Source organism: Heloderma suspectum, chromosome 1 (genome assembly GCF_057233095.1).
Source record: "Heloderma suspectum isolate Gila_16-S chromosome 1, 16-S_ref, whole genome shotgun sequence".
Lineage (NCBI taxonomy): Eukaryota > Metazoa > Chordata > Lepidosauria > Squamata > Helodermatidae > Heloderma > Heloderma suspectum.
Genome location: NC_139458.1, coordinates 42,231,826 through 42,376,004, shown reverse-complemented (window position 1 = coordinate 42,376,004; position 144,179 = coordinate 42,231,826). Strand labels below are relative to the sequence as shown.

The 144,179-nt window shown below is 45.9% G+C and overlaps 1 long non-coding RNA gene across 2 annotated transcripts; it reads right to left on the bottom strand.

The window, feature by feature from the left end:
- Positions 1-47,964: 47,964 nt before the first annotated feature.
- On the bottom strand, positions 47,965-126,168 carry LOC146357142 (uncharacterized). Of its 2 annotated transcripts, XR_014786606.1 has the most exons (5): positions 126,100-126,168; positions 118,316-118,361; positions 78,577-78,658; positions 48,913-49,968; positions 47,965-48,459 (listed from the first exon to the last, which is right to left on the bottom strand). It is a non-coding gene; the product is annotated as an uncharacterized LOC146357142 (long non-coding RNA). The 2 variants fall into 2 exon arrangements; XR_014786607.1 differs by lacking the exons at positions 47,965-48,459; positions 48,913-49,968; positions 78,577-78,658 and adding an exon at positions 114,453-115,918.
- Between the last annotated feature and the right edge of the window lie 18,011 nt (positions 126,169-144,179).

The following is a 144,179-nucleotide window of genomic DNA, read 5'->3' as shown; positions in this document are numbered from 1 at the left end:
AGCATTACTAACAACAAAGCTAGTGGAGATGACAGTATTCCAGCTGAGCTATTTAAAATCCTAAAAGACGATGCTGTTAAAGTGCTGCATTCAATATGCCAACAAATTTGGAACACTCAACAATGGCCGCAAGACTGGAAAAGGTCAGTTTACATTCCAATTCCAAAGAAGGGCAATGCCAAAGAGTGTTCAAACTACCGCACAATTGCGCTCATTTCACATGCCAGCAAGGTGATGCTCAAAATCCTACAAGCTAGGCTTCAGCAGTATGCGAACCGAGAACTACCGGAAGTACAAGCTGGGTTTCGAAGAGGCAGAGGAACTAGAGATCAAATCGCCAATGTTCGCTGGATCATGGAGACAGCAAGAGAATTCCAGAAAAACGTCTATTTCTGCTTCATTGACTACTCTAAAGCCTTTGATTGTGTGGATCACAACAAACTGTGGCAAATTCTTAAAGTGATGGGAGTACCAGACCACCTTACCTGTCTCCTGATAAACCTATACGAGGGTCAAGAAGCAACAGTAAGAACCAGACATGGAACAACCGAGTGGTTCAAAATTGGGAAAGGAGTACGACAAGGCTGCATATTGTCACCCTGCTTATTTAACTTATATGCAGAGTACATCATGAGAAATGCCAGGTTGGATGAATCACAGGTGGGAATTAAGATTGCTGGGAGAATTATCAACAACCTCAGATACGTAGACGATACCACCCTAATGTCAGAAAGCCAAGAGGATCTGAAGAGCCTCTTGTTGAGGGTGAAAGAGGAGAGTGCAAAAGCTGGTTTGAAACTCAACATTAAAAAAACGAAGATCATGGCATCTGGCCCTATCAGTTCCTGGCATATAGAAGGGGAAGAAATGGAAGCAGTGACAGATTTTACTTTCTTGGGCTCCACGATCTCTGCAGACGGTGACTGTAGCCATGAAATGAAAAGACGCTTGCTCCTTGGGAGGAAAGCTATGGCAAACCTAGACAGCATAGTAAGAAGCAGAGATATCACCTTGCCGACAAAGGTCCATCTAATCAAAGCTATGGTTTTCCCAGTAGTAACGTATGGCTGTGAGAGCTGGATTATAAGGAAGGCTGAGCGCCGAAGAATTGATGCTTTCGAACTGTGGTGCTGGAGAAGACTCCTACGAGTCCCCTGGACTGCAAGGAGGTCAAATCAGTCAATCCTAAAGGAAATCAACCCTGAGTGCTCATTGGAAGGACAGTTCCTGAAGCTGAAGCTCAAATATTTTGGCCACCTAATGCGAAGAGAAAACTCTCTGGAAAAGACCCTGATGCTGGGAAAGACTGAAGGCAAAAGGAGAAGGGGACAACAGAGGATGAGATGGCTAGATAGCATCACCGATGCAATGAATATGAACTTGAGCACACTCCGGGAGAGAGCGCAGGACAGGAAGGCCTGTCGTGCTATGGTCCATGGGGTCACGAAGAGTCAGACATGACTGAACGACTGAACAAATACATGGCTATCTTTTTGTACCCTTGGCTAACTCTGAGTTGGAGAAAAATATTCACTGTGAAATCTGTGCAATTATTATTTCAGTCCTGTCACAATAACTGGAAAACCTCTTTTGGGGTACTCCCCCCTTTCATGGTCAATCTTAGTGATTATGTTAGTACTGATGCTATTGAAGGGACTGCTTATCTATAATGACTTGGGAATTTGCAACTTAAAACAAAGGGTCCTTTCTTCTCTACTATGATGTATGTTGAGTCCTCTGGGGCATCAAGAATCCACTAGGACCAGGCTGACCTACAAGCATGTGGGAAATGCTTATTCTTCTGGATCTCTTCCTATTAGAAAGGATTCTCCCACCACCAAGAATAATGGAAAGGGGTCATGATTTCAAAACAGCATGAAAAAAAAGGTATTTCTCTGTGTTTTTCTGGCATAGGATAACTTCTAAAGCATGAGATCATCAAAAGGGATTTTTTTTTATTACTATCTCATTGCCAGGTGGTTTATCTTGAAATGTCTTTAATTATCTTTAATTTTTGTGAACTGCCCAGAGAGCTTCAGCTATGAGCCGGTATAGTAACATAATAAATTAAATGAAATATCCTTAGTTGAGTTAAAATGTCTGAGGTTGCAATCCTATATACATTCACCTGGGAGTAACTGTCACTGAAGTCAATGAGTCTTACTTTGGAGCAGACTTATATGGGATTGCACTGTAATTCTCTTGACTTAAAATTGCAACAAGGGAAGAGATCCTAATAGGTAAGATCAGGTCTGTGCAGTTAGGAGTCACCAAGCCAAATGCAGCCCATCAGTGAAGTGTAGTATATAACACAGGTACTTGCCCATTCCTTGTTTAAGCATCTCAGGCAGCCAACCAATTCAGAAATACAGGAGGCTTATTGTGCTCTCCAGTTGGCCACCATACATCTTTGGTGAGCTACGTTTTGCTTGGTGGCTCACACACACTTCTGGAGAAGATGATATTTTACTGTACCAACTTCTGTTGAAGTTCTGTTTGTGTTAATGTATCCAAGCCACTGAGTTTCAATAAACTCTTCACTAGGCAGAATGGAAAAGTAGCAAATCCTAGACTATTATAGACATAAAGTTACATCCAGAAATAGGAGGACTGAGAAGAACAAAGGTAAGGCCATCACCTTTTTTCATTTAGGCTGGCAAAACAGACTCATTCTTGGGTGAAACCAACTGTCAACACCAGTCCATCATCAGACTTTCCATTAGTGACCTAGATGTGAAAGGATGAAAGAGCTTCCATAGTTCAGATATGAAAAGCCACCTCCACCCACACACTTCCACTGACTGAACAAAATAAGGCCAGCTTTTTGAACTGAACATTTGCTTTGTTCATATTATTCTGTATGAGAGAGAGAGAGAGAGAGAGAGAGAGAGAGAGAGAGAGACTGATAAAAAGTTGAACTAAGTCTCCCCCCACCCTTACATTTATCTTTAAGATTTGGGGCAAAATCCAGTCCCCAGTGGGCACAACACACCCACATGGAAGATCCCATAAACCCAATAGAGCTTTGTTCCACCCATACACCTGCCCTGCTCCCCCTCAGCATATTATACATGAAGTGTACAAGGAGCTATTAGGAGGAATGTGAGGTCTTGGCAACCTCTCAAATATGTATGCAGCTCCCCCAGCTTGATGCAAGTTATTCAAGCTCAAGCAGTTCTGTATTCCATACAATTGTCAATATAATTATAATTCTGTTCGGTATAATTTATTTTATTTTATTTTATTTTTATTATTAAATTTATTAATCACCCATCTGGCCAGTCACCCAGCCACTCTGGGCGATGTACAGCGTACAATAAAACAGTTTAAAACAATAAAATTCTACAGTAAAAATACTTTCTAAAATACCCTAACCCACCCCAAATGCCTGCCTGAACAACCACATTTTTAATGCACGACGGAAGCTCATTAAAGAGGGGGCATGACGGAGTTCCCTAGGGAGGGAGTTCCACAGAGTGGGGGCCAACACAGAAAAGGCCTTCTCCCCCGTCCCCACCAGTCTAGCTGTCCTGGCTGATGGGACAGAGAGAAGGCCATCCGAGGCTGATCTTGTTAAGTGGCTTGTCTGGTGTAGGGATGTACGAAAGTTCCGCCACGGATCCTGTGGCAGAACAGCCCCCACGCCCCCCCACCGGGACGGGACTTACCTTGAGCGGATCTTCCTGGCAGCGGCAGTGGCGGTTCAGCAGCGGCGGCGGCCGGTCCTCTGACTGGCTGCCGCCACCGCCATTTCCAGGTTAAAAAACCCCCCAAAAACGTGATAGGCTACATAAAGATTTACGTAGCCTATCATGGCTAGATTTTAAAAAAACACTGTGATAGGCTACGTAAATGTTTACGTAGCCTATCACGGCTGACTTAAAAAACAACAACGTGCGTACTCAAATGGCGGCAGCCATGGCCACCGCCATTTGCGTACGCGCGTGTTTTTGTTTTAAATCAGCCATGATAGGCTATGTAAACATTTACGTAGCCTATCATGGCTGACTGCAGGGATGCAAATGGCGGTGGCTATGGCCGCCGCCATTTGCGTCCCTGCTAGCCAGCGGCCGGATGTCTAGCTGCTGGCGGAGCCGGCCGGCAGCTCCGCAGAATTGCTGCGGAGCGGAGCCGGCTGGCCAGGATTCCGGGGGGAGGGATGGAACGCCTCCCCCCCAACATCAACATAATCCACCGAAAGGTAAGTCACTTTCATACATCCCTAGTCTGGTGTAGCTGGAGGCACTCCTTAAGATAGGCTGGGCCAGGACATATAGGGTTTTAAAGGTCAAAACCAACACCTTGAATTTGGCCCGGAAAACAACTGGTAACCAGTGCAACTCCTTCAGCACTGGAGTGATGTCATCTCGCCGGCGGCTGCCTTTAATCAGGCGAGCCGCCGCGTTCTGTACCAGCTGCAGCTTCCGAGCTGTCTTCAAGGGTAAGCCCACGTAAAGCGCATTACAGTAGTCTAAACGAGAGGAGACCAGGGCATGTACTACCGATGGGAGCAGCTGGTCAGGAAGGAAGGGGTGCAGCTGCCGTATCAGATGGAGTTGATACAGTGCTGTCTGGCTCACAGCTGACACCTGAGCCTCCATGGACAGCTGGGAGTCCAAAATGACCCCCAAGCTGCGGACCTGGTCTTTCAAGGGTAGCCATACCCCATTCAACACCAGGTCAACATCCCCCAGCCTCCTTTTGTCTCCCACCAAAAGTACCTCGGTCTTGTCAGGATTCAGCTTCAGCTTATTCCTCCCCATCCACCCACTCACCATCTCCAGACATTTGGACAGGGATTCTACGGCTAACCTTGGTGAAGATCATTTGAACGAGAGGTAGAGCTGCGTGTCATCTGCATATTGATAACACCGCACCCCCAGCGGCTTCACATAGATATTAAATAGCATCGGGGAGAGGATGGAACCCTGTGGCACCCCACAAGTGAGCGGCCATGGGTCTGAAACCTCCTATCTCAGTCCTACCCACTGGTACCTGCCGGAGAGGAAGGACTGGAACCACCGCAATACGGTGTCTCCAATGCCCAACCCCTCCAGGCGGTCCAGGAGGATACTGTGGTCAATGGTATCAAAAGCCACTGAGAGGTTGAGGAGAACAAGGAAGAGCATTCACTTCTATCCAGAGCTCTCCTCATATCATCTACCAAGGCGACCAAGGCTGTTTCTGTCTCATGCCCATGCCTGAAGCCCAACTGAAATGGATCTAGATAATTGGTTTCTTCCAAATGTGCCTTCAACTACATTGCCACCACCCGCTCAATCACCTTGCCCCAAAATGGCAGATTTGAGACTGGGCGAAAGTTGTTCAGAACTTGAGGATCCAAGGGGGGCTTCTTTAAGAGCGGTCTTATCACTGCCTCCTTGAGGGCTGATGGCATCACTCCCTCCTCAAAGGAGGCATTCACCACCGCCCTGATTCCCTCATTCAGTCTCTCTCTGCAGCCCATAATGAGCGAAGATGGGCAAGGATCAAGTAAGCAGGTGGTCGGCCTTACAGATGAAAGCACCTTGTCCACTTCATCAGTAGGAAGAAGCTGGAACTGATCTAATTTAGCGATGGTGGGAGAGATCCTGGCAACAGTTCATCTAAAGTTGGTAGTAACATACATTGTAACCCTACGCAAGTTTATTCAGAACTTAGTTTCACTTTGTTCTGTGGGGCTTACTTCCAGGTACATGTGCATAGGATTGAGGTGTCACTCCCATAGGACAACTCGGTGGCAACTAGCTGGAGGGAGCAACCCTGTGGCCCCTAGACACTGTTTAGAGGGCCATAGGATTGTTCAGTTTCTGGGAACTGCACTCCCTGCCCCCTCGTAGCCAGCATGGTTTTCTCTGCGCTGGCTACATCTCCATGCTTGGAAATGGAGTGAGGAAATGGGGAAAACAGGGCAGTCCTCAGTGTGGGGAGTTGTAGGAGACTGCAGAAGCTGCTTTATGCAGCTTCCTAATGGGTCTCCAGGCCCCTTCTCTCCCCACTCCCCAAAGCTACACCTAGACAGGTGAAATCTGTCCTAGGCAAAAATGCAGTTGCCCTGCGTAGGATCGTTGGCAGCCTCCGATTTCAGAGGCTGGCGACTATCCAGATAGGATTGTGCCCTAAGTGCCATTGCTTTCAGTGAGACTTTAGGCATGACTGCCTTTAGCTGGATTGGAGCCTTTTTTTCTCATTCCTCTCCCCAATTTAAGGATTTTGCTGCAATCTGTAGGTGATACGACTGGGAAATGCATTCTGATATATGTGCATGAAGTGCTAATTTTTTAAATGAAGGTAACTGTTTTGTTATTTGGCCGACACCTAACTAAAATGACTAAAATATTTACATGTATGAGTAACCTTAGGTTCTGTACAATTGAGAATTCACTGCCTTTATTTTAATTAAACAGCTTTCTCCAAACTACTCCTCTCTAGGTATTGGGCCTTCAGCTCCCATCAGCCCCAGCCAGCATGGCTAATGGTCAGGAATGCTGGGGGTCGTAGTGCAAAACATCTGGAGGGCCCCAGGTTCGGTAAGGCTGTAATAAAAGTTTCATTGGAATCGTTGGAAGCCAGGGAGAAGAACTGATCTGCTGCACCGCCTCCAGGTGGAGTCCTTGAGTTGGGAAGGGCGAGGGGAAGCACATGTCAAGCACATGTTGGAACTTGGAAGGGGCCTTCTCTTCTCTGCTACACCATACTAAGGCTTTCCTTGCTTTGCAGGGATGAACAAAGCTGTTAAGAAGTGATACCTGATAAGATGACTAGAGATGGGCAGCAACTTGTCCAGCTCTGGAAAAGCTCTTCAGCTGATCTGGATTTTTTCTGCCTCTTTCTGGAATCCATTTTAGATCCCAAAGACTCTGGGCATTCCCAGGGCTGGCAATATGATATATTGGCACAGCAGGTCTCTGCATGTATACAGCAAAGCTGTGGAAACATCTGTAACCAGGATGGGAATGTGCCACATAGAGATGTTGTAAGAGTTTGCAGGATGTGTGTGTGTGTGTGTGTGTTTGTGTGTGTGGAGTCCAATGGACTCCCCCTTGCCTGCCCCATGGCTTGGCGAGTGCATGGCAGCAGCCCCATCATCCTAGCAAGCCACCATTGTGCACAACAATGGCAGCCTGGGCACTTCTGGGTAGGTAATGTTGCGTAGCTGGTGGCCATAAGGGGCCCATTTGCACAACATTGCAAGTGTAAATGGAGCATTCATGCCTGTAAGGTTGCATAAATGGGCTCTTTATGGCCACTAGTTATGCAATGTTGCCTACCTGGAAGCATCCCAGCCGCTATGGCTGTGCACAATGGTGGCTCACTAGGAAGACAGGTGGCCCTGCAGCTTCATTGGTGCTCACCGGGCTGTGACAAAGCTCACATGGTGCTGCGAACAGAAGCAGGTAGTGGCAGTGGCTTGGCAAGCACCCGATGAAGCTGGGTGCAGGTGAGTCTGTCCATCCCTAGTGCCAGATTCCCCAAAATTACCAGTCCATTTTGGCACAATTCTCCCCCAGGCAAAAACTCTGTAGTGCATTACAAGCTCCTTGCAGACTTTCTCTCTTTCTTGTTGAGTTGCTAAGCTGGCAGGGCATTGAGAGATATGACAAGGCCCAAGAAAAGAATAAAAGGACTTGGGATCACTAAGGTACTAAACCCTGGATACCTGAAGATTCTTCTCACTCTCCTCTCCTCTCCTCTCCTCTCCTCTCCTCTCCTCTCCTGACCTCCTCCTTGACCTCCTCCTCCTCCTCCGTCATCGGTATCCCACTGTTCCTCCATTGATTTCAAAGCATAGAGGGACTCTCCCTTTCCTACATCATTCTCAAAACAATCCCTATGAGGCATTTTTATTTTATTATTCATACAGGCCATCCAATAACATGTTTTCTGACAGCTCACAAGAAATAGAAGAATAAGGTCCAATATTAAAATGCAAGAACAAAACAACAAAACCAATCTCTTGTTTTAAGCCAGAGAGAAAGAGATAAAACCAGTTTAGCTGCACAAATGTACAATACATCACACATCAGACATTAAGAGCCCAGATTATGCTGAGAGGTCATGACTGCCTTGGCTTTGTGGGGATTTTATTAAATTATTTTGTTTTATTTTATACTTTTTATATTCTACCCTTTATAAAAACAGAATCCCAAGGTGGGTAACAATATTAAAACAATAAAATACAGCAAAAAAACAACAAACATTAACACAATAAAACACAACCATCTATTAAAACCAATAACGATCAGCGGAGAGCAGCAAATACACAACAGAGATCCAGTAATATTCACTGACCACTGATAAATGCCTGGTCAAACATACAGGACTCATCCTGGCACTGAAATGCTAGTGTGGTTGGCAACAGCCATACCTCTTGGAGGATGGAATTCCAGAGTTGGGGTACGCCATTTGCGCCCCTGCACTTTGCCTTGATAGGCTACATAAGTATTTAAGTAGACCATCACAGTAAAGGCAGCCACGCAAATGGTGGCCACTATGCCATTTGCATGGCTGCCTTTACCATGATAGGCTACGTAAATACTTACGTAGCCTATCACGGCAAAGAGCAGGGGCGCAAATGGTGTAGCAGCCGCCATTTGCGTCCCTGCTCTTTTCCGTGATAGACTATGCAAATACTTACGTAGCCTATCATGGCTCCTTGCAAGGACGTAAATGGCGGCTGCTAAGACGGCTGCCACTTGCAGCCGCAGCAGCCCGGCCACGGCCAGAACTCTGGCTGCAGATGGCTGTGGCTGGCGGCTCCGCAGAGCTGCCGCAGAGCGGAGCCAGCCAGGGAGGATTCCGGGGGAAGGGACGGAACACCTACCCCCCACCACGGATGCCCCTGTGCGGAGCCAGGTAAGGGATTTGTACATCCCTAGTTCACACAGTGGCCAACAAGCTGCTGACCAGGAACCCACAAGCAGGGCATGAGTGCAACAGCATCCTCCCACCCATGTTCCCCAGCAACTGGTGTACATAATCTAGATCAATTTCAGTCGGGGTTCAGGCCAGGTATTGGCACGGAAACAGCCTTGGCTGCTCTGTATTATAATTTATGTTGGCCAAGAGAAAGGGGAGTGTGACCTTGTTGATTCTCCTTGATCTCTCAGTGGCTTTCGATACTATCTACCATGGTATCCTTCTGGGACGATTGTCTGAGCTGGGTCGGGATGGTGGAGAATTCCGCCATGGATTTCAGTGAGGTCGAATGCACTGGCATTTGGCCCCCCAAAATGCGTGGCAGAACAGCCTCCCACCCCCTGCCCCCCCACGGATTCCCCCCAGAATGAAGCTTACCTGGGGCAGATGTTCTGGTGGCGGCGGCTCCGGCAGCAGCCCCGGCGGCGGCAGCGGCAGCTGGTCTTTTGACCAGCCTCCGCAGCCGCCATTTGCGCCTGCTGTTTGCCGTGATAGGCTACGTAAGTATTTACGTAGCCTATCACAGCAAGCAAGCAAAAAAAAAAACAGCATACGCAAATGGCAGTGGCTACAGCAGCCACCATTTGCATTCCCTATTTTTCGCTGCTTTAGCCTACATAAATATTTACATAGGCTATTACGGCGAAAAATAGGGAATGCAAATGGCAGCCACCGTAGCCGCCACCATTTGCGTACGCTGTTTTTTTTTGCCTGCCCTGATAGGCTATGTAAATACTTATGTAGCCTATCACGGCAGCCTGGCTGGATGCAAATGGCGGCCACTATGGCGGCCGCCATTTGCGTCCGCAGCAGCCAGTCTGCGGCCGGAACTCTGGCTGTGGACGGTCCTGGCCAGCTGGATTCCGGGGGGGAGGACCGGATCGCCTTCCCCCCTGTCAAGGATTCCAGGGGGAGGGATGGAGCACCTCTCCCCCCACCGCAAATCACATCTGCGAAAAGGTAAGTGACTTTCATATGTCCCTAGAGCTGGGAGTGAGAGGCACTGCACTGCAGTGGTTTCTCTCCTACTTGGATGGTCAGCTCCAGAAGGTGGTGCTTGGGGAATATTGCTCAGCCCCATGGATTCTCCAGTATGGGGTTCCACAGGGGTCAGTTCTGTCCCCCATGCTATTTAACATCTACATGAAACCATTGAGTACAGTCATCTGGAGTTTGGGGGCATGTTGTCATCAGTATGCTAATGACACACAGTTCTGTTTCTCCTTTTCATCCTCAGGTGAGGCTGCAGATGTGCTAAATCAGTGCCTGGCTGTGACAATGGACTGGATGAGGGCTAATAAACTGAAACTCAATTCAGACAAGACTGAGATGCTGTTGGTGGCTGGTTCTTCTGACCAGATGGAGGGTACTCAACCTGTTCTGGATGGGGTTGCACTCCCCCTGAAGGAGCAGGTTCTTAGCTTGGGGGTTCTCCTTGAACCATCTTTGTCACTTGAGGCTCAGGTGTCCTCAGTGGCATGGAGTGCCTTCTACCAGGTTTGGTTGGTGGCCCAGCTACGCCCCTATTGGGACAGGGATAACCTGGCTTCAGTTGTCTACGCTCTGGTAATCTCCAAGTTAGATTATTGCAATGCACTCTATGTGGGGCCGCCTTTGAAGATGGTTCAGAAGCTGTAGCTTGTGCAAAATGCGGTGGCCAGATTGATAATGGGGACCAGAAGGTCCAAACATATTAGACCGACTCTGGCCCACTTGCACTGGCTGCCTGTATGTTTCCAAGCCCAATTCAAGGTGCTGATTTTAATCTATAAAGCCTTACATGGCTTGGGACCACAATACCTGATGGAGCACCTCTCCCGACATGAACCTACCCATACACCACACTCAGCATCTAAGGCCCTCCTCTGGCTGCCTACATCGAGGGAAGCTCGGAAGACAATAACAAGGGAGAGATCCTTTTTGGTGGTGACCCCCAAATTATGGAATGATCTCCCCAACAAGGCCCGCCTGGCACCAACATTGTTATCTTTTCAGGGCCAGGTTAATACCTTCTCCGAGGTATTTGGCAGTATATGATAATCATTTAATTCATCCTGGAATGTCTTATGGTTATGGTTGTTTGTTTTTGAGATTGTTGTTTGAAGTTGTTTTAGATATATGATTCTTTTGTGTATATTGTGTGTTCATGTGTTTTTTATGTAAATGGTTTTTAATCTCTGCATATTGTATTTTTAATGTTTTTAATCTTTGTAAACTGCTCAGAGAGCTCCAGCTATTGGGTGGTATAGAAATGTAAATAGTCGTCATCGTTGTCATCATCATCATCATCATCATACTGCCCCTGATACTGGAGCTGGCATATTGCCATCAGGACTAGTAGCCATTGATAGGGATGTATGAAAGTGACTTACCTTTTCGTGGATTCTGTTCATGGGGGGGGGGGAGGCATTCCGTCCCTCCCCCCGGAATCCTTGATGGCGGGAGAGGCAATCCAGTCCTCCCCCTCGGAATCCTCGATGGCCTGCTCTGCTCTGCGGCGGCTCTGCGGAGCAGCCGGCCAGGCCAGGGCAGTCCGCAGCTGGATTTCCGCGGTGGCTGCTGGGTAAAAAAAAAACAACGGCATATGCAAATGGTGGTGGCTATGGCCGCCGCCATTTGCATTCCTTATTTTTCATCATCTTATTCTACGTAAATATTTACATAGACTAAGACGGCGAAAAATAAGGAACGCAAATGGCGGCGGCCATAGCCGCCGCCATTTGCGTACATCATTTTTTTAAAAACTAGGATGTGATAGGCTATGTAAGTCTTTACATAGCCTATCTTGTCTCTGTAAAAAAAAATAAAAAACCAAACGACCAGACTGCAAATGGTGGCGGCGGCAGCCGGTCGGAAGACCAGCTGCCGAAGCCGCTGCTGGAGCCGCCACCGCCCAGAACATCCACCCCAGGTAAGTCTCATCCTGGGGGGGGATCTGTGGGGGGGCAGGGGGGCTGGCCATTCTGCCACAGATTTTGGGGGGCTGAATGCACTGGCATTCGGCCTCACCGAGATCCGTGGTGGAATTCTCTGACATCCCTAGCCATTGATACATTTTGCACCGATTGTAATTTCTGGATCACCTTCAATGGCTATCCCACATAAGTAGGGATGTTGGAGAATTCCTCCACAGACCCCAATGAGTTATAAAAAATAAAAAATGGCAATCAACAGGATGTGCCCATAGACTTATATGCAAAATAGAGCTGTGAATCTTGCATTTAAGCATATGGACATGTAGACTTAGATGCAAGATTCATGACTCTATTTGCATATAAGTCTATGGGCATTTGGGCACATCCTCCTGATCGCCATTTCTTTTTTTTTAAGACATGGCAATTGGCAGGGACAGGGAGGAGGCAAATGGGTCTGGCTGGCAGGAGGGAAGGTAAGTGGCCCCCAAGCCAGTTCCCCCCACCCAGAATCTGAGCAGAGCAGAGCCGCTCTGGAGGATTCGGGGGGGGGGAGGAATGGATTGCCTCCCCCCCATGGATTCCCCACTGGAACAAACAGTAGGGAATCCGTACATGCCTAGTTCAAAGACAGCCTTGTGGTTTCTCATATGGTATTCAAAATGTTTGGAATGGCTTCAAGAATAAAGGCTGAATATTTGTAAAGGCTGAAAATTTGACTTGGATTCTTCAGCTGGCAAAATGTCACAAATGATCTAAAAACAGGGGGCATCCTGGCTCTGTGGGCTGAAAATCCTATGCAAAGAAATTAAGGACACAATCTTCTACACACTTGCCTAGGAGTAATTAAGGACACAATCCTATATACACTTACCGAGGAATAAGTCCCCTGTCTATTGCTGCATTATGGTCCCTCTGCAATGGATAGTAGCTATTTACTGTTAGCCAAGATGACTATATGGAACCTTGCTTGAAGGCTTCCCAGTGACATCTAATTGGCCCCTGTGGGAATTGGGAGGTCTCACCGAGCAGGGCTCTTCGGTCTCACCCAGAAGGGCTCTTCTTATGTTCTTAATTTCAGAGAGAGTCATTAGTTCAGTCATTAATTGGCAGAACAATGCTCTTAACATTCTACTGTGACACACTGGGGATGCGCTGGCTCTGATATCCTGCACTAAGCAGGGGGTTGGGCTAGATGGCCTAGAAAGCCCCTTCCAGCTCTATGCATCTTCACTTCCATTGTCACCATATTACATGGTCCCATGACACTTCCCATGATTGAACTTCTTACAGCATAGAGCACCTTGGATAGCTCCTTTAGCATTCTGATGGGTTCTGACTGAAACCCAGAGTGGATTTACCACCCCACTGACATCGGAACCACCAGCCTCCACTGACTTCTTATAAACTTTATTTATTTTTAGACCAATCCATGGAATTCTGCATACAAGGGTCCTCTTTATTGGTATAGTATAACTCTCTTCCTCTCCCTCTCCCTCTCCATGTGTGTGTGTGTGTGTGTGTGCGTGTGTGTGTGCGTGCGTGTGTGTGTGTATGAGAGAGAGGGGGGGATTTTTTGAGACAAAGTGTCAAGGAAACAAAACAAAACAAAATATCCTTTTTTCCTTGAGGTATCTTTTATGGCTAGTGACAGAACTGAATTTTTGGATAGGGATTATGTGCCTTAATGAATTTTAATGAGAAGGAATTTAGGAAACAAAGCATCATGCTGGCTTGAAAGCAGTGGGGTGATGCTTGCTGAGGTCACTCAAGAGTGACTAATTTTTAGCAGCACTATAAACATGCTGGCATTTGCTGTGGTAAATCTAGTACAGAGAGCAATTAGCAGGAGATTTCACCTTGCTGTGGCCCATCAGCAAGGGCAACAAAGGACGTGGCACTTGATACTGGCAAATGACTCAGTGAAGGGGGAAAAATATAGACATATAATCTGAGGAAGTTGCATATTAGACTATTAAGTGTGTAATTCAGAAGAAAAATAAAATAGTCCAGATAAGAGCTGGGGACAGCAGTGAATATGTCACAGAGGTTTTTGAGAGAATTGTAGCAGGATACTTCAGAAACATTTGCTGGGGAATGAGGTTGCATTCAGAGGCTGTTATGCCATGGACACAGTGAGAGGTTTGAACACTTATAACACAATCCTATGCATTTCTACTCAGAAGTCCCACTTAATACAATGGGACTTGCTCCCAGGTATGTAGTAGTAGTAGTAATTTCAGAGGGGAAAGTCCAAGCAGTAAAGCTGCAAGGGCATTATTGAAGCACTCTGTATCTTCTCAGCCAATCACTTCTGCTATTACTTCTGAGGGTGTTCAGAGACTGAGAGATTGACCAAAGGGTTGGTGTTGCAAGCTTTAAAAAGAAGGGCAGTAGGTAATTATTTATCAGATAAGATATGGTAAAATATGCATTGGAAATTATCTATGTGAGATCTAAAGGAGTCTGGTGCGTAAAAGCAAGTCCATTTCATACATATAGTTCCTTGAGGAGTGGAGTACAAAAGGCAAGGAGAGGTTCCCACCACATTGGTTCCTTCCAATTACTATATAAGTGCACTTCCAGATGGATAAATATTTCCACTAAGCTGCAGTATCTTGGATACACTCACCTTCAGGGGGGGAAAAAATCCAGTTTCTGTCATAAACTTTTACAAAATGGGCAAAATCCATTGTCATGCAAATAGAATTCTGCTCACACAACAGGGCTTTTCCCTCCTGTTCTCCCCCACTGCACTCCCCTGTGCCTCCCTACATCTGCTCTGGTGGGCCCCACAACTCTCTGAAGATGAATGCTTCTTGTTTGTTTCTTAAACATGGGGTAAACCTTATGAAATATTTTAAAGCCAAAATAATGGCTAACAATTCATTTCTCTTCTATCTAGGGATGGCCAAATCCGTCAGTTTCCCTTTCTCCCATATTCAGATTTTTAAAGTCTTAAGTTCTTTCCATCCTGAATATGAAGAACTTTGTGTATTTTGGTAAATTCTTACCAGAAATGAACTGAAATGGAATTATTACCAATCTGCGTCAGACAAATTCAATAGGTACAGCTTTTCCTGGGAATAAAAATGACCATATTGTACCTGCATGCCATATAGATTTTAAACATGAGGAGTCTGTCAGGGGAAAAAGAGGGGGCAACCCTAATTTAGCACCAGAAACATGGCTGGAATACACAGACATTCAAATCCAGACTTTTAAGAGCTTAGCACATTGAAAGCCCTGGGCCTGGGTAGACAAATCTGTGAGTTTTGGCTTTTCCCACATTTGATTTTGTAGCATTCCAGTGTCATGGGGGGCAGGGGGAATGGCAGCTACCATTTGGCTGTCACCATCACCACCATGAAAGAAATGATGGCAAAAAGGGGGAGTCAGTAACGGTATCTGCCGACAGGTGGCTACTGAGAGGACTCCTACCACTGCTGTGACTGGCTAGCCCTGTAATCTTCCCCCCAGTTTGCAAACCCCAATTTCTATTTATTTATTGTTTGTTTGTTTGTTTGTTTGTTTATGACATTTATATCCCATCTTTCTTCCATCATGGAACTCAAGGTGGCTACATGTGGGTCCCAGGTGGTCTCCACTCCAAGCACTGACCAGACCCAAACCTGATTAGCTTCAGCAAGGTGGCTGCCTATGCCCTGGGACCCTTCCAAATCACCCTCAGGTTCACCCCCCCTTTTCTCCCAGATTTCAAGCCAAAAGTTCTCAATTGAGAATTTGCAGCTCAGCCCTATACATCCACCTGTATGTTGTCCCCATTGAGGCAAATATCTGCTTTGGAGAGGTCATTTAGAATGGGAAAATGTTGCTGGTAAATGTGTTAAATAGGGCGTGTTGTACCTCTTTCCGCCTGAGGGCTGGACTCCATTTTGGAGAAGCTCTTGGGGCCCACATTCCAGTGATGGGTGGGGCCAAAGGCAAAAGGAACGGGGCTGAAAGCAAAGGGGCTGGGCCAAATACCAGCATATTTTAAAGTTCTTACTAGAGCTGGGCACAGATGGCCTCTCAAAATTATTCAATGTGGGCAGAGAAACTGGGGAGACAATTTCACCAAATTTCTCCTAGGGGAGGAGAAATTCTCCAACAGTTACTCACAGATACGGCTCACTATTGGCAAGGGTTGAAGCCCAGGTTCTTTCTTTTTTCCCAAGGGGTTTTGGTTTATTGCACTGCTCCTGCAGGTGGCAACAGCATCAACTATGTTGAGGCTTCCACTTCTCTGAGGCAGAACTTTGAATTTCTTTTGGTGGTGTTTTTGAGCTTACCTAATTACTGCGAGGTGGCTGAGGGTATGGTGTGTGTTTTCTCTCTATCTCTGTTACACATCTTTCCATTGCTCTGCAGCCTCCCAGGCCACCTGAGCAGAAAAAAAACTAGGGATGGGGGAGAATTTCTCCCTGAAACTTCGGGGGGCCGAGTGGCAACGCATTCTGTTCTCCGAAGGTTGTTCGGGGAGAAATTCTCCCCCCCGCACCCTCCCCCTCCCCGGGATGGGACTTACCTTTCACGAATGTCGCTCCCGGCGGCGGGTCCCGGCGGCGGTTCGGCAGGTCTTCGTCAGGGGCGGGGGCGGCAGCCGGTCTTTCGACCGGCTGCCGCTACCACCATTACAAGAAAAGTAAAAAAAACACACGCCCCTGTGATAGACTACGTAATGATTAACGTAGCCTATCACGGCTAGATTTGCAAAGTCAGCCATGATAGGCTACGTTAATCGTCACGTAGCCTATCACGGGTGACTTTGAAAGAAAAAAGAAAGCGTGTACGCTAATGGCGGCCCCCATAGGGAGCCAACATTCGCGTTCCTTATTTGGTCGCTGTAGTCTACGTAAAGATTACGTAGACTACGGCGAAAATAAGGGCAACGCTATTTGCGTTGCCCTTATTTTCGCCGTAGTCTATGTAAAGATTTACGTAGACTACAGTGAGCAAATAAGGAACGCGAATGGCGGCTCCCTATGGGGGCCGCCATTTGCGTACGCGCTTTTTTTTTTAAGTCACCCGTGATAGGCTACGTGACGATTAACGTAGCCTATCACGGCTGACTTTGCAGATCTAGCCATGATAGGCTACGTTGATCGTCTCGTAGCCTATCACGGGGGCGTTTTTCTTTTTAACTTTTTATTTCGCAGCCGGGCGAGGTGAGGCGCCTCCTCCCCGGCCTGAATTTCGGCCAGGCGAGGCGGGAAGCCTCCCCCCCGGCCTGAACTTCGGGGGGAGCAGCGAAGCGCCTCCCCCCCACCGCGAAGCAAGCTGCGAGACCAGGTAAGTGGCTTTCATACACCCCTAGAGGAATCTCCATGGAGCAGAGCCGTCTGGAGAGAATTTTGGGGGGAGGGATGGAGCGCCTCCCCCCCACTGCGAATGTCACCCTTCGAAAAGGTAAGTGACTTTCGTACATCCCTAAAAAAAACCCATGTGAGGAATTGCCTTCCTCACAATGGCTTTGAATGAAGTGCTAGAAGCCAAGGGGGCTATAGGCTGCCTCAAAAATTACAGCATAGTGACAGACAGGACACTCATGCACACTCCTCAGCCACCTCATATGTAAGGTAAGCACAAGAACCCCAAACCCAACCCATGAGAAATTTCTCCTCCTTTGAATTCCTTTGCAAAAGTAATTTCTTTTCAATCAAATAATTGAATGAGAATGGTTGAAAAAATGTGGGATAAATTTTCGGCACAGCACTAGTTTTTACTGCAGTAACCAAGCCTTAGGTAGCGATGTACGAAAGTCACTTAACTTGAACGAAATTTTATTCGCGGTGGGGGGGAGGCGCTCCGTCCCTCCCCCCTGAAATTCTGGCAGGGGGGAGGCGCTCCGTCCCTCCCCCCCTAAATTCTGGCCGGGGGGGAGGTGCTCCGTCCCTCCCCCCTGAATCCTGGCCAGCCAGGACGCAAATGGCGGTTGCCGTAGCCACTGTCGTTTGCATTCCTGCAGTCAGCTGTGATAGGCTAGGCAAATGTTTACGTAGCCTATCACGGCTGAGTAAAAAAACAAAACGAAATCCGTGAGTACGCAAATGGCGGCGCCCATGGGTGCCGCTATTTGCGTTCCATATTTTGGCATGTCTAGTCTACGTAGCTCTATACAGTCAGTAAAAACAAGACCTGGAGCTGACTGTGGCTCAGATCATGAGCTTCTTGTTGCAAACTTTCGGCTTAAATTGAAGAATGTAGGGAAAACTACTAAACCATTCAGGTATGACCGATATCATATCCCTTATGAATATACAGTGGAGGTGAGGAATAGATTTAAGGGATTAGACCTGATAGACAGAGTGCCTGAGGAACCATGGACGGAAGTCCGTAACATTGTTCAGGAGGCAGCAACTCAATCCATCCCAAAGAAAAAGAAATGCAAGAAAGCCAAGTGGCTGTCTGACGAGGCTTTACAAGTAGCTGAGGAAAGAAAGGAAGCGAAAAGCAAGGCAGAAAGCGGAAGATGTATCCAACTGAATGCAGAGTTCCAGAGAATAGCAAGGAGAGACAAGAAGGCCTTCTTAAATGAACAATGCAAAGAAATCGAGGAAAACAACAGAATGGGAAAGACTAGAGATATTTTCAAGAAAATCGGAGATCTCAAGGGAACGTTTTGTGCAAAGATGGGCATGATAAAGGACCAAGAAGGCAGGGACCTAACAGAAGCAGATGAGATTAAGAAGAGGTGGAAAGAATACACAGAAGAACTATACAGGAAAGATCTTAATGTCCCTGATAGCCATGAGAGTGCGGTCAATGAACTTGAGCCAGACATCCTCGAGAGTGAAGTCAAGTGGGCCTTAGGAAGCATTACTAACAACAAAGCTAGCGGAGATGACAGTATTCTAGCAGAGCTATTTAAAATCCTAAAAGATGATGCTGTTAAAGTGCTGCATTCAATATGCCAACAGATTTGGAACACTCAAGAATGGCCGCAAGACTGGAAAAGGTCAGTTTACATTCCAATTCCAAAGAAGGGCAACGCCAAAGAGTGTTCAAACTACCGCACAATTGCTCTCATTTCACATGCCAGCAAGGTGATGCTCAAAATCCTACAAGCTAGTCTTCAGCAGTATGCGAACCGAGAACTACCGGAAGTACAAGCTGGGTTTCGAAGAGGCAGAGGAACTAGAGATCAAATCGCCAACATTCGCTGCATCATGGAGAAAGCAAGAGAATTCCAGAAAAACGTCTATTTCTGCTTCATCGACTATGCTAAAGCCTTTGATTGTGTGGATCACAACAAACTGTGGCAAATTCTTAAAGTGATGGGAGTATCAGGCCACCTTACTTGTCTCCTGAGAAACCTGTACGAGGGTCAAGAAGCAACAGTAAGAACCAGACATGGAACAACCGAGTGGTTCAAAACTGGGAAAGGAGTATGACAAGGCTGCATATTGTCACCCTGCTTATTTAACTTATATGCAGAGTACATCATGTGAAATGCTGGGTTGGATGAATCACAGGTCGGAATTAAGATTGCTGGGAGAATTATCAACAACCTCCGATATGCAGATGATACCACCCTAATGGCAGAAAGCCAAGAGGATCTGAAGAGCCTCTTGTTGAGGGTGAAAGAGGAGAGTGCAAAAGCTGGTTTGAAACTCAACATTAAAAAAACTAAGATTATGGCATCTGGCCCTATCACTTCCTGGCATATCGAAGGGGAAGAAATGGAAGCAGTGACAGATTTTACTTTCTTGGGCTCCACGATCACCGCAGATGGTGACTGTAGCCATGAAATTAAAAGACGCTTGCTCCTTGAGAGGAAAGCTATGGCAAACCTAGACAGCATAGTAAGAAGCAGAGATATCACCTTGCCAACAAAGGTCCGTCTAATCAAAGCTATGGTTTTCCCAGTAGTAACGTATGGCTGTGAGAGCTGGACTATAAGGAAGGCTGGGCGCCGAAGAATTGATGCTTTCGAACTGTGATGCTGGAGAAGACTCTTACAAGTCCCCTGGACTGCAAGGAGGTCAAATCAGTCCATCCTAAAGGAAATCAACCCTGACTGCTCATTGGAAGGACAGATACTGAAGCTGAAGCTCAAATATTTTGGCCACCTAATGCGAAGAGAAAACTCTCTGGAAAAAGACCCTGATGCTGGGAAAGACTGAAGGCAAAAGGAGAAGGGGCCGGCAGAGGATGAGATGGCTAGATAGCATCACCGATGCAATGAATATGAACTTGAGCACACTTCGGGAGAGAGCGCAGGACAGGAAGGCCTGTTGTGCTATGGTCCAGGGGGTCAAAAAGAGTCAGACACGACTGAACGACTGAACAACAAGTCAACGTAAACATTTACGTAGACTACAGGGAAAATAAGGGGAACGCAAATATCGTAGATGCTACGCTATTTGCGTTCCCCTTATTTTCGCCGTAGTCTACGTAAATGTTTACGTAGACTAGACGTGCCAAAATAAGGAACGCAAATGGCAGCGCCCATGGGCACCACCATTTGCGTATGCGCAGTTGTTGTTGTTGTTTTTTACTCACCTGTGATAGGCTACCTAAACATTTACGTAGCCTATCACGGTATTTTTTTAAAATCTAGCCATGACAGGCTACGTAAATCTTTACGTAGCCTATCACGTTTTTTGGGTTTTTGTTTTTTTTCTGGAAATGGTGGCGGTGGCAGCCGGTCGGAAGACCAGCCGCTGCCGCTGCCGCTGCCGCCACCGCACCACCACCGCACCGCCACCGGAGCTGCTGCTGCAAAGAGGATTCGCCCAAGGTAAGTCCCGTCCTTGGGGCGGGCAGGGGGGCAGACCATTTCGCCACCAATTTCGGGGGGGGGCAATGCTCTGGCATTCGGCCTCCCCGAGATTTTTGGCGAAATTCTCTGACATCCCTTCTTAGGAGAGACATTTCAGCCTTTTAGAAGGGGGGGACTGCACAAGTAGTGGGAAGCCACCAAATGATCAGTGGTCAGGAGAAATGTGGTCAGGCCAGGGGAAGGGGATATGGCCAACTGGGGAATGCCACAGGGTCAGTTTGTGACCCCAGGCATGGTGTATTTTGCCCCTGGGCCTGAGATTCTGCAGCCCCAAATCTAGCACTCCCTGCAGCTGCTTTTTTCTTTTTTTTTAAAGGGAAATTTCTCATCAGGTCTGGTGCTAAAAATGCTGGGGAAAGTTCCCTTACATTGTTACATTTGCTTGCTCGCCTGTGGATTGCGTTCTTACCACCTTTGCATTCTTATAAGAAGACCGGCTTTTTCTTCTCCCATAATATAAATGCCAGCTGTGTTTTGTTATTGCAGCTCTGAATGAGAAAGAAATCACCAACTCCCACTGTCTGGGCTGGCCGGTAACAGGGATCACAGGCTGAAAAAATTACAGGACATTTGTTATTGGAGTTACAGCAAAATTAGGATTGCAAGGTTATCGTGGGTCTGCTCTCTCTAGGAAGCCCATCAATGGTCATGGGAAACCATTTCTTCTCCCCAAAATCCAAGGGTTTAGATGCAGGGAGGTAACAGGAAAACATCCAGCAGTGTGAAAGTTATGAACTCAGGAGTCTCAGAGCCTCTTGCCAGGAATTGTGTTGGGTGTGTATTCACACAAATGCTTTTGGACAGGGCAACCAAGAATAGACATTTCCTCCTGCTAACTAATTAATTGTGAGAGAGTTCCTTGTTTCCAGTGGGGTCATACACCTTCTGAAATACAAAAGGGAGAATGCAGAGGAAAGGTTAAAACAGTGCAACAAAATTAATGATGCTAATTTGAAGTCTTGCTGTTCTTTAATTAATGATGGCATTAGATAGCTGACCTTCCGGGGCTCAGTCATTTGTAAACACGTCCCAGTAGGTCTGTCTCCAGTCTCACTGGGCCCACTGGTGCCGCTAGAAGAATTCTCTGATTTAACTAATGAGAAAAAAGAATGTCCTTAGTCAGTTCTATTTCCAGTCCTGGAACAGGTCTCCATTCTACTAAGTTCTCTTTATCTACCACAGGTTGTTTTTGTGTGCGTATCTGTGTGTCTGTTTGTTTTATTTGGAGGCAGGGATGTATGGGTTTTGTAAAGTCTGTTCTGTCTGCATTTTGTGCATTGTCCAGTGCCTTTCATTCTGTTATCCACTCACTGAGAGAACTGGATTATTTCCAATTTCCCAAACTTGCACAAGTTTGCATTTGCACAAATTCACAGCTGCGCAAATGTCCACATGTGTAAATGGCCAAATCCCCGCCAAAATGCACAAATCCCTGAAAATGTGCATTTTCATGCCTTGGCCTATAGAGAACATGTACATTTTCAGCCAGTGTTTTTTCCTTTTACATATTTTTCTATGAGTAGGGGTGCACGAAAGTCACTTACCTGGTCTCGCAGATTTTCACGGTGGGGGGGAGGCGCTTTGCTGCTCCCCCCACGAAGTTCAGGCCAGGGGGGGCGGCTTCCCGCCTCGCCCAGCCGAAATTCAGGCTGGGGGGGAGGCTTCCCGCCTTGCCCGGCCGAAATTCAGGCCAGGGAGGAGGCGCCTCGCCTCGCCCAGCCGCGAAATAAAAAGTTTTAAAAAAAAACGCCCCCGTGATAGGCTACGTGACGATTAATGTACTCATAGATAGGGATGGCGGAGAATTTCTCCCCGAAACTTCGGGGGGCCGAGCGTAAATCTTTACGTAGCTGTAGTCTACGTAAATCTTTACATAGACTACGGCGAAAATAAGGGCAACGCAAATAGCGTTGCCCTTATTTTCACCGTAGTCTACGTAATCTTTACGTAGACTACAGCGACCAAATAAGGAACGTGAATGGCGGCTCCCTATGGGGACTGCCATTAGCCGTATGCGCTTTTTTTTTTTTTTTAAGTCACCCGTGATAGGCTACGTGACGATTTACGTAGCCTATCACGGCTGACTTTGCAAATCTAGCCATGATAGGCTACGTTAGTCGTCACGTAGCCTATCACGGGGGCGTTTTGTTTTGTTTTTAGTTTTATTGGAATGGCAGCAGCGGCAGCCAGTCGAAAGATCGGCTGCCGCCCCCGCCCCTGACGAAGACCCGATGAACCACCGCCAGGACCCGCCGCCGGGAGGGACATTCGGGATAGGTAAGTCCCGTCCCAGGGAGGGTGCGGGGGGCGGGGGGGTGGAGAATTTCTCCCCAAAACTTGTTCAGGGGGCCGAACACGTTGGCGCTCGGCCCCCCGAAGTTTCTGGGAGAAATTCTCCGCCATCCCTATCTATGAGTACATTTGCGTAGGGATGTCAGAGAATTCCTCCACGGATCCCAGGGAGGCTGAATTCTAGTGAATTCCCCCCGTAATCTGTGGAGGAATGGAGCTACTCTCCCAAACCACCCTGCAGAAGTCCCCCGAAGCGGAGCCTACCTGGCTGCGGTGGCAGCTCCGGCAACGACAGTGGCAGCAGTGGCAGCGGCAGCTCTGGCCACTGCTGGGCTGCGGCTGCAAATGGCGGCCGCTACATTGGCCACCATTTGCATCCCTGACGAACCGTGATAGGCTACGTAAATATTTACGTAGTCTATCATGGCAAAAGCGAGGATGCAAATGTTGGCCACTATGCCATTCGCATCCCCGCTTTTGCTGTGATAGGCTACGTAAATATTTACATAGCCTATCATGGCTCAGTGAAGGGATGCAAATGGCGGCCACTACGCTGGCCACCATTTGCTTCCGCAGACCTGCCACAGCAGATGCACTCGGCCGGCGGCTCTGCGGAGTCGCTGCAGAGTGGAGCCGGCCAGGGAGAATTTCAGGGGGAGGTACAGAGTGCCTCCCCCCCACTGTGGATGTCACCCTTTGAAAAGGTAAGTGACTTTCATATACCCCTACATTTGCATAACGTTCCAGAAAGTAAAACAAAACAAAACAAAACAAAGGTCTGTGAGTCCACAGAATCCTTGCAAGTCGGGAAAAGCTGGTCTGCTGCAGAAGCTGCAGGTCAGATTCATAGAAATTTGAACTCATTTGATTCCATTGTGGATTTCTCCTACATCCCTATTTGGAGGGGATGAGGAATCCTGAGATAGCAGTACAATGGAATCAGAGACTTTAAAGGGGAGGAGTTGGGCCTTCAGTGCCCACTGAAATAATGTTGGGGCATTCTTCTAGGGATGGCACAGATGCCCAACTGGATCCTGGAAACTGTTGGGCTCCCCCTCCACCATGCCCCCGGACCATGCCTGCTGAGCCTCTGGCCTCATTCAGCCCTGCTCATCCCTCCTGGACATTCCCTGCAGTCACCCAGAGCTGTCCATGAGTGCCCACTGTTTTGTTGAGCTTATTTTTATGAGGAAAAGGAGGTCATTAAAAATGTGCATATTGAAATATGTGCAAATTCGGGCTGGGAATAAGCTTGGCAAAATGGCGAGCACTTGCGGATGGGATCTAAGGTGAGTGCAGGTGGCTCGGCAAGCTCGTGGGGGCTCGAGCATGGGTCTGGGGGGGCGTGAGCAGGGACAGCCCTTCATTGGGCCCCCATCGATACTGGATGGGGTGGGTTCAGCCATCACTATATTCTTCCCATTTGGCATGCTATGGAGCAAGTTCCTGGCTTGAGGGTTCACAGGAACCCTGGAAGCTCCTTTATACCAAGTCAGATATTTGATCCATTCAGTTCAGTAATGTTGACACTGACTGGCAGTGGCTCTCCAGGGTTTCAGGGAGAAGTCTTTCCTAGCCCTACTTAGAGATGCCAGGTAGGGTTGTCACAGGTGCCCGATTGGATTCAGGAGGCTGACAGACTCCCCTGCACTTGGACTCCTGGAGTCCCCTCACTGAGCCATGGGATGCTGATGGACCCAGCTGCTGAGCACCCCAGAGCTCAGCAATGCCTGGGATCAACTTGCTCTTGGCTGTGAGCTGCCAACCTGCACTGCTGGTGCCATTGCTTCCTTCTCCCCTTCCCAGCTTGGCTACTGTGCTGGCAGCAGCACTGGTGAGTCAGGAGGGTGACGAGAGGGGCTTCCCTCTCGTCACCCTCCCACCCTGCCATTGCTGCCATGGTAGCTGGGATGGGGGTAAGAGGAGAGCAAAGTGGTACTCCCTTCTCCTCCTCCCCTCATTCTTGCTACCATGGAGGCAGCGGCATTGGTGAGGCAGGAGTACTTACCAAGCCCATCTACGTGTGCGTGTCCTTCCTCATCCGTCCTCCTTTGCGGCTGCCATTTTAACGCAAGATGGGGGTGATTGTTTTTTCTAAGTCTATTGTTGTGGAAGTGGCCCTTCAGGGCCACCATTGTGTGCAACAACAGACTTACGAAAAACAAGGGCCCCCATCTTGTGTTAGAATGGTGGCCACAAAGGAGGACAGGTGGAGGAATGACGCACGCAATCCAGGCCCAGACACACATGGAAGGGACGCCAAGCTCTCCAAGGGCTTGCATGGCCTGGCTTGCCTGGGTGAGTGGCAATGGCAGCTGCTGAAGTGCCTGCCAAGCACAGACACAGTGGCGGCAGTCGATCGCTAATGCCAGGGATTGATCTTCTGCATGCAAAGCATGTGCTTTATTACTGAGCTACAGCCCCCTACTTAGCATAAGCCCTACTGGTTGCCCCCCTCCCCTGCTGATGGGCTAACCAGCAACAATGAAGACAGCAGCGGCATTTATCTGATCAGAACTGGGTGACTGCACCTCCAATTGGCAGCAGATGGATGCCATTTTAAATTCCTCATAATGCCCCAGAACACCCAAGATAGCATTACTCTGGAGTGATGTTATATTGGGTGGGAAATTTTAAATAATCTCTCATAGCCACTCACTGGCAGGGGTCCAGAAGAGCAGCTCAGGCCTCTGCTGTATGCTATCACATATACAACTGGAGGGAACTTTTCCTCAAACAACCCCAGTGGGTGCAGGAAGAAGCCCAGACATATCCTGAGTTGAGTATAGTACAGCATATGCAGAATATTCTTTTGTCATGTATGTGAGCAGTCCAAAGAGTTTCCATGACATTTATGTATTTATATTAAAACGAATAAGGTCCCTCAAATTAGGGATTGGGGAGAAATCTGTTCAGTTTGGATTTTAATGCAAACCTGTCAAATTCACACTTCCTGAACCAACATGTGAACAGAAACACAATTATCCTTCAGTATTTAACCTCTCCAAATGTTGTGATACAGTTCTCCAACCATATATTAGGAGGAGGTACACACAAAATGCATATATCCATCGAAGTAGCATACAAAAATGCATTACATAAGGGGATATTGCTTGCCAAAACATGTATATCAGGCAAAATTGCATTCAAAATGTGCACATTAGGAGAAATGTTCATGAAAATGCATGTCAATTTCCATGCAGACCATTTCAAAAATATTCACAAACTGATAACAGAAACGGAACAAAACGAACTCAAGGTTGGACAAACAAGAAACCAAAATGGCAGACTTGTCCATCCTTACCTCAAAGCAAACAGAAAGTGTAACAAAAGGATACCTCTAAATTTAAAAGCAGTAACATTCATGCAGTTGTTCTGATTGGGGATCATTGGATGTATTATTTATTTATTAAATTTATGTTCCATCTTTCCGCCAAAAGTGGTGCTAAAGATGACTAACAATAATAAGATACAGATTAAAAACAAAATCTTTACATCATAACATAAAACCAAATCAGAGGCCACAATCCTATGCATGTTCAGACAGAATTAAGTCCTACAACTCCCATAAGGGATGTGCGAACCCACCCCTGTCTGGGTTCTCCAGGCACCTGCCCAGCCCCTGCCCCTGCTCACTGGTCTCCAGACTGCACTCGAGCGTCTCCCACACTCGGCGAGCAGCCCGCACTCTCTCCGGCAGCCTCGTTAAGCTCTGCAGTCACATTTTTTAAAAAAATAAAATGGTAATCGCAAAAATGCATATATTTGCATGTGTGTGAAAATGCTCATTTTCACGCATGCGCAAAGATGTGCATGCATGAAAATTTGTGTATGCATGACGAATGTGCATTTTTGAAGAGGCCAGGCCACCTATTCTAGATAGGATTGTGCCCTTAAACAATTTAATGTTAAGTGATGATGCCTACCAGAATTCTATATACTTGTCTAGTAGGGATGGCGGAGAATTTCTCCCCGAAACTTCGGGGGGCCGAGTGCCAACGTGTTCGGCCCCCCGAACAAGTTTCGGGGAGAAATCCTCCACACACACCCGCCCCCCACACCCCCCCCAGGACGGGACTTACCTTTGCCGAATGTCCCTCCCGGCGGCGGGTCCGGCCGGCGGTTCGGCGGGTGTTCGAGCGGGGCGGGAGCGGCAGCCGGTCTTTCGACCGGCTGCCGCCACTGCCATTCCAATCAAAGAAAAAAAAAACAATGCCCCCGTGATAGGCTACGTGACGATTAACGTAGCCTATCACGGCTAGATTTGCAAAGTCAGCCATGATAGGCTACGTTAATCGTCACGTAGCCTATCATGGGTGACTTAAAAAAAAAAAAAGCGCGTACGGATAATGGCGGCCCCCATAGGGAGCCGCCATTCGCGTTCCTTATTTGGTCGCTGTAGTCTACGTAAAGATTTACGTAGACTATGGCGAAAATAAGGGCAACGCTATTTGCGTTGCCCTTATTTCCGCCGTAGTCTACGTAAACATTTACATAGACTACAGCGACCAAATAAGGAACGCGAATGGCGGCTCCCTATGGGGGCCGCCATTTGCGTACGTGCTTTTTTTTTTTTTAAGTCAGCCATGATAGGCTACGTGATGATTAACGTAGCCTATCACGGCTGACTTTGCAGATCTAGCCGTGATAGGCTACGTTAATCGTCACGTAGCCTATCACAGGGGTGTTTAAAAAAAAAAAAAAAAAACAATGGAGTTCGCAGCCAGGCGAGGCAGGAAGCCTCCTCCCCAGCCTGAATTTCGGCCGGGTGAGGCGGGAAGCCTCCCCCCTCGGCCTGAACTTCGCGGGGGGAGCCGCGAAGCGCCTCCCCCCCACCGCGAACAAGCTTCGACAAAAGGTAAGTGCCTTTCGTCCACCCCTACTGTCTAGACAGGTCCAGTTTGTTTATGGGAAGAGCTTGAGTCATAAGTAAAAGCTAGATAGGAACTGCTCCCTATTTGATACCCAATAAGTACTAGAAAAATATTGATGTGCGAATTTACCCTGAGTAGGGTTTTACAGATTGTGTAACATCCATTCCATCACAGACTGTGCACCATGCAGATCTGGCAACAGCAACCTGCCTCACATTAAATCTCCAGAGGGAGACACATTGCACCCCCAGATTCTTCCAGTCTGCAGCTACATCTCAGCTCTGTCTGATTCTGTTCCTTTTTCTTGTTCCCCAAAACTGCTGTTTCTTCACACAGAGAGACTTAGTTCTCTCCCCTTAGCCGAAGGGTGGGTGACCTTCTCAAAGCTCTGATGAATATTTCCTTGCAAGCACTCCAGATAAGTCTGGATATATCCCAACATAAACTCCCATTAAGGAAGCATCTGCAGCCATTCTGGGCCATTGACATGCAATCTTCCTAACAAAGGAAAGTTGCCTGGTCACTCTGTAACTATGGTTTTCTACTGTTGCAGAAGCAGAAGTACCCACACCCACCTTCTATTCTGTTCTGTTGTTCTATCTCCTTTTTATTGCTGGAGGGTGGGGTTTTTTATCAGAAGCTGAATACACAAACTCTCATGCAAATTTGCTGGGGTGGGGGGACACGTGGGCTAAGGATGGGGATGTGCATCCAAAATCCCATTCTCTTAAAAGCACCAGATCCGTCTTTGGATGCAGTTCTTGAGTCACTTCCAAAAAGATGTATGCTTGCTGTTTCTAAAAGCAAGGTTATTATCCAAGTATCCATGGCTATCTGAAACCATAGGCCAGAAAAGTGGAAAACCTAGCAGAAATAAGAAGAAACATTTTAGATATTCCTGTTTTTGTAAGAATAATTGCAATAATTATTGGATGAACAATGGCATCACAGTTTAATGGAACTGTGTGTGTCAAATTTCATCTGCATTACAACATCACTAAAAGCTAGGGAAAGGGGTGTGTGTGTGTGTTGGGGGGGGGGATCAGCCATGTAGCTGATGAGGGTGAATGGAACAATACAATTTCTGAAAGCTAGATGTGATTGTTTCCTACAAGCCTTCCCCTACCCTCAACTTTTTGGGTGACTTGCAATGCAGATACATGTCACATGTATTAGCATACATGTCATGCTAATGAAGCTGCCTTCTATTGAGTTTCACCATGGCCTCAACTAGGTCAATATTGCCGACTTTTGACTGACAACAGCTCTTCAAGGACTCAGGAGAGGTCTCTCCCAACCCTTTCACCTAAGATCTGTTGAAATGAGCTACAAGTCCTCCCCATAAATGTTGCTGTCATTGAATTTTGCTTCACTTGCATGCATCCTTGAACATTGGTACCTCTCATTTTGGAAATTAAGTATAATCAAGTCTGGTTTTAGTAACCAAATACATTTATTTTATTATTTTATTTTATTGAAAACATTTCTATCCTGCCCTATATCATTAAATCTCAGGGCGGCATACAGATAAAATCTGTAAGCCGCCCTGTAAATGTAAATCATGGGTTGGCCCTCATTTCAGTGATAAGACAAGTTTTTTCTCCAATCCACCTGGGACACTGGGCATTGCAAAGTGGGAGGTGGGGCTTACTGCAGAAAGTGGAAGGTTTTCTTTCATAACATTTCCTTACATATAAGGCTGTGTGGGGGGGGGGCGGAACCTGTGGCCCTCCAGATATAATGTATCTGGATCAATGTATCTGCTACAGAATAGTGGGATCATAGAGAAAGGAAGAACCCCATTCTCACAACCCCCTCAACAAATTCAGACATTTAAAGTCTGAAAAAGTTTTTAATAATACTTTAAAGTAAATGACATGAATCAAGAGTTAATTTGCATGTGAGATTTAATCACTGCATATTAATTGTATAGAAATGGATCATTTGCCAGCTGGTTTAATGAGGTGTAACAACTACTGCATATAAAATTTGCAGTCATTATTATTATACTCTCCTTAAATCTCTGTAAATCTGATTGAACAAATGTTAATATTTCATTAATACAGAGTGACTAATAGATGAATAGCTGCTTAACATTATAGCGGTGGTTGAGCCCATATATACTCTGGGAGCATGAACCTGGGATGTCAGAACGGTGTTTATATCACTGTTCTGTTACAGCTTTTCAGAGATTGCCTTGGATTTCTGACTGTCCCTCTGTCCCAAACAACAGAACAACAAAGAAGGCAACAGTTGGGGCGAACAGCAACCAGAAATGCTGTAAGGCACACAATGGTTATATGTTCATCAACGTTATACATGTATTTTATTATACATGCATTTTATTATACATTTTTCATTCATTGTTTAATACAATATATACATGATATTGGTATATGTACAGTAGGTGTGTGGCTTACTGCCTTTGCGAGCGGAGACAGGGAAATAAAGAGATGGAGACAAGTGCTTGGAGTCAAATCGGGCCACATTTATTGATTAATCTCCAAAGGGGAAAACCAGGATGGGCCACTAAACTGTGCCAGCCACTAGCCAGGCACTGTAATGGGTGAAAGCATTCAAAGCCTGTAGAGTGGCATCACATCTTGCCACCCTACAGGGCTACCACTTTTGGGGGAGGTAGGCCTACCCCTGTCACCCCCTCCCAGGCCACAAAACACCAGGTGGGTGAAGTGAGTTGGCCTCACAGGTAAAACTTATCACCCCGATGGGCCATGAAACCCAGAACAGGAGTCCTCAGGCATCACCTGACACCAAAACAGTGCCTCCGAATTAGGGATGTACGAAAGTCACTTACCTTTTTGCGGATTATGCTGATGCTGGGGGGGAGGCATTCTGGCCGCTGGCTAGGTAGCCGTAGCCGCCGCCATTTGCGTCCCTGCAGTCAGCCGTGATAGGCTATGTAAATGTTTACGTAGCCTATCACGGCTGATTTAAAAGAAAATAATGTGCATACGTAAATGGCGGTGCCCATGGGCGCCGCCATTTTCATTCCTTATTTTGGCACTTCTTAGTCTACGTAAACATTTACGTAGCCTAAGACGGCAAAAATAAGGGGAACGCAAATAGCGTAGTGTCTACGCTATTTGCGTTCCCCTTATTTTTGCCGTATTAGTCTACGTAAATGTTTACGTAGACTAAGACGTGCCAAAATAAGGAACGCAAATGGCGATGCCCATGGGCGCTGCCATTTGCGTACGTGCGTTGTAGTTGTTGTTTTTTTAATCAGCCGTGATAGGCTACGTAAACATTTATGTAGCCTATTACGGTGTTTTTTAAAAATCTAGCCGTGATAGGCTGCGTAAATCTTTACGTAGCCTATCGCGTTTTTTTTTTTTTAACTGGAAATGGTGGCAGCAGCAGCCAGTCGGAAGACCGGCCGCCGCAGCCGCCGCCGCCGAACCGTCGCCAGAGCTGCTGCCGGAGCCGCCGCTGCCAGGAAGATCCACCCAAGGTAAGTCCCGTCCTGGGGGGGCGGGGGGGTGGCAGACCGTTCCACCACTGATTTCGGGGGGCCGAATGAGCTGGCATTCAGCCTCCCCGAGATCTGTGGCCGAATTCTCTGACATCCCTACTCTGAATGCTCACCATCCCTGTTCTCATCTGCATTGCCCATCCTAGCAGCTCCTAGAGAATGTGACTGGAAAAACCTTACAGTCAGATCGAGCCAGATATGCCTGAAGGACACACCCACCCCATTTACAGTGTGAAGTAGGCAAAAAGACACACAGCCTTGGCCAATTAGACTGTGAGTTAAAAATTCCTACTTGACCCCCCAAAGGGTGACAAGCCGAAACTCACACAACATAATGGAGGCTGGGAGGGAGGCACACATCCGTGAGGTGATAGAGAGGGGCGCAGAGAGATAAAAGCACCTTTCCTTCCCCTCCCACCCTTGGTGGCGCCACCATGGACTTCCAAATGGCAGTCACCCATGTTTCCTTTCCCCACCCGCCCACAATGGGCCCCCTGTGGCCAGGCAAGCTGGATGCAGGGTAGGGCATTTCTGGTTGTTGCCCCTCTGCCCCTCAGTTATTCATTCATCTGTACAACTAGAGTCATATTTAATGATGGTACTTAAAAGACGAGAGAATTTAAGACTGTGGAGTGATTATAGTTACAAGATGAACACACACTAAAACAAAAAGTTACCAGGAGGGGCTGTAGCTCTCTGATGGCAAACATGCTTTGAATGTAACACATGGGACTTGGGGTTAAACAAATGGTCCCAACTTTGGGTTGGGACCATTTGTTCCTGGAGGAGATACACAACAGTGGAGACATTTTGCAGAGGTATTAATCCCTTCATTTACCAGCACATTCAAGAATTTCCAGCTATTCTGGTTCTGGTTGGAGAAAGCTACTGAGAGTTTCATTCTGCCCAGTCTTTTTTGCTCATGACAAGGTTAGGCATGCTTATTATGTGTACACTATCTTTGAACTCTTGAAATTGATCCACACCTGAAAATCCTGGACCTACCTGGATGTAAATATCCATTATATACATATGGATATAATTATACATATTTAGAACTCACTTCATGCATTGTGTGTATGGATTGTGCAGGAGTGGGTGCAGGTGTGTTCTCCTATATTAGGGGGTGGTCAACTTCAGGGGGTCCATGGGCCCCTTGATACCCCCTCCCAGGCTGCATTCCTGCTACCTCTCTGCAATTGCTACAAAAGCTTAAAAAGGGCAAATTGAACTTGTTTTTAAGTTACATTTGTGCTTTTAAAGCTTCTGCAATGGTTTACCACTGAATTTCAGCAGCAAACTACCATTTGTTTTCATAGAATCATAGAATAGTAGGGTTGGAAGGGACCTACAAGACCATCGAGTCCAACCCCCTGATCAATGCAGGACTCTAAGTCAAAGCATCCCTGACAGATGGCTGTCCGGCTTCATCTTGAATGCCTCCAGTGTGGCATTTTGCCCCCATCATGCTGCTGAATTCTATGGCATGGGGGGGAGGCGCACAGGGGCCACAGCTGAGGATGAGGGGGCCACATGTGGCCAGCAGGAAACATGTGGTTCACCCCTTCCACACACACACAAGCACACACACACACAGGCACATAGACATATATGGGACACACATGCACCCACTCCTACACCATAAATATTTGACTTCTGATTGGGTAAGTGTAAATCAGCCCAAATAAAACATGGAGAACATAGTTCTATTTCAGTAACTAAAGCTTTCCTTTTTTATAGAACTGATAGTTTAGGATTCAAGCTCTGAATGTGATTACTTGAAGTGTGATTGCTCTCGCTGTGTCTCCATTTCAAAGGCTGTCGAAAGCCAGAGGAACCTCTTGGCTTTAGCTTGTGTATCTAAGTTGGGATGGAATAGTTGCAAATTGCTCTTTGTCTTGTGGTACCCACATAACCAAGTCCCATTTTCCTTATGTTGCCCTTTTCTTTCAATTATTCCATTTGGTGGGATTTGGGCAGATGAATGGCACACAACAAATCACAGCTTGATTGATGGTTACTTCCCATTTCATAAAGACAAGACTCTGTTGTGTAGCTGTGCTGTAAATACTCCTTTGGAGTACATGCTTGTCAAATGGAGATTGGATTTAGAAAAGCTATCCTTCATCACTTGTCTCCAGCCTGAGCTTAAGGTCTCTCGCCTACACACAACTTTAAAATAACTGCTGTCACCAAAAGCAGGTTGCTTTATGTAAGACACTAAGAGAGGAGGAGAGGGAGGAGGGGAGGGGGAGGACGAGCAGGAGGAGAGGTCTGTTTGCCACAAGGATGAAGAAAATATACAATTCAACAAAGCTAGACAATTTTTTGAGGTGAACTGGTGGCTGCCATTTTTGTATATATCCTACCCACAGAACTGCTGTTAACTGCTTATTCACATTCAAGAAACCAGAGACCCTTCCCCCTGTCCCTTCACTAGCTGTCTGGCTGAAATAAGATAGCAGGAGAATCATAATGTCTTGGTGTGTTCTCAGATGTTCCTGGAGCAACTTTAGACCCTTCAAAGTTTCCCCAGGCACTAGCTGTCCCATCTTTATTTCAGAGAGTTGGGTGCTCCAGCGAAGTCAATATGTGACTTGACAAGCCACTCCTAAAGAAATAATCCAATCTCAAGGTAGAGTAATGTTCAGTAAAACAAAGACCCAGAATATTGTCATCTATAAACAGGTCCAGGTCCACCCATGACATTTTGCTGCCTGAAGCAGAACAGCTTTCCTCCTCTCAAGCCATAAAGCACAGTACCCAAGGCTGGTCAAGTTATTTTGGCACCTGAGAAAGAAAATCCCACAAATGCCTCATGCCACCCCTAGCAGAAAGAGATACAAGAATAATAAATTAAATAATTAACAATTTGGTTGCCTTTCCATGACAACCAAAATCACTCTGGCTAATGGTAGAGCTGACCCTGATGTAAGCACAGAGAAGGTATCTATTTTGTATCCTCCACCATCTCCATTCAGGTGTTTTGAATGGGTGGCAACAGAGTTGTTGCCCATGCTATGGACCCCCATTCCACTATCATCCCTGGTGATGTGGTTTTTCAGGGGTTTAGTAGTCCAAACCACAATGGGACAGATGGGTGAATTTGCCAAGCTCAGTCTCATCAAGGCATACATTTTTCTACTAAGCCCACTTCTGTATGAGCGCCCCGCCCATATAGACACCCATATGTATTTTTGTGCATATTTCAAATGTACTCATTTTTGTGCACATTTTTCAATGCATGCATCCATTGACTAAAGCATATTTGTTCTTTTTTTAGAATTGCACACTTTTTTTTTTGCATATTTTATAAATGTGAGCATGTTGTCCAATATGGTTATTTTGCTTCACAGAATGCATGCTCAGAAATATATGCATTTCTGATGCAAATTATGGTTGAATCCACATTTGCTCTGGAAGTAGTATAAGGGAAAAACTGGAGGTTAAAATGTCAGGGTCCCTGGTATTGGATACCCAGGCACACTTACTTTAAACAGCCTCAGCTTGGCCCTGATGTTGTAGGAGAGGTTCCTTTGGGGACTGAGAGTGTTCACCTTCACTCTGATTTACTTAAATTCTACAAATAAGGACTAAATAAGGACATAAACTAAATGCATTTATTAAAGAAAGATAAAGTTTAACACACACTCAAACCTTCACCCAAGCAAAGCCGTACTGATACATCCTGCAGCTGTATGCCTACCACTCACACCTGTACTTTACCAGGAAGGGGATCCTTATTTTTTATGGCAAAGATCTGGAACTTTCATTACAATACAGGACCTCTTTAGAGGCCCTGTAACCAGGAGAAAGACACTGCTGTCCCATTATGAATGGATTTCAATACATATTCTTCTAAACTTGGTGACCTCCTTCTTATTACATATTCTAAGGGTGCAATCGTATGTATGTTTAGAGAGAAAAAAGTCCTAGAACTCCCGGAGTTGTAGGCCTTTTTTCTGTCTAAACATACATAGGATTGCACCCTAAAATCTTTAGATCTATTGGACCATGTCACATTATAGATCATCCTATTCCCAGAAGTCCAACCATTTCCCAAAGTTCTCTTCCCTATTTCTGACTCATGTTGTTTGTGATGTAGTTCTGCTTTCATGAGGTCAACAGCTCCTTTTTCTTCCTTTTATTTTCAGACAGGGGAATCCCAGACCACAATGTGTTCTTTTCTATGACCCCTTACATTTTATCTAGTTTCCTTATAAGGAAGAGACAGTTGATAACGTTCCAACTGACAAGACATCACTTACCAATTTATATGTGGCATCTAGCAAGCTTCCAATAGAGTAGATTTTGCTCCCCCACTTGCCCCATTACACATTAGCATTAACCCCTACTTATAAGCACCATCTCTTACCCCTTAAACTCTAAACTTCTGAAACCCCACATTGTACCTAAATGTAGGGATGTACAAAAGTGACTTACCTGTTCATGGATTATGTTTATGGTGGGGGGGAGGCGTTCCGTCCCTCCCCCCAGAATCCTCGAACAGCCAGCTGTGTTCCGCAGCAGCTCCGAGGAGCAGCCGGCCAGACCCAGCCAGGCCAGAGCAGTCAGCAGCCGGATTTCCGGCCACAGAGGGCTCTGGGTAAAAAAAAAAAAAAAAAACGCATACGCAAATGGCGGCGACTACGACCGCCGCCATTTGCGTTCCTTCTTTTTGGCCGTCTTAATCTATGTAAATATTTACGTAGACTATGATGGCGAAAATAAAGGGGAATGCAAATAGCGTAGCGGGCGCTATTTGCATCCCTTTTTCATTCACCGTTTTAGCCTATGTAAATATTTACGTAGGCTAAAATGGCGAATCAAAAGGGGATGCAAATATCGCCTGCTACGCTATTTGTATTCCCCTTTATTTTCGCCGTCATAGTCTACATAAATATTTACGTAGATTAAGACAGAAAAAAGAAGGAACGCAAATGGCATTGGCCATAGCCGCCACCATTTGCATATGCAGTTTGTTTTTTTAACCCACCCAACCATGATAGGCTACGTAAAGATTTATGTAGCTTATCACGTCTTTTTTTTTATTCCTAGCCATGATAGGCTATGTAAATCTTTACGTAGCCAGTCACGTCTTTTTTTTTTTTTTACACAAGCCTGGAAATGGCGGCAGCAGCGGCAGCCGGTCGGAAGACCAGCCGCCGGAGCCACCGCCACTGGAGCCGCCACTGGAGCTGCTGCCAGCTGGAAGATCCGCTACAGGTAAGTCTCGTCCCAGAGGGGACCCGTGGGGGGGCAGGGGGGGCAGGCCATTCCACCACGGAGTTCGGGGGGGCCGAATGCACTGGCACTTGGCCTCACCAAGATCCGTGGCGGAATTCTCTGACATCCCTACCTAAATGTAAATTGCAAGGCCCAAGAAAATCCCTACAGTAGGAATCAGGTAAATGATTGATTGATTTCTACCAAAAATGCCGCTGAAAGTGGCTTATAGGCATAATTAAAACTGATTAAAACTATATATATATATATATATATATACACACACACACACACACACACACACATATACACATATGCACACACACACACAGACACACACACAAATATATATATATATATATATATAATCAATGGAGCAATTTTCGCACCCATCTGTAGGGATGTACGAATCTCTTACCTTGTTCTGGTCCAGGGCATCTGCAGGGGGAGGGAGGCGATCCATCCCTCTCCCTGGAATCCTCCACAGCTGGCTCCGCTCTGTGGCAAGAGAGTGGCTTCTGCGGCCGTGAATGGTGGCTGTCGTAGTGGCCACCATTTGCGTCCTTGCATTAGGCCATGATAGGCTACGTAAGTATTTAGGTAGCCTATCATGGCCTAATGCAGGCACACCAATGGCAGCCACTAAGACAGCCACCATTTGGGGCCACAGCAGCCCAGCAGCGGATGGAAGATGAGCCGGAGCCGCCGCTACCACATCTGCCACCGCATCTGCCGCCGCCACATCCGCCACCAGGTAGGTCCACTCCGGGGGGGCTTCGGGGGGTGGCGGGGAGGAGGCCGTTCTGCCACGGACTCCGGGGGACTACTGGAGTCCATGGCAGAATTCTCCAACATCCCTAGCCATCTGTAGTCCAAACCCCTATAAAATCTGACCAGAAACAACAATGGGACAAAAGAAAGGGCAGCAAAGCCTTTATCTTACTGGTTTCAACTTTCTTGGTCTTCATAAATGAATGGACACCAGATGTCAGATATTTCTAAGGACTACATAATGTAAATGTCCTCAAATGAAATTAAACCCTCCATACCATTTCACATAGGGATGTACGAAAGTCACTTACCTTGAACAAAATTTGATTCATGGGGGGGGAGGCGCTCCATCCCTCCACCCCCGAATCCTGGCCGGCTGGGGCGCAAAGGGCGGCGGCCGTAGCCGCCGCGGTTTGCGTCCCTGCAGTCAGCCATGATAGGCTACGTAAATGTTTATGTAGCCTATCATGGCTGAGTAAAAAAAAAAACGCGCATACGTAAATAGCGGCGCCCATAGGCGCCGCCATTTGCGTTCCTTATTTTGGCACATCTAGTCTACGTAAACATTTACGTAGACTACGGCGAAAATAAGGGGAACGCAAATAGCGTAGCATCTACGCTATTTGCGTTCTCCTTATTTTCTCCGTAGTCTACGTAAATGTTTACGTAGACTAGACGTGCCAAAATAAGGAACACAAATGGTGGCGCGGGTTTTTTTTGCTTTTTTTTCTCAGCCGTGATAGGCTGCGTAAACATTTATATAGCCTGTCACGGTAGTTTTTTTAAAAAAATCTAGCCGTGATAGCCTACGTAAATCTTTATGTAGCCTATCACTTTTTTTGGTGTTTTTTTTTTTTACTGGAAATGGCAGTGGCGGCAGCAGCCGGTCGGAAGACCGGCAGCCGCGGCTGCCGCTGTCAAACCGCCGCCAAACCGCCACCGGAGCCACCGCCGCCAAACCGCCACCGGAGCCACCGCCGCCAGGAGGAATCGCCCAAGGTAAGTCCCATCCCGGGGCGGGGGGGTGTGGCAGACCGTTTTGCCACCAATTTCGGGGGCCGAATGCGCTGGCATTTGGCCTCCCTGAGATTGGTGGCAAAATTCTCTGACATCCCTAATTTCACACCAGGAATTTTTGCCTGATCTCACCGCAACCAGTTTATGCTTTAGACCCTGCAGATGGATGGTGTTTCACTTTTTTTTATTCCTAGCTGGTATAACAATATGCAATACTGCTAGTCACATAAATGTTCCAACTATACCTCCATCTGGTTTTTTTCAACTATAACATAAGCAGAAAACAACTGAATAGTTGATTCAAGCCTATAGATGCCTGGTAATTTTGAGACAGGAGGTGCTTTAATTAGAGGTGCTGACCCACTCTCAAACACTGTGTCCCATGAGGAATGACCTTTCAATTTACAACTTTCTGTGGCCTTTTCAGGCTCTGAAGGGCATTATATATGGTTTGATCTTTATCTGTTCCAGAGGCACCCAACACACATATAAAATGTTTGAAGGAAAGTTAGTCTGGTGTCGCTTATACTGGGTATATCTGTTCTGAGTTCAATTCTGAGTGATGCAGTATTATACAGATGTACAAAAGTCTCTTACCTGTATCGAAATTTGATTCAGAGTGGGGGGGAGGCGCTCCGTCCCTCCCCCTGAAATTCTGGCTGGGGGGGGGAGGTGCTCCATCCCTCCCCCCCAAAATTCTGGCCAGGGGGAGAGGCGCTCCGTCCCTCTACACCCGAATCCTGGCAGGCTGGGCTGCAAATGGCGGTGGCCGTAGCCACCGCCATTTGCGTCCCTGCAGTCAGCTGTGATAGGCTACGTAAATGTTTACGTAGCCTATCACGGCTGAGTGAAAAAAAAAAAACACCATGCGTACGCAAATGGCGCCCATGGGTGCCGCCATTTGCGTATGCGTGCTTTTTTTTCCCACTCAGCCATGATAGGCTACATAAACATTTACGTAGCCTATCACGGTATTTTTTAAAAATCTCGCCGTGATAGGCTATGTAAATCTTTACGTAGCCTATCACTTTTGTTGCTGTTGTTGTTTTTTTACTGGAAATGGCGGCGGCAGCCATTCGGAAGACTGGCCGCCGCAGCCACCGCTGCCGAACCGCTGCCAAACTGCTGCTGGAGCCGCCGCCGCCAGGAGGATTCGCCCAAGGTAAGCCCCATCCGGGGGGGGGGGCGGGGGGGCAGAACGTTTTGCCATCAATTTTGGGGGGCCGAACGTGCTGGCATTCGGCCTCCCCGAGATTCGTGGCGAAATTCTCTGACATCCCTATGGAATGCTGGTAGGAAGACAAATTATAAAATTGTCCACAAACTAGGGATGGACAAAAGGGACTTACCTCGTCCCGCAGCTTGCTTCGCTGTGCGGGGAGGTGCTTCGGTTCTCCACCCGAAGTTCAGGCGAGGGGGGGGAGGCGCTCCGCCTCGCCCAGCTGAAATTCAGGCCGGGGGAGAGGCGCCCCATCCCTCGCCAGTGAAATTCAGGCTGGGTAGGAGCGCCCCGTCTACCCGGCCGCGAAAAAAAAGTAAAAACAAAACAAAACACACACACACCCGTGATAGGCTACGTAACGATTTACATAGCCTATAATGGCTAGATTTCCAAAGTCAGCCATGATAGGCTGTGTAAATCGTCACGTAGCCTATCACGGGTGACTTTGAAAAAAAAAAAAAAGGGTACGCAAATGGCGGCTCCCATGGGGACCGCCATTTGCGTTGCTTATTTTGGCACGTCTAGTCTACGTAAAGATTTACGTAGACTACGGTGAAAATAAGGGCAACGAAAATAGCATTCCCTTATTTTCGCCATAGTCTACGTAAATCTTTACGTAGACTAGACGTGCCAAAATAAGGAACGCAAATGGCGGCGCCCCATGGGAGCCACCATTTGCGTATGCACTTTTTTTTTTTTTCAAAGTCACCCATGATAGGCTACGTGACAATTTACGTAGCCTATCATGGCTGACTTTGGAAATCTAGCCGTGATAGGCTACGTAAATCGTTACGTAGCCTATCACGGGTATATGTGTTTTTTTTTTACTTTACTATTTTTTTTTTGAATGGTGGCGGCGGCGGCCGGTCAGGAGACCGGCCGCCGCCCCCGCCCCCGCTGAACTGCCGAACTGCCGAACTCCCCCACCGAACTGCCGCCGAACCGCCGCCGGGACCCCTGCCATGAGGGACATTCAGCCACGGTAAGTCCCATCCCAGGGGGGGTGGGGGGCCGGCGGAGAATTTCCCCAACACTTTTGGAGGGCTGAATGCATCGGCACTCAGCCTCCCGAAGATTATTCGAGAAATTCTCCGCCGACCCTACCACAAACTCATTTCTCACTAATGAGACAGCAATAGAAACCCAAGTCCCAGGAATCCCTTTAGGGCTCATAGATAACAAAAGTTCTGGATTTGCAAGGATTTGAATTGGAATTTTCTTCATAATCATTAACTTCACACAGGATGCTGGCAAATATATTGTCCTAATAGCTAGCGATTTCAAACATCAGCATTGTGTGATTTGCAATTATGTTGTTGTTGTTGCTGTTGTTGTTCAGTCATTAAGTCATGTCCGACTCTTCGTGACCCCATGGACCATAGCACGACAGGCCTTCCTATGATGAGGAAGCGAATGGCGCTGGAATTCTCTTGCTTTCTCCATGATCCAGCAAATGTTGGCGATTTGATCTCTAGTTCCTCTTCCTCTTCGAAACCCAGATTGTACTTCCGGTAGTTCTCAGTTCACATACTGCTGAAGGATTTTGAGCATCACCTTGCTGGCATGTGAAAGGAGCGCAATTGTACGGTAGTTCAAACACTCTTTGGCGTTGCCCTTCTTTGGAATTGGAATGTAAACTGACCTTTTCCAGTCTTGTGGCCACTGTTGAGTGTTCCAAATTTGTTGGCATATTGAGTGCAGCACTTTAACAGCATCATCTTTTAGGATTTTAAATAGCTCAGCTGGAATACTGTCATCTCTGCTAGCTTTGTTGTTACTAATGCTTCCTAAGGCCCACTTGACTTCACTCTCAAGGATGTCTGGCTCAAGTTCAGTGACCGCACTATCATGGCTATCAGGGACATGAAGATCTTTCCTGTATAGTTCTTCTGTGTATTCTTTCCACCTCTTCTTAATCTTATCTGCTTCTGTTAGGTCCCTGCCTTCTTTGTCCTTTATCATGCCCGTCTTTGCACAAAACATTCCCTTGATATTTCCGATTTTCTTGAAGAGATCTTTAGTCTTTCCCATTCTGTTGTTTTCCTCGATTTCTTTGCATTGTTCATTTAAGAAGGCCTTTTTGTCTCTCCTTGCTATTCTCTGGAACTCTGCATTCAGTTGCGTATATCTTCCCCTTTCTCCTTTGCTTTTCACTTCCCTTCTTTCCTCAGCTACTTGTAAACAGGGATGTACGAAAGTCACTTACCTGATCCCGAATGTTGTTTTTGGGGGGGGAGGCGCTCTGTTCCTCCCCAAAAAATTCTGGCTGGAGGTGCCCCGTCCCTCCCCCCTGAAATTCTGGCCAGGGGGGAGGCGCCCCGTCCCTCCCGCCACAAATCCCGGCCGGCCAGGAATGCAAATGGCAGCGGCTGTAGCCGCCGCTGTTTGCGTCCCTGCAGTCAGCCGTGATAGGCTACGTAAATGTTTACATAGCCTATCACGGCTGAGTGAAAAAAACAAACAAACCCGCGCGTATGCAAACCCGCGCATACGCAAATGGCGGCGCCCATGGGTGCCGCCATTTGCGTTCCTTATTTTGGCACGTGTAGTCTACGTAAACATTTACATAGACTATGGCGAAAATAAGGGGAATGCAAAGACCTGCTGCCGCAGCGGCCACTGCCGAACTGCTGCTGGATCGCCGCCAGACCCGCCGCCGCCAGGGACATTCACACAAGGTAAGTCCCATCCTGGGGGTGGCGGGAGGGTGGCGGACCATTTCTCCACCAATTTTGGGGGCCTGAATGCACTGGCATTTGGCCTCCCCGAGATTCATGGAGAAATTCTCTGACATCCCTACTTCTGACCAGCTGCCGCCCCCGCCATTTCCCTGTAAAGTTAAAAAATAAATAAATACGTGATAGGCTACGTAACGATTTACGTAGCCTATCATGGCTAGATTTTCAAAGTCAAACATGATAGGCTACATAAATCGTTACGTAGCCTATCACGGGTGACTTGGGAAAAAAAAAAGCGCGTACGCAAATGGCGGCTCCCATGGGCGCCACCATTTGCATTCCTTATTTGGGCACTGGTAGTCTACGTAAAGATTTACGTAGACTATGGCGAAAATAAGGGCAACGCAAATTCTAATGGTCTAATACAAGTACTTGTTCTAATACTTGTTCTAATGATCTGATACAATGTGGATACAGAAATCAGATGTCCAAGTCAACAGTGCTCATGGTTGCGCCTCAGTCATATGTTTTATTTTCACATGACCTTTGATTTTTGTCTGCAGATTTAAAATATCTTAGAAAATAATTGTCTTAAGAAAGACAATATGGTTTATTAGGGTTGCTTGCCATGTTAATGTTTCTATATACATTCTTTAAATGTGGATAGGAAACAGAGGAAATGATCCTGTAGACAGCATCTTCAATTTTGGAGCTGGGAATCAGAACTCTGATCCCTCTCCCCCTCACAGCCAGCACAGAAGAAAATGTACTGACTGCTCTTTCAGGTCAGGAACTCAATCTTGGAGGATGAGGAAAGGGGGGCATTTTGTTGGGCAGGGAGGGGAAGAGACTGGAGAGGACAGGATACAACTTATCCTGATGCATCTCCAACCTCCTTCCCTCCCCATCTGAGATGCTTTTGCTAGATGGGCTGAAAAGCCCAGCTAGCAAAAATGCAGGGCAGGAGGATGTGGAGGTAAAGATTCCCTCCACTACTTTTCCTTCCCTGCATAGGATGACCAGAAGCCTCCAAATTTGGAAGCTTACAATAATCTCAATAGGATTGCATCCTAAGGGACTGAAATCTTGCCACAGACACTTGTCTTTGAAATGTGCAAAATTTCAGGCTTTTTCCCAATGGCAGAATTGTACCTCAATTCACTAAGATCCAGGGGTTAATAATGACAATAAACAATTAGTATTATGTAGCATCTGAATACACTTTTAGAGTCTTCAAATTGTTACACAGAACATTATGTCAGTAATTCTTGCAACAGCCCCTTGGAGCCAGTGTGGTATAGTGGTTAGTCTAGTAAGTGTTTTCATCACTGAATCATCATGTTACAAAACCTTGACATGTTGCAGTCCTGCTTGTGGGATGATCATGTAGCTTGGCCGTCAACATTTCTGCTTGTGAAATGATCATTTTGCTCAGCCCTCTGTCCAATTTGGATAGGGTCTCCCACTGTCCCCCCTTAATACATGATACTGAAACATCTTATGATATTTACCTTCTTGTGCAGGAACTCTGACTGGAGCATCCAAGATATCTGGTGTCAGTTACATACAACAGAAATCAAAACAAGTTGATTATAACTCCTCACCACCCACCTACACACACACACTCCTTGAACAACAAGACCTTCAACTCAAACATGAAAAATAAGCTCTTAACAAAAGCCAAGGAATATTTAGCTGGTCTTTCCAGTACACTTGCTCGCTCAAGTCTCCTTTATGCTATTGTTGGAAACAGTATCTGTGTTCTGTATAATTGCTGATTGTGTTTATGCCATGGCCTTCACATTGGCATCACAAGTGGCTGTTGAAAAAGTCATAAACACTTCAAAAGAAAGCAGAAGAGAGCTCAGTATTTGCGTCTACATTTAATTAAGTGAAGTCAGTTTTATGCTAGTTAACCTTTCCAAAGGAGTGGGGTCACTGTTATTCCAAAAGCACAAAAAATATAAGTAACTGATCCTTTCTATTCTTTCTTCCTGCCACAATTCTCTGCCATCAGGCTTAGGGATGGCAGAATATTTCACCACGGATTCCAGTGAATCTGTGGCAGAACGGCCTCCTGCTCCCCGCCCCCCCCCCGCGGAATCCCCATGGGACGGAACTTACCTGGGGCGGATGCAGCAGATGCAGCGGCGGCAGTGGCTGCAGCTCCGGTGGCTGGTCTCCTGGCCGGCTGCGGCCCGGCTGCTGTGGCCGCCATTGGCATCCTTGCAGCTGTGATAGGCTACGTATTTACATAGCCTATCACGGCTAACCCCTCCAAAAGAACCAAAAAAAACAGCGTACGCAAATGGAGGCGGCTACGGTTGCCGCCATTTGTGTTCCCAATTTTTCGCCTTTCTAGCCTACGTAAATATTTACGTAGGCTATTACAGCGAAAAAAAGGGGAATGCAAATAGTGTAGTGGGCACTATTTGCGTTCCCCTTTTTTCGCCGTAATAGCCTATGTAAATATTTACGTAGGCTAGAACGGCGAAAAATAGGGAACGCAAATGGCGGCCTCCGTAGCCGCCGCCATTTGTGTACGCTGGTGTTTTTTTTTGTAATAAATACTTACATAGCCTATCACAGCAGCTTGGCTGGTTGCAAATGGTGGCCACTATGGTGGCCGCCATTTGCGTCCGCAGCAGCCCATCTGTGGCCGGAACTCTGGCTGCGGACGGCCCTGGCCGGCTGCTCCATGGAGCTGCCGCGGAGTGGAGCCGACCAGGCAGGATTCCGGGGGGGAGGACAGGATCGCCTCCCCCCCATCAAGGATTCCGGGGGGAGAGATGGAGCACCTCCCCCTCCACCGCGAATCACATCTGCGAACAGGTAAGTCACTTTCGTATATCCCTAATCAGGGTAGATATGTGCCTCTTGAATTTCTGTCTGTTACTCTGCTATTAAAGGCACAGTGAGCTTCTGTCAGGAGGAAAGTTGCTAACTGTAATTGCATCCCACCCATATCCTAGGCCTAAAGTTGTCACCAGACAAGATCAACAAGCCTGGACTGCTCCATTGCCTTTAACATCAACTTGATCTCAGTACACATGAACCTTTTAAGGCAGCTTCTCCAACCTGGTATCTTCCAGGTATGTTGGACTGCAACTCCCATAATTCCCAACCAGGATGGCTATTGGCTGGGAATTATGAGAGTTGTGGCCCAGCACATCTGGAAGGCACCAGGTTGGAGAAGGCTTATTTAATATTAATAGCACTGCTAAAGTAATTATATCACAATAAATTACATTTATAGCTGAGCAAATAGCTTTTCATTGAAGATGAAGAGCATCAGTATCCTTACATATTGGACAGAGTCCTATAAATCAAGGCAGGAGGAGGGGCTGTGAAAATGCTTGAGAAGCCTGTAGAGGTGCCTAGTCAGGGACTTCGCTCAACCAAAGCTCAGAGCAGTGCAGAGCTAAATTGGTCAGCCTTCTGTAATGGGTAGGGACAAAGAAGGCAGGGACCTAACAGAAGCAGATGAGATTAAGAAGAGGTGGCAAGAATACACAGAAGAACTATACAGGAAAGATCTGAATGTCCCAGATAGCCATGATAGTGCGCTCACTGAACTTGAGCCAGACATCCTCGAGAGTGAAGTCAAGTGGGCCTTAGGAAGCATTAGTAACAACAAAGCTAGCGGAGATGACAGTATTCCAGCCGAGCGATTTAAAATACTAAAAGATGATGCTGTTAAAGTGCTGCATTCAATATGCCAACAAATCTGGAACAACCAACAGTGGCCACAAGACTGGAAAAGGTCAGTTTACATTCCAATTCCAAAGAAGGGCAACGCCAAAGAGTGTTCAAACTACCGCACAATTGCGCTCATTTCACATGCCAGCAAGGTGATGCTCAAAATCCTACAAGCTAGGCTTCAGCAGTATGCGAACCGAGAACTACCGGAAGTACAAGCTGGGTTTAGAAGAGGCAGAGGAACTAGAGATCAAATCGCCAACATTCGCTGCATCATGGAGAAAGCAAGAGAATTCCAGAAAAACGTCTATTTCTGCTTCATTGACTATGCTAAAGCCTTTGATTGTGTGGATCACAACAAACTGTGGCAAATTTTTAAAGTGATGGGAGTACCAGACCACCTTACCTGTCTCCTGAGAAACCTGTACGAGGGTCAAGAAGCAACAGTAAGAACCAGACATGGAACAACCGATTGGTTCAAAATTGGGAAAGGAGTACGACAAGGCTGCATATTGTCACCCTGCTTATTTAACTTATATGCAGAGTACATCATGAGAAATGCTGGGTTGGATGAATCAGAGGTCGGAATTAAGATTGCTGGGAGAATTATCAATAACCTCCGATATGCAGACGATACCACCCTAATGGCAGAAAGCAAAGAGGATCTAAAGAGCCTCTTGTTGAGGGTGAAAGAGGAGAGTTTAAAAGCTGGTTTGAAACTCAACATTAAAAAAACTAAGATCATGGCATCTGGCCCCATGACTTCCTGGCATATAGAAGGGGAAGAAATGGAAGCAGTGACAGATTTTACTTTCTTGGGCTCCAAGATCACTGCAGACGGTGACTGTAGCCATGAAATTAAAAGACGCTTGCTCCTTGGGAGGAAAGCTATGGCAAACCTAGACAGCATAGTAAGAAGCAGAGACATCACCTTGCCGACAAAGGTCCGTCTAATCAAAGCTATGGTTTTCCCAGTAGTAATGTATGGCTGTGAGAGCTGGACTATAAGGAAGGCTGAGCGCCGAAGAATTGATGCTTTCGAACTGTGGTGCTGGAGAAGACTCTTACGAGTGCCCTGGACTGCAAGGAGGTCAAATCAGTCCATCCTAAAGGAAATCAACCCTGAGTGCTCATTGGAAGGACAGATAATGAAGCTGAAGCTCCAATATTTTGGCCACCTAATGCGAAGAGAAAACTCCCTGGAAAAGACCCTGATGCTGGGAAAGACTGAAGGCAAAAGGAGAAGGGGACGGCAGAGGATGAGATGGCTAGACAGCATCACTGATGCAATGAATATGAACTTGAGCACGCTCCGGGAGAGAGCGCAGGACAGGAAGGCCTGTTGTGCTATGGTCCATGGGGTCACGAAGAGTCGGACACGACTGAACGACTGAACAACAACAACATGTTATCTACAGTTAAAATGCAGGTTACCGATGTTTCTTACAGCTCAGCTAAATGTGCAGGAAAGAATCCCATTTGGAGCAGAACAGGGGCCATCTGCAGTGTCAGTTTCTGATTTACCATGCTGCTTTCTGGCAAATTCTCTGTTCAGAAAACACTTCTGCTAAAGTGAAAATGCATGAGGCTTGAAATATTCAGAACACGTTTGCTTACAGCGACTGCACTTCAAGACATCTTGTGCTCGCTGTTGAGAACCCCAGCAGTGATTTTGTTTAGAATTTTAAAGAGGCTTGTTTTCTCAAGAGAGAGCGTCTTTCTTGTTGGGAAAACCTTGGGCTTTTTCTGGCCTGTGCTTGGAAGGAGCATGTAATGTTCTGCAAAATGAGCACCTAATGCACTGTGTTTTTAGGGGTAAGTATGGATGCTATTCAGGCATTCAACACTGTGAACATGGAAGGGATGCAAACCAACCCAATGTTTCTGCATTCAGTGGGAAAGCCTGAAGGGAGGTTGTAACTGTGTTCAGCTCAACATGGTTACAGTCTTCCCTGCAACTAATTGTATTCAGCTGAATGCAGTTGCAATCTCCCTTCCGACCTTCCTACTCAATGAGTAAATTGGTAAATAAAGCACAAATAGCTTAGAGTCCTCTAGATGTTTCGAGAAAGTAATCCAGGGTAGATAGATAGATTTTTATTATGATCATAGATCAGCACCATACATGTACCATACTTACACACACAATAGATAATTATACAAAATCTAAAAAAACCCAAACCAACCCCTAACATGACCCCTCATCAGACAGAAGAAAAGAAAGGTAAAATTCATTTGATCTGCCTGGCATTTTTTTTGGGGGGGGTGTAAAATAGGCTTAATAAAAGCCCAGCAAATTTCTCGATAAAAGGAACAATGTAACAAAAGATTGCAATGAATATGGACTTGAGCACGCTCCGGGAGAGAGCGCAGGACAGGAAGGCCTGGAGTGCTATGGTCCATGGGGTCACGAAGAGTCGGACAGGACTGAATGACTGAACAACATCAACAAAAGATGCCCAACAGTTTGCACTTCCCCTCTGACACAGGGGTGTGTACATTCATGGTATGGGACCTTTTTTGATATCTTTCCTCTAAAAGCATAGATGGTAAAACATTAAGGGCACAATCCTATGGACGCTAGACAGTGGCTGGATGACCATTATTCGGTTTGCGGGAACCAACCTCGGAGCCCACACTCTGAGCTCGGTTCCCAGAAAATTGCCTCCCCGCCCCCACCCCCACTGCTTCATAGGCAGTGTGGATCATCCTGGGCTCCACGCTAGCAGCATGGAACAGGGGAAACAGGGACATTCCCAGGGTGGGGAGGGGTGGGGACCTTGGAAGGGCCAGTATGACTCTTTCTATGCATTGTCCGGCAGCTGCCACCACCCATGCTCCGAAGCACTGTGGCTAGACAGCTGAAATCGGCTGTCTAGCTGCAAATGCAGGGCGGCCAGAGTGTGGAGATGAAGAACCCTCTGCGCTCTGCTCACCCTGCATTGGATAGGTGGTTGCCTCTGAGTTTGATGGCAGCTGCTTATCCCCAAAGGATTATGCCCTAAATCAAACTAATATTAAGGCTTTTCTAAATTTGGAGATTGTTAAATTAGTCAGATAATTTGTGGGTGCAAGTACCATACTCCCAGAGAAGTGATATTTTGTGACAGAACTTAAACAGTTCTGTAGTTCTGTACCCTATATTCATGGTTTAATAGTAAGTTTAGCTTTAAAATATCCAAGAGCTATTAAACTGCCAGTTGTAAACCCATAAGCCAGATAGAAAAAAAAATATAAGCTAGAATTCAGTTGGTTTGTATATAATTGAATGTATAATCCACTATGACTCTTCTTTAGAAGTTCCACTGCAGTATGGTATAAATATGGCTGTTTCTCTGGGATTTGCCATCCAGGGTCAAACTAAATGTTGGGAGAGCAGAAACATTTGGAGTTTATGGAGGCAGTTTCCTTTTTTTACCCCCCCCCCCGCCCAGATGGGTGGGTGTGGAATTTCATGAAAAATACCGGTAGCTAAAAGGTTTAACCCCTCCTACCTGAAGTGCCACAATCCTGATCTGAATCGAGGTCATGTGTGACTGCAGGAGAGTAGGGAAAACTGGCATGCATAGCTATATGTGGTTTCCTGAACTCTTAGTTTGGCCCCCAGTCAATGAGAAAACTAAACAGAGTTTTAGGTGAGGTGAGTGCCACCAATTTTGCTATTACCATTTGTGTTATTGTACAATTTCTGAAGGTGAAATTACACTGAATATAGACATTGAGAAGTAGCTGCATAGAACTGGTCTCATGTTAGATCTGTTAATATGCAAAAGTACAAATCACCTCCTTCTGCTAATACCAATTCTTTTTTGTTTCCCTTTGGTTTTAAGCACCAGTTTCATCTAAATGCCAGGCTTTTGAGACATGGTGGATATTTGCTTTGAAGTTTAAATGACCTCTAGATCTTCCTTGGAAGAAATCCTTTTTTCATCTTTGAATCTTTGTATAGCTATTTGATCATAGTAATTTTGGATTCACTGAGGTCACTGGCCTTCAAGGAGATGAAATCAGACCTTTTCCTTTCCATCTTCTTTTCGGCATTTGTATAGAATCTTCCATAGGTCAAGCGCCTTCATTTCTCTACAAAGGCAAGAATAAGTGTATTTATAGTCTCTCCCTTTTCCTCAGTGCTATGTGGACTAGATTCTTGAAATGACTTTGTTATCAACTTATCAGACACTATGCGTATAGATAGTTCATTCCCCCAGCTCTTTCATTTTGTCCTGTGTAACAATTGGACTACTTCTTCAAATCTGTTTTATTTATCCTTATGGGATAGACCACCGGATTCAAATTTTATGTTCATGTACACTCATGCTTCCCTTCAAAATGGTTGCACTTTCAGAAGTGTCCCTGAAGTTACCCTGCCCCCCAAAGGCATAGTTCTGAAGAAGAAAATCTAATAAACACAAATCTCTGGAACATTTAACAATAGCCGTAAAACTCCAACCACTAAAAGATATCATTCTTAAAAGAGCATTAAAATCCAAAGTAAAGAATAAATATTTGTGAGCTTCCCCCTAAAAGCATGACAATGAATCGTCTGAGGGGCAGATAGTCATGTGGAAGGCCCAGTCTAAGCCATGTAGGGATGTGGGAATCAGCAAAACTCAAGCTCGCCAAAGTTCTCCGAGTTCCATCTCGAAGCTCATTCCAATCCAACCCAAGTCAGAATCAGATTGCAAGCTTGTTTTTTTCTTGTTTTTTTCTTTTCACATGTAAATCTGTGTGTATTTTGGTGAATTTTTTTCAAATGTATGCATCAGTTGTGCACATCTTTGAAATGTGCATATTTTTCTCCATAAGAACGTAAGAAGAGCCATGCTGGATTACACCAAGTGTCTATCTAGTCCAGCATTGTGTTCACACTTCACACAGTGGCCAACCAGCTGTCAACTAGGAAACCACAAGCATTGATTGAAGTGTGTTTATGTGCATTTTTTCAAATGTATGCATTTTACATGTGCATTTTTCAAACTGAATCAAATTGAAAGTTTGGAAATGGATGGACTTAGACCACAGATTGTGTCTGAGTCTGTGTTCTGTCCAGAAGGTGCAAACTGGGTAAATCCTGATAAAAAAAAAAACTGAAATGAGTTTGTCATATATTCCTAATGTCAAGATGGGTGCAGTAGGCTCATTGGCCTGACATCATTGTGTCTCAACTACGACCAGGATCCTTTCAGACATTTTTGGGGGCTCATTTTGGAGTTTGGGCATTTCACCTGGAGACACAGAATAAATGCCTCCAAATGTCTTCTCCTCCAAATATCTAGTGACTAAATACAATCTCTAAGACAGTTCATAACATTTTCATGTTTTAAATTTAAAACCATTGTTTCTATTCTTTTTTGTCAATTTTCATATTATAATTCCCAATAAAGAAATGTAACTAGTAGAAATACACTGATGGACAATTAAAATAAATATATTAAGGGCACAATCCTATGTTCCCTGGTCAACATTTGGGGGTGTGAAGGTTTGAGGCCTACAGAGGCAAAGGGAAAAAAGGTCAGGCTTAGAGGCCTGGGATTTCTGTTGTTGGGAGGGAGTATCCCTGAGAGGGGTAGTTTCATTTTCCCAGTTAAGTTTCATTTCTTCAGGTTTGAAAGTGTACTTTCAGTTTTGGGTGAGGAGGGTATAAAAAGAGAGAGTCAGAAAGACTAGAGTAGTAAGAGCAGAGTCAGGGAGAACAGAGCCTGAAGAGGGAGCAGGAAGAAGCAGCCTGGAGAAGTCTAAGTATAGCTTTATTTTTTCTCTGAATTCCTTTTATATCAATCAGTTCTATTGTATAAATACCTTTAGTTGTGATTTGCATTCTTTAATTTTCCAGTAAAATGTTGTGGTTAAACCCTGTGCCTAGAGTGTCAATCACCCTGTGTCTACAACCTAAACCCCACATTATTAGGAAGAGGTTTCAAAAGAAGGAAGGTAGGACTCTTAAGGAGGCAAAAGATCCTTAAGGAGTTGCTCAGGGGGTCCAGGTCATAAGGGGAACCCTGACAGAGGGGCATAGGTTATTTCAATTTCTGGGACCCAAGGTTGGAACCAGGGCTTTGACCATGGAGCCCAGAAACCATGCTCCCCACCCCCTTGTAACCAGTGCAGTTTGGAAACGGAGTATGGAGATGGAGAAAAGGGTGTGGTCCCAGGGGCAGGGAGTGGAGGAGACTGTGGAAGCTGCTGTATGTAGCTTCCTATGTGCATGGTTGCCTCCTTCCCTCCCCTTCCCCGAAGCCACACTGGAAAATGTGGGGTGGCCAGAGCATGGAGACAAGGATCGCCTCTGTGCTCTGGCCTCCCTGCACTGGATACTTGGCAGCCTCTGACTTCAGAAGCTGCTAACTATCAAGATAGGATTGCGCCCTAAGCTACAATAGATTTCATGTTATATTATATGCATTAAAAATGATGGCGCACAACAAAACTGTTCCCTTCACCATTCACATTACATGCTGCTACAGCTATTCCTCCTCACAATATCTCCCTTTGCTTAAATCTATGAATGGAATTGATCTATATTTAATGTTTAATCTCACATTGTGTCTGCTTGTACTTTTTACAGACTAGCTGCAGCTTAAACACATTCAGCAACATTAACTATCTGGACAGGGGTTGGAGGCTATGTGTGGGAGGATAGCATTGCACTGGTATTTCATGTTTAAACAATAAAGGAAGAACTAACTTAGCCACAGCACAGCCCAGGAATGGTTAAATGAGGACATTTATTGTTTTGTTTAAAGATATACTAGAAAAACATAATTGAATTATACTTAGCCATACAAAATGAACTGCACCAGCTTCACAGTGTGAAACCATGGCAGGCTGTGCCCTAGTGTTCATGTGTGTGCAGTAGAGTCTACAGAAGGGAAGTATGAGAAAATTCTTCATTTTTTTCTCAGGACCTATCCAGTTCACATTTAGTGGACTAAACACAGACTCATACACAACCTGTGGTCAAAGTCTGTACATTTCCAAGCTTGCAATGTGATTTGATGACACCACCACCCCTGCAAAATGTGTTTTACAGTGTGCATACAGTTAAAAAATATAAAATGTATACCTTTGAAAAATGCGCACACACTAGGGATGTACGAAAGTCACTTACCGTTTCTCGGATCTGCTTCGCGGTGGGGGGGAGGCACTCCGTCCCTCCTCCCGGAATCCTCGACGGGGGGGGGGAGGCACTCCATCCCTCCCCCTGGAATCCTGCCCGGCCAGCTCCGCTCCGCTGGGATTCTGCAGAGACATCGGCCGGCTCCGCCAGCAGCCGGACATCTGGCTGCTGGGCAGCAGGGACGCAAATGGTGGCTGCTGCAGCTGCTGCCATTTGCGTCCCTGTATTTAACCGTGATAGGCTACGTAAATATTTACGTAGCCTACCACGGCAAAGTAAAAAAAAAAAATGCATACGCAAATGGCGGTGGCTACGGCAGCCGCCATTTGCGTTCCTTATTTTTCGCCGTTTTAGTCTATGTAAATATTTACGTAGACTATTACGGCGAAAATAAAGGGGAACGCAAATAGCGTAGTGGGTGCTATTTGCACTCCTTTTTGATTCGCCGTTTTAGCCTACATAAATATTTACATAAACTCCATGGAATTTCTTTTTTTTTTACCCAGACATGATAGGCTACGTAAGTCTTTATGTAGCCTATCACATCTGGGTAAAAAAACAAAACAACAACAACAAAAGCCCAGACTGCAAATGGCGGCAGCGGGGGCAGCTGGTCGGAAGACCAGCCGCCGCCACTGAAGCTGCCGCTGGAGCCGCCACCATCCGGAACATCTGCCCCAGGTAAGTCTCATCTCGGGGGGGATCCATGGGGGGGCAGGGGGAGCAGGCCATTCCACCACGGATTTCGGGGGGCTGAATGCCAGTGCATTCGGCCTCACTGAAATCCGTGGCAGAATTCTCCGCCATCCCTACCACACACATGCTTTAATCAATGGCAGAAAGAATGTGCAAATTTCAAAGATGTGCAGAATGGATGCATACATTTGGGAAAACATCCACAAAAATAAAGGATGTCAGAGAAATCTGTGTCTGTGGTTGGGGGGAGCTTGATGAGCTTCCATTGGTTTGGTCCCCTGGACTTTGGTCCATTTTCTGCTTTGTAGCCTGTCTTGGCCCACATTGAGTCAGGGCAGTTAGTGGATTTTCCATGTTTTTAACTTTGCACAAATTAAGGCTGAATGTTGTGCAAATTAGTGTAATTTGCACAAATTGCACAAAGCATGGTCGCTATTTGGACAAATTATGAAAATTTGCCCAAATTCCTGCTCTAATTTGTGCAAAACTCCACACATAATAAATATGTAAAATCCCAGGGGCTTGGGGAAAACCTGTGGCTCAGCTCAGAAATGCAAGCCAAGTTAGTCATGCCACGGAAATCCATTGGGCCCAAATAGGACTGGATTTCACAGTGACAGACCTTCCTAACAAAAATGTACTCAGATTTTCATGCAAAAAGACAAAAACAAAGCTCACAATCTGATAGGGACATGAGATGGAATGGGCTTTTAAGTGGAAAACTTCAATGACCTCGAGTTTTGCTTTGACACACATCTCAAATTTACAGACACATCCCCACTCAGATGTCTTAACTCCTAGTAGCTCAGGAAGGAGGATGAAGCCTAAAGAATACCATTAGCCTATACTTCATGACTGTATGTGCATATCCTTTCTCCAGCTTCAGTTGTACGTATGCATAGGCATTACGCAGACCTTTACATCAAGGGTCACATGTGCCTCCCCCCCGGACCTTTATTGAGGCACCTACTTGTCCTGCCACCAGCACACCACTGAAATTCAGCAGCATGGTGGCAGGGGAAAAAGGCCCTTTTAAATGTAAAATCAGTGGTGTCTTTTAAAAGGAATGTTGGAGGTGCAGCCACAACAAAAGGGGATTATTTTAAAGCTTTTTTTCTTTTAGTGCTGTGCTGAAACCTGCCCCCTAACTTGGGAACTTTTTATCTCCCTGTGAAAGAGGCATTGTTTTTTCTGCCTCTTTTGCAGGGAATGGGAGAATTTCAGAGACTTTTCTCCTTGGGAATGGGGACAGGGTTTCCACATAACTTTTTAAAGGGTAGGCAATTCTTGAGGAGGCTTCGATTATTTTTTAAAACACCCCCTGCACTTTCAGGAGTCTTCTCTAGCCAGGAGTTCTTTCTGAATGCCTATTGGAAAGGGAGAGGTCACATGGTCTCCTGGGAGTTCAGAAAGAACTGCTGGGCTGGAGAAGAGTCCTGGGCTCCTGCAAGTGCAGGGGGGTGTTTAAAGAGAATTTTATAAAAGAAAGAAGACCCCTCAAGAATTGCCTATACTTAAAAAATATAGAAACCCTGTCCTCCTCCCCAAGGAGAAAATACTCGGAAATTCTCACCTCTAGCAGTCTCTTTCACCAGAGTTTTGATGCTACGCTATTTGCGTTCCCCTTATTTTCGCCATCTTAGTCTACATAAATCTTGACGTATTTTGACATGCCAAAATAAGGAACGCAAATGGCGGTGCCCACGGGCGCCGCCATTTGCGTACACGTTTGTTTGTTTTTTTAATCAGCCATGATAGGCTATGTAAACATTTACATAGCCTATCATGGCTGACTGCAGGGACGCAAACGGCGGCGGCTACGGGCGCCGCCATTTGTGTCCCTGCTAGCCAGCAGCCAGATGTCCGGCTGCTGGTGGAGCCGGCTGGCGGCTCCGCAGAATCGCTGCGGAGCACAGCCGGCCAGCCAGGATTCTGGGGGGGGGGGAAGGAACCGAGCGCCTCCTCCCCCGGCGAGGATTCTGGGGGGAGGGATGGAACGCCTCCCCCCACACCATCAGCATAATCACCGAAAGGTAAGTGATTTTCGTACATCGCTAGTTCATTGATGGTCTGGATGGGGTAGTAAGAATGACATGAGGCAGATAAAAGGATGCAGACACAAGCCCAGCATGAATGACTGTGGACATATGATGGAAAGTGGGTGCCAACCTTTAGTCTCAAAGCTCTAGAAGGACCTGAGCATTGAAAAGAACTGGCTGGGTGTTCCTGAGAGAGTTCTCTCAAACCTGGAATGCTTGCCTTTTGTGCTCTTGGCATAATTTCCTCTGAACTGTGGCCTTGAACTTCTCTGGCACATTAACGGGCTATTTATCATAGTCTTCTAAGAACAGCCCATACACTGCCCCCCAAAAGTCATTTTTCCATTCCACAGTTGAAGCAAGCATTACACTCTTTTCAGCATAACTGTGGATTGCATCAGACAATGGCTTCTCAAGCACCTATCTTGAAAGAGATCCTTCTAGAGTAGGGGTGCACAACCTTCTTAACCCCCGGGGCCACATGCTACTCTGGCTTGGGGGTGGGTGGGTTAGGGGCTGCACATACACACACATACATGAACACACATATATACATGCACATGCATACACATACATATATACACACATGCATGCACACAAACACACATCCCAGCAATCTTGATTCAGTTTTTTCCCCCCTTGGTGCTAGCAGCAGAAGGGAAGTGTGATCTGTATGAGGCTCTCTGGGGGAAGAAGTAGAGAGCATAGGCTGTGGGGTGGATGGATTCAGTGACGGAGTCATGGCACTTATGGGGGCTTTAGTGAAGCCTTAGGGGTGCAGGTTGTGCACCCCTGCTTTTAGAGGGAGGCTTCAAAAAAATAACTCTGCAGAAAAAGACAGCAACATGTTGTGGAAACACACTGGGATTCCTATGGTTATCTTTCTATTTAGTACCACCTCAAGGCCAGTCTCCTTTCTTGTGGTCTAAGTGCAATACGTAGCAAACTAGGACATCTGTTTGTAAACATAATTCTTTATCTTCTGTGCTATAGTCATGGAGTCTGAACAGAGCTTTAGTCATTCATGGAGATAAAGGCTGTCAACAGAGATGCATGGGAAAGCCTCTCTATGAATGGGACCTAACTGAATGTCAGATTAAAATGTTTTGCTAGACCTTCTCTTCTTCCCAGTCTCCACATTGTGCTGCAGCAACATTGTTGTGAAATGGTCATTCTTTCTCAATTCAACTGTTTGCAGAGAAAGTGACTGGTAACTATCAGGAGTGGCTAGAGCTCTAGCTGGAAGTCTGTGGCAAGGCTGGCCGAAGATATTTTGCTGCCTGAGGTGAAGGACAAGATGGCACCCTCTCCCATTCCACATACAAAAGCTGACTAGACTGTTTCTTCAACACTGGTGATGGAACAACATTTTCCATTGAACCTGAAGGCAGCAGGCTAGGTTAGGGAACACAGGGCAGGCTGTGAGAGACACAGCTCTTTCCTCCAACACCTTGCTGCCACCTCCCAGCATCTGCCGCCTGAGGCAACTGCTTCACCCTGCCTAATAGTAGGGCTGTCTGTGGTCTGTGGCCTTGTGTGTGGCTGCCTCCTGTGGTGAGCCACTGAACTACATGTCCAGCATCTGCTTAGGTAGTTTAGTATTTCCAGGCCCTGGACTAACTCCACCCATCCTGCATAGGAAGGACTATAAGAGGGCTTCCTGTTCCACATCAGCTTTATTTAATCAACAAGTTATCTCTGAGTTCTGGTGCATTCCTGAATCCTTTGGTTGTCCTGACATCTGGCTAGGGATGGTGGAGAATTTCTCCACGAATCTCCGGGAGGCCGAATGCCAATGTATTCGGCCCCCCAAAATTGCTGGAGAAATTCTCCACCGCCCCCTCGCCCCCCCCCCGGAATGGGACTTACCTCTGTTGAATGTCCCTGGTGCTGGCAGCTCCCAGCAGTGGTGCGGCGGCAGCGGCCGGTCTTCCGACCGGCTGCCGCCACCGCCATTTCCCAGTAAAAAAACCAACAACAACAAACGTGATAGGCTACGTAAAGATTTGTGTAGCCTATCATGGCTAAATTTTCCAAAAACACCATGATAGGCTACGTAAATCCTTACGTAGCCTATCACGGCTGACTTTGGAAAAAAAAAAAGTGCGTACGCAAATGGCAGCGCCCATGTCCTTATTTGGGCATGTGTAGTCTACATAAAGATTTACGTAGACTAGGGCGAAAATAAGGGCAAAGCAAATAGTGCTCCCCCCCAAATCAGCCGTGATAGGCTACGTAAGGATTTACGTAGCCTATCATGCGGCTGACTGCAGGAACGCAAATGGCGGCGGCTACAGCTGCCGCCATTTGCATCCCGGCCGGCCAGGAAGATTCACAGCCAGAGGGACGGGGCGCCTCCCCCCCGGTCAGAATTTCGGCCGGAGGGATGGGGCGCCTCCCCCCCGGCCAGAATTTTGTCAGGGAGGAACAGAACGCCTCCCCCCCACCACGAAGCAAGCTGCGGGACCAGGTAAGTGACTTTCGTCCATCCCTACATCTGGCTTTCTCCTCTAGGGATGTCAGAGAAATCAGCAATGGAACCAAATGGGTTCAGTTTTTCATGAATCTGACCAGATTCCGCAGCAGAACAGCTTTTCCCCTGTCGGGTGGATTCCACAGACTTGAGGACCAGTTTTCTAACTTCCCTGAATTTTGCACGAATTTCATCGTAGAAAAATATGCAAAAAACCCAAAACAAAACCCGGCCCCAAATGTGCACTTCCCCCAAAGGTTAAAGAATGAAAATATGCATTTGGGGGGAATTTGGATTTTTTTGCACATGTGCATTTGCACAACTGTGGATTTGCACAAATTCAGAAACACCCCTCCCCCCCTTCTGTCGATGGATGGATGACAGGAGAAAAGGTGCCCAACAGTCCACGAAACACAGACAGAATGGGCTTTACACAATCTGGACATCCCTATTCTCCTCAGTCTACCTCCTGGTTTGTCCTTTTAGATTCCTTTCCGATCCTGGCTCCTGGTTTGTCCTTGGGTTCTGGCATACTCTTAAGTCCTGACTATCAGCTTGGTCCATGGTTCCTCATTACTGGGCTGCTGCTGATGCACCACAGATCGCTGCCTGTGACTGAGCCCTGACACTAGTTAATGAGCTTCACTTTCATCCCCTATGCCAGGCCTGCATAGCTTGCGCCCCCTATCAGCTGAAGACATTAGCCATACAGAGTGACCCACCAGGGACTCAGTAAACTTCCTGGTTTGTTTGATTTTTTTCTCGGTGTAGTAGATGTAGATCAGATGTAGAGAAGGTACAGTATCTATACATGTAGGTGCAGATGTAGAGTGTCACCTTGGTGATACTCTGGAGCAAAATTGGGGGAGGGCAGTTTGAAATACCCCCTGGCACATCTTAATTCCCATTTCTTTTGTGGCTGTTCCCAAGCAGTGCAGCTATGGAAGAGAGTTGCAGCACAGTGCAGGAGAGTCACTGGATTGCTCAGGCAATCCTGGCACTGTTGCACATGCCAAGCAATCTTCAAGAGCAACTCTGTATTAAAACACTGCACTTGTGTTAATTCTCTGTCCTGCAGGTCTAGTTGTCCTCTCATACAATACATTGGGAAACCTGTTGTGTGTGTGTTTTGCAACTGAAGCCACTGGATCACAACAGATACCAACACTGTGCTGTTTCTAGTGCCTCCTGAAAACAGCACTGTTCCAAGAAGCATTCCCTAATTGACTATTCACAATTTCCATTGGTATTCTGTTTTTAAAAATAGCATAATTTAAATCTGGTGTTTTAATCTTTTTATCCTTTTGTTGTTTTATCTCGTGTTCACTGCTCCGAAATCTGTTATAGATATGGAGTCGTATACAAACATAAATAAATACATAAATAAACTCATAGATAACGAAAATGGTCCGAATGGGTTCTATCTCTTGTGGCTTAAAGCTCCACGAGTCTCTCCAACTCCGATATGGAACTGAATTAAAGCTGCTTTATTTGTTACAGCCATGGAGAAATATTATTGCTTTGAATATTATTGCAGTAGATTTCTTTCTCCAGTCACAGTCTTTTCAAAGGCAACAAGAAATAGATGACATTGTTAAAAGAAAACCTCACTGAAAAAGAAACATTTGAAGTGCCCCATTGGTAGCTTTTTGTTTAATATACATTAATTTTCAGGTCTCTCAGCCCATAAATTTCATATACCATGGTTTCATTTTCACGTACCTCTAATGATAGCTGACCACTACTGATAATTAATCTACATAATGATATTCCTAGACATGATGCCACATCTCTGGATACTGAAGTGTGTCCAACGTGCCATTAAAATCTCATTAAAACCTTATTTAGGAATCACAAATGGATTTTGCAACATGGAGAAGACATATGAGAGAATGGTGATTATGCTGACCTTCAGATTCACCTTCCAATGACCCTAGATTAACGGGCTACAGTGCAGATATGAGGCTTCTATTTCACTTATTTTAATGCCTGGAAGATCTATATGTGATCTCCTTACCTGCTGACTCTGCAATTCCTTATCTGCTTCTGGACATAAACTGCTTCTCTTAGCAACAGACTTGGATCCTCCGTAAGTCAGCCTTTATTTAATCAGGCGATGCATGGCCTGCCAACATTCTCATCCTATGGCATGGTTTTCAGGAGACAGGAGGATGCAGGGCAATGCAGAGTGTTTGGAAAATATGTAGAACTGATTGGAGCGGCAGAGTGATAGATTGTGTGCAGGCAATATAGGAGTGTCTTATTTGGAAGGCCAACTTGAAGTATTTTTCCATCCTAGGGAAGGAAAAACTTTGCTTCATCCATCTTGAAATACCTACTGTATCACATAGTGCTGTGTGGAAACCCTGCCTGCCCTTTTGCAACCTCTTCATTTCCCTGTGAAAGAGGCAGTGGCTTTTCTGCCTCTGTCACTGGGATGTTGAGAATTTTGCAGAACTTTCTCTGGGTGTGGGGCTTCAGTGCTTACTTTACTGAAAAGAGGTGGCCGAGGGGTGTACTCTGTCTTTCTTTTTCCATTTTCCCCTATTCTGTCCTTGGGCTTTCCTGTGCTGCTGACTGCTGGGTGCCTGAGAGCTGAGTTCTCCTTCTCCTTCTCCACCTCCACCTCCTCGTCCTTGTCCTCCTCCTCCTCCTCCTCCTCCTCCTCCTTGTTAAAAGGACTTTTAATAACAACAAACAAAACCAAAAATGTCTCTCTCAGCTCAGTGGGGACCAGGTTCCACCTCCAATGTCTCCACATGCACGTTCGCCATCTGCTCCACCCCTGACTTTTGCAAGCCTTTCCTGATCCCAGGGAGGCATTTTTTAGCACATTCACTCAACATACATTTTTAGGCCCCCTTCAGACCTTCATGCTAAACAAGAGAATGTTGGGGGTGGAATGGACAGGGACCTTGGGGGTGGAGCTAGCATGAGCGCCCCCTCTGCCCATCCTAATTTTAGCCCTCATGTTTTCAGGTGAATGCCTGAAAGAGGCTCATAATATTAAGCTGTCCAGATTTCAGCCACTTTTGTCTTCCATTCACTGAAGCCTCCAAAGGGAACCTAAGTTGAAACATGTAAATGTCTCACTCAGTTCTTGTAAAATGCTCTCTGCATAATTCATACTTCTTTCTGAGAACCAGTTAAGTTAGTTTAAAATGCACTGAGATATTTATTAATGCTCAAGTGATTTCTGGTTAAATTGTGCTGCTCTCAGGAAATCCAAACAAAACCTCTTGGGTAATTAGGAACAGTACGCCACAAAGCATGCCTCAAATACTGACCCCAGCAACATTTTGGAACTCTCTTGAGTAACATGAGTTGACATTTAGAATATAACATTCATCACAAAAGATTACACATTCCTTCAGTATCATTTTTGGCAAAGGAAAAATATAAGCAACTATACTGTTAAACAGTCAAATAACATTAATGGTTTATCACAACCAGATCCAAAGTGTTATTATTTAATAATATAGTGGAGAAGTGTATTTTACTGTAGGGCTCCTGAGACAGGTTTCATTATCTTTCTGGGTTGCCTATAGGTGCCGTGGTTTGATCATAGCAGCTTGAAAAAGGACCTATACAATTATGGAGAAAGGAAGCTGCCCTACAAGGGCAAACTATTTCTTGGAGAAAGGTGATAAATTCATTTGGATTCACATTTCAATGTGAGCTTCTTAAACCTACACACTTCTCAAACCTACACACGAACAAAAATGCAGTGAAAAATGCAGTATTCAGTTTCACACTCTCCTGATTCTTGCAGTGTAGTTCGCAAACCAAAGAATGTGCAAACCAAAATGCATATAATATGGATAAGTGAACACAAAACCACATTATATAAGGGAAAATAACTTGTTCAAAAAGCGTACGTTTACAAAAGCACACACGAAAGGAGTACATTTTGCTCAATGTGTATAATCATGTGTACATATTTTGGTGTGGATATTAAAACTCACAAACTGGTGTGGTGAATGGAGTAAACTTAATGTAGGAAAAATGAAAAACTGAGCAGAATACTCTTAAGAACCATAATTTAAGACCTGCTTCAGAGGCCCTTTTGAATGTCCCATCATCAGGAGAGGCTGTGTTGAGGTAGGGACATGGGACAGGGTCTTCTCTGTGGTGACACATGGACTCTCTCTGTAATCAGCTTAGACTGGCCCCTTGTTGCTTAGTTTCATTTTTTTTTTTTTAATTTAATTTTATTTATTTGCAATATGAATATACATCTCCATATCTAGAACAGATTTTGGAGCGGTGAACACAAAAAACAAAACAGTAAAAGAATAAAAAAATTAAAACACCACGTTAAAATTATACTTGTTTAAAAACACAATGCCAATCAAAACTATAAGTGGTCAATTAAGGAATGCTTCCTGGAAGAGTGCTGTTTTCTTCAGGAGATGTCAGAAACAATGCAGTGTTAGTGCCTGCCTGACCTCCGGGGGCAGGGAGTTCCAAAGAAAGGGGGCTGCCACACTGAAGGCTCTTCTCCTGGTGGACTCCAATCAGGCCATAGGTAAGGGAGAAAGTGCTCTCAGATTTCAGATGTGCCATTAAATCTTTAAAAAACACACACCTCTGCATGGCTTTCAGGTAATTTTAAATGTATTAGCTCTGCTCTCTGTTTTAAATATTGCTTCCCCCCAAAAAATTAAATTGTTTTTAATTGTGTTATGTGTTATGTTCCAAGTTTCTAAGTTCTTTTAAAGTTTTAAATTGTAAGTTGCCTTCTGGACCAAAAGGCGATTCAGAAATAGGGATGTCAGAGGAATCCGGTTGGGGGGTAGAGTTCAGTGAATTTTCGCTGGATTGCCCCCCCCCCCCGTACTCTGACTCATTCATCTGTGAGCCGGACTGACTTGGCGCATATTGAGTCAGACCAGCTTGTACTTTTTTCGGCTGTTTTTTATTTGAAGAAATTGTGATTTGTGCAAAATCCGGGCAGTAAATATTTGTGGAAATTGTGAGTTATGCAAAATTACAGCTGTAATTAGTGCGATTTGTGCAAAATCACAGGCATAAATGGTCTAAGTAGAGCTGTGATTTTGCACAAATTATGACTTTGGCAATTTAACAATTAAAAAAAGCTGAGTCAGGCCAGCTCACAGATGAGCAAGCTGGAGTCTGGGGGGCTGAGCTGGCAAAACCCCATGGCTCAGTTTGCAAGTGCAGGCTGAGGTGGGGGCACTGCGGGGATCCAGTGGACCCAAAATGGGGCATATTTCCCCAAGACAGACAACCCTATGTATTTATTTTAGGGGAGTACGGATTCCCCACCGTCTGTTCCGGTGAGGCATCCGTGGGGGGGGGGAGGCAATCTGTTCCTCCCCCTCCCCTGGAATCCTCCAGAGAGGTTCTGCTCCACTCAGATTCCGGGGGGGGGAGCTGGCTTGGGGGCTGCTTACCTTCCCTCCTGCCAATTAAAAATAAGAAATGGCGTTCAGATGTGCCCATAGACTTATACGCAAAATAGAGCCGTGAATCTTGCGTATAAGCCTATGGACATATAGATGCAAGATTCATGACTCTACTTGTGTATAAGTCTATGGGCACATCCTCCTGATTGCCTCTAAAAAAAAAAAAGACATGGCAATCGGTAGGTACAGGGAGAAGGCTAGCGGCTCTGGCTGGCAAGAAGCAGCCGAATGCCGTTCCACCTCCAGTCCTCCTGAAGCGGAGGTAAGTGGTCCGATCCGCTGTGGATTCCTCATCTGAATCCGCAGTGGATTTCTCTGACATCCCTAATTTATTTAATACAATTTTCCAATGAATAGTCTAGGGAAAATGGGCCATATTCTTGGTAACTGTGCAACCCAACCCTACAATGCTTACTTTGAAGTGCATGCCACTGGGGGGGGGGGATTCAAAGCCAACCTACCCATAGAAAAGGATCTGCATCTGCATCAGCATCCAGCATACTGGGGCATTTGCTGGGGCAGTGTCCACTAGAGCTGATCTCTCTCTCTCTCTCTCTCTCTCTCTCCACCCCCCAGGCATCCATTGGCACTTGGACCCTTAGCAGCATACCTGTAGCCACTTGCCCCCGACTTGCAAGCGGGCTTGCTCAACAGCTGCAGTAATAATAGCAGTAGTGGTGGCAAAAGCAGTGTTGAGATGGGCTGGGAACTGAGTGACAGCTGAGTAAGCCCATAAGGGATGCAAAGCTGGCAGCTGGAGCAATACCGCTGCTGGGCAGTGGGTTGGGCATAGTAATGGGGCGAGGATGGAGGCATCCACAGTGGGGATGTATGAGAAGAACTACATTTCAGTTCATTTTTTCATCACAATTTTCCATGTTCACACCCTCCAGACTGAACATGGACTTGGACGTAATCTGCGGTCGAAGACTAAATTTCCTAGTTTGCAGCGTGATTTGCAGATACCCCCCTCAAAAAAAAAAAAACATGCATTCAACAGCATGCTAACATTTGAAAAATGCACACATATATACTTTAATCAATGGGAGAAGTATACATACATTTCAGTGATGTGCACAATTGATGTGTACATTTGGAAAAATACGCATGAAAATCTATGGATTTTCATGCAGAAAGTAAAACACAAAGCCTGCAATCTGATATGGACTCAAGTCAGAGCAAGCTTCAAGAAGGTATTTAAAGAACTCCGGCAAGCTTAAGTTTTGCTGATTCACACATCTCTAGTCCAAGGTTCACCAAAACCTGGAGTAGGGATGTCAGAGAATTCCGTGACGGATCTTGGTGAGGCCAAATGCACTGGTATTCCCACCCGAAATCCATCGCAGAATGAAGCTCCCATCCTCCCAACCAACGAAAGGTGCATGGGATGAAGTCCCCGCCGCCCTCAACCCACAAAAGGCACACGAAACAGAGAACTTACCTACTCCCATCTGTGCTGCTTTGTGAATGGCGGCCGTCCTTCGGCCACCATTCGCTTCCTCTTCATAGCTGTGATAGGCTACGTAAATACTTATGTAGCCTATCACAGCTAACGCAGGGACACCATTTGTGTCCCTGCGGAGGCCGTGATAGGCTACGTAAGTATTTACGTAGCCTATCACGGCAGGGGGGAAAAAAAACAGCGTACGCAAATGGCGGTGGCTACCGCCATTTGCGTACGCTGGGTTTTTTCCCCCTGCTGTGAAAGGCTACATAAGCATTTACGTAGCCTATCACGGCTAAATACAGGGACGCAAATGGCGGCAGCTATGACAGCCACCATTTGTGTCCCTGCAGGGCTGCCCAGTGGCCAGATGTCCGGCTGCAGGCGGCCGAAGCCAGCCTGCAGCTCCATGGCTTGGCCGCAGAGCGGAGCCGGCCGGCCAGGATTCCGGGGGGGAGGACCGGATCGCCTCCCCCCCATCGAGGATTCCAGGGGGAGGGACAGAGCACCTCCCCCCCCAGCGGAAACAGAACGGAATGGAAGGTAAGTGTTCCATCCATCCCTAACCTGAAGCCAACCTGAAAAGGGAATATTGCTGAACTTTGCTTCTGCTACCTCTTTCTACAGTAATGAACAAATAATTAATAAACTGATACACAGCCAATATGATGTGCATGATATTTTAAACCAAACTACAATAAACAACCAGCAGTCAAGCAACTAGTATGTGTGCGTGTGTACACACACACACACACGCACACATACACACCAGCTACAATTGTGGCTGGTAGTTAAGGCTCCATCAATAAAATAAGAGTTCAACCACTGTAAAAGGGAATTGGATAGGTCGGTCTAACCTTAATAAAATTGGAAAGGTTTCATCCATCTTTCTGAAATGTACATGTGCCAGAAAGAAATGTCACTTTTACATAACCTGAAAATTTCAGGAAGATTGGTTAAAAATGAGGGAGAAAGAGCAGTTAAAGGGGAAAAAAAAGCCTTTCTTACTCAAAAGTGTTTGAAAAACACATTGGCGACTCAGATTTGCTCATGATTTCTGAAGAAGGTATAGCTTACTTAGAGAGCAATCCTATGGCCACTAGACACTGTTTAGAGGGCCATAGGATATGCTCTTTTCCAGGAACTGACCTTGGGGCCGGCCTCCCCCCATGTCCACGCTGCCTCACAGGCAACGCAGAGAAGCCCCGTCCTTTGTGCTTGGAAGAGGAGCATGGAGCAACTGAAAAGGGGCAGGGGTGAGGGCGTTCTGGGGCTGAAAGCGGAGCTGCGTGTATGACACATCCTCTCCCAGTCGGACCCCGTGGCTAGACAGCCGAAAACAGCTGTCCAGTGGAAAATAGAGAGCCCATGTGGTATAGTGGGAGTCGGGTGATTCAGGTTCTAGTCCTCACTCGGCTATGGAAGCTCACTGGGTGACTTTGGGCCAGTCACAGACTGTCAGCCCAACCTACCTCACAGGGTTGTTGTTGTGAGGATAAGATGGAGGAAGAGGATTATGTACCTTGGGTTTCTTAAAGAGGAAAAATGGTGGGTTATAAATGTAATAAACAAACAAATAAAATAGCAGGGCAGGAGAGGTGCGGTGGGAATGATCCCCCCCCTCGGTGCCTCTCCTGCCTTGCTTTGGATAGGCGGTCGTCTCTAAGTTCGGAGGTGGCAGCCTATCTTGATAGGATTGTGCCCTCACTCTCTATATATTGATGGCTTCCTATTCCCTTTATCTTGTAGATGGTGGAATAATTTTTTAAAAATTCAATTTACTCTTTTTAAAAATATTTTTTATTTATAGAATGAGAGTCTATGGGTCTCTCATAATGGTGTGCAGACTCTGTAGAATCTTTCTTTCTCACCCACCTAACAGCTGATTTGGAACATTGAGAAGGGAGGGGAATAACTGCAGTGTGGAGGAAAAGCATTTATTTTCCAGCACAACAATCCTACAGGTTACAATAAAGCTGCTTTGCTTGCTTGCTTGGTGGGGTGATGGAGGTGGTACTCCTTCTCTTTATTTAAATATGGATTTTAAATAAAAAGCATGATTTCTCTGGGTTTGATCATTGCTGCTGCTTGACTTACCGTGCAATCCTATGCATGTCTACTCAGAACATTCCATTGAGTGCAATGGGTCTTACTCCTAGATAAGTGTATAGAAAACCCCAGAGTCACCTCTTTATACCATATTCTCCATCCTGTCTGCATGGTTCATTTGCTTTGGGAGATTGAGAATTTCACTTGCACTTTCTCTTTCTGCCTCTTTGGGGAGGATGTGTGTTGAGGCTTGTGAGCTCACCATTTCCATGCTTTTTGGTGCTGAGGTTGTTATTTTGTAATCTGTAGGTTTTTGTTTAATGAAGATAGATAGACAGACAGACAGACAGACAGACTCAACTGGATGTGTGAGTGCTGGTTGTTCATTGTGGTTTGGAGAAAAGACTAACAGGCAATATTGGGTCTTATAGACTGTAATGTATACTGGGTTGGACCACTGATAATTCTCTGACCCACTGTTGTGAGACTGGAAGTAGCTCTCCAGGGCCTCAAATGGAAGTATTTTCCAGTCTTTCCACCCGAGCTTCTTTTAACTGCAGAAGCTTGGGATTGAAGTTATGAATGCAGAGCATGCCTTCTAACATTGGAGCTATGGGAAAGAAACAGGCCTGGTAGTCAGGCTTTCTTTAATGCATCTCACTTGCTCGTTTGTTGGGCGGTGGCAGGGGTGGGGTGGGGCTCTGTACAACACCTTCCCTCCTAACTCCAAAGGAATTCTGCTGATCTTTCCACAAATCAATGTGAAAAATAGACTGCCAGCCTGTGTTACTGAAAAGGGCAGGGAGAGATCAGATCAAGTCAGCAGAAATGCCTCATAAAGGGAGTTGATTGGAATTCAATTAGCTGAACTACTTCTATTTATATAAAATATTTTCACTTGCTTTGCAGTAGTAATCAAGAGGCTGAAAGTCTTCCCACATGAATGTTATACATCACTGGGGGAAAAATAATTTTATAACATTCTCCAAATGCGTCCATACAAATATATTTTTAAAAAATCCATAACCATTTTTGTTGCTGTGTGATTTGTTTCTTAGTTCCTATTTGTTTTTAGCTGTTAACAACAGAGAGTTGCCTGAAGCTCAGAGGTTTCAAAGCTTATTCTAACAAGATTCCCTGTTTCATAGTCTGTATGAGGGCTATTATTCTACTCAGAGGCAATAGAAGTACCATAGCTCAGTGGTAGTGATGCATGGATTTTGTAAAATCTATTCCATCTGCATTTCACAGATGGCCAAGTCCCTTTCATTCTGTCATCCACTCACTGACAGAATTGGATTTTTTTCCCAGTTCCCTGAATTTATGTAAACTCAATTTGCAAATAAGCGCAAATTCGTACCTGCAAAAATGTGCAGATCCCCCAAAATGTGCAAATCCCCCAAATGTGCAAATCCCTCCCACCAAAATGTACATATTCATGCTTTAGCCTATGGGGGAAATGTGCTTTCTTGAGCGGCTTTTTTATTTTAGGTATTTTTCTACAACTAAATTTGTGTAAAATTCCAGAAAGGTGTTTTTTTTTAAACAGTCTGCAAGTCCATGGAATCTGTGTGACACAGAATAAGCCAGTCCATTGCAGGATCCGTGGGTCGGAGTCATAGAAATCCAAACTCATTTGATTCTATTGCAGATTTCTCTGACATCCCTACTCAGTGGCAGATAACATGTTTTGTGTGCAAAAAGTTCAACCCTTGATATCTGCAGGTAAGACTCAGAAAATCTCCTGTCTGAAACCCTGGAGAGCTACCACCAGTCAGTGGAGACGACGCTAAGCAGGGATTGTTAGCAGCTGCTGGAACTCTGTGGAGCTCTCCGATGTGGTGACTCACTGAACCTCAGTTGTGAGCCTTCTTAGCAAAGAACCTTCCAGACTGATTCTGTCCAGCCAGGCTGACCATTAGATCCTTCTGGCTGGCATGGTATATAAAAGCCTTCCTCTTTCAGCTTGGCCTCACATGAGCAACATGTCTTACTTTTGGTTCTGAGCTCTGACTCCTGGCTTGTTCTCCAGTCCTGCCTTCTGATTTTCCCTTGCATCCTGATTACTCTTCAGTCCTTATTCTTGGACCCTGCATCTCTCCAGATCACTACCCCCCCCCCACTGTACAGCCCTGACACAGATCAGTGGTCCAATTCAGTATACAGCATCTTGCTGTGCTTCTGTAGATTCCCAAGCCCACATCATCCTACTCTGCATTTTATACTAAAATGACACTTCTTTTGTTACAGGAGTAGTGTGGAACAATCCTCCCTCCTATTAATGGAAATAACTCGAGATTATTTTATTTTTAAAAAAATGAACATAGGAGAAAGTAAAAATGACAGATGTGTGTATCCCTAGTGTGAATGTTGCCATTCTTTCCCACATGATTTCTTGCATTTAAACATCACCAGAGTAACATGAGATGGAGCCAGGGGGGAATGGCATCTACTCCACTCCTGAAACATAAGAAATGGGCCTACATTTTGGACATTAGAAAAGGGGGGAGAGAGAAGAACTACTTTCGTGGAACATCTAACAATGGGTCCATGAATCTCCCCCCTGTGGTGAGATCAATATTGATCTATTTTATATCTTATATAAATGTATATCCCGCTCTTCCCGTGCCTGTGCACTACTCAGAGTAGCTCACAATAATTTAAAACCACAATACAAAATAGACCCATACATTCAGTTAAAAATACAATTAAAATATATAGACAGTGATTATAGATAAAACAGCCTTGAAACAAAACTAACACTTATGAGGCAAAAGCCTGCTGAAACAGAGATGTTTTCATCACCCAAGAGGGGGTCTAGGAATGGGAATTTTTGTGAGTTTTGGTAAATTATCAGAAACTGCCAGGGCCTGCTGGAGAAGCTGCAACCACTGGGGGCGGGAGGCATGCCTGCTGCTGCTGGGTCTGCTGCTGCTGGGCCTGCTGTGGCTGTCGCCTCCACCAACACCAGGCCTTCCCTACGGACCTCTGCCTGGCAGACCGCCAGTCCCTGCAGGACCAGGCCCCCAGGTACTGAGCCAGCTGTGCTGCTTCCATCTGCCCCTTTCTGGAGGGGCTACATAAGCTGGCTGGCTGAGGTGGCCTGGGAGAGCCAGGGCCTGCAGGAGAAGCTGCCACCATTGGGGGAGAGGCGTACCTAGGAAAGTGGCTTACTTTTTCGCAGATTCTGTTCATGGTGGGGGGGAGGCGTTCCGTCCCTCCCCCCCGAATCCTCGACAGGGGGGGAGGTGATCCGGTCCTCCCCCCCGGAATCCTCAACGGCCAGCTGTGCTCCACGGCGGCTCTGCAGAGCAGCCGGCCAGGCCCAAGCCAGGGCTGTCCGCAGCTGGATTTCCGGCTGCGGAGGGCTCTGGGTAAAAACAACAACAAAAAAATGCATACGTAAATGGTGGTGGCTACAGCCGCCGCCATTTGTGTTCCTTATTTTTCACTGTCTTAGTCTACGTCAATATTTACGTAGACCAAGATGAAGAAAAGAAAGGGGAATGCAAATAGCGTAGTGGGCGTTATTTGCATTCCCCTTTCTTTTCTTCGTCTTAGTGTATGTAAATATTGACGTAGACTAAGATGGCGAAAAATAAGGAACGCAAATGGCGGTGGCCATAGCCACCATTTGCGTACACTTTTTTTAAAAAACCCAGACATGATAGGCTACATAAGTCTTTACGTAGCCTATCACGTCAATGGGGAGGGAAAAAAAAAAAGACAGAGACTGAAAATGGCGGTGGCGGCAGCCGGTTGAAAGACTAGCTGCCACCGCCGAAGATGCCGCTGGAGCCACTGTTGTCCGGAACATCCGCCCCAGGTAAGTCTCATCCTGGGGGGGATCCGCGGGGGGTGGTGGTGGCAGGCCATTCCGCGATGGATTTCGGGGGGCCGAATGCACTGGCATTCGGCCTCACCGAGATCCGTCACGGAATTCTCTGACATCCCTAGGCGTGCCTGCTGCTGTGCCACCACCACCACCACCACCACCACCGTGGGCTCCTGCCTGGCAGTATTTTAAAGGGGGGGGGTTAATTTTTTAAAAAAAATTTCTGGGGAATTCTGTTGTGTTCTAGGGGTGGGTAGCCTGCGTGATAGGCAGGAGTGAGGGGGTATGTGTCCACCTGATGGAGGTAGTGGGGAGAGTGTTGGGGGCCAGAACATACCGAGGCTGGGCGGCAGGCGCTGGCGGAGTGCTAGTGGCAGGCCATGCCAGGTAAGGGGAACAAGGGAGAGATGTGTAGTATCCGTTCCGTGCCCCAGGCCTGTCCAGAGCCAAAGGATGGCTGGGGGAGGCATGACTCAATCTTCTGGCCTTCGTTTGCTGCTCTGCAATGCCAGGTCTGTTACCCAGAAAGCCTCCCTCATCTATGACATGATCCTAGATGAGGGTGTGGACCTGGCATGTATTACGGAGATCTGGCTGGCTGAGGCCACTGCTCCAACTCTTGTGGCCATATGTCCAGCTGGATTTTCATATGCACAGCAGTGAGGGCTGGGGATCGGGTAGGGGGAGTGGCTGTTATCTACCGAGAGTCCTGGGTTTTCACCAGATCCCCTCTCTGGGAGACCACGTTTGCTGAGTGCATGTACTGGAGGTTGGGCCTGAGGGGCAGTCTGGGGATTCTGCTTGTGTACCATCCACCCCTCTGCACAACTGACTCCCTGGCTGAGGTGCTTGAGGTGGTCTCTGATGTGCGTGTGCAGTCCCCTAACTTGTTGGTGTTGGGGGACTTCAATGTACATTCAGAGGCCATCCTCATGGGGGCACCTCGGGACTTTATGGAGACCATGGCTTCCTGGGAGCTGCGCCCTATTCTAACTGGGCCCACCCATGTAGCTGGTCATGCGCTAGACATTGTGTTTGTTTCTGGAGAGTGGGGAGTGAGCTGGAAGTCTGGGGTATATCCACCACCCCTTTGTCATGGTCAGATCACTATCTGGTGACGTTGGACTTCTCGGTTCTACAACCCCTCCGCAGGGGTGGAGGACCCATTAAAATGGTCCACCTCAGGTATGGATCCTAATGGATTCCTGAACGTGCTTGGGGATTCTCTGGAGCACGCCAACGGCCACTCGGTTGAGACCCTGGTGGGTGGGTGGAATGCCTCATTGGGTGGCCCCAAAATGCCCTCTCCCCCTGAACAGGGCGCGGACTGCACCATGGTTCAATCTGCAGTTACGAGCTCTGAAACGGGAGGTGAGACGGCTAGAGCCCCGGTGGCGGAAGTCTCGCTCCAAAGACAATCAGACATGGGCTAGAGCTGTATCATCAACCTATCACGTGGAGGTAAAAGGAAGCAAAAAAGGAATATTATGCTGCCTCTATCACATCCACAGAGTGCTGTCCCAGGAGTCTGTTCCAAGTGGTCTGGAGCCTGGTTGGTCCAGTGGCTCTGGAACCGCTGGACCATTCTAAGGCCTCCTGTGAGGCCTGGCAGGGCACTTTGCAAATAAAATTGATTGGATTAGGAGTGTTATTCCATGCGCTGTGGACACAGTTAGTGAGCAAGAGGTGGTCTGTGGCAAACAGGTTTTGTGGGATCAGTTCCAGCTTCTTCATTCTGATGAAGTGGACAAGGTGCTTTCATCTCTATAGGGATGGCGGAGAATTTCTCCCCGAAACTTCGGGGGGCCGAGTGCCAACGTGTTCGGCCCCCCAAACAAGTTTCGGGGAGAAATCCTCCGCACCCCCCCCGCACCCCGCACCCCCCCGGGATGGGACTTACCTTCCCTGAATGTCCCTCCCGGCGGCGGGTCCGGCTGGCGGTTCGTCGGGTGTTCGAGCAGGGCGGGAGCAGCAGCCGGTCTTTCGACCGGCAGCCGCCGCAGCCATTGCAATAAAAGGAAAAAAAAAAAGTCCCCTGATAGGCTACGTGACGATTCACGTAGCCTATCACGGCTAGATTTGCAAAGTCAGCCGTGATAGGCTACGTGAATCGTCACGTAGCCTATCACGGGTGACTTAAAAAAAAAAAAGTGTGTACGGATAATGGCGGCCCCCATAGGGAGCCGCCATTCCCGTTCCTTATTTGGTCGCTGTAGTCTACGTAAATCTTTATGCAGACTACGGCGAAAATAAGGGCAACACTATTTGCGTTGCCCTTATTTTCGCCATAGTCTACGTAAACATTTACGTAGACTACAGCAACTAAATAAGGAACGCGAACGGCGGCTCCCTATGGGGGCCACCATTCGCGTACGCGCTTTTTTTTTTTAAGTCACCCGTGATAGGCTACGTGACGATTGACGTAGCGTATCATGGCTGACTTTGCAGATCTAGCCGTGATAGGCTACGTGAATCGTCACGTAGCCTATCAGGGGACATTTTTTTTTTTTTACTTTCGCGTTCGCGGCCGGACGAGGCGGCAAGCCTCCTCCCCGGCCTGAATTTCAGCCGGGCAAGGCGGGAAGCCTCCCCCCTGGCCTGAATTTCAGCCGGGCGAGGCAGGAAGCCTCCCCCCCCGGCCTGAACTTCACGGGGGGAGCAGCGAAGCGCTCCCCCCCACCGCGAACAAGCTGCGAGAAAAGGTAAGTGACTTTCGTCCACCCCTACATCTCTAAGGCCGACCACCTGCTTACTTGATCCTTGCCCATCTTGGCTCATTATGGGCTGCAGAGAGAGATTGGGTGAGGGAATCAGGGCGGTGGTGAATGCCTCCCTTGAGGAGGGAGTGATGCCATCAGCCCTCAAGGAGGCAGTGATAAGACCGCTCTTATTTATTTATTTATTTATTAAATTTATTAATCGCCCATCTGACTGGTCACCCAGCCACTCTGGGCGATGTACAACCCACCATAAACAATTTAAAACAATAAAATTTTACCATAATTTTTTTTTTAAAAAAAATACCCTAACCCACCCCAAATGCCTGCCTGAACAACCACGTTTTTAATGCACGACGGAAGCTCATTAAAGAGGGGGCATGACGGAGTTCCCTAGGGAGGGAGTTCCACAGAAAAAGAAGAAAAGAAGAAGAAGCCCTCCTTGGATCCCCAAGTTCTGGACAACTTTTGCCCAGTCTCGAATCTGCCATTTTTGGGCAAGGCGATCGAGCGGGTGGTGGCGATGCAGTTGAAGGCACACTTGGAAGAAACTGATTATCTAGATCCATTTCAGTTGGCCTTCAGGCATGGGCATGGGACAGAAATGGCCTTGGTCGCCTTGGTGGATGATATGAGGAGTAGGGATGGCGGAGAATTTCTCCACGAATCTTCGGAGGGCCGAGCACCAAGGCATTCGGCCCCCAGAAAGTGTTGGGGAAATTCTCCGCCGGCCCCCCGCCAGCCCCCCGCCCCCCCTGGGATGGGACTTACCTTCAGTGAATGTCCCTCTCAGCGGTGGGTCCCGGTGGCGGTTTGGTGGCGTTTCGTCGGGGGCGGGGGTGGCGGCCAGTCTCCCGACCGGCTGCCGCCGCCACCATTACAAAATAAAAAAGTAAAAAAAAAAGAAAAAACACACACCCATGATAGGCTACGTGATGTTTTATGTTCCCTATCACGGCTAGATTTCCAAAGTCAGCCGTGATAGGCTACGTAAATCGTCACGTAGCCTATCACGGGTGAATTTGGGGGGGGGGAAAGCGCATACGCGAATGGTGGCAGCCCATGGGTGCCGCCATTTGCGTTCCTTATTTTGGCACATCTAGTCTACGTAAAGATTTACATAGACTACAGCGAAAATAAGGGCAACGCAAATAGCGTTCCCTTATTTTCGCCGTAGTCTACATAAATCTTTATGTAGACTAGACGTGCCAAAATAAGGAACGCAAATGGCGGTGCCCATGGGCCGCCGCCATTTGCGTACGCACTTTTTCTTTTCCCCAAAGTCACCCGTGATAGGCTACGTGACGATTAACGTAGCCTATCACGGCTGACTTTGGAAATCTAGCCGTGATAAGCTGCGTTAATTGTTACGTAGCCTATCACGTGGTTTTTTTTTTTACTTCTTCTTTCGTGGCCAGGGAGATGGGGCGCTTCTTCCCGGCCTGAATTTTGGCCGGGTGAGGCGGGGCGCCTCCCCCCCTGGCCTGAATTTCGGCCGGGCGAGCCGGGACGCCTCCCCCCCTCGCCTGAACTTAGGGGGGAGAAGCAAAGCGCGGGACAAGGTAAGTCCCTTTCGTACATCCCTAATGAGGAGGGCTCTGGATAGGGGTGAATGCTCCTTCCTTGTTCTCCTTGACCTCTCAGCAGCTTTTGATACCATTGACCATGGTATCCTCCTGGACCGCCTGGAGGGGATGAGCATTGGAGACACCGTATTGCGGTGGTTCCGGTCCTTCCTCTACAGCAGGTACCAGAGGGTAGCACTGGGAGAGGAGGTTTTGGACTCGTGGCCGCTCACTTGTGGGGTGCCACAAGGTTCCATCCTCTCCCTGATGCTATTTAACATCTATGTGAAGCCGCTGGGGGCTATCATCAGGAGGTTTGGGGTGCGGTGTCACCAATATGCGGATGACATGCAGCTCTACCTCTCGTTCAAATCTTCACGAAGGTTGGCTGTAGAATCCCTGTCCAAATGTCTGGAGAGGGTGAGTGGCTGGATGGAGAGGAATAAGCTGAAGCTGAATCCTGACAAGACCAAGGTACTTTTGGTGGGAGACAAGAGGAGGTTGGGGGATGTTGACCTGGTGTTGAATGGGTTACGGCTACCCTTGAAAGACCAGGTCTGCAGCCTGGGGGTCATTTTAGACTCCCAGCTGTCCATGGAGGCTCAGGTGTCAGCTGTGAGCCGGACAGCACTGTACCAACTCTATCTGATATGGCTGCTGCGCCCCTACCTTCCCAACCATCTGCTCTCATCAGTAGTACATGCCCTGGTCTCCTCTCGTTTAGACTACTGTAATGAGCTCTATGTGGGGTTACCCTTGAAGACAGTTCAGAAGCTGCAGCTGGTACAGAATGCGGCAGCTCACCTGATTATAGGCAGCCGCTGGCGAGATCACATCACTCCAGTGCTGAAGGAGTTGCACTGGTTACTAATTGTTTTCCGGGCCAAATTCATGGTGTTGGTTTTGACCTTTAAAACCCTATATGGTTCCAACACAGCCTATCTTAAGGGGTGCCTCCAGCAATACCAGGCAGGCCGCTTAACAAGATCAGCCTCGGATGGCCTTCTCTCTGTCCCATCAGCCAGGACAGCTAAGCTGGTGAGGACGAGGGAGAGGGCCTTCTCTGTGGTGGCCCCCATTCTGTGGAACTCCCTCCCTAGGGAACTCTGCCATGCCCTCTCTTTAATGAGCTTCTGCTGCGCATTAAAAAACGTGGTTGTTCAGGCAGGCATTCAGGATGAGTTAGAGTATTTTTTATGATGTTTTTAATGTAGAATTTTATTGTTTTAACTGTTGTTGTACATTGCCCAGAGTGGCTGGGTGACCAGCCAGATGGGTGATTAATAAATAAATAAATAAATTAATTAAATAAATAAATAAATAAAATGAACTTAAACTAAATCGACACCTGTCCCTAATCTTGATTGCAACCATGTCGACAACTGAAAATGAGGACCAGCGGGACACAGCTAAAATGTTGTCATATTTTCTCTTAGAAAATATGAAAGCAGTTCTGAAATACTGGTAGCGTTATAAAACAATTGTTCTGCTACTATGACTAAGTTATTGTTAATTCAAAATTAAAGGGACAATTGGACATTTTAAAATTATTTATTCCCCTTATAGTATAATAGAGACATACCATAATGGCAGTAATGGCCATGCAAACGGCCAATTTCAAGTTAAGTATTAAAGAAATGGAATGTAAAAAAAAAGTGTCTATTGGCTGAAGAACTTGATTGCAATCACTGATAGCCAACATAGCTTGAATGTTGAATTATGAATAACAGCCATGAACTGCTGGCAAACGATGCAGAAACAAAGATTAATTTGTCAACATTTGGCTAATGATTTCCAGATGACTTATCTAGAGAAAATACTAAACTACCCACTGGGCAATCCAGCTCAACAGCAAGAGGCAAAATCCACTATTCTGTCCATTTGCTTTAATGTATTTTAGAAGAATGTCTATCATTTTGTTTTGTTTTTTTGAGACTCATGAAGTCATACAATTGGAGCAGGGCTCAATGCAGGAAATCCAGAGCTACAGCATCCCATGGCTGTCCAGTCTCTGCTTGAAGACCTCCAGCAAGTGAGAGCATGACCACCATCACCAGGTAAATTGGTTCTATGGTCAAACTGATCTTCCCTTGTAGATGGTTCTGCTAATGTTCAACTGAAATCTACCCTCCTGTAAATTAAGCCCATTCAATCTAGTGCTGCCCTGTGGGGCAGCAGGACATAAGGCTTTTCCCTCTTCTATGTGAAACTCTTTCAGGTAATAGAAGTATGCTATCATGCCACCCCCAACCCCATCAGTCTTCTTCAGGTTAAGGATGCCCAGTTCCTTTTTCTCATGAGGCTTGCTTTCTATATCTCTGCCTTTCTTTGCTGCCCTCCTCTGAACCTGCTCCTGTTTGTCTACATCCTTCTTAAGGTGTGAAATCCAGAACTAGACAAAGTGCCTCAGAGGAGATCTGATTAGTGTCAAATAAAGTGGAACTATGACTTCTTGTGACTTGGAAACTATGGTTTTACTGATGCAGGGTAGAGACCTGTTCTATATATGTCCCAATGGGGTCTGACTTCCTGTGCAGCTTAAGTTAAATGTTGTGAGACACCCATCTGTCTTGACAAGGCTGGTTGCATGGATACTACCCACCTGATCATTGCCTGGCTGAAAGGAAGAGTGATGACCAAATAGATAGAGCTTGACTGAGTGGGAAGGAACCATTCAATTTAGAGATCTATGAGAATTTTGTTTCTATTCACAAATCATGACAACATGTCCTGTTCACAGTCCTGAATGTAAACATGAGCAAGATGCTTTTGGGGAGGCTTTATTTTTGGAGAAATGTTCATGAATTTACAATCACATTTGAAAAATGCATTTTTTTTTTTTTTAAAGTGCACTTTGAAATGTATATTTTCAAAAAAGAAGAAGCTTTTTCATGCTTTAGTCAATGGGGCATGGGGAAGTGTGCTCAGAAATGAACACTTTTCTTGTTGAAAATGCACACTTTCCCCATTTGAACAAGCTGAAAAATGGGTTGGAAGCGAAAATGGAAGCAAGCCGAAACAAGCTGCAAAGAGATTTTTGAAGAATTTAGATGAGCTCGAAAATGGCTGGTTCTCCCATCCCTAGTGTAATTAGCCCCAGACATTACTGTGGTGGTGGGGAAAGAAGCCACAGACCTGCACCTATGCAACTCTGCTAATGTATGGAGGGACCCAGAGTGATTGGGACATTCATGTAGGGATGGCAGAGAATTCCGCCACAGATCTCGGTGTGGCTGAATGCCAGTGCATTCGGCCCCCCGAAATCTGTGGTGGAATGGCCTGCCCCCCCGCCCCCCCGTGGATCCCCCCTGAGACAAGACTTACCTGGGGCGGATCTTCCGAGAGGCGGTGGCTCCCGGGGCGGCGGCTGGTCTTCCGACTGGCTGCTGCCGCCGCCATTTCCAGTCTTGGTAAAAAAAAAAAAAAAAAAAGAGAGACGTGATAAATCTTTATGTAGCCTATCATGGCTGGGTGGGTTTAAAAAAACAACAACACCCGCGTACGCAAATAGAGGCAGCTGCGGCCGCCACCATTTGCATTTCTTCTTTTTGGCCTTCTTAGTCTACGTAAATATTTACGTAGACTATGACGGCGAAAATAAAGGGGAATGCAAATAGCGTAGTGGGCACTATTTGTGTCCCCTTTTGATTCGCCATTTTAGCCTACGTAATGATTTGCGTAGGCTAAAATGGTGAATCAAAAAGGGAAGCAAATAGAGCCCGCTACGCTATTTGCCTTCCCCTTTATTTTCGCCGTCATAGTCTACGTAAATATTTACGTAGATTAAGATGGCCAAAAAGAAGGAATGCAAATGGCGGTGGCCGTAGCCGCCACCATTTGCGTACGCAATTTTTTGTTTTTTACCCAGAGCCCTCTGTGGCTGGAAATCCGGCTGTGGACAGCTCTGGCCTGGCTGGGCCTGGCCAGCTGCTCCATGGAGCTGCCACGGAGCACAGCCGACCTTTCGAGGATTCCGGGCGGGAGGAACAGAGCGCCTCCCCACCGTCGAGGATTTTGGGGGGGAGGGAAGGAACGCCTCCCCCCCACCATAAACATAATCCGCGAAAAGGTAAGTCACTTTTGTACATCCCTACATTCATGCTTATTTTAAAACCGATACAATTGAACATTCAGAAAGCACATCTTCCACATACTTAGCACTTCAGCAATTGTTTCAAATAGTTTGTATATAGCTACCTAGTAGGCTAGTACTTTTACTTCCATATGTAGGCTGAGAAACAAAGGCTTGTCTGAGGCCACCTAGTATGTTCATTGTAGAATTGTGATTTGAACCAGGGCACTCCAGGATGATTGCTGTTTTGCTCAGGTGCTTAGCCACTTCACCAAGGGTAAGCAACTTGTGGCCCTCCAGGATGATTTGGCTTACAACTCCCATAAGCCCTAGCCAGCATAGTCAATGATGAGGGATGCTGGGAGCTGTAGGCCAAAACATCTGGAGGGCCACACTGGTTGCCCACCACTGCAGTGCACTATTCTGTGTGAGTGTGTGTGTGTGTGTGTGTGAGAGAGAGAGAGAGAGAGAGAGAATTGGATGCAATCTGCAGACACAGGAGATTCCTTTGAATGAGGGGCCTATGCCTGCCAAATATGTCTGCAGGGGTGTTTGTGCTACAAACCCTTAAAAATGAGATCTAAAAACAAAACAAAAAGAGAACAGACCAGAACAACCAATACTTTTTATTGGTATTGTTCCAAAAGAGGCGAGTGAGGCTGCCATATTTCAAATGAGTAAGTGCAGGGATCTTTGTGCAAGAGTAAGATTTACAGTTTGGGGTTTTCCAAAATGGCTGCATTTATCCCCCCTTTTTTGTGAGCATTTGTGATGATGAAAATGACATCCAGCACTGAGGTAGCCCTAGTTAAGAAACCTGCAAAAATTCTGAAGGATATGTTCAGTGCTCTTTGTGGAAGGGGAGTGTTCACATGGGGAGCAGGGAGGTGTTTACATCCCCTTCCCCCTGCCCATGGTGAGTATTGGGTGTGTGTGATTTGTATGACAATGGCATATGTCACAGAGGTGGGCCTCATTCGAAAACCTGCAGGGGCCAGGGAGTTATGATGAATGAAAAACAGTTTAAGACTTTTGTTTGTTTTTTGCTCCATTGGCAGCACAGTCATAGAAAAAGCAATAGAAAAGGAGTGTATGGTGGATGTGGAGCATACAGTGGCAGAAGCAGAAGGACTTGAACATCCAGCATCTTCCAGCAAGGACCCAATGTTACACGCTCCCCGTGTCAGGTCTCACAGACTCCACCAAACCTCTTTTAGCATTCCTGCTCCTGGGAGAGAGAACTAGCAAAGAGCACTGAATACTCAATCAGTCCTGCAATATATATATTACTTCAACATCCCTTCCCCAAAGCACTGGGATTGGAGAGCTCTAGTAAAGCCATTCACTGTGAGTGGAAGCTAGAGCTGCCAGTCACAAAACTACGCCACTTCCTCTCCCTCCCCCTTCTCCCCACCCCAGTGTTTTCTTTATGTAGAGAGGTTGGGGAGTGTCCTCTTTCAATACAGGCAAGGGCCTTGGGAAAAGCATAGAGAGTCCTAGGAGCAGCAGTGAGAAAGCAACCAGTTCAGTGCAAAGTCATACACAGAAGTTCAGAGGAGGGTTTGCAGTCACAGGCAAAGGAGAGGTGAAGGCAGTCCAGGGGTCAGTTCACCAGTGCCTGTTTTTAGCAAGTGTCCAGGCCAGTCAGGGGGGTGTCCGAAAACATTATCCAGAGGCATAGCCAAGGTCTAGGAGCTTATCCGATATCTTGAAAGCAAGGCCAAGGTTAAGGCACTGTTTGCAGCAAAAAGCTGGCATCGCTAATCATGTCAGTTTGTTGCTTTTAAGGGAGGCCCCCACGCTGTGACTTCTGTTTATTCTTTTGCTGCACACATCTGATTCTACACCATTCAGAGGGATGTATCCCCTCGGAGTCTGCTTCCAACATCTGAGGAACTGCTCAAGAGGGGCTTGGCTGCTCCTGCAATGTTTCCAGACAGAGGAGGACTGTCAGCCAACGCCTCCTGTTCCTCACTGAGCTCTGGCTGGGGCCCATTGTGTTGTCTCTCCCCCTCCTCTTCTTCCGCAGATGAATCCTCCTCCAGGTAGGGCATGACACGGGGAGAAATGAAACGATTTTTGGAGACACGCTATCTGCATCTCTGTGTCCCTTCAAATCCTGAATCTTCAGGAATGTTCAAATTCAGATTCAGTCCACTTTGGAGGAACCCTGCCTCAATTTGGACCTGTCTGTATCAGCCACATTTGGTTCAGGATTCAGCTGAATACAAGGCACACCACTAATATCCAGTGGCATTCTTTCTCTGAACCTAGAGGTAATGTAAATATGGCTACTTTGCAATCAGTTCAACAGCATGAAATGAAATAAAGCCAGAATGTTCATCCAGGCTTATGTGTGGGGTTGGGAGGTTAATGGAAAGATCACTGAGAGAAATATTAGGATCCTTGAGGTAAGACTTTGTGGACTGAGACCCAAGTTGAAGGATAGTAAGAAGCCATCACCTATCTTTTATGTAACTGTAAACAGACGGTGGTACAAGAGAAAGGGTAAAGGGCAGCAAAGCAGAGAACACAGATAAGGAGTCATGCTACAGCACAGTTAGAACAAAATAACACCACATCCATTTTTGGAACTGCCTTGCTACAGAAGTGTTATCAGCAAGACTGCAATTTTTTAAAGTGATATATCACCCAACAAGCAGGAGGTGTTTTTACTGATAATTAATGGAGAGTTTGTTGTACTTCATAAGGACATCTCTATTTCTATGGATGAAGAGAATAGGCACTCTTACAGCACAGGCCCATTAGACAGCAGTTGAACTCACTAATGAATTTATCTAAAAGTGGTAATTGTCTTCACCCCCCCCCATGCAAACAGTGAAACAGAATGGGAGGAAATAAATAACAGATTATAAAACTATTTTGGGAATAGAAACACGTGAAGTGGCCATGTATACTGAGTCAGACATTTGTATAATCTAGCTCAGTATTGTCTACTCTGACTGGCAGCAGCAAGTAAGGGTTTCAGGGCCAAGCTAGGCAGTCACTTAACAGGTAGCATATCTTGTTTTTACTTTAATTAAACTAGGGATGGCATGAATGCCCAATCTGGTCCAGGAGTCTGGCAGACTCCCTCGCTCCACTGTCACGAGCTGCACTCGCTGAGCCCCTCGCCCCACTCAAGCTGCCCCTGCACTTGACGAACCACCCACGCTTATCCCAGGCCCATCCAGCAACCTCTGCGATCACCATTTTGTGAGGAAAAAAAAGGTCAATGGCACCTTCATGCCTGTAATCTTATGTATATTGGCCATTCACAGCCCCATTTTACATAAGATCAAATTCACACATTTTTACAATCACCATTGTTTTGGGTTGTTTTTTTTTTTGCAAAATGGCGATCACAGAGGTCATTGGACAGGCCCGGGGTGAGTGTGGGTCGCTTGGTGAGCAGGTGTGGGCTGAGGTGTGGGTCTGGGGGTGTGCAAGCAGGGGCAGGGGCTTGGTGGGCACCCTGAAAATCTGGACGAGGGGGCAGCCATCCATCCCTAATTACAACAGGGGTGCAGAACCTCTTTCAGCCACATTACATTCTGGGGAAGCTCTTGGGGGCCACCTTCCAGTGGGGGTGGGTGGGACTGAAGCCAAAAGGGGTGCGGCCAAAGGCAAATGGGGGGTGGAGGCAAAATAGCTTAAGCATATTTTAGCTTAAAGCTCTTACTGCTAGTAACTAAGCCTGCTAGTAACTAAGCCTGCTAGTAACTAAGCCTGAAGGGAGGCATTTCAACCTTTTAGAATGGAGGAAAAGTGCACAAGAGCCAGAAACAACCAAATGATTAGTGGTAGGGGAAAAAGGGGCATGGCCTGGGTAACCCAGAGGGCTGAATTGGGGTCCCCAGAGGGCTGCATTTGGCCCCCAGGCTTGAGGTTTTGTAGCCATGAATTACAGGGATGTAAAGTGAGGATGGTGGCGGTGGAGGCGGCAGCGAGGACAGCAGTGAGGACGGCAGAGGCAGTGGTGGTGAGGATGGCAGTGGCAGCGGCGGTGGCAGTGAAGGTGGCGGTGGCAGAAGCAATGGAGGCAGTGATGGCGGTGGTGAGAACGGCGATGGTGAGGATGGTGATGGCGGCGGCAATGACGGAGGAGGCGGCGGAGGAGGCGGCAGCGGCTCAGGTAAGGACCTGGTGTGACTGGGCTGGGGGTGCTGAAGCTCCAAAGCACACCAAGTGCTTTGGAGAGCCCCCAACCCGCTCTGGGTCACTTTGTGCCCCCTCCGCCTTGCCTCGGAAACAGCACAAAGTGACCTGAAGCAGCCTGCTTCGACTTGGGGTTCAGGCCTTGGGCCGAAGCAGTACACAGCCCTAGTGGAAACAGAGTTATCATTTCACACTACACATCAAGTATAACAGGGGCTTTTTCCATACTTACCTGGGGATTGAGCTGGGAAGCTTCTGTATGCAAAAGACACATTTTATGCCTGAGCTATGAGCTGGTGACAAAACTATAAATTACCCATACGAAAGGAATAAATTCCAACTTCTGTTCCGTTATTTTCAATTCCAGCATATCAGGCAATGTTCTTCCATATATGAGTGTATGTGTATATATATATTCCATTTCATACTTACGTCACATCTGATAGCAGTGCAAAAATTCACCTTTTCGTGCTCATGGAATCAAAGTGGAACAGATGGGTTGTATCGATGAACCCATCCTTCACTCTACAGCAGTGTAGGGATGTACGAAAGTGACTTACCTTTTCGTGGATTCTGTTCATGGTGGGGGGGAGGTGTTCCATCCCTCCCCCCAGAATCCTCGACCGGGGGGGGAGGCGATCCGGTCCTCTCCCCTGGAATCCTCGACGGCCGGCTGTGCTCCACAGCGGCTCTGTGGAGCAGCTGGCCAGGCTCAGGCCAGGGCCGTCCGCAGCCAGATTTCTGGCCGCGGAGGGCTCTGCATAAAAAAAAAAAAAAAGCATACACAAATGGCGGGGGCTATGGCTGCCGCCATTTGCGTTCCTTATTTTTCACCGTCTTAGTCTACGTCAATATTTACGCAGACTAAGCCTGCGAAAAATAAGGAATGCAAATGGCGGCGGCCGTAGCTGCCACCATTTGCGTACGTGTTGCTGTTGTTTTTTTAAACCCAGATGTGATAGACTATCACGTCTATGGGGGAAAAGAAAGAAAAAAACACAGACTGCAAATGGCGGCGGTAGCAGCCGGTCGGAAGACCAGCCGCTGCTGAAGCCACTGCTGGAGCCGCTGCCGTCCGGAACATCCACCCCAGCTAAGTCTCGTCCCGGGGGGTATCTGCGGGGGATGGGGGTGGTGGCAGGCTGTTCCGCGATGGATTTTGGGGGGCCAAATGCACTGGCATTCGGCCTCACCGAGATCCGTCATGGAATTCTCTGACATCCCTACAGCAGCGTGGTGTGGTGTAGTGGCTAGAGTGTTGGACTGGGAGTCAGGAGATCTGGGTTCTAGTCCCCTCTCGGCCATGGAAGCTCACTGGGTGACTTTGGGCCAGTCACAGAATCTCAGCCCAACCCACCTCACAGCGTTGTTGTTGTGAGGATAAAATGGAGGAGGAAGATTATGTACGCTTCCTTGGGTTCCTTAAGGAGGAAAAAAGGAGGGATATAAGTGCAATAGATAAATAATAAATAAATAATAATTACATCGGTGTGATGGTGTTTTTCAGATATCCTAACAGCATCCATTTGATGGAACAACATAAATATAATTTTATATATCCATATCCCATGTGTGGCTTAAATCAAGAACTAGAATACTTTCTCCATTCAGGTTGAAGAGAAACTCTATTCAATTATAAACAAATATTGTTGTGTGATAATTTTTATTGATTGCACTTTAATTTCTACATTACCCCAAATAGCTCAGGACAACATGAATTATTTACCCCCTCCCCATTTCCCTCCCGTCACAATAACCCTATGAGGTAGAATAGGCTTAGAGACGGGCCCAAGGTCACCGAGGAAGCATGTCGGCTGGGCAGGAATTTCAATACCCTGTGCCACCTCTCTTGCATAATAATTCATGTCAATTTTTAGAAGCAAACAAATACCTGCCAAGATACTGGGCAAATGGTCAAGTAATTTGGACAAAAAATGAAAAAAACACAAAACACAGTGGTAAAGTGAACAGTAGTTAATCACCGTTGTAGTAATTAAGAAGCCAAGGGAAATCAATTTAACATTCTGACTGGCAGTGTTTAACCCATCATCATAAGTAATTCGTGGGGTATTTAAAAGCAGTTATGTGCCATATTCTGAAGGATCCATTGCTTTTACTACTGAGGCTGATAATATTAATTGCTTTGTCAATTAAGTACTCTCTTCAACCATTTAACATAAGCAGGCATTAAGTGGTGATTGCCCTGTCACTGAAAAAAGAAGATCCCCTTGTTTATAGAAGCAGATGCAATGAAGGCCTCAGTTACATTTATTTGCCATTTTTCCAGTGGATTGTCTAAGCCTTCTTTAAATCGCATAAGAACACAAGAAGAGCCTTGCTGGATTAGAGCAAAGGCCTATCTAGCCCAGTATCTTGCTTCCCACAGTGGCAAACCAGATGCCTTTGAGAAGCCCACAAGCCAGACATGAGGGCAATAGCCCTCTCCTGTGATTTCCCAGAGACTGGTATTCAGAGACCACTGATCCAGTCCTGGAGGTAGCACGTAGCCATCATGACTAGTAGTCATGGATAGTCTTCTCCTCCACTCCTTGTGGCAGAGAGTTTTATAAATTAATTATCCTTTGTGTAAAGAAATAACATCCAGGGTCCTTTTTGCAAAAATATCTCCATATAGTCCATAGTCTCAGGCACTGCTGCAGAGCTCAAACTGGGGACTCCAGGCAAAAGCTCTTGCTTAAATAAACATTAGTCTATCAACAGACATGCAGAGTAGGGATGTGCAAATCCACAAAACTGAAGTTCATCAAGGCTCTCCGAATTCTGTTTCAAAGCTCATTCTGACTATTTATTTATTTATTTATTTATTTATTTCATTTCTATACCGCCCAATAGCCGAAGCTCTCTAGGCGGTTCACAAAAATTAAAACCAAACACACAATAAAACAATTTAAAATATATAGAACATTAAAACCACAATATAACAATACAACCACAATAAAATCTAGCAGCAGTGCAGGAGTTTAAAATACAGATTTAAAACAGCAAAGATAAAAATTTAGAAAGCTAAAATGCCTGGGAAAATAAAAAGTTCTTCACCTGGCGCCGAAAGGAATACAATGTAGGTGCCAGGCGAACCTCACTAGGGAGCTCATTCCAGAGCCAGGGTGCCACAGCAGAAAAAGCCATCCTCCTAGTAGCCACCCGCCTCACTTCCTTTGGCAGGGGCTCACGGAGAAGGGCCGCTGATGATGATCTTAAGGTCCGGGCAGGCACATATGGGAGGAGGCGATCCTTCAGGTAACCTGGCCCCAAGCCGTTAAGGGCTTTGAATGTTAACACCAGCACTTTGAATCGGGCCTGGAAATGGACTGGCAGCCAGTGCAGCTGGAAAAGTACTGGCATAATATGAGCTCGCAGGCCAGTCCCTGTTAACAATCTTGCTGCCCTATTTTGGACCAGCTGAAGTTTTCGGACTGTTTTCAAAGGCAGCCCCACGTATAACGCATTGCAGTAATCCAGATGAGAAGTTATCAGAGCATGGATAACTGTAGCTAGGCTATCTCTGTCCAGATAAGGGCGTAGTTGGTATACCAGCCTAAGCTGATAAAAAGTGCTCCGTGCCACTGAGTTCACCTGTGCCTCAAGTGACAGTTCTGGATCCAAGAGCACCCCCAAACTACTAACCTGATCCTTTCGGGGGAGTGCAACCCCTCCAGAACAGGTTGAATATCACCTAGCCGGGCAGACGAACCACCCACTAACAGTACCTCCATCTTGTCTGGATTGAGTTTCAGTTTATTGGCCATCATCCAGTCCATTACCGTGCCCAGGCACTGATTCAGAACAGCCACTGCCTCACCTGGTTTTGATGAGAAAGAGAGGTAGAGCTGGGTGTCATCTGCATATTGATGGCACCTCAGCCCACACCTCTGGATAACCTCCCCCAGCGGTTTCATGTAGATGTTAAACAGCATGGGGGATAAAATAGAGCCCTGTGGAACCCCATGGCACAATTGCCATGGCACAGAGCAATAATCCCCCAGCACCACCTTCTGGAATCAGCCATCCAAGTAGGAGCGGAACCACTGTAGTGCAGTGCCTCCAACTCCTAACCCAGACAACCTACCCAGAAGGATACCATGGTCGATGGTATCGAAAGCCGCTGAGAGGTCCAGGAGAATCAACAGGGTCACACTCCCCCTGTCCCTCTCCCGGCAGAGGTCATCCCACAGGGCAACCAAGGCAGTTTCCATTCCAAAACCAGGCCTGAAGCCCGATTGAAATGGATCTAGATAATCCGTTTCATTCAAGAGTGCCTGGAGCTGTCCTACAACCACCCGTTCAAGCACTTTGCCCAGGAAGGGGATGTTGGCCACTGGCCTATAATTGTTAACATCCTCTGGGTCCAGGTTAGGCTTTTTCAGGAGTGGTCTAATTACTGCCTATTTTAAAGCAGCAGGCACCACTCCCTCTCTCAAGGAGGAATTTATAACCACTGGGACCCAGCCAGACAACCCCTCCTTGTTTGATTTAATAAGCCATGAAGGGCAAGGGTCAAGCACACAAGTGGTCGATCGGACTTGGCCAAGCACCTTGTCCGCATCCTCAGGCCTCAGTAACTGAAACTCATCCAATAAAACTGGACCAGATGGTGCTCTGAACGCCTCTACCAATGGAACTGCATTAATGGTGGTGTCCAATTCATGACGAATCTGAGCGACTTTATCCTCAAAGTGCTGTGCAAACTTGTCACAGCGTGCTACCGAGGGTTCCACCGTCTCTCTCCCTGGCCCAGAATGTAACAGGCCACGAACCACTCGGAAAAGCTCCGCTGGACGACACTGAGAAGATGCAATGCTGGTGGAAAAGAACTGTCTCTTTGCCACCCTCACCGCCACAGAGTAGGCTCAATAGTGGGCTCTTACCTGTGTTCGGTCAGACTCAGCACGAGTTTTCCTCCACCTGCGTTCTAGCCGTCTCCCCTCTTGCTTCATTGCCCTCAGCTCAGGTGTATACCAAGGAGCTGGCCGGGCTCTGCTCAGAGGGAGAGGGCGCTTGGGCGCGATCGTGTCAACCGCCCGAGTCATCTCTGCATTCCACAGAGCAACCTGGGCTTCAACAGGAGCACCAGCCATACCAGCAGGAAAATCCCCCAGAGCCCTCTGGAATCCATCTGAATCCATTAATCTCCGGGGGTGGACCATTTTAATAGGTCCCCCACCCTTGCAGAGGGGAAAGGCTGCCAGAAGTCTAAACCTCAGCAGGAAGTGATCTGACCATGACAAAGGGACAGATGTTAAGTCCTCCACTTTCAGATCACCATCCTCCTGCCCAGTCGAGAAAACCAGATCAAGTGTGTGTCCTTTTATATGCGTTGGGCCAGTAACATGTTGGGACAGCCCCATGGTTGTCATGGCGGCCATGAAGTCCTGAGCCGCCCCGGATACAGTGGCCTCGGCATGGAAGTTGAGATCCCACAGGACCATCATCCTAGGGGTCCTCAAAACCAAGTCTGAGACCAGCTCCGTCAGCTCAGGCAGGAAGTCTGATGGGCAGTGGGGTGGGCGGTACACCAACAGAATCCCTAATCTGTCCCGGGTACCCAGCACAAGGTACGTGACTAGTGCCCGTATCAGATTGAAAGCTGTTTTTTTCCTAAACACATGAAAATTCATGAGTACTTCATGCATATTTTTCCAAACATATGTATCCATTGTGTGCTTTTTTGACAGTTTCTACCATTGACTAAAGCTGTGAACATCTTTCAAAAGTACACTTTTTTCAATGCACATTTTTCAAATGCACATCTGTTTTCAAATGCATTTATTGTTCTGCAAATTGCATTGCTTCAACCACAGATCGCATTTTGGTCTGCATTCGGTTCTGGGAAGTGCAAACTGAGTAAATTCTGATCCAAAATGAACTGAAACAAATGTCTCATACATCGGTAATACAGATTCAACTTCTATCTCAATGACAGGGAAGAGGAATGTATTGTTTCACACTCTCCACTTCCCTGAGCAGTATGGAACTCTAAGGCAGTCTTTTATAGTGCCAGTTTCCTGGTGAGTAGAAGAAACTTACAATATTGTTGGTGATATCTGTTTGTTTGCAAATATACAGGATGATTGATCACCCCACTTACCTGGCTCCTCCAGGTTCCGCAGGTGGGGGGAGGCGATCCGTTCCTCCCCCCGGAAACCTCGATGTGGGGGGAGGTGATCCGTTCCTCCCCCCTGGAATCCTGCCTGGCTGGTGTCCTGAATAGGGGACACCATTTGCGTCCCTATGGTAGCCCATGATATTTACATAGCCTATTACAGCTGAAGCAGGGACGCAAATGGTGCCCCCTATGCATTCCCGTTTTATCCGTGATAGGCTACGTAAATATTTACGTAGCCTAACATGGGCTACCATAGTGTCCCCTACTCAGGATGCCATTTGTGTCTGTACCAGCCTGGCAGCAGCCGGAACCACTGCCGCAGCCACCGCAGCTGCAGCCGAAGCCTCAGCCAGGTAGGCTCCATTTCGCTAGGCTTTCGCAGGGTGGAGGGGCGGGGGGCTCCGTTCCACCACCGTTTCCGGGGGATGGAATTCACTGGAATTTGGCCCCCCTGGGATCTGTGGCGGAATTCTCTAACATCCCTGAGCCAGAGCAGGAAAGCATCCAGACAGCCAGTACTAGTATTGAAAGAGATTTATGTTGCAATCCTTTACCCACATTCCTGGGAATAAGCGCATGGAACTAAGTGGTACTTAGTTCTGAATACACATGTGCAGGATTGCACTGCCAGTCCCCCAGACATAACAGCACACCATTACTGCTCCCTGAGGCTGCTTCTTGTGAGTCACCTGCAGAATTCAGACTTCTTTCTCTGGCCACATTTGCTTTGCAAAATGGTTTCCTTCAGTCCTTAACCTTACTTCAGTCCCCAGTAGGGAGGTGCTTGGATGTGTGTGGGAGGACTGGAGCACACTTTGCCCAGGAACCCCTCAAATCTGGCCCTGGCCTTGAACTTCTGGGTTTAGCTAAAGCATGCCAGATTCCATGAAGTGGCTACAAAGGGTCATACACATGCAAATCATTTCATTTATTATTTTTCCATACTGCCCCATAGCCAAAGCTCTCCGGGTGGTTCACAACATAGCAACATGACAGCCAGACATCTCTGACTTCTGCTACCCAATGAATTCTTCTGTTTATAGCACTGAGTTTTAAGGGGCCATGCAGTTAGGGATGTCAGCGAATTCCACCACGGATCTCGGTGAGGCTGAATGCCAGTGCATTCGGCCCCCCGAAATCTGTGGCGGAACGGCCTGACACCCCCCCCGGATTCCCCCCGGGACAAGACTTAGATTTATGTAGCCTATCATGGCTGGGTAAAAAAAACCCAAAAAAACCCCTGCTATGGCCGCGTCCCTTTTTGATTTGCCGTTTTAGCCTACGTAAATATTTATGTAGGCTAAAATGGTGAATCAAAAAGGGATGCAAATAGTGCCCGCTATGCTATTTGCGTTCCCCTTTATTTTCGGCGTCATAGTCTATGACGTGTAAATATTGACACGGACTAAGATGGCCAAAAATAAGGAACGTAAATGGCAGCGGCCATAGCCACCGCCATTTGCATACGCGGTTGTTTTTTGTTTTTTTTACCCAGAGCCCTCCGCGGCCGGAAATCCAGCTGCAGATGGCTCTGGCCTCGGCCTGGCCGGCTGCTCCGCGGACCTGCCGCAGAGCACAGCCAGCCATGGAGGATTCTGGGGGGGGGAGGAATGGATTGCCTCCCCCCCTGTCGAGGATTCCGGGGGGAGGGACGGAACGCCTCCCCTCCACCATCAACGTAATCCGCGGAAAGGTAAGTGACTTTCGTACATCCCTTCATGCAGTTTAAGTAGGGATGCTGGAGAATTCTGCTGAAGACTGAAATGAGGTTGGATTCCAAAGAATCCAACCTCTGGAGGCATGGAAGAGTGGCTGCACATACCTCCAGGTCTGGAGGAGTTCTTGCCTGCAGAGTGGCTCTCTGGCTCCCTGTATGATGCAATACGCTAATGGAAGCTGACCTTAGCCTATCGTGGGAAAAAATACAGCCATAAATGGTGTATTATATGCCATTTGCAGCCATAAAGCACTGTTGTTGTTGTTCAGTCGTTCAGACCTCCTTGCAGTCCAGGGGACTCGTAAGAGTCTTCTCCAGCACCACAGTTGGAAAGCATCAATTCTTCGGCGCTCAGCCTTCCTTATAGTCGAGCTCTCACAGCCATACGTTACTATCGGGAAAAGCATAGCTTTGATTAGACGGACCTTTGTCAGCAAGGTGATGTCTCTGCTTCTTAGTATGCTGTCTAGGTTTACCATAGCTTTCCTCCCAAGGAGCAAGCATCTTTTAATTTCATGGCTACAGTCACCATCTGTGGTGAACTTGAAGCCCAAGAAAATAAAATCTGTCACTGCTACCATTTCTTCCCCTTCCATATGCCAGGAAGTGATGGGGCCAGATGCCATGATCTTCATTTTTTTAATGTTGAGTTTCAAACCAGCTTTTGCACTCTCCTCTTTCAGCCACAACAAGTGGCTCTTTAGATCCTCTTCGCTTTCTGCCATTACGGTGGTATCATCTGCGTATCTGAGGTTGTTGATAATTCTCCCGGCAATGTTAATTCCGACCTGTGATTCATCCAACCCGGCGTTTCTCATGATGTACTCTGCATATAAGTTAAATAAACTTCCTGACTGTAAGAGCAATACGACAATGGAACCAATTACCTGAGGAGGTGGTGGGCTCTCCCACACTGGAGGCCTTCAAGACAAGGCTGGACAGCCATTTGTCAGGGATGCTCTGACTTGGATTCCTGCATTGAGCAGGGGGTTGGACTCGATGGCCTTGTAGGCCCCTTCCAAGCCTACGACTCTATGATTCTATGATTAATAAGCAGGGTGACAATATGCAGCCTTGTCGTACTCCTTTCCCAATTTTGAACCAATCGGTTGTTCCATGTCTGGTTCTTACTGTTGCTTCTTGACCCTCGTACAGGTTTCTCAGGAGACAGGTAAGATGGTCTGGTACTCCAATCACTTTAAGAATTTGCCACAGTTTGTTGTGATCCACACAATCAAAGGCTTTAGCATAGTCAATGAAGCAGAAATAGACGTTTTTCTGGAATTCTCTTGCTTTCTCCATGATCCAGCCAACGTTGGCGATTTGATCTCTAGTTCCTCTGCCTCTTCGAAACCCAGCTTGTACTTCCGGTAGTTCTCGGTTCGCATACTGCTGAAGCCTAGCTTGTAGGATTTTGAGCATCACCTTGCTGGAATGTGAAATGAGTGCAATTGTGCGGTAGTTTGAACAGTCTTTGGCATTGCCCTTCTTTGGAACTGGAATGTAAACTGACCGTTTCCAGTCTTGTGGCCACTGTTGAGTGTTCCAAATTTGTTGGCATATTAAGTGCAGCACTTCAACAGCATCATCTTTTAGGATTTTAAACAGCTCAGCTGGAATACTGTCATCTCCGCTAGCTTTGTTGTTACTAATGCTTCCTAAGGCCCACTTGACTTCACTCTCTAGGATGTCCGGCTCAAGTTCAGTGACTGCATTATCATGGCTATCAGGGACATTAAGATCTTTCCTGTATAGTTCTTCTGTGTATTCTTTCCACCTCTTCTTAATCTCATCTGTTTCTGTTAGGTCCCTGCCTTCTTTGACCTTTATCATGCCCATCATTGCACAAAACGTTCCCTTGAGATCTCCGATTTTCTTGAAGAGATCTCTAGTCTTTCCCATTCTGTTGTTTTCCTTGATTTCTTTGCATTGTTCATTTAAGAAGGCCTTCTTGTCTCTCCTTGCTATTCTCTGGAACTCTGCATTCAGTTGGATATATCTTCCCCCTTCTCCCTTGCTTTTCGCTTCCCTTCTTTCCTCAGCTACTTGTAAAGCCTCCTCAGACAGCCACTTGGCTTTCTTGCATTTCTTTTTCTTTGGGATGGATTGAGTTGCTGCTTCCTGAACAATGTTACGGACCTCTGTCCATAGTTCCTCAGGCACTCTGTCTATCAGGTCTAATCCCTTAAATCTATTCCTCACCTCCACTGTATATTCATAAGGAGTATGATTCAGGTATAATTTAGGTATAATTCTGAACTGTCACCCTTGAAGACAGTTCAGAAGCTGCAGCTGGTACAGAACGCGGCGGCTCGCCTGATTAAAGGCAGCCGCCGGTGAGATCACATCACTCCAGTGCTGAAGGAGTTGCACTGGTTACCAGTTGTTTTCCGGGCCAAATTCAAGGTGTTGGTTTTGACCTTTAAAACCCTATATGGTTCCGGCCCAGCCTATCTTAAGGAGCACCTCCAGCAGCACCAGACAGGCCACTTAACAAGATCAGCCTCGGAGCTCTCCTGGATCTAGCCAGGACAGCTAGACTGGTGGGGACGAGGGAGAGGGCCTTTTCTGTGGTGGCCCCCACTCTGTGGAACTCCCTCCCTAGGGAACTCCGTCATGCCCCTCTTTAATGAGCTTCCGTCGTGCATTAAAAACGTGGTTGTTCAGGCAGGCATTTGGGGTGGGTTAGGGTATTTTAGAAAATGTTTTTATTGTAGAATTTTATTGTTTTAAACTGTTTTATTGTATGTTGTACATCACCCAGAGTGGCTGGGTGACCAGCCAGATGGGTGATTAATAAATTTAATAATAATAATAATAATAATAATAATAATTTAGTGGTTTTCCCTATGTTCTTCAATTTAAGCCGAAATTTTGCAAGAAGCAGCTCATGATCTGAGCCACAGTCAGCTCCAGGTCTTGTTTTTATTTACTGTTTAGAGCTTTTCCATCTTTGGCTACAAAGTACATAATCAATCTGATTTCGATATTGACCATCTGGTGATGTCCATGTGTAGAGTCGCCACTTGTGCTGTTGGAAAAGAGTGTTTGCTATGATCAGTGTGTTCTCTTTGCAAAACTCTATTAGCCTTTGTCCTGCTTCATTTTGTACACCAAGGCCATGCTTTCCTGTTATCCCGGTGATTTCTTGACTTCCTATTTTAGCATTCCAATCCCCTATGATGAAAAGGACATCTTTTTTTGGTGTTAGTTCTAGAAGGTGTTGTAGGTCTTCATAGATCCGATCAACCTCAGCTTCTTCGGCCTCAGTGGTTGGGGCATAGACTTGAATTACTGTGATGTTGAATGGTTTGGCTCGGATTCGTACTGACATCATTCTATCATTTTTGAGATTGTACCCCAGTACTGCTTTTCCCACCCTTTTATTGACTATGAGTGCTACTCTATTTCTCCTAAGGGATTCTTGCCCACAGTAGTAGATATGATGGTCCCCTGAATTAAATTCGCCCATGCTTGTCCATTTTAGTTCGCTGATTCCCAGGATGTCGATGTTCAATCTTGCCATCTCATGTTTGACCACCTCCAGCTTACCTTGATTCATTGATCTGACATTCCAGATTCCTAAACAATATTGTTCTTTACAGCATCAGATTTTCTTTTCACCACCAGACACATCCACAGCTGAGTGTCCTTTCGGCTTAGGCCCAGCCGCTTCACTCTTTCTGGCACTACTTGGAAATTCCTCTGCTCTTCCCCAGTAGTATATTGGACACCTTCCATCCTGAGGGTCTCATCTTCCGACATCATATCTTTTAGCCTTGTGATACGTTCCATGGGGTTTTCTTGGGAAGAGACATTGACCTAAATACAGCCGTAAGGGAGCTTCGGCTATTGGGCGGTATAGAAATGAAATGAATGAATGAATAAGGTAAGCAGGTGCAATTTAGGTCAAAGTTAGTGCTTGATGGCCACAAATGGTGTACAAAGTACAATATGCTATTTATGGCTGTATTTTTTCCCGCGCTAGGCTAATGGCAGCCGTCATTAGAATATCGTGTCATATAGGGAACCGGAGGGCCGCTCTGCCAACTCCAGCAGATGCGGCTGGGCTCCAGAGGATTCTGGGGGGCCTCGAGTGGCCTGAATTGCCCCACTATGGACACCTCCCTGGACTGGACATTGGGGCGGGGGGTTCATACATCCCTCATTTTCAGAGGCTAAATTACATTTGGAACCCTCAAAAGTCTAGTACAGACTTCTCCAACCAAACTGGCAATATTATTCTCCCCATATAGAAAACTATGATGGGGCCACACTTGGAATACGGTTTATAATGATGTGCAGCATGTGCAAAATCTGTTCTACCTATGTTTTGTGGCTTGTCAGGTGCCTTTCACTCCGCAGTCCACCCTTCAATGGAATCAGATTTTGTTTCGTTCTCAAATTTGCGCAAATTCACATGTGCGGAAATGCACACATTCCTCCCAAATGTGCAAAATCCCTCCAAATTTGTATATTTTTCAACAATGAAATTTGTGCAAATGGGGAAAGTAAAAAAAAAAAGTCTGCAAGTCAGCGGAATCCACCTGATGGGGGAAAGGTGGTTCACTGCAGAATCCTTCGGTCGGATTCATCAAAATCTGAACTCTTTTGTTCCTTTGCAGATTTATCCAGCATCCCTAACTGTGTACAGTTCTAGTCACTACACCTAAAAAAAGGATATTGTAGAACTGGAAAAAGTGCAGAACAAGGGAGGCTTGAGTAACTCCCTTATGAGGAGTGGTTACAACATCTGGGACTGTTTAACTTAGAAAAAAGGTGTATGAGGAGAGGCATGATAGAAGTGTACAGAATTATGCATGGTGTGGAGAAAGTGGATAGGGAGATATTTTTCTCGTCCTCTCATAATACTGAGAGGGGAGATTGGTGGGAGATTCAGGACAGATAAAAGGAAGCATGTCCTCACACAGTGCACAGATAAACTATGGAATTAACTTCTACAAGATGAAGTGAGGGCCACCAATTTGGATGGTTTTAAAAAGGGACTGCCCAAATTCCTGGAGGAGAAGACTATCAACAGCTACTAGTCCTGAAGCATATATACCCCCTCCACTTTCAGAGGCAGTATGCCTATGCACATCAGTTGCTGAGAATCATGGGCAGGAGAGTGCTGTTGCGCTCATGCCCTGCTTGTGGGTTCCTGGTTGACAGTGGCTGGCCACTGTGTGAACAGAATGCTGGACTAGATGGACCTTGGTCTGATGCACCATGGTTGTTCTTATGTTTTAGACTACAACTTCCATAATGCCTGACCATTGGCCATCCAGTTTCTGTTTTAAATCTGTTACTCTATGTTAAATGTTTGTATTGCTGCTAAGTTTTATTTGGGCTTTTATTTCTATTTTATACTGATACATAAGTGCATCTCATGTTATAGTTTGTGATTTAATTGTTAACTGCCCAGAGAGCTTCAGCTATTGGGCGGTATAGAAATGTATTTTATTTTTATTTATTCAATTTATAACCCGCGTATATACAAATACTCTAGGCAGCATTTATTAGATAGATAGATAGATCGATAGATCGATAGATCGATAGATCGATAGATAGATAGTCCAAAACATTTGGAAGGCACCAGGTTGGGGAAGTCTGTTCTACAATGTTTTCAACAGTTCACAGTGGAAAACGACAACATTTCAGCCTACAGTCCTGCAGATCTGTAGTCCTGTATTATCATTATTTAAAAATAAAGTTTCCTCATCTTTTGTTAGCTCTATCAAGCATTATATCATTGGGGACATATTTTACAATGTGATTTTGGGCTGAGTCTTTGGAGAACCGATGCATTCCAAAACTGGCATTCATTCAGCCAGGATAAAAAGGAAATCCTTGCCTAAGGTCAATCCTTTATCAAGCCCTTTTGAGTTTGGTTACCAAAGCTAGAATCAATCATTGCAGTAAAAACTTCAGTTTAGATTTCCTTTTCCCACTGCTATTGCATTTATTACTGGATGACTGCAGATTTTCTGCTGGGCAGATTTAGCAACAGAGAGACTTGATATTCAAGCCATAGGCAAACTGGCTTTTTGTATGCTTTAATGATGAAAGCCTTTTGTCTGTATAGGTGTGCATCACAAATATATGAGAAGCAGAGGTCTAAATAACTGACAATGACTCCTCAATTAGGGAGAAATTTACAATTTTCTGTAGGTTTACTAATAGGCAGTGAAACTCAATTTAAAAACTAAATGGAAAGACAATTCTTTAAGGCCAGGAATTAAGATTACCAGTCCAGCTATATCTCCAATAGGGGATAGAACTATAACATGAGATGCAAAAAAAAAAAAAAAGACCATAGTAGCAGGACTGCTTTTGGAATTCTTGACATCTGAATTTCTCCAGATCTTTGAGTCCTGATTTACCTGATCTTGTTTCAAAAGGGGGGACTGACACAATAGGATTTCTTTATTGTTCCATAAAATAGCAGAGCACTGTTGCATGCTTGCTTGCTTTCTTTCTTTCTTTCTTTCTTTCTTTCTTTCTTTCTTTCTTTCTTTCCCTCCCTTCCCTCCTCCCCTTCCTTCCTTCCTATTCTGTGCCTAGAAGTAGTTGAAGGAGACTAACAATATCACCATCAAAATACTGAAACATTAAAATTATAATTAATAAAACCTACACAACTTCAATTCACGTGTGCCTCCCCCCCCCATGATAAAACATTGCCAGAAAGCCATTTCGATGTGATCAGATTGCATCGAGGTTACTTTTAGTGCAATGTTTTATTGATACACACATATACTATGGTGCAGTGATAAACCTCTTCCAAGGGGAATCTTGGTGTGATTGTCTATATTGTTATATCAAGATCCTTCTCCTGTGATGTTTTACAGATGTCCTGGGTGCATATTTAGGTGCAAGAGCAAACACCACAAAAAAAGTCTTGATGCAGTCACCCCAAGTGGTCACATCAGGAACCTTATTGGGGTATTCTGATCCCACATACTTTTAGAGTCACTAGCTCTGCCCCCCCTCCACTGCCCTCCAGATATTGGTCAGCAAACATCTGAAACATCTGACAGTTGCCTTGGGACTGGAGAACAGAAGGGAAGCACACTCTGGCTTTTGCCATCAGCCAAGGGACCAAGGGTCACTGGAAGGCTGCATCCCCTGCTTCATGAGAATGACCTCAAGAGCCAATGGGGAGACCAACCTGGCCCATCTATGGGCCAAAGGAGGACCAGTTCCAGGGAGCGCGCTTCACCCTCCCTGCCAAAAAGAACACTTGGCTCCAGCTGATAGTTGCCCTGGGACTGCAGAAGTAAGGGGAAAGAAGAACGCTCAGGCCCATCCATCAGCCTGAGGAACAAGAGCCTAGGGATGTCAGAGCATTCCACCACGGATCTCGGTGAGGCGGAATGCCAGTGCATTTGGCCCCCGAAATCCGTGGCGGAATGAAGCCCCCCCCCACGAAAGGCATGCGAAATGGAGCACTTACCTGCTTACCTACCGGCCACCATTCGCTTCCTCATCATAGCTGTGATAGGCTACGTAAATAATTACGTAGCCTATCACGGCTAATGCAGGGACGCCATTTGCATCCCCGGAGAGGCTATGATAGGCTACATAAGTATTTACATAGCCTATCATGGCAAGCTAAAAAAAGACCAACAGCATACGCAAATGCCAGTGGCTACGGCGGCAGCCATTTGCATTCCCTTTTTTTCACTGTTTTAGCCTATGTAAATATTTACTTAGGCTATTACGGCAAAAAAAAAAAAAGGTGTAGTGGGCACCATTTACGTTCCTTTTTTCCCCGCTGTAATAGCTTACGTAAATATTTACGTAGGCTAAAACAGGGGGGAAAAGGGAATGCAAATGGTGCGTACGCTTTTTTTTTTTTCCTGCAGGCTGCCCAGCGGCCAGATGTCCAGCTGCAGGCGGCCCTGGCTGGCGGCTCTGCAGAATCTCCGCAGAGCGGAGCTGGCCAGATTAGGATTTTGGGGGGAGGTGCAGAGCGCCTCCCCCCCACCATGAATCACCCCATCGAAAAGGTAAGTGACTTTCGTACATTCCTACAAGAGCCCCATTCAAACAAGAACACCAGCAAGGGAAGATCAGTCTGTCCTGAAGTGCATTTAGATACCCACTTATAGCTCACCCCCTTGTTGGTGTCTTGAAAATCTGATCTTCCTCCTTTTCCTCCACTCCCCATTCCCTGTGTGTCTTGCCATTTTAGTTTGTAAGCCTGATGGTAGGGCCTGTCTCTATGTTGTTGTTGTTGAAGTAAGCTGTTTAGGAGACAATAATTATCTGAAAAGCAGGATAAAAATGCAGTAAAACAATAAATAATTTAGAACCCTTGAAAGATCAGGGTTCTAAACCACAAAGGGACCTTACGCAAGTAGAGCCCACTCCCCTCTGGCGATGTGCATCCTTCAAGTCATGGATGGCAATGTAGGGGAAGGAGCTAGTACACTTATCTCCACTCTTACATGATTCTAATCTTGTGAGGGATTTGAATGCCCAATTATGGCTAAAATTGCTGTTTTTTTGCAGTGTTTTAGCACATCTATCCATCCTAGGATGCTTCCAGATGGAGGACTCCTAGTACAGCAATTGCATCCCTCCCCCCCCCCACCTCACAGATTTTCTGCAATAAGGAAAAAAGATGGAAAATGCAGTGGGCAAACATGGGAGGGTCACATGTGGAGATGGCCTCATCTGGGCCCCCTCCCCATAAAATTTCATGAATAAGGCAGAGTGATGGTGCAATAATAATTTAAAAAAACCCATCTGGAAGCACCTGTAGATGCGGGGAAATACGAAATGAACAGAAGGAACTGACAACACACAGCACATACTTCAGTTCTGGAATTCATTGCAGAAATTTTCTGAGTTACACCAAAATTCAGGACACGTGGAACACAGGGCAGAATGAATGCAAGAAATAACTTTTCCCTACATAATAGTAGCTGAGAGCTGGAGGGAGTGTTTTGGGTTACACCAAAAATGAACTTACTTAGCGGGGCTGTGTTTATTGTTCCCAAACACATGGTGGTGCACTGGGAACACCACAACCCTTTGGCCTAAAGAAAAGATTTCAAACCGAGTTATTTCAGATTGTGGCAGATCAGGCAAATTCCACTCTTTTCATTTTTTTGCTACTTTGAGTTGTTTTCATTTAGTGAAGGATCACTGGGAAATGACCTCTCTCCTTCCTTCCCCATTTCTTATCTAAATAAGGATTCTTGCTGTTTGCCAGACACATTAAAGTTTCAGGCCAAACCCAAGCAGATAAAACAAGGGACCTGTAAAATGTGTTTGGGGATTCGTTGTGTCTGAGAAAATGATAGGGTGGGGATAGGTTTTAGGAGCAGCTATGTTGTAAGAGAAAGGAAGAGACTGACATTCATATTTTAAAGATGATACAGGACCAAGTTACTGAATCAAGCCTTGGTCACATATACTTTCTCACTGTATGAACAGCATCCTACCCTTATGGCTCACATTAATTAATCCAGAATTGCTAACAACCCTCAGTTCTTCACTAATATGGATTAGGTTTTTTAATCCTCCATAAGTATGCATTGAAAGGGTTGGGAAAGTCCCATTTCTTACCACCCTTACAATAGGTCAGTTAAATTAATCTGTTCTAAGGTTAGGGTTAATTAACCTCTTCTAAGAGTATCATTAGAGAATATGGACAGTTCACATAGTTAAATTATGGAATTTGCTACCACAGGATATAGTGATGCCCACCAATTTGGATGGCTTTAAAAGGGGATTAGACAAATTCCTGGAGAAGGCTACCAATGGCTACCATTGCCCAGAGTGGCTGGGTGGCCGGCCAGATGGGCGATTAATAAATTTAATAAATAAATAAATACTGGTCCTGATGGCTGTGTGCTACCTCCAGTACCAGAGGTGGTGGGCCTGTGTACACCAGTTGCTGGGGAACATGGCCAGGAAGGTGCTGCTGAGCTCATGTCCTGCTTGTAGGTTCCTGGTCCACAGCTGGTTGGCCACTATGTGAACAGAATGCTGGACTGGATCGACCCTTAGTCTGATCCAGCAGGGCTCATCTTATGTTCTCATGATCCATTCCACACATTAGTTCAGCCAAGCACTCGACTGCTTGGATTGGATGCCAACAAACTTGATGGGTCAGAGGGGAGATTCACACTTACCAGCTATGTTGTGGAAGCTATTTCCCCATAGTTTCTTTCCACACCATCGACTATTCCAGCAACTTGAGCATGAAGTCATGAAGGGCATGTTCCCTTCAAATGCCAATTTTCCCTGCAGAGGAACACTATAAATCCCCCCCCCAACCCATGTGGTTCCTTCCTTCATTCATCTATTACTAGGGTGGAGTTGGAAAAAGCTACAGAGAAGCTAGGCATGTGTGTATTAGTCCAATGTCCATCCAAGTTGATGGTGCTCAGTCCACGATGGTGCTCAGTCCAAGCCTAATTAGATTACTGCAATATGCTCTTTGTGGGGCTGCCCTTGAAGACTGTTCAGAAGCTACAGTTTCTGCAAAATGTGGCAGCCAGATTAATAACAGGGATCAGAAGGTCTGAACATATAACACCAATTCTGACCTGCTTGCATTGGCTGCCTGTATGTTTCCAAGCCGGATTCAAGCTTGGGATCGCAATACCTGATGGAGCCGCTCACCTGGCATGATCCTACCCAGTCTAAAGTCAACATCTGAGGCCTTCCTCAGAGTGCCTACTCCAGTGGAGGCTCAGAAGATGGCAACAAGGGAAAGGGCCTTCTCAGAGGTGCCCCCCACCCCAATTATGGAGGTCTGAGGTCTGCCTTGTGCCACCACTTTCAGTACCCGATTAAGACTGTCCTCTTTGCCCAGGCATTTGATGGCATATGATGTGGCATTTATGTCAGCTGTTGTTTTATTAGGTGCACTGTCTTACTGTAATTGTTTTAAGCTGTTTAAATTGTTTTAAATTTTGTACGTTAAAGATTCTATGTTATGTTTTTATTATCTTCTATTTGTATTTGTGGTTTGCAATTTTTGTGAACTACCCAGAGAGCTTTGGCTATTGGGTGGTATAGAAATGAAATCGTCATCGTCACCATCACCTCCTCCTCCTCCTCCAATTAATGTGTGACCATTCTGCCCATATTCTACATTGTGTAGCTATAGAGAAAAATGGATTCTCATTATTTCTCCTCTGACTGTTTCACATGGTTTATTGTGCAAAATGTACAGCCCATGACAATGACTATCTGGAGCCACTTCATTGCAGTGATCATGTGAGCCTGACAGTTACACAGCCAGAAACATAAGCCACGTGTTTCCCTTGTGGTCATGTGGACAATGCTGCATATGACTGCTTCACTCAGTTGTTTCAGCGTTGCTGAACTGGAAGCCAGGTTTGTTGCGGGGGGGGCAGGATGGATAGCCTCAGATATGTGGAGGGTATCTCATAACCTGCATCTATTATATGCACCTTTGATATAGGATAGGAATCATGTTATGAATGAGCAAAAAGTATGATTGTATGATTCCAGGAAGCTGTGAAACTGTCTATTTCAGGATAAGATAATTTGGTGGGCACTGAATTCCGTTTTAGAAGTCCACTGAGCTAAATCAGTTGAGATAACAGTCATATGGATTGTAGCTTCTGTCATTTGTACCCAATGCGTGACATAAAATGTAATGATTCAGTTTGTATAATGATTGTCTCATCAAGGCAGTGCACTGCAACAGGTTCTCAAGCCCTATCATTAGGTCACCAAAGCCTTGTGATGCCACGTGCAATGCTGCTGAAAGGATTAAAAGGGGTTACTTTCCAATTCAACAGTAGTCAATCCTGGGCCAAGGCAAAAAATTCCCTTGGGTATATCGCCTTAGGAAATGTTTAGGGAACACTGCCTTTGAGGCACAGGCTAGCATAAGAATAATACTATTTGCTCATCTATAATGTGATTCCAATACTAAAGCTACGTGTAATAAACAGGGATTATGAGACATCTCGGCAAACCAATCCCATTTTGGCCTTCAATTCACAGCAGCACCGAAACAGGTGTGTAAAGCAGTCATTACACACACTCACAGGGGGGATATGTGGCATATGTTTGTGGCTGTGCAATAGCCAGCCTCACCCAATTATTGCAGCCAAGTATGTGGACTCCAGGCAGTCATTGCCATCATACTGTTAGGCAACAACCGAGCAAAAACATGTTCAACAAATCCTTGCCTTTTACCAAGAGGGGTGCAGGTGATCGGGGAATGATGCACAAGAGCATTGTGCATCATTCCCATTGATTTCAATGGAACAGGTACTTCAGAAAAGAGAAGTCTTTGACAGGTTGTGCCCAGTCTAATGTTGGTTACTCATAAAACAGTTTGAAAGGTGCCAGCAATCCAAAGCAAACCTAAAACCGTTTAAGAAATGTTGCTGGGGGGTGGGGGTGGCAAATCATAAATAAGGATAATAATTTTCTACTTGTGATGCAAAATGTCCCTACAGTTTCCAATTAAACAAAACTCAGCAAACCATCAAATGAACAATAAACCTTTTCTTTTTAATAATCTGTGGGAGTAACTTCCCAATAACTGCACTGGTGCTTGTCCTTCTCTAAAATGCACACTAGAGGACAGTGCAGTAATGGCAATTTAGATCGGGAAGGTCCCAGTGTTATTATTTTTTTATCTTGCTACTTTGATAGAATGAGGAGTGAGGGGGGGGGGAACCCTCCATGCAGATTAAATTAGAGTGAAGCAGAGCACGATTGTTTTAAAAAGCACTTGGAATGTACCTGTTGGTTAATAGATATGAATTGCTTTGAGCTGAGATACCGCAACATGGGCGTGAGGCGTGTAATGAATTTTGCAGATTTTTTTTTTTTTTAAACTAAATGCTTTCATTTGCCTCGATACCTTAGGGGGTGGGAACTCACAATAATTCAGAATCATTGTGAATATGCTGGTAGATACATTAGTTTATATTTAAATGAAAATACGTGGTGTGTGAGACATAAAGGGACTTTCAAATTACCATTGACATAAATCCTGTAAGGTCACATGACATTTAGTATTAAGGAAATTGGTTGCCTTAGCAGTATCTTGACCATGCTCATTGGTATAGTGTGCCTATCCATGTTCATGTTTTCTTCCTCTCTTCCCCTATCCTTTTATTGTTAGGATTAGTTATTGTCCTGCAACTGATTGGTATGGAATGGCAGTTCCAATGATCTGTATGAATGAGAGACAATGACATCTCTGACCTTGAACAACTTTCAGGGGAGGTGCTGAGAGAGGACAGCACACCTAGAGATCCATTAGAACTTCACCCCTCTCTTCCTTGGCAGGGTTTAAAAAGAATAAATTGATAAACATAAGGCACCAGAAATAAAAACATCCCTGTGTTCTTTTTTTCCTGCAGTGACAAGAGATATATATTCTAGATTGTAGACAGAACTGCCTTGGAGATAAATTGTCTGATTTCAGCATCTCAGCAGTAGATAATAGATTCCCCTCAGAACCACATAATTAAAAAATGACATTTCTGCAACAGTGTGCCAACTCAGCTCCACCGCTGCCCGAGGATTCTGGGGAAGCGGTGGGCCTGCAGGGCTGAACATTTTTTAAAAAAATTATTCAGGGGGACAATGTAAGGTTATTTTAGCAGAAGAAAGAGAAGAAGAAGCTATTTCAGGGGGTAGAGAAGAAAGGAGGTATCAAAAAAGTTGTTTTTAACTCTCTTTTCTTCCTTTCCAACAGCGTGTGGAAATCAGAGAAGCAAAAATCAGGGACTCTTGTTGATTAAAAATTAACCACAGGAGAGGATATATCTCTAGAACAAGAATTTGAAATCCTAATTTTTAGAGCTTTGGAACAGGCTAGCACCAATCAGAAATAACATTTTGAAGGGCAATAGAAAATCTTCTTCTTTCATACAGACATCTTTTTTAACATGGGAAGTCCATCTCAGGACAGGAAGTGAAAAGAAGGCTTTAAAAATAAAATGAAGCAGAAAAGTCAGATATGTATCTCACATACAGTAATGTATGTTTTATATTTGCTGCATGATGCCATGGGAAATTCATGAAGTACTTTACTGTCATGTATGAAAACTGCAAAGAGTCTTGTGGTAGTTTAAAGACTAGTGGATTTAGGGCAAACTTCTGTGGACTAGAGTCTACACTTCATCAGATGAAGTGGACTCTAATCCATAAAAATGTATGCCTTAATAAATTGGTTAGTCTAATTTATTTTTTATTTTATTTATTAAATTTATTAATCGCCCATCTGACTGGTCACCCAGCCACTCTGGGCGATGTACAACCCACCATAAAACAATTTAAAACAATAAAATTTTACCATAATTTTTTTTTTAAAATACCCTAACCCACCCCAAATGCCTGCCTGAACAACCACGTTTTTAATGCACGACGGAAGCTCATTAAAGAGGGGGCATGACGGAGTTCCCTAGGGAGGGAGTTCCACAGAGGGGAGTGGAGTCTAAGGTGTCACAAAACTCTTCATTGTTTTTGCTGCAACAGAGTAACACGACTATCCCTTGGGATGTTGTTATCATGTATGAAGACATCCTTTGACTGAGCATATGGAAAGTGATGTCTTTATGTGAACAATATTATTACAGAAAAGCCAACAGTAAATCCTCAAACTTGTTAGTGGACTAGAACCTTATGATGTCAAACAATGCATGGATTAAGGTTGTTGTCAGTATGCATTAAGAGCATTGGAGCCTAGCATCCTGTGGTGACTCTGAACCACAGGATGGATGAATCAGCTCTGGAGAGACATAATTAAACCACTGTCTTGAATACTTTTGAGTTAAATGGCTCAGAGTATCTAAGAAAGGCAAATAGCAAAGAAAGCCAAATGAGAACAAATCAACTTCCCCCTGCTTTCTCCAGGTGATCTGGAATAGCATATATGAAGAAATTCAAGTTTCAGTCTTTGTATTCTCCAAAATTAAACTTGGGCTAGACTAGAACAGTAATTCCACAATGTTGAATTATGGTCCAACACAGAGCTGTGAGAGTCTTGCCAGGCTGTGGGCACTGGGCACTGGAAGCAATGTGGCCAGGAGGTGACAGGTGCTAGAAGCAGCCTTATATATTGCCAAAATGCTACGGTGGAGTATGTTCACATAATATAAAAGTCACGTAAGATGTTCATAGGGTAATCTCAAAGATCAACCCTCCTGGTGTCCTTGAATTGGGGTGGTCTTGGGTGCATTGGACTAACATGCAGCTTGAACATCACCATTCAGTTCTACATGAAGGCAAGAATCTTGGTTCACTAGGTCAGATCATGTGATGGCCTTTCAACTGAACATAATCTTTCTGTGAATAACTGAGAAATCTAATCAATCAAAAACCTGTCTTTTGTCACTACATTTGGCTGCTGGAGGCTTAATTACACTGTGTTTCGCCATGCTTCACACTTGCCTGTCCTTGGATGGTCCATTCCATTCATAAGGTCATCCTGTGCATTATTCATTTATGAGAGGTGAGTATTTAATTGGCTTGTCACATAACGATTGGCTGGCAGTCCCCCCTTAAAACACCATCACAACAACACCCCCACCTTCTCAGATTTCTACTTTTAAAATATTCAGTGCTTAGCACAAGAGGAAATGGGTATGAACTCCAGGCACCATTTCCTAATCATACAATAGTTGCTGTCACAACAGTGATGTGGGTGTATTTCTAGGCTCATGGTGAAAGGAAGTGGAAACTGAGGTGAAGGGAAGCATATTATAAGTGACAAGGAGTGCATCCTATACATGTCTATTCAAAAGTCAGAATCATTGTTTTCAATAGAGCTTACTTCCAGATAGGGATGTGCGAATGAACAACACTCAAGCTTGCTAACATTCTCCAAATTCCATCTTGAAGCTTGTTTCATCTCAAGTCCATATCAGATTGCAAGCTTTTTTCTTTTTTCTTTTTGCCTGAAAATCCATATTTCCGTGCACATTTTTCAGATGTACGCATCAACTGTGCACATCTTTGAAATGTACACATTCTTCTCCCATTGATTGCATTTGTGTGCATTTTTTTTAAGTATGCATTTTTTTCATGCACATTTTGAAAAATGTAAACAGGCTGTTGAATGCTTTTTGTTGTTGTTGTTGTTGTTCCCAAATCATGTTCTAAGCTTGGAAATGTACAGTCTTTGAGCACAGATTTCATCTGAGTCCATGTTCGGAACTGAAACAAATTTCTCATACATATCTACTACTCCCAGTAAGTGTGTATATTAGGATTACAGCCTAAATGTTATGGAGAACACTATTCAATAGCATCTATCTATTGAATATATCTTATGACATATTTGTCATAAGAGAAGAAGCTTTCTCAAAGCATTGCTATCTGAGTAAATGAAGGGGGGGACCTTTATGTTCAGATTTTTTTTGCTGGATTAGATCAAATGTTCATCTAGTCCAACACAATATGTTTCCAACGGCAGTTAGCCAGCTGCATTCACAAGCAGAGTACAGTGGCTATCTCTGATTATTTGTCCTCAGCATCTGGGACCCAGAGGCATACAGGCTCTGAAAATGGAGGGTCCATTCTTAGCTATTACAGCTAATGTTTCAGTTAAGGTACATACTGTTTGGGGGTCATGATAGGAGCACTGAGGATGTGTTCACAGTGGAGAGAACTGGGAAGAAAGCTTTCCACTGGTGACTTGATTCTATAGGAAGTCTGATGATTGTTTGAGGGATCAGAACCTCTGATTATCACAATCCACACACAAAGCAGCTACATACCTGATGGGAGCAATTGCAAGACAAATGGTGGTTCTAGAGTCTGCATGATCCTTCTTGCAGTGCCAGTGTGGACAGTCTTCATGAAACACAAGAGCGCTGTCAGCAAGATGCTCAAATTGTTGATTCAATGCTAAAAACCCTTCACCAAAAGCCCTATAACTTGCAGGACAGATATGTCCATACAGTAAATCATAAATGACAGTGTAGTTATTAAAGTTCCTTTGTATATAAGGGAGAGGAGACAGGAATAATATTTTAGTGCAAAACACAAATCCCTTGCTCCCAGAGCTGGTCTTCTGTACAAGTGTTTAAGTAGTCATTTTTTAGGGGCAGTACTCACTGGTCATTCAGTATAATGTGGCTTAGAGAAATTGATGCTGTGCATAGTATAGGTGAGCTGAAATTTGTCAGTATATGTTTTTCTGAGAAAATTTTTGAGATTTTTCTTTTTCTCATGCCAGTAAAAAAGGGCAATTTTTCAGAATTTGCTCTGAACATTCTCCACCATTTTTTTTTTCTGAAGCAGCCCCCATTTTCTCCCCATGGCACCCAGGAATTATGCTAAGTCCCAGGTATTGTAGAGGTTGCAAAAAGATGGTCAGGGTCCTGACATAGTTTCTGGTGTTACCACTTGTGGTGGCAGCAAACAAACAAAAGGGAAAGAGATTGGAACAACAAAAGAAGCTGTACTATTGCCACTGCTGGTGCTATTTCTCCTCCCCATGGAGAAATTCAGTTAAATGGTCCTCCCGCCAATTTCTCTGCCCACAAAAAGGGTGAAGAAGTTTGGGAGGCCATTTGCACACAGCTCTAGCAGAGAAGCACTTCCAGAATCCCTTGCAGCTTCACTGGAATTGATCCGATTCTCAATTTCTTTAATTTGATTTTGTCTTCAGACAATACCGAAGAGAAATCAGAAAGGCAGAAGAGATTTTTTTTTAAAAGGCATGTTGTGAAAATGGTTTGTCACCCTTGTTATGGTGAATAGAATAAGTCAACAAAGAGAAAAGGCATCAAAGAGAAGAATATGCATTGAAAAAAATTGAATTCATATCTAAGTGTTTTGCAAAGGCAACACGACAAGCAGTAAAACCAAGAAAGAGATGGGGAACAAAACCTCATATATACGAAGGTATGCTAGAAAGCATTCAGACTGAAACTAGAAAACTGTAGCCAAAGCTAACAGAGAAACCAAAGAAGATAGAGAATGAAAAGAAAGATTACTGGAGAGGTGAATATAAATACAAAAATGTATCAATTTCCCAAGGAGAAAGAGGTCAGTAAAGGATGAGATAGCAATCTTTTGTTATTGATAGCAAAACGGGCAGTGGGTGAGGAAATAAAATTAAGGCTGTCTTTTCTTCTTGCTCTGCTAGAGGAGAGATGTTAAAAGTAGCTATATAAGGAACTAGGAACAGGAAGACACACAGGAAGTATCCATCAAGGAGATTCACTGTTGTAGGAAATATTTTGCACTCCAGTGGATGCCATCCCTGAATGCAGATGAGAATTATAGCTCTTTTGAATGTGAAACATTTAAAAACTCATCAGATAAGGCCAAATGTATATGGCTGAAGGGGTTGTCAGAAACAAAGGAGCCTCTATGGCAATGGAATGAGAAAGAGAGGGAGAGGGAGAGAGAGAGAGAGAGAAGAGAAGGTCCAACAGCTGTAGACTTGGCGGACAGGAAAAGGTGTGCAGAGTCTGTGTATGGTAAAGCCAAGAGTAGAAGATGGAAACAATGTAGCATGTTACAGTATCTTGGCTGGGAGTTGCAAATGAGGCTACAGTGGGGTGAGAACTAAAGGCAAGATTGTCTCTTGGTACCTAACAGAAAGGTGCAATGCAGAGCCTTGGACATATGTTGTACATAGGATGGACACCTATGGATCACCAGTAAGGAGGAAATGCATCACTCCCCAAAAGCGCAAAAGTAGACACTGATTTATTTATTTATTTCATTGGTATACCACCCAATAGCTGAAGTGCTCTGATTTTTATGTATAGATGTAATTTTGGGAAAAATTATTATAATTTAAACAGAATCAAAATTACAAGTAGAAAAATCTGCCACTTTCGCTTTCTCCCACATTTGAATTTCTTATATCTCCAGTTCTTGTTCTCCTGAATATGAAGAGCTTTGTGAATTGTGAATTTATTTTACCAATAAGAATTGGTAAATTCTTAACAAAAACAAACAGAAACAAAATTCTCACCCATCTGCACTGGCCAGATCTGTCAATTTCACTTTCTGCCACATTCATTAAATAAATAAATAAATCTCTATCTTTGTCCCAAATATGAACATCACAAATTTTAGTAAATTCTTAAAAAAAAAAAACTGAACTGAAAATTTTCACCCATCCCTAAATACAATAAATCTCACCATTGTTGTTGCTGTTGTTGTTCAGTCATTCAGTTGTGTCCGACTCTTCGTGACCCCATGGACCATAGCACGCCAGGCCTTCCTGTCCTGCGCTCCCTCCTGGAGTGTGCTCAAGTTCATATTCATTGCATCGGTGATGCTATCTAGCCATCTCATCCTCTGCCGTACCCTTTTCCTTTTGCCTTCAGTCTTTCCCAGCATCAGGGTCTTTTCCAGAGAGTTTTCTCTTCGCATTAGGTGGCCAAAATATTGGAGCTTCAGCTTCAGTATCTGTCCTTCCAAGGAGCACTCAGGGTTGATTTCCTTTAGGATGGACTGATTTGACCTCCTTGCAGTCCAGGGGACTCGTAAGAGTCTTCTCCAGCACCACAGTTCGAAAGCATCAATTCTTCGGCGCTCAGCCTTCCTTATAGTCCAGCTCTCACAGCCATACCTTACTACTGGGAAAACCATAGCTTTGATTAGACGGACCTTTGTCGGCAAGATGATGTCTCTGCTTCTTACTATGCTGTCTAGGTTTGCCACAGCTTTCCTCCCAAGGAGCAGGCGTCTTTTAATTTCATGGCTACACTCACCGTCTGCGGTGATCTTGGAGCCCAAGAAAGTAAAATCTGTCACTGCTTCCATTTCTTCCCCTTCTATATGCCAGGAAGTGATGGGGCCAGATGCCATGATCTTAGTTCTTTTAATGTTGAGTTTCAAACCAGCTTTTGCACTCCCCTCTTTCACCCTCAACAAGAGGCTCTTTAGATCCTCTTCGCTTTCTGCCATTAGGGTGGTATCGTCTGCATATCGGAGGTTCTGATAATTCTCCCGGCAATCTTAATTCCGACCTGTGATTCATCCAACCCGGCGTTTCTCATGATGTACTCTGCAAAATCTCACCATAGTGGAGAAGAATGTGACCAAGTGAGCTGTGCACCTGCCTGCTCATTCTGCTGTACAGGTGCTAAGGATTGATGAGCATCTTCAAGGTCTTTCTGTCTGTTCTTACGGTTCTTTATCTTTAAACTGGACATGGAATGGATGATCCTTCAAATACAGGATGTCTTCAAATAAAAGTCTGATCTCTGACAGCCCATCAAATAGTCCACTGTCCTATGTAAAGTAGGACTCAGGCCACCACGAACAACAAACTGGACTGTTCTTATTTCTCTCTAACATCTGAGTCAAGTGCAGCCATGCATGGCCTAGATGCAGTGATTAGATAGAGGGCCAACCTACTGAAATTGAATCATGGTAAGATAAGAGTCTTTGTGGATGGGTTGTTCCCAGGTCTGAGAGTTGAGTAATTTCCCTGCCCTGCATGAAGCTGAACTCCCTGTACACTAGAACAAGACTTGGGATGCTCTTGGATTCATCTCTCTCACTGGAGGCTAGCCAGTTAATGAGCAAGCCATGTTCAAGGTGTTATTGCAGGTTTATATGGTCCTGAACAGTTCAGGACTAGGTTATCTGAAAGACCACCTTCTCCCTTATAGGTTGCATGAGACTTGTTGTTCTGAGGAAGAGGCCTTACTTAATATACCACTGCCTAAAAAAGGCAAGTAAGGGGAGTCCTAATAGAGGTGTACAACATTATGCATGGTGTGGAGAAAGCGCATAGGGAGACCTCTCTCTCTCTCTCTCTCTCTCTCTCTCTCTTTCCCTCTCGTAATACTAGAACCCATGGCCATCCCATGAAACTGATTGGTGGGAGATTGGGACAGGTAAAAGGTAGGGGGCTTCTTCACACAGCACATAGTTAAACTATGGAATTCCCTATCCCAGGACGTAGTGATGGCCACCAATTTGGATGGCTTTAAAAGGGGGTTAGACAAATTCATGGAGGAGTAGGTTATCAATAGTTTCTCATTCCTGATGGCTATATGCTACCTTCAGTAGAGGCAGTATGCCTATGTATACCAGTTGCTGGGGAACATGAGTGAGAGGGTGCTGTTGAACTCATGTCCTACTTGTGAGCTTCCCATTGGGGCAGCTGGCTGGGCACTGTGTGAACAGAATGCTGGGCTAGATGGACCTTGATCTGATCTTGTATGGCTCTTCTTATAATCTTATGTGGTGCAGAGGAAGGCTTCTTCTTTGTGAAGCCTACTATATGGATTAATTTCCCCAATGAGATCAGGTGGACTCTAGTGTGGAGTGTTCCCACTGAAACCTGAATATATATTTGTTTGCCTGGGCGTTTTCCTGACTGCTAGCATTCCCAGCTGCCCTTGGTTATTTTAATGGTTTTATTGCTATTTTATGGTTTTATTGATTGGTTTTACTGTATGTTATTTTGAATTAAATCTCACTTTGAGATTTAAAAAATAGAAAAGATAGATGGCATATTTCTTCTGAAATAAATAAACACTATTGGTGCGTTATGTGACAATAAGGGAGAGAGCCTTCTCTGTGGTGGTGTGCTGATTCTGGAACACCCTCCCTAGGGAGGTGCAAGTGGTGTTGACATTGTATTCTTTTTGGCACCAGGTCAAAATGTATTTATTTGCCCAGTCATTTTACATTCATTGATGTGGGTTGTCTATTTTATATACCTGTTTCCCTTGTCTGTTATAGTGTAATGTCTGGCAGGTTATTATTTTTTATTATATTCTATTGGGTTTTCGATTTTTGTATACTGTCTCTGAAACTGGAGGTAGAATATAGCCATCAGTAGGTATGTTGCAGACGCCCAACTGGGTCCACGAGTCCATCAATCCCCGCCCCACCCACAACTCCCAGACTGTGCCTGCTGAGCCCCTTCCTTCACTCCCACTTGCACCCTCCCGGATTTGCCATGATCCGTCCAGCGAGCGCCTGCCATTTTGCCACTTTTTTTAAATGGAAAAAATGAGTTTAAAAATGTGCATATTTAAATATGCACAGTTTGGGGCCAGGAAAGCTTACTATGCACAATATTAGAGGCATGATGCATAATGAGAACCCAAGCCAGGATGTGTTCACACATGGCTAGCCATCAGGAACTAGTAACTATTGACAGCCTTATCCTCCATGAATAGCCTATTGGTCAGTTAATTGTTTCACATGGTACTACTAATGGATCTAGTGAACAAAATCTTAGGAAATTAATTTCTTTCTTCCAAATATTATGATATGAAGAAATCCCTAAAATAAAATAGTTAACACACGGTTTCAAATTTACAAACCACAGAAGCGATATTACAAAATAAGTAAAAACAAACAAACCTCAACCTATTTATATGTTTGTACCCTAACTCCATTAGTAGATTGTTGTTACTTTATTTCATTTATTTTTTTCTAGAGAGTACTCTGCCATCTAGAAAGAAAGAAAGAAAGAAAGAAAGAAAGAAAGAAAAAGACATAAGCTTTAAAAATAATAATTTCAGATTGTTTTTCAAAGCGTTTTAGGCACAGACTGTAGGATATCGTCTAAGGCTAGGTTTCCTTCTAACCTTACCATTTCCCAGAGAGACAACGATCAAGAACAAACATAGCTGGGCTATACGATATTGAGTAAGTACTATAAATTCCTACCCAGGAAGGAGATTGTCTAGTAATTGCAGATGTTCTGTCAAGAGCATATGCTCTACTTTATGACATCGAAAGAGCTAAACTGGAACAAGCAGCAGTCACTGTACATGTGAAACTGATTCAAGCATCATGTCCTTCATCACAAGAAGCAGGTTATGAGTGGGAAACAGACATAGATTGGAAGGAAGTGGTACACACAAAAACATATGCTCTATAAAATGGAGAGAGAAAGCAACACTTGCAACCTGAATACATCGCCAGCATTTTAAAGAATTTTCTGAGAGCCCTCAAATAAAACTGTATGAGAAATCAGCAGTCTCCTTGGACAAAAGGATAATGCTTTAGCAAATGAAAGAAGGACAACTTGAAACAGTAAGTGTAAAAAGGAATATGTTGTATCTGTGTGTGTATTTGAGGGGAAGGGTGTTGGGTGTCAGGAGCGCCCTAGCGGCCTGTTTCAGTAGACTCCAATAGCCAACTCAAGACACAGACAAAAGGATTCTTTTCAAGGCTTTAATCCTTTTACAACTTAATGGCTCTTTCAGATGCTAATCACCAGCGACTAAGCAAGGAACAGCAGAGTAGCCTATGCTCCGAGTAGGCAGTTGATCCCCATTTGAAGGAGAGTCACTTGAAGACCCTGAACTTATGGGCTAGGGAGAGATCCTCCCTCTTTCCCTTGGGTCCACGGGAGGTGGCCGTTGCTTGCGTCTTACGCCTCCTTTCCGCGCCCTCCATCGCTCGTCGCTCCTTGCATCTGCGTCGAGCGTCTAGCAAGCCCCGTTCCCACACTTTCTCACTGCTAGGATCACTCTCTATCTCAGGAGTGCCAGCAGGAGGAATCTCTGCCAGCTGCTGTGCCTGTGAGGGATGAGCTGGCTCCTCTCCCACAGATTGCTGATCCTCCTCAGAATCAGAACTGCTCTGGGGTTCTATAGGTTCAGTTTCCACCCTGACATTGGGACACACAAACACAGAAATCTACTGTGGGCAAAACTACATGATCCCTCCTGAAGCATTTTGATCAGGCATCTCACACCTCTCCAATAGAAGAGGTGGGAAATCAAAGCATCTGCTCATGCTGCCCTCTAATGTTCTGTGCTTAAATATCTTCTAAACCCCATGCCACCCCCTCCCCCAATTTCTGTGGTGATTGCAAATCATCCTTTCTGGCAAGTTGTCTCCTCTCCAGGGGCCTATCCACATGGACATGCTTTATGATGCGTTTCTGTTTAAATCTGGATTTTAACCAATTGGGGTTTGCTTCTCTGGCAGCAGATGGTAACCAGTAAACCAATATAACAAAAACAAAAATGCTTGCACAAGCCAAATGGCACCTGAAACTGCATTAATTCGGGATTGGGTGGGTGGAGTCCTGCAAGTAGAATGAACCTCATGAACCACGTAGGTGTGGGGAGCGAATGGGCAGAGGCTTCCTCCCCAGCTCCTGGGCTCAGTGCACTACAGTGGACAAGAATGAGTTACTTCTGACTAGGCATGTTTAGCAAACACCTCCCTTCACATCCGTCCTTTCTCGGCAGGAGTAAGGGTCAATTGGGGATATCAGCTTTTAAAAATCATCAAATCATCAAAAGTTCTGTGGATCTTCACTCTTCCATATGCATGCACAGTCATAACAGCAGGCTTGCTCCCTGCCCCTATCCTCCTTTCAGTGCTCAGCGAAGTGCAATGGATGGGAATGAGACATGGAGATACCCATTTCCAAACCTCCAGTGGTCAGCACAGGGAGAAGCCAAAGCACATTGAACAGAATGTGATTTACTTCTGGCCAGAAATGGTTATTGGCCCGGTTTCAGCAGTTGTTCCTTGAGGCAAAGAGAGAATTTCGGAGGGAATTTTTTTTTTTTTTTGGCCATTCAGTAAGCTTTCAGAGGTGCGATAGTATGATGCTGATGATGCTTGGAGGGTTTTTTTGGTTACAAAGGGAACCCAAAAGCAGCCTGCTGACTTTCTGAGGAATAAAAAAAAAAGAAGAAGAAGAAGGAAAAAAAGTGATTTACTTCTGCTTAGACATGATTATCCATGCCAGCTCATTGTTCCTTCAGGCAAAGAAATTAAAAAGGAGAACCGGCCCTATTCATATTCGAAGGTGTGGAGATACGGAGATACGCATTTCCAACCCCTGCAATGGTCAGTGTAGGGAGAAGCCAAAGATTAAATCATTCCATTCCTTTGCTCTCCTGTAAGAGTGGAGATTTTAATAGGGATGTACGAAAGTCACTTACCTTTTCAAAGGGTGACATTCACGGTGGGGGGGGAGGCGCTCCGTCCCTACCCCCGAAATTCTCTCCGGCCAGCAATGCTCTGTGGACATTCCTCAGAGCCACCAGCTGGGGTCGCCCACAGCCAAACATCTGGCCGCTGGGCAGCCTGCAGGGATGCAAATGGCGGCGGCCGTAGCTGCCGCCATTTGTGTCGCTGTATTTTGCCGTGATAGGCTAGGTAAATATTTACATAGCCTATCACGGCAAAAAACAAAACAAAACAGTGGACGCAAATGGCGGTGTCTACGGCGGATACCATTTGCGTTCCCTTTTTCCCCCTGTTTTAGCCTACATAAATATTTACATAGGATATTACGGCAAAAAAAAGGGAACACAAATGGCGTAGTGCCGCCATTTGTGTTCCCTTTTTTTTTCACCGTAATAGCCTATGTAAATATTTATGTAGGCTAAAACGGCAAAAAAAAAAGGGGGAATGCAAATGGCAGCCACCATAGCCAGCGCCATTTGCGTTCCCTTAGTTAAGCCGTGATAGGCTATGTAAGTATTCCACCATGGATGAATACTTATGGAACACTTTGTTCCACCACGGATTTCGGGCGGGGGAGCGAATGCACTGGCATTCGGCCTCACCGAGATCCATGGAGGAATTCTCTGACATCCCTAGATTTTAAACAACAGGCTCGCACCTCGCCCCTTTCCCTGCTGCTGCACCCACCCCTTGTCTCTGCTCCTTACATCTGAGAAGACCTGTTTACAAGGCCCCGATCATTCGCTCCTGTGCACGTCTGAAAAAGCACTTATGAGTGCAACTTTCCTTCCTCCCCTCTGATCTTTTCATCTCTAAGCCTGGGAGAATGGCTTCACACCCGTTCTCTCTGCTCCTTACATCTGAGTAGACATGTTTAGCCAATACCTCTTTCTCAGCAATTAGCCAATTAGTGGCTTGCTACTCACCCTTATCTTCCTTGCCATGAATGGATGCAGAGGGAAAAACAACAAAAGAAAAGGGACAGCCCACCTATGGTGATGCAAAATCACCCCTCCAAAAGACCCCCACATGTACTAAGCCACATTTAATTCAGAGATATGGGGCACACTCCACAGGACCCATGTGGAAGCTGGGTTAAAGGGAAAATGTGGGACAAAATGCCTTTGCAAAAGAGTGGGTTCTCAACTGGGAAGGTGGGGTTTGCTGTGGAGTGGCAATAACATCATGTGACATGGATGACTGTCAGCCACAGTAGCACCAGGCTAAATCTCTGGTGTAGATGGGCCCAGGGATAGCAGTGTTGGAGAGGAAACATTTGCACTCCCTTCTGGTTGACCAAAGTCCAGAATTTTCTATTATCATTAGGGATAGAAATATAGGCACAGATTATAAGAAGATGAACTTTGGAGCATGGGTGTATGAAATAATCAGAGGGGAATAGGGAATAATCTAGCCCATTGGACTTATTGAAATCTGTTTTCCCAGTGGTAGAACATACTGTGGGCGTAAGGTAAACAGGACTATAGCTATGCTAGCTCTAGAAATAAACCTAACCCCACCAATAATTCTGGCCCCTTCTAGCAAGAGGTTCTTTAGAAGAATAAAGAGTGCTGATATTAAGGAAGGGGAGATTCAATTACCTTAACTCTCTGACACCCACAAAATCCAGCCAAATCACTCCCCCTGTAGTGAAGGGTAGGGATGTTGGAGAAACTGCAATGGATTCAAATGAGTGTGGATTTCTGTGAATCTGACCTGTGGATTCTGCAGCAGACCAGAAAGTTACATGGATTCTGTAGACTTGCAATCCATTTTTTAAAACATTTTGCAAGGATTTGCACAAATCCACACTTGTGCTAATGTGCATTAGTGTAAGTGTGCATTAGCACTTATACACAACATTCTTGTACATCCCTAAAAAAAATCTGATTCCATCATTGAGCGGATGACAGAATGAAAGATGCCTGACAATCCATGAAACACAGACAGAATGGATTTCACAAAATCCATACATCCCTAGTGAAGAGGGCAAGCCTCCTTTGTCCCCTTGTACTCCACATGCTGAGGAAAACTACAAAACCAAACTTGAAAACCAGTTCATACTGTCGAACTGCAAACATTTAGTAGTTCCTACCTGAGTTGAAGGAAGTATGAGGGTGAAGTCTGGTTTATCAAGTCACCTGGGGGGGGGGGGGGATATGGAAGAAGACATAGTTGTAAGTGAGACTCAAGTGAAGTACATTTAGAGAGTAATCTTATGGGCTCTGAACCCAAATGATGGAGTGTTCTGATCTCAGAAGGACCCATCTATCCAATGCCCTGTTGGACACTTGCCAGCTGGGCGGGAGGAATAGCGGAGGCATTTTCTGCCTCTCTGTCTTCCCATTATAGGGCTTTCATTAGAAGGACCTCAGAACCAGTCTAACTCTCCATCTGAACTGGGGGCTGTAAAGCAGCTCTGGGGATGTTGGATCCATGACCCCTGCCCCACCCACTGGCCCATCCCTTCCTCCTCCTTCCTGAGGTTAGAGTTCTGATCTCGAGTGAGGGAGCCGCCCCAGAAGTTTCCATGTTGGCAGAGAAGGGCTGGGAGGGTGTGGGGTGTGGATCTAAACTCAGATATCCTCCAAGGCTGGAACTCCATCTGCATCCTATGGCCCCTGGGGTGAGATGCTGTCTGATGGCCATTGGATTGGGTATTTAATCAATAAATTATTTCAGGCATATTCTAGTTGCAGGCTATATGAAAAGAGCTGGTTTGGTTTCTTTTTTGTTCATTCCCTTCTCTCTGCAACCCCCACCCCCCAAAATGACTTAGTCTATTCTGAACTAAATGCAAAGCAAAATCGGACCATACAGCACTCTTCTGATTTCCTTGGTTATTCCAATATTTTGATCTTCTATTTTACAGCCCCTCCCTCATGGTTGGTATCTAGTGTACCTTGGAATCTTTATTCCTATTAGCATTTTTGCATACAGAAATCGTTCTCTAAAAAGCTGACAACACTAACAATTGCGTGAAATTAATAGCTACTAATGACAATAATCTTTTTAGGCGCAGAGCTCTGGACAAATTAGAGGATTCTTGTGAATGTTGGTCTTCAGAATGTTGGTCTTCAGAAGCCCTTCTATAAATATTTAGGTAAATAATTGTGATTAGCATATGGACTTTACAAAACTTTACAGCCTCTTGTTGAGGGTGAAAGAGGAGAGTGCAAAAGCTGGTTTGAAACTCAACATTAAAAAAAACTAAGATCATGGCATCTGGCCCCATCACTTCCTGGCATATAGAAGGGGAAGAAATGGAAGCAGTGACAGGTTTTATTTTCTTGGGCTCCAAGTTCACCGCAGATGGTGACTGTAGCCAACTAGCCATGAAATTAAAAGACGCTTGCTCCTTGGGAGGAAAGCTATGGCAAACCTAGACAGCATAGTAAGAAGCAGACCGCCGCCACTGCCGCTGCCACCACCACCAGGCCTTCCCTGGAGACTTCTGCCTGGCAGACCACCAGTCCCTGCAGGACCAGGCCCCCAGGTACCGAGCCAGCTGTGCTGCTCCACCTGCCCTCCCTGGAGGGGCTACATAAGCTGGCTGGCTGAGGTGGCCTGGGAGAGCCAGGGCCTGCATGAGAGGCCACTACCACCACTGGGGAAGAGGCGGGCCTGCTGCTGCTGCAGGCCGCCGCCACCACCACCACCACCACCACCACCACCACCACCACCTGGCCTTCCCTTCCCTGTGGACTCCTGCCTGGCATTATTATTTTTAAGGGGATTTTTAATTTTTGTTTTGTTTTAATTTCTGGGGGATTTTGTTGTGTTTTTAGGGGTGGGTAGCCTGCCTGATAGGCGCGAGTGAGGGGGCATGTGTCCACCTGATGGAGGCAGTGGGGGGAGTGTTGGGGGCCAGAAGATACCTAGGCTGGGCGGCAGGCGCTGGCGGAGCGCTAGGGGCAGGCCATGCCAGGTAAGGGGAACAAGGGAGAGATGTGTAATATCTGTCCCCTGCTCCGGGCCTGTCCAGAGCCAAAGGATGGCTGGGGGAGGTGTGACCCCATCTTCTGGCCTTTGTTTGCTGCTCTGCAATGCCAGGTCTGTTACCCAGAAAACCTCCCTCATCCATGACATGAGCCTGGATGAGGGTGCAGACCTGGCATGTATTACGGAGACCTGGCTGGCCGAGGCTGCTGCTCCAACCCTTGCAGCCATGTGTCCAGCTGGATTTTCGTATTCACAGCAGCCGAGGGCTGGGGATCGGGGAGGGGGAGTGGCTGTTATCTACCGAGAGTCCTTGGTCTTCACCAGACCCCCTCTCCGGGAGACCAAGGTTGCTGAGTGCATGTACTGGAGGTTGGGCCCGAAGGGCAGTCTGGGGATTCTGCTCGTGTACCGTCCACCCCGCTGCACGACTGACTCCCTGGCCGAGGTGCTTGAGGTGGTCTCTGATGTGCGTGTACAGTCCCCTAACTTACTGGTGTTGGGGGACTTCAATGTACATTCGGAGGCCATCCTCATAGAAGCACCTCGGGACTTCATGGAGACCATGGCCTCCTGGGAGCTGCACCATATTCTAACTGGGCCCACCCATGTAGCGGTCATGCACTAGACCTTGTGTTTGTTTCTGGAGAAGTGGGGAGTGATCTGGAAGTCGGGGGTATATCCACCACCCCCTTGTCATGGTCAGATCACTATCTGGTGATGTTGGACTTCTCGGTTCCACAACCCCTCCGCAGGGGTGGAGGACCCATTAAAATGGTCCGCCCCAGGCGTCTTATGGATCCAAATGGATTCCTGAACGCACTTGGGGATTCTCTGGGGCATGCCAACGGCCACTCGGTTGAGACCCTGGTGGGTGGCTGGAATGCCGCAATCACTGGGGCATTAGATCAGGTGGCTCCGAAATGCCCTCTCCCCCTGAACAGGGCTCGGACTGCACCATGGTTCAATCCGCGGTTACGAGCTCTGAAGCAGGAGGTGAGACGGCTAGAGCGCTGGTGGCGGAAGTCTCGCTCCAAAGACGATCAGGCACGGGCTAGAGCTGTATCTTCAGCCTATCATGTGGTGGTGAAGGCAGCAAAAAAGGAATATCATGCTGCCTCCATCGTGTCTGCAGAGTGCTGTCCCAGGAGGCTGTTCCAAGTGGTCTGGAGCCTGGTTGGTCCTGTGGCTCCGGAACCACTGGAGCATTCTAAGGCCTCCTGTGAGGCCTTGGCAAGGCACTTTGCAGATAAAATTGATCAGATTAGGTGTGTTACTCTGCACACTGTGGATACAGTTAGTGAGCAAGAGGCGGCCTGTGGCAAACCAGTTTTGTGGGATCGGTTCCAGCTTCTTCCTCCTGATGAAGTGGACAAGGTGCTTTCATTGGTACGGCCGACCACCTGCTTACTTGATCCTTGCCCATCTTGGCTCATTATGAGCTGCAGAGAGAGACTGGGTGAGGGGATCAAGGCAGTGGTGAACGCCTCCCTTGAGAAGGGAGTGATGCCATCAGCCCTCAAGGAGGCAGTGATAAGACTGCTCTTAAAGCAGCCCTCCTTGGATCCTCAAGTTCTGAACAACTTTCACCCAGTCTCAAATCTGCCATTTTTGGGCAAGGTGATTGAGCGGGTGGTGGCGGTGCAGTTGAAGGCACACTTGGAAGAAACTGATTATCTAGACCCATTTCAATCGGGCTTCAGGCCTGGGCATGGGACAGAAATGGCCTTGGTCGCCTTGGTAGATGATATGAGGAGGGCTCTGGATAGGAGTGAATGCTCCTTCCTTGTTCTCTTCGACCTCTCAGTGGCTTTCGATACCGTTGACCACGGTATCCTCCTGGACCGCCTGGAGGGGTTGGGCATTGGGGACACCGTATTGCGGTGGTTCCGGTCCTTCCTCTCCGGCAGGTACCAGAGGGTAGCACTGGGAGAGGAGGTTTCAGACCCGTGGCCACTTGCTTGTGGGGTGCCACAGGGTTCCATCCTCTCCCCGATGCTATTTAACATCTATGTGAAGCCGCTGGGGGCTATCATCAGGAGGTTTGGGGTGCAGTGTCATCAATATGCGGATGACACGCAGCTCTACCTCTCGTTTAAATCTTCACCAAAGTTGGCCGTAGAATCCCTGTCCAAATGTCTGAAGATGGTGAGTGGCTGGATGGGGAGGAATAGGCTGAAGCTGAACCCTGACAAGACCGAGGTACTTTTGGTGGGAGACAAGAGGAGGCTGGGGGATGTTGACCTGGTGTTGAATGGGGTACGGCTGCCCTTGAAAGACCAGGTCCGCAGCCTGGGGGTCATTTTGTACTCCCAGCTGTCCATGGAGGCTCAGGTGTCAGCTGTGAGCCGGACAGCGCTGTATCAACTCCATCTAATATGGCGGCTGCGCCCCTTCCTTCCCGACCATCTGCTCCCATCAGTAGTACATGCCCTGGTCTCCTCTCGTTTAGACTACTGTAATGCGCTCTACGTGGGGTTACCCTTGAAGACGGTTCGGAAACTGCAGCTGGTACAGAATGCGGCGGCTCGCCTGATTAAAGGCAGCGGCCGGCGAGATCACATCACTCCAGTGCTGAAGGAGTTGCACTGGTTACCAGTTGTTTTCCGGGCCAAATTCAAGGTGTTGGTTTTGGCCTTTAAAACCCTATATGGTTACGGCCCAGCCTATCTTAAGGAGTGCCTCCAGCAGCACCAGACAGGCCGCTTAACAAGATCAGCCTCGGATGGCCTTCTCTCTGTCCCATCAGCCAGGACAGCTAGACTGGTGGGGACGAGGGAGAGGGCCTTTTCTGTGGTGGCCCCCACTCTGTGGAACTCCCTCCCTAGGGAACTCCGTCATGCCCCCTCTTTAATGAGCTTCCGTCGTGCATTAAAAACGTTGTTGTTCAGGCAGGCATTTGGGGTGGGTTAGGGTATTTTAGAAAATGTTTTTATTGTAGAATTTTATTGTTTTAAACTGTTTTTATTGTATGTTGTACATCGCCCAGAGTGGCTGGGTGACCAGCCAGATGGGCGATTAATAAATTTAATAATAATAAAAAATAAAAGCAGAGACATCACCTTGCCAACAAAGGTCTGTATAATCAAAGCTATGGTTTTCCCAGTAGTAATGTATGGCTGTGAGAGCTGTACTGTAAGGAAGGCTGAGTGCAGAAGAATTGATGCTTTTGAACTGTGGTGCTGGAGAAGACTCTTACGAGTCCCCTGGACTGCAAGGAGGTCAGATCAGTCAATCCTAAAGGAAATCAACCCTGACTGCTCATTGGAAGGACAGATACTGAAGCTGAAGCTCAAATATTTTGGCCACCTAATGCGAAGAGAAAACTCACTGAAATGCTGGGAAAGACTGAAGGCAAAAGGAGAAGGGGACGGCAGGGGATGAGATGGCTAGATAGCATCACCGATGCAATGAATATGAACTTGAGCACGCTTTGGGAGAGAGCGGAGGCCAGGAAGGCCTGGCATGCTATGGTCCATGGGGTCACGAAGAGTCGGACACGACTTAACGACTGAACAACAACAACAACTGATATAACAAACAGGTCTTCATGTGTTCTTAACTGCAAAAATCAGTTGCAAATGTTACATAATGCAACTCTTTGAAAGTCATCAGTGATGGAGAAGAGAAAGAATCCAGTCTACCAATGGCAACTGTAGGGTGGTGCAGTTCAAGCAGGAATTTCCTTTGAAATCCCCCCCCCCCCAGCTTCTGGTGAGTTTAGTAGAAAAGAAAAATACCTGAAACCCTGAGGCTAATTGCTAGCTGTAGCAGACCATTTCTCTCTACAGTGAGTGATGTGTCTCTCTCTCTTCCAATTTATAGCTTTTATCTAGGTTTTAGGGGCAGGTTTGTCAAAGGGAGAAAAATAACGGGATAAATCATTCACCTAACTGACTTTGGCCATTTAAACTTTATATCAGATGGAAATTATGCCCTTTTAAAAAATATTTCTGATCTGATGTAGCAACTTACTGGCCATGTTCAAGTGTTTGCATGTGCAGATAAACCAATATATGAATTTATTTTCATTTTCCCTTTGCCCCATGTTGTTGATCAATTTAAGGAATGTGTAGGCATTCCTTAGAGCAGCCTTCCCTAACCTGGTGCTTCTCAGATGGACTGCAATGCCCACCATCCCCAACCAGCTTGCTCCCTGGAGATGATGGGAGCTTTAGCCCAACACACCTGGACAGCACCAGGATGGGGAAGGGAAACTTAGATGTATATACCAACTGAGAAGAGAGGGAGATGCTTAGAGCTTTTCTACACAAGGCACTTGTGTGCTCATCATTCCCTACACATGGTTGTTTATGGGTTTTTTAGATGATATTGTGACCCTTAAGCTTTGCTTCTGTTTTTAAACAGCACTTTTGGTGAGTTATTTTAGAGCAGGGAAAAAGTATTATTTCTGAAAATGAAAGAAAAATGCTTTTTCCGCTTGTATATTTCTGCTATTCCATTATACCAGAGTGTCACCTAAAGGTTATGCAGTAGAAAAGCAGGAAAGGATGCTCTCTTTGCATAGTGCTTGGAACTCAATTCTGCGACAAAAACGAAAATAGACACAGTGGATTAACAGCCTCCTGCAGAAAAGCTCTTAGTCCAGCATCCCCCTTTGCTTTTACTAACATTTGTGTCAATTCATACAAAGGTGGTCTGAGGTGAAGGATGCATAGAGTGGAAGAGTGGGCTTTGAGACAGGAGCTATGAAAAGATATCCTTGGTATGTACTGTGTTAGAAATTATTTGAAAACCTTCACAAAACATACATAATAGAAACAGAATTTAAGGTATCAGGCCTATATATTTATTTTCTTGGAAGAAGGGAACCTTGTAATTGCAAAGTTATTGCAAGAACAGATTACCAACTCTCTCTCTCTGTGTATTTTGTACTTTTGCAAGCAGGAATCTATTCGATGGCCATTTGGCAAAATGGGCTAATTTACCATCGCTGAAGTCCCAGATAACCAGTTAATCAGCTTTAAATGAGGCACACACGGCTGTGGAATTGCCTCTGGAGTTACCTAACATAAACACTTACATTCACTTCCTAATGGGCTTGGTTCTGCATGAGGTCCTACTCAAGAACATGCAGTATGTTTGCTGTATATTTTGTTGTTACCAACATACAGCAGCAAAAAGAAATGTGAAGAGAAACATTAAATAATAATAATAAAGCAGCAACTTAATTTTGTTCTTTTCATAGGTTTCAATCTGGCCTGGGAATGTATTGCACTCATCACTAGCATAGTGGCTAAGCAATTGCATTCCGAACCAGGAACTCTCAAGTTCAAAGGTCACCTCTGTAACAAACTCCCTTGATGGCCTTAGGCAAACCACTGTCTTTCAGATTCAGTCTCCTTCACCGTCTGTGAATAAAGTTAATTATATTGGCCTGCCTTACAGGGTTGTTGCATGGATTTTACTGAGATAATGTATGAAAGGTGCTTTGAATGCTTGAGAGTGTGACACTTCTTCAGGGTCTCTAAAGGTGCTCACAAAAGGGTTTGTAGAGGAACAATTAACATATATTTTAGTATCTTAATTTCAAACAATAGTGTACATGTAATAACTTTACATGCATAACAATCCACTTATCACCAAAACAATAAAACAGAGCACAGCCCTCCCAAAGTCCTGTCTCTCTCTTTTTCTTTTTAGCTTGAGTCCACAACAAAAATATAAATACAACTTCTCTCTCTAGCTTGATTTTTTTTCTGCTGGCCGAAGAAGGAAACCATGTCTACTCCATTCACTCCAGCTCTACAGCAATTTTTCTCAGAACTGGATCAGGGTCCCACAGGAACTTTGTTAAACAACCCTTTATACAATATAAAAAGAACATAAACAAACAAGAAACTCATAGCATTTGTAAAAGAAAATCATGACTCTGTCTTAAAACAAAAAAAAAAATCAAAAGGAAACCTCCCTACTAACCTGTCTTAAGGTTCAGGGTCTTGCAGGGAGGATAAAACAAGCTTCTTCTACACTGCAATTTTGGTAACTGCCTAAAATGGTGACCGCTCCCTATCTCACTCCTTTATTGAGCATGTGCAGGAATATTCCTACTCAAATTCTTAAAGAAACATATACCAGTGGTGGTGGGTTACAAAAGCATTCCATATAACTGAAGTATCATTCTTACAGTATTCAGAAGCAATTGTCTATGCTAGGCTTCTTTCACTCCTCAACTTGTAGTAGAATAACAGGCTAGTAGTACAGTCTTTTTCCAGTGGTGGCTGGGAATGATGGCAACTGGAGAAAGCTGGGCTAGGAGCTATTCATATCTGTTTTCTGCACAGCTTATACATGTGTTTAGTATTATTTTTCACTGTGAAGCTAAAACCGTTAATTTAATTGGTAAAAGAAAAACAACAACCACACCATCTTTCGCCTAACACAAAGCTGCTTGTGCAAAACTGAATTGTGTTCATCACGTGTGAATATTTTATTGTTTTTTTATTATTTCCATTTTATTATGGAATTTTATTTCAATTTTAACTGTGGTTTTAATGAATTTCGTAAACTGCCCTGGAATTTGTTAATGAAGGGCAGCATGTAAATAGTTTAAATAAATAAAGGGTGGTATATAAATATATATTTTTAAAATATACTTTATAACAAAACACATACACATCAAGCTATCAATACTTATGTGTTTAGGGCCGGGGTAGGAAATGTGGAGTCCATGGGTAGGAATGGGTGAACAAGCAATCATCCAGATTCTCAGAACATTCATTTGAAGCTCCTTCTCCTCATTGCCGGTGTTAGTTCATGCTCTTTTATCATTTCACTCAAATAAAGTGCACATTTTGGCAGGGAAAAATCACATTCTTTTTAAAGCAAAAATGTGCACTCTCACCCCATAGAGTAAAGCGTGAAAATGCCTATTTTATCCAGAGCAAACACACATTCAGGAATGAGACAACATTTTTGGAGAATATGTTCTCCTACTTGCATTTGCGAGCTACGAATGGGACATGTTTGCATGATTTGCAAACATAAACAAAATTCCCATACAGCCCTACCCACAGACACCAATGTCCCCCCACAAACCATCCTTGGTGCCCACTGACACACCCAGCCCTCCCAATTTTTATTTTACTGGCAACTGGGATTGCTTCAAAGTGAAGCGGGAGCCTCCAGTATCAGAGGCAGTCTGCCTATGTAAACCAGTTGCTGGGGAACATGGCAGGAGGGTGCTGTTGCATTCTTGTCCTGCTTGTGGGTTCCTGATCAACAGCTAGTTGGCCGCTGTGTGAATGGAATGCTGGACTAGATGGACCCTTGGTCTGATCCAGCAGGGCTCTTCTTCTGTTCTTATGCTGCCATCTTAATTTCTCATGATTTTGGGCACTTATCCTTGGTACTAGCCATGCCCACTCATGGCAGCTGTTTTATGGTTGTGCTTGGGACAGTATCTGTTTTATTGTTTTTTAGACAGAGAGGATTCAGAGGAGGGCAACAAAGATAATCAGGGGACTGGAAACAATGCCCTATGAAGACAGACTGAAAGAACTGGGCATGTTTAGCCTTGAGAATAGAAGACTGAGGGGAGATATGATAGTGCTCTTCAAGTAGGTTGTCACAGAGAGGAAGGCCAGGATCTCTTCTTGATCATCCCAGAGTGTAGGACACGGAATCATGGGCTCAAGTTACAGGAAGCCAGATTCCGACTGAACATCAGGAAAAACTTCCTGACTGTTAGAGCAATACGACAATGGAACCAATGACCTAGGGAGGTGGTGGGCTCTCCCACACTGGAGGCCTTCAAGATGAGGCTGGACAGCCATCTGTCAGGGATGCTCTGACTTGGATTCCTGCATTGAGCAGGGGGTTGGACTCGATGGCCTTGTAGGCCCCTTCCAACCCTACTATTCTATGATTCTATGATTCTCAAATTCCCAAACGGGCCAAGAGGCCCCAAAGGTTGCCTATCCCTAGTTGAGAGATTGCAGATATAGAACATAGGACATAGTGAATTAATACTTTAGCAAAAAACATATTGCCTTAAAAAATGTCCATTTGCCCTTCTTGTGGTATATTGGATGTATCTTTAAGGTGCATGTAATGGAACAGTCCAATTTCCCCTCCGATGCTTGCCTAGAGTGCTTTGGCCCCATTGGGTGTAGATCTGGTTTTGTTCCATCGCTGTCTGTATGCATGTTGGAGTCTGTGGAAGTCTGCATGAGCTGCTTTGCTTTGCTACTAGAAGGTTATAATTCCATGTGTTGTTCTTAACAAAACGGAAAGCTGTTCATCATCAACAGAAAGACAATGGAACCAATTACCTAGGGAGGTGGTAGGCTCTCCCACACTGGAGGCATTCAAGATGAGGCTGGACAGCCATCTGTCAGGGATGCTCTGACTTGGATTCCTGCATTGAGCAGGGGGTTGGACTCGATGGCCTTGTAGGCCCCTTCCAAGCCTACGACTCTATGATTCTATGATCCTGCCTTTCTCTGCTGAGTGCTGATCTGAGATCTGAACTTCTTGGGGCATGGAAGCCTGAGTAAATCTCTCTCTCTCCCACCCCTGGGACCAGAGGCAAAGAGGAAATATACTTCTAATTCATTTTCTTTGTTTAAAAAAATCACCTCCAAACCCTCTTTCTAGCAACTCAAATTCCGTCTGAAGTATGGACTGATCGTCATGAAACAATTGTTTCTTACTTTGAATTCAGAGCAGAATTAAGCAAAAATGCAGCTTTAGTCACTTTACCTATCATGCCAGGCAGCAGAAATACAGCATTTGATCAAGCTGTGAATCATGCGCTATGTGGAACAGCACATTTTGCAAATATTGCATTTTGACGACTTGTAAAACCTTCCCATAAAAAAGCTACAGTCCAAGAATTACTGGCAGAGACTATTCAGCCAACATTTTTTAATATGTGTTGGAGAACTTGTGATTTATCTGTGGATATCTCACAAACAAAAATGGGTGCCAAATTTGCTGAATGCTGCTTGAATTCCTTTTTTGTAATTCTCAGAGCAACCTTGGATCAACACTGACTGTGGGGAGAATGTGGCAGGTTTTTTGGTGGATACAATGCTTTCAGATCTTGATCATGATGCCAATACTGTGCATTCGACTCATTCTGCTGATACATTTGCCTAAAAATCATCATTATAATTGTATTTAAACACTTGGAAATGGGGAAAATCAGCGAGAAGGCCGTTCCAGAGCTCATGTGTGGATGGGGTGGATATGAAACTGAATCCTGACAAGACGAGGTGCTGTGGATGTATAGTTCCTTTGCTTAGGGAGTTGATATTCAGGCAGTCCTGGGGCAGAGGGAATGCATTCTCTGTAAAAGAGCGGGTTGACATATTTTGGGTTCTTCTGCATTGCATTTTTTCACTAGAGACCCAAATTCCCTGTGCTATGTAAAGCGCTTTTTCAAGCTAGTGGGATTCTGAATATATGCCATCTGCCTAACATCCAGGGAATTTTTTTTTAAGTGATTAATGTATACAAATAAAGTGTTTTGAAGTTTGAAGATCACCACGATATTTTAAACAATAAAATCAGACAACAAAGGAATATACATGGGTGATTGGTCGGCTACTGCAGGGAGTTAGTAGGAACTCCTGGAAAAATTAACCATATATCAATAGTTAGGAGCAGGCCTCACAGAAGCTGGAATTACAGTAGGGATGATGGAGAATTCTGCCACGGACTCAAATGAGGCCGGATTCCAAAGAATCCAACCTCTGGAGACCAGGGATGTCAGAGAATTTCACCACGAATCTTGCGGAGGCCGAATGCCAGTGCATTTGGCCCCCCGAAATCAGTGGCGAAATGGTCTGCCCCCCCGCCCCCCCGGGACAGGACTTACCTTGGGCGAATCTCCCTGGCAGCGGCGGCTCCGGCGGCGGTGCGGCAGCGGTGCGGCAGCGGCTGCGGCAGCCGGTCTTCTGACCGGCTGCCACCACCGCCATTTCCAAGGGTTTTTGTTTTTGTTTTTTAAACACATGATAGGCTACGTAAACATTTACGTAGCCTATCATGGCTAGATTTTTAAAGAATACCGTGATAGGCTACGTAAATGTTTATCTAGCCTATCACGGCTGAGTTAAACAAAAAACAAAAAACTGCACGTACGCAAATGGCGGCGCCAATGGGCGTCACCATTTGCGTTCCTTATTTTGGCACATCTACTCTATGTAAACATTTACGTAGACTATGGCGAAAATAAGGGGAACGCAAATAGCGTTTCGCCGTAGTCTACGTAAATGTTTATGTAGACTAGACGTGCCAAAATAAGGAACGCAAATGGCGACGCCCATGGGTGCCGCCATTTGAGTACGCACGGTTTTGTTTTTTTGTTTTTAACTCAGCCGTGATAGGCTACGTAAACATTTACATAGCCTATCACGGCTGACTGCAGGGACGCAAATGGCGGCAGCTGTGGCCGCCGCCATTTGCAGACCTGGCCGGCCAGGATTCGCGGTGGGAGGGACGGGGCGCCTCCCCCCCAGCCAGAATTTCTGGGGGGAGGGATGGGGCGCCTCCCCCCAGCCAGAATTTCGGGGGGGAGGGACGGAGCACCTCCCCCCCCCACAAATCAAATTTCGTAAAAGGTAAGTGACTTTCTTACATCCCTACAGTGGAGACCACAGCAGAGCAGCTGGACTTACCTCCGGGTTTGGAGGAGTTCACATGGGGAGGCTGTCTGGCTCCCTATAAGACATGATATTGCAGGAAAGTTGCAGCTGTAAACGCAGTATCGTACACCATTTGTGGCCACAAAGCACTGACTTTGACCCAAATTGCAGCCGTTTTAGGTCTTACTATGTACAATTGAAAAGTGGTACCTTATAACTCTCTCACCCTGTGTGTGTCTGTCTATATTTTCAGGTAATGAGGCAACATTTCAACTCTTCTTATTTACCTAAAGGAAAGCCCAAGGGGATATAATGCAAAAATGTCCCCTAAAGTCACTGACACTTTATTTTTAAAAAGGATTTGATTACTAAGAAAAAGGCATGCTGGACATTACTGTGTGTAAGACTGCTATGCAGAGTAATACACACTCTGCTATGATTAGAGATACATGAGAATTCTGTTTCTGTTAGCAAATCATCAGAACTTACCCCTTTTGCAAACCCGAATGTGAACACAAACATATTTTCTGGGGGGGGGGGACCTCACACATTTTCAAACTTGTGAATGGGTTAGAAAAAATGTGCTTGGTTGTTATTGTTTTTAAATGTACACTTTAAAATACATGTTTGTTTTTTAATGCACATTTTTACACTTTAGCCAATGTGGGGAAGTGCACAATTTTCAAAAATGCACATGGAAATGTACATTTCCCCCCTCACAAACAAACAAACAAGCAAACCAGGTCACAAACAAGAATGGGAGGCGGGTGAAACAAGCTTCAAAGTGGAGCTCTTGTAGGGATGTGTGAATCTGCAAAACTCAAGCTTGACGAAGTTCTCCAAATTCCATCTTGAAGCTTGTTACATCTCAAGTCTGTATCAGATTGCAAATGTGTGTGTTTTTCTTTTAGCATGAAAATCTGTGCATATTTGCATGCATATTTTTTCAACTGTACGCATCAATTGTGTCCATCTTTGAAATGTATGCATTCTTATCCCAATGGTTGAAGTGTATTTGTATGCATTTTTAAAAAAGTACACATTTTTAAATGCACATTTTTAAAATGTATGCATGCAAATCATAAATTGGGGGGCAGGGGGTCCATGAATCACATTGCAAGCTCAGAAATGTCCAGATTTTGAACTCAGATTGTGTCTGAGTCTGTGTTCAATCTGAAAGGTACAAACTGGGTAAATTCTGATAAAAAATGAACTGAAACAAATTTCTCATACATCCCTAAGTGCCCCCATTCCTAGCTGTGATGCTCTAAAGAGCCTTTTCTGAGATCATTTTTAAGAGTTTCAGATTGCATCAGCCGGTCTGATTTTATGGTTAATCTATAGCTGGAGTGATGCAAAAAGAGGTGGAGACCTTCCTTTTATATCTGAAATGGAGAATTTGTCCAGCAGTGTCACACTGAAAGTTAATTATGAGCTGGAGGGCTAACAGCGATTTGCATATCTTATTAGCATAATTGGAAAGCTGGGTGATTAACATATTGAAGATGTTGGGAAGACAGTTCCTGCTAATAATGTCTTCATTAGGGGGTCAGATAGAGATGCTTCCTGAGGTCTGGACAGTGCCCTGGTAGCACAAAATAAGGAATAAAATGGGCTGCCACCTGATTGGACTGAAGGCCAGTTCACATGACCATTGTGATTTCAGTGGCATTCCTTCTTCTTCTTCCTGTGCTGATTGCTCTCTGCTTGTGGTGAGTTTTACTTCCTTCCTTCCTTCCATCTTTCCCTTCATATCCTTTCCCAGCTTTCTGCTGCCAGATGTTTGGGAAACCACCAGCAACTAGGGATGTACGAAAGGTACTTACCTTTCCGCGGATTATGCTGATGCTGGGGGGGGGGGAGATGTTCCATCCCTCCCCCCGGAATCCTGGCCGGGGTGGAAGGCACTCCATTCCTCCCCCCCTGGAATCCTGGCTGGCTGGCTCCGCTCCGCAGGGATTCTGCGGAGCCGCCGGCCAGCTCCGCCAGCATCCAGACATCTGGCCGCTGGCTAGCAGGGATGCAAATGGCGGCAGGGGGGAGGGACGGAGCGCCTCCCCCCCACCAGAATTTTTTTGGGGAGGGATGGAGCGCCTCCCCTCCAGCCAGAATTTTGGGGGGAGGGACGGAGCACCTCCCCCCCACCTCAAATGTCACCCTTCGAAAAGGTAAGTGACATTCGTACATCCCTAACGCAAATAGCGTAGAAGCTACGCTATTTGTGTTCCCCTTATTTTCACCATCTTAGTCTACATAAATGTTTACGTAGACTAAGACATGCCAAAATAAGGAACGCAAATGGTGGCGCCCACGGGCGCCGCCATTTGTGTACGCGCGTTTTTTGTTTTTGTTTTAAATCAGCCGTGATAGCCTACGTAAACATTTACGTAGCCTATCATGGTGTTTTTTTAAAAAATCTAGCCGTGATAGGCTACGTAAATCTTTACGTAGCCTATCACTTTTTTTTTTTTTAACCTGGAAATGGCGGCAGCCGGTTGGAAGACTGGCCACCGCAGCCACCACCGCCGAACCGCTGCCGGAGCCGCCACCTGAGCCGCCGCCGCCAGGAAGATCCGCCTAAGGTAAGTCCCGTCCTGGGGGGGCGGGGGGCTGTTCTGCCACCGATTTCAGGGGGCCGAATGCTCTGGCATTCGGCCTTCCCGAGATCCGTGGCGGAACTTTCGTACATCCCTACCAGCAACTAGGGATGCTGGAGAAATTCAAGATGGATTAAAATGAGCTTGGATTCCTAAGAATCTGACCTGCGGAATCTACTGTGGAGCACCCCCCTCAGGCTGTGCAGCATCCATGGACTTTGCATGTGTGTGTTTTTTTACTTTCATGACAAGGTCTGTGGACTTTGCATGATTTTTTTTTTTTACTTTTCCAAAATTTACACATATAAATACATAGAAAAATACACAAGTTTTTGCTGAGGAAATGTTGAATGGAATGGGGGACAAAACACTAACTGTTATGTACTGAGGTAAATTATGTAAATACTTACGTAAATGCTTACATAAATATTTATTTATGTAATTATTTCCATATTTTTCTGCATGACAAAAGAAAATATTCACATCCATGTGTGGGAGGATGATGGAACGAAAGGCGCCTGACAATCCGCAAAACACAGACGGAGCAGACAGTAGCATACATCCCTACCAGGAACCAACTTGAATAAGAAGATGTGTTGGGCTGTAGATACAATTCAACTACTAGAAGCATGATAGGCATGAGCCCAGGGAATTCTTTTTTGGAGAAACTATGGGGGTGTGGAATGAACTCTTTCCAGCTGTGTGAAAAGAAATGAAAAGAAAAGAAAAGAAAAGAAAAACAGGGTGGCCCACTGGGTGAATTGTGGAGGGCAATCCATCCCCCCACCCCCAAACCGTTCTGTACCCCTGATCTATAGACAGGTAAGACACTTGCCTGTCAGGGATACTGCATTCTGCCTTATTGCTCCTGGAGTATGTGAAAACATTGATGGAATGGTAAGGCTTAACTCCTAAAATGAATTATGTCAAAGTATGTCCTATTGACCAGTTGCACTTTCCAGAAATCAAGCTATATGAGGAATAGCTATGGCACCAGTTACTTTTGCAAAATGGAAGCAACCTAGATGACTGAGGATTTATCCAGATGCAAGTAAGGAATGTCATGCAAAGGTGTTCCATGAATTCGAAATAAGCCAAAATGTGGCACCTTGAAGGCAGCACTGGAGATAGTGTAGCAGCAGCAGCAATGCATTTTAAGGCATTTTCAAACATTACAGATCTAACTGTGTAGGCATAATGCTTTGCTTTTGGTAGTAGCCACTCATAATAAGAGTGTCATTTGTAATAGGGCAGCAGCAGAGCAGCTAGTTGGAGCCACTGAACTTGCCTCACACATTAGGGATGGCATGGGTGCACGATTCAGTCCAGGAATCTGGCGGACCTGCTCCTGCCTGCACTCCGGAGCCCTGCTCACTAAGCCCCTTCCCCTGCTCACCCCCTGCCCACGCTCAGCAAATGGCCTGCACTCACCCCGGCAGCCTTGTTGAGCTTCACGGTCGCCATTTTCTGAGAAATAAAATGGCAATCAGAAAAATGCACAAATTTGCGCACACACGAAAATGCTCATTTTGCGAATGCTCATATTTGCGTATAAGCGAAAATGCATATTGTATTTTTAAAAATGCACATTTTCGTACACACACTAATGTGTGCCTTTGCAAAAATGCGCATTTCACCCATGATAATATGTGCATTCACAAAATGTGCATTTTCACGCATACAAAAACATGCCCGTTTTTGCGATCGCCGTTTTATTTTTTTTAGAAATGGTGACTGAAGAGCTTGATGAAGCCACTGGGGTGAGTGTGGACTGCTCGCCAAGAGTGGGAGGGGCTCGAACGAAGTCCAGGGACTGGCGAGGGAGGTAGGGGCTGGGCAGGAGTCCAGAGAACCCAGACACAGGTGAGTTTGCACATCCCTATCACACATTGGATGTCACCAGTGGAGGCTGGTGACTCCGATGTCAGTGGGGCTGTAAATCCACTCAGGGTTTCAATCAGAACGAGTCAGAACTCTAAAGGAGCTATCCAAGATGCTGAACCTATTTTGGGGATTGGATTCAGCACCTTGGATAGAATCATGGAATAGTAGAGTTGGAAGGGGCCTACAAGAACATTGAGTCCAACCCCCTGCTCAATGCAGGAATCCAAGTCAGAGCATCCCTGACAGATAGCTGTCCAGCCTCATCTAGAATGCCTCCAGGGTGGGAAAGCCCACTACCTCCCTAGGTCATTGGTTCCATTGTTGTATTGTTAGGGATGTACGGAAGTTCCACCACAGATCTCAGGGAGGCCGAATGCCAGCGCATTCGGCCCCCCGAAATCGGTAGCGGAACAGCCTGCCCTACCGCCCCCCCCCGGGACGAGACTTACCTTGGGCGGACCTTCCTGGCGGCGGCGGCGGTGGCCGGTCTTCCGACTGGCTGCCGCCGCTGCCATTTCCAGTTTAAAAACAAAACAAAACATGATAGGCTACGTAAAAATTTAAGTAGCCTATCATGGCTAGGTTTTAAAAAAAACCCGTGATAGGCTACGTAAATGTTTACATAGCCTATCAAGGCTGACTTTTTAAATCAAAAAACAAAAACGCGTGTACGCAAATGGCAGTGGCCATGGCCGTTAATCATTGTGTAAATGATTTACGTAATGTTTACGTAGACTAAGACGTGCCAAAATAAGGAACGCAAATGGCGGCGGCCGTGGCTGCCACCATTTGCGTATGCGCATTTTTTTTTTTTTTAAGTCAGCCATGATAGGCTACATAAACATTTACGTAGCCTATCATGGCTGACTGCAGGGACGCAAACGGTCGGATGTCTGGCTGCTGGCGGAGCCGGCTGGCGGCTCCGCAGCATCGCTGCAGAGCACAGCCAGCCGGCCAGGATTCCGGGGGGGGGGAGGAACGGAGCACCTCTCCGCCCGGCGAGGATTCCAGGGGGAGGGACGGAACGCCTCCCCCCCAACCATAAACTAGGGATGTATGAAAGTCACTTACCTTTTCGCAGGGGTGCTTTGCGGTGGGGGGAGGCGCTTCGCTTCTCCCCCTGAAGTTCAGGCAAGGGGGGAAGGCGTCCCGCCTCGCCCAGCCGAAATTCAGGCCGGGGGGGAGGCTTCCCGCCTCGCCCGGCCGAAATTCAGACCGGGGAGAAGCACCCCATCTCCCCGGCCGCGAAACAAAAAGTAAAACAAAAACAAAAAAACCCCGTGATAGGCTACGTAACGATTTACGTAGCCTATAATGGCTAGATTTCCAAAGTCAGCCGTGATAGGCTACGTTAATCGTTACGTAGCCTATCACGGGTGACTTTGGAAAAAAAAAGCGCGTACGCAAATGGCGGCGCCCTATGGGCGCCGCCATTTGCGTTCCTTATTTGGTCCCGGTAGTCTAAATCTTTACGTAGACTACCAGGACCAAATAAGGAATGCAAATGGCAGCGCCCATAGGGCACCGCCATTTGCGTACGCGCTTTTTTTTCTGAATTTCGGCCGGGGCGAGGCGGGAAGCCTCCCCCCCAGCCTGAACTTCACGGGGGGAGCAGCGAAGCGCCTCCCCCCCGCCGCGAACGTCCTTCGACGACAGGTAAGGGACTTTCGTCCACCCCTACTATACATGTTTAGATAGAACAAAGTTCTATAACTACCAGTATTCCCCAGACAACATGCATAGGATTGTGCCCTCAGGAAGTAAAGTAACCAACCGCTGCCAGTCCAGTATTATCTCTGTCTGCACTAGGGATGGATGAACACACCTCTCTCTGGCATCAGCGGGCACCCATTGAAGCACTGTCCCTGCTCGAGCCACCCCAGACCCATGTTCAAACCCCCACGAGCTTACTCAGCCTCCTGCACTCACCCTGGATCCTGGCCGCAAACTCCTGCCATTTTGCTGAGCTTATTTTTATGGGGAAAAGGAAGTAATTAAAAATGCACATATCAAAATATGTGCATATTTGGGCTGGGAAAGCTTGATCTATGCAATATCAGAGGCGTAAATGGGCCATGTACAATCTGCACCTGGAAATGATCTGTTGCTAAGGATGTAGCAGTGACCCAGGCTCCTTCCTGAGCCTGCAAAATAGCCTGGATTTTCTTGTGATGCCTGTTACAAGCTCTGTGCCAAGAAGGTATCAGAAGGGCTGGTTGTTCCTGATCTTGTCTGATTTTGGAAACTAAGCAGGGTCAGTCCTGGTTAGTAACTGGATGGGAGACTGCCTGGGAATCAGATTTCCTGCATTGAGCAGGGGGTTGGACTCAATGGTCTTGTAGGCCCCTTCCAACGCTATGATTGTATGATTCTATTCTTCTAACTCTACCCATCTATCCCACAAAGGGAGAGAGAGAGTGAACACAAGCAGGTACTATGGCATTTGCTCTATAGGACACAGTCTTATGGGGTCTCACCGGCATAGGCAACAGAGGCCATTCCAGAGCAGAGTCAGTCCTCTGCTTTATGTACATTTTACAGATACACACAGAAGTGCATAACACTGCTGAGGCAAATGTTAACAGCATGTATAGGGGTGTACAAAACATACTCACCAGTCCCCGGGTGGGGGGAGGCAATCCGTCCCTCTCCCTGGAATCCTCCCTGGCTGGCTCCACTCTGCAGCAAGTCTGCGGAGCTGCCGGCTGGGCCCATCCGCAGCTGGACTTCTGGTCATTGCCATGCAAATGGCATCTGGCATAGCGGATGCCATTTGCGTCCCTGCCCTTTGCTGTGATAGGCTATGTAAATCTTTAAGTAGCCTACCACAGCAAAGAGCAGGGATGCAAATCAAATGGCGTAGCAGATGGCAAAAGGCAGGGATGCAAATGGTGGCCACTACCCCGGACACCATTTGCGTCCAAAGACAGGCAGCAGTGGGCAGCAGTGGACGGCAGTGGACGGCAGTGGACAGCAGCAGATGGATGGCGGCAGGTAGGATCCGGCCGGTGTGGATTCCCCTGGGTGGCGGAGGTGAGTCTTTTGTTCCACCGCAGATTCCGGGGGACTGGATTCTTAAAATCTGGGCTCATTGGAGTCTGTGGCAGAATTCTCTGCCATCCCTAAGCATGTACCTCAGGAAATAATGGTCTTTAAAGCACGGGTAGGCAACTTGTTCCGCAAGCCTGCTTTAAAGGAGCACAGTAACACACAAATGGGTTAAGGGCTAGGGATGGGGGAGAATTTCTCCCCGAAACTTCGGGGGGCTGAGTGCCAACGTATTCGGTCCTCCGAAGGTTGTCTGGGGAGAAATTCTCCGCCCCCCCCACGGGATGGGACTTACCTTTCACGAATGTCCCTCCCGGTGGCGGGTCCCGGCGGCAGTTCAGCAGATCTTCGTCAGTGGCGGGGGCGGCAGCCGGTCTTTTGACCGGCTGCCGCCACCGCCATTACAAGAAAAGTAAAAAAAACAACAACGCGGGTGACTTTGAAAAAAAAAAAAGCGCGTACGCAAATGGCAGCCCCCATAGGGAGCCGCCATTCGCGTTCCTTATTTGGTCCCTGTAGTCTACGTAAATCTTTACGTAGACTACAGGGACCAAATAAGGAACGCGAATGGCAGCTCCCTATGGGGGCTGCCATTAGCTGTACGGGCTTTTTTTTTTTTTTTTAAGTCACCCGTGATAGGCTACGTGACGATTAACGTAGCCTATCATGGCTGACTTTGCAAATCTAGCCATGATAGGCTACGTTAATCGTTACGTAGCCTATCACAGGGGCGTTGTTGTTTTTTTCTTTTGAAGTTCACGGCTAGGGAGATGGGGCGCTTCTCCCCAGCCTGAATTTCGGCCGGGCGAGGCGTGAAGCCTCCCCCCCCCAGCCTGAACTTCGGGGGGAGCAGCGAAGCGCCTCCCCCGCACCGCCAAGCAAGCTGCGAGACCAGGTAAGTGACTTTCGTACATCCCTATTAAGGGCACAATCCTATGCATGTTTAGACAGAAAGAAGGCCTAAAACTCCCAGCATGCCCCAGCCAGCAATGCTGGGATTTGTATGACTTCTTTCTATCTAAACATGCATAGGATTGTGCCTTAAACCTTCCTCAATTTCTGCCTTTGGTAGGCCAGATGGGAGTCCCAACAATCCTTGACATTGCACAGTTGAGACTTGAAGAAAGTGTTTGGGAGGGAAAGGACTCCACCAGTGAGAGACCCCCATAGATGCAGCCATGCATCTGCCAGCTACTTGCTACCCCCATTGCACTGGTGTTGGTTTGGAAGATCAGCACTGTTACTCTGAAATGTGTGACAATGTTTTCTAATATTGGGGTAAGTATTTATTTCAGTATTTAAAGAAATAAGTATACACCGTGTAGAAAGCAAGGCAATACACACTTCCTTTCACAGCCCATCCTCCAGAACTGTTCTATTAAAATCAAGGGGATCACTGTGGAGAAAGAAGAATATCAAAAATGGCTTAAAATGAGTCAAGAAAATGAACAACACTATTTCTTGATGTTGACTGTGATGATGATCCTCTGGTATTGGATAAAAAAAGAACATAAGAAGAGCCCTGCTGAATCAAACCCAGGATCCATCTACTCCAGCATCCTGTTTCCAACAGGATGTTCCAGCAGGCCCAGAAGCAGTGCATGAAGGCCACACCTCTCCTGTGAAAAACTGCTATCCCTCCTCCATCACAGCAGCTGGTATCCAGTGGCATACCACCTGTCAAATTGGAGGTTCCTTTTAGCTGTCATGGCTGGTAGCTGCTGATGGACCTATCTGCTATGAATTTGTCTAATCCCTTCTCAAAGCCAACTGGTCCAAAGAAAGTGCTTATCTGCATATTACCTGAGACTTGGGGGCATCTTCTCATCTGGTGACCTAGAGTAGTCAAATTGGAATGCTTTGGTACAGGGGAACTGTAGTTAAAAAGCAGATCAGGGCAGGAATATTCAAGGAGAGGTTAATTATAGTTGGTAGTGTGGGTCCAATTGGGCCTCCATATGGAAGTAATATATACCCAGGTGAACACACAGGGCCAGCTCCAGGTTTGAGGTGGAGCTAGGGATGCTGGAGAAATTCAAGTCAGATTAAAATGAGCTCAGATTTCTAAGAATCCGACCTGTGGAACCTGCTGCGGAGCGCTCCCCTCAGGCGGTGTGGAGTCCGTGGACTTTCGGATGTTTTTTCTTTTTTCTTTCCTGAAATTTATGCATATAAATCTGTAGAAAAATATGGAAGTTTCTGCTGAGGAAACATTGAATGGAATAGGGGACAATACACTAAATGTTACAGACTGAGGTAAATTATATAAATACGAATGTAAATACTTAAGTAAATATTTACGTAATTATTTCCGTATTTTTCCGCATACTGAAAAAAAATTAGCATCTGTCTGTGGGCGGATGACGGAACAAAAAGCACCTGACAATCCGCAAAACACAGACAGAGTGGATTTTACACAGTCCGTACATCTCTAGGTGGACCATGGGCAAAATGCTCTCTGATGGCCCTGGTGGGCTGAGCTGGCAGTGGTGGGCAGCACTAGAACTCAAGCAGATGCCCCCCAAATGCCCCAGAGTGATGTTCTCCTTAGAGCACTGAACAAAATAAATGCATAAGCGGAGGCTGAGCAATTGTGAGTGGTGGGCTCCGCTGGGGTGCTGAGGCTCCAGCATCTGCCCAAGCGTGGTACATACTGATGCCAGCACAATTGAATATCCATATGTATAGAATCTTCTAGATCCAGTTTCATTTCTCCTTCCCTTTCCTGGCTCACTGGGAGGTTGTTAAAGAACATGTCCTGGGAAATATCTCTGCAAATATATACAATGCTAGCAAAGTCTGCTCACTGACTAGTGATGCTTCTCCTTTTCATTCATTATACACATTTAGTATAGCTAAGGGACGGGAGAGAAATTTGTTTGGTTCAAAAAATGTTAATGCAAATTATGTAAATAAAAACTCAGCTATCCTTCAAAATTCACACTTCTCCAAATTTTGCAATGGAGTTCTCCAGTTTCTTAAAAAACTACAACAACAACAACTCCCCTGCATATTAGGGTAAAATGCATACAAAAATGCATACATGAGACAAAATAGCATTCTAAAATGCATTATGTTAGGAAATGTGCTTGCAATGTGTATATTAGGCAAAATTGAATACAAGGATGCATTTATTAGGAGAAACATGCACAAAAATGCATAAAATGTTCATGCGATCAACGTTCAAAGCAAAACAAATTTATGATTGGAAAAATGAGAAACTGAGAGAAATGAAAATTGACAGATTCATCCATTCCTAGTTCAGCTGCCCTGGAATGCAGAAGGACTTAACATTTAATTCATGATTAACCATTACTTACACTTTTAAAAGGCCTTACTTCATCAGAATTTTTATTCTGGCATCTTTACGTACAGATATATGTACACACAACCTTTTAAACGTAACCTGAAAAATGGCACTGTGATTTCTGCCTAGGAATTTCCCATTGTTTGTTCTACTGGTACTCTCTTGGAAAGTGTAATGTCATCTGGTGTGTTTGAATTAGGGATGGACGAAAGTCCCTTACCTGGTCCCGCAGCTTGCTTCGCGGTGGGGGGGAGGCGCTATGTCCCTCCCCCCAAAATTCTGGGTGGGGTGGGAGGCGCCCCATCCCTCCCCACCGAAATTCTGGCCAGGGGGGAGGCGCCCCATCCCTCCGGCCGAAATTCTGGCCGGGGAGAGGTGCCCCATCCCTCCAGCCACGAATCCCGTCTCCTGCTGGGACACAAATGGCGGCGGCCATAGCCGCCGCCATTTGTGTTCCTGCAGTCAGCCGTGATAGGCTACGTAAATGTTTACGTAGCCTATCACGTCTGACTTTGGGGGGGGGGGAAAGCGCATAGGGAAATGGCGGCGCCCATGGGAGCCGCCTTTTGTGTTCCTTATTTGGGCACGTGTAGTCTATGTAAACATTTACGTAGACTACAGCAAAAATAAGGGCAACGCTATTTTTTGAAAATCTAGCCGTGATAGGCTACGTAAATCTTTATGTAGCCTATCACGTTTGTTATTTGTTTGGGTTTTTTTACTTGGAAATGGCGGCGGCGGCAGCCGGTCGGAAGACCGGCTGCTGCCGCCACTGCCGCCGAACCGCCGCCGGGAGCTGCCGCCGCCAGGGACATTCGACAAAGGTAAGTCCCATCCCGGGGGGGTGACGGACCGTTTCTTCACCAATTTAGGGGTGATCCTGGTGATTCGTGGAGAAATTCTCCAACATCCCTAATTTGAATGCAATAATATTAGCAATATACCATTGTTATTGTTTATTCGTTCAGTCGTGTCCGACTCTTTGTGACCCCATGGACCATAGCACGCCAGGCCTTCCTGTCCTCCGCTCTCTCCCGGATCGTGCTCAAGTCCATATTCATTGCATTGGTGATGCTATCTAACCATCTCATCCTCTGCCGTCCCCTTCTCCTTTTGCCTTCAGTGTTACTCTTTCCCAGCATCAGGGTCTTTTCCAGGGAGTTTTCTCTTCTCATTAGGTGGCCAAAATATTTGAGCTTCAGCTTCAGTATCTGTCCTTCCAATGAGCAGTCAGGGTTGATTTCCTTTAGGATGGACTGATTTGACCTCCTTGCAGTCCAGGGGACTCGTAAGAGTCTTCTCCAGCACCACAGTTCAAAAGCATTGATTCTTCGGCGCTCAGCCTTCCTTATAGTCCAGCTCTCACAGCCATACATTGCTACTGGGAAAACCATAGCTTTGATTAGACGGACCTTTGTCGGCAAGGTGATGTCTCTGCTTCTTACTATGCTGTCTAGGTTTGCCATAGCTTTCCTCCCAAGGAGCAAGCATCTTTTAATGTCATGGCTACAGTCACCATCTGTGTTGATCTTGGAGCCCAAGAAAATAAAATCTGTCACTGCTTCCATTTCTTCCCCTTCCATATGACAGGAAGTCATGGGGCCAGATTATATTTCACTAATATACCATTAGTGAAAGTAATTAAATGGGTGCCCAAAGAATGAATTTAATGCTCTGCCTGCTTTTATCCACATGTAAAACAGGAACATTAATGGTGTTTAGGTTAACAGTGAACTAAATTCATCCCTGGCATAACTCTGTTAAAGCTGAAGGGGTTACCCCAGGTATACTCCTCTGGGGCATGTTCTAGACATCTGTAGGATATCTGAGCTCTCCATTTCTTAAGCTGCCACCAAATATCCTGGGGCAAACTGTCTCCTAGAGGCAACTTGTCTGAAGCTGCATTTGGCCCTGTGAATCTAATTGACTTAGTAAGAATTAGTAAGAAGCTGGTCTGCTTGGGAGCTTTGGCACTGACATGTTTAATGTTGTTATCAATGGCTTGTTGCTTTAATCAACATCAGTGCCAATATATGGGGATTAAAATGATCTTTGGTTCATCAGGAGGCAGACTAAACAGGAAACATTTATACAGCGGTAAGTCTTTAAAAGCTCTCGGAAAGTGGTGGGAGGGGGGTTCACATCCTCTTTGTCTACAAACCTCTCTGTCTTTTGAAATGCATAATCACCAAAGCAAAGGTGTAAGGTGTAAGGTTCTCTACTGTTTAATGAGCAGAATCTTGGCATTTGAAGGAACTGATGTCCTCAATTAGGAAAGGCGTCTGCAGCTTATTGCTATTCACAGCACAAAGCTTCCTACCTCTCAGAGTCACACTGGAGAATGGCATTCTGGCTGGGTCTTTTTAGCTAAGCTTTTGTTGATTTCTTGGCAAGGGAAACATGGAGGGGGAAAAACACACACACAAAGATGTCCTCTTAGCTTTTCATAAAAATGTGCCTTCTCCTGAGGCATTACATTGTGAGCAGACCTTATTATGTGCTGTGTGCAACAGTTAGGCTTCCAGCTTTTCCCTGGGTTTCCCCATACCCCCCGCCTCAAATCCACTCTGT